Below are 131777 nucleotides of genomic sequence, written 5' to 3' on the forward strand. Positions count from 1 at the left end.
CAGCAACAGAAACCTAAGTAAGGCTATTTCTAATGTTTGTTCTTCTTGAATCTTTTATAAGAAATTTATTCATCACTAAAATAAAATACATTTAAAAATGTCAGTGTAACTGGTTAAAGTATGGAGATATAAACATTATAGGTGCTGGGAAACCCTTAAAATGCAACATTTTGTTTTCAGGTCTATATCTGTATTTCTCCAGAAAGTCTTAAATGGACATATAGGACAAAAGATGTCAACAACTGCTGATTTAGATATGATTATTACTTAAAGTAATTCTCTGAATGCCATTGTTTTTTTTTACTACCTAGTGAATTCTCATATTTGAGGAATTTGTCATGAGTGGTGATACATATCATTTTAATTGATCTCTGGAATCTTTCTTTTCTTTTCTTTTCCTTTCTTTATTTCATTCCTTTTATTCTTTTACAAAAAGGGAAAATAGTTAAAGATGAAAAACATTAGGAATTTGAACCAAGAGACAGGTCTGTAAAAGGTTGATTCTACTCTCCAGCTGATTGCATCTGAAACTGTTTTTTTTTCATTTGTTGCCAAGCAACTTTACTTGGTATTAGTAGAGTTGGCTTAGAGCTCCTTTCTCAGTGGTAGGATTTGTAGTAGCCATCTCTGTAGCAAGTGATTATACTTAACTTTTCTAATTATACTCACAGATAAAATGTGCATATGAATATTGCATTTCCTACTGTAACAAAGTACCATGGGTTTCAGTGGTGGTACATTCACAGATCCCTAAATTCCTGTCTGCTTCAGAGGGTCTTTGTGATTCAAGTGGGACCAACCAGAAAATCTACAGTAATCTCCTTGTTTTCGTGTCAGCAAATTAACAGCCTTGATTTCAGCCTCAAACTCAATTCTGCTTTGCTGTGCCAGCTAATGAATTAAAAGGTTCTGGGATGAAACATGTGGATGTCTTTAGGGGACCATTTGCTTATCACACAGTAGCACTAAATCTTAATTAGAAAGAAATGAGAAGGCTGGGGATGCTGCTCAGTGGTACAGTGTGTGAGGCCCTGGGTCCAATCTCCAGCACCATTAGAGGAGAAGTTGAGTCCAAAACGTACCCACATAGAATAGCAAAGCAACAACATTTTGCTCCTTTTCTGCAAGTTTTTCTATGCCTCATTGATTTTGGAGCCCTTGGCAAACTGATTTAGCAGGAATAGCTGCTACCTAGGAATGAACTTTTTCTCAGAGGGGTAGTATAGAAATTTCCATCTACATGTATCCTGTGACACTGTGAAAATGATAAATTCATTTAGTGGGTTGTAAACACTAAATAAAAGAATAAGGGACCACTAAGATGGTTCTGCTGGCAAAGGCATCTGTGGCCAAGCCTTGGTACCCACGGCACGGAAGAAAGAAACTGACTCCTTGAAAGTTTTCCTCTGACTTCCACACAGATAGAAGGAGGAGGAGGAGGAGGAGGAGGAGGAGGAGGAGAGAAAACAGAAAAAAATGAAAGAATAAGACTACAGGAGCTGAGGGTTGGTGGCGCACGCTTTTAATCCCAGCACTTGGGAGGCAGAGGCAGAAGGATCTCTGTGAGTTTGAGGCCAGCCTAGTCTACAGAGCGAGTGCCAGGATAGGCTCCAAAGCTACACAGAGAAATCCTGTCTCAAATAAGAAAAAAAAGTAAGACTACAGAACACTGAATATGGTAAGGCAAATAAATATCAAACAATTGTTACAGCTTAGTATGTTTATTTGTATTTTGAATTGGGAGGTAACAATTTTTAAAAATCAGAATTATATTAATTACTCTATTTTACAGTTTCATGTCAGCCAGCACAACTTTTTCTTGCTTCGTTTCTTTCCTCAGTTCTCAGTCTCTGTTGACTTCCTTTCACCCCAGGCAACAATTTCAATGTGATAAACATATTTGTTTTATTATGTGTGTGTTCTGGCATCTTTCAAAAATATGTTTTAAAAATCACAAAAAATGCACATTATAAAACAATATGTGTACATCTATTTAATATCCCTTCACTGCTGAAGAGCAATCCATGATGGTATGTGCCATATTTCTAGTTTGCCTTCCTCTGTGTCAGGCTGAAAAATGGTTTGAATACAAGTGGTTCGGTACATACCTAGGATTCCTTAGAGGACACATTCTCATCCAAAAGCGACTGCCTAATTATGCTGTTCTCAAACATTGAGATGCACACATGTCACTATTCCAAAACAGGCCCCACCTAGGAGGGCATAGGTTTTATATATGCAACAAACAGGAGCGTATAAAGCACAGGTGAGAGTCCTTTATGCATTGATTCAAAAAGTTGTAAAACATTCTAGTCATATTCCCTAAGCATTCTATTATCTTAACAGAGAAGTGAGGTGTTTTTGCTTTTATTAAGAGATAGCAGGGGAGGAGAGATGGCTTAGCGGGTAAGAACACTGACTGTTCTTCCAGAGGTCCTGAGTTCAATTCCTAGAAACCACATGTTGGCTCGAAACCATCTGTAATGAGATCTGGTGCCCTCTTCTGGCCTGAAGGTAGAACACTGTATGCATAATAAATAAATCAGAGAGAGAGACAGAGACAGAGACAGACAGAGAGACAGAGACAGACAGAGAGAGAGACAGAGAGACAGAGATTGGTTAAGAGGAATAAGGACCCACTCAATGAAAATTGAAGTTTATTGGAAGAGCAATAGATATTTTGGAAAAGTGAGAAGTATCCTCAGACCACAAAGGTCCTCCTATCCTACCTACCAGGTTTCCTGGCATTAAGACAATGCTTAATAAGCTTTGGTCAAGTGGGCAAATGAGTAGTTAGATGAAGGGACAGACAAGCACCAGGAATCAAAATAGATGATCTCACTGGCTCTGAATCTGCCCATGTAATCTTTGATCTGCTTACATATCAGCTCCACTTGTCTATTTCTAATAGATGTAGATGGATGCTCTATTGTGGTTCTATGTGATGTCTGGCCTATCCATTGATCTGTTATGGAGTTCCTGGAACGTGGGACTTTTAGAGCTGATGAAAGGAAGGTCTCAGGTAAAACAGCATTCTTTACATGCATTGCCTCAGGGCACCTTACAAATAAGCTTCATAAATTTATACTCTTGTAGCCCCTTGAACTAATTCATTAAGTCTGCCTACGACACAATGTCATGAGATTTAAAGAACCTTATTGGGTCAGGACAAATTAGTTTGTTTTCCCCACACCTGTTTTTTCTGCCTGGTCCAATTAGTCTTGACTGAGACACCATGTAAGCCATGTGCAAATACAAAACCCATGCACAACTCAGTGTATCAAGTTCTTCAGGAAGGGGCTATTGAAGTATTGTGCACACTAATAATCCAGTCAGTAACCTACCATGTCATTCAGAGGTTCCCAACAAAAGCAGTTGTCCAGGATACAGGAAAGGAGTGAGGAAAATGATACGATCAATGGGTACCTGATATCATTCTCCTCCCTTCCTTATTCAATCTTCTTTTGACTCCGGTTACAGATCTACCTTTATTTTGATGTATTTGATGACAATGAACGTCAGCTACCTACATATTTTTCTAATGGAGAAATGGTATGTGGATCTCTGCGTACTCAACAACAGTTAATCTTGATTGTCAATTTGATGAGACCTAGAATCTGAATGCAATCCTCCAGACACAGTCCTGAGGGATTATCTAGGGTAGGTTAGCTTCTGGGCATGCATGTAGGGGTATTTTCTAGCTCAAGACAATCATAGTAGGAAAACTCACTTGCTGTGGGTGGCACCATTCCTTCAGCTGGGATTTTGAACTGCATAAAGAGGAGAAAGGGAGCTGAGAACAAATGCTCATTCCTCTCTGCCGCACACTGATTATGGATGTAATGTGATCAGTTGCTTTAAGCCCCTGCTTCCTGTTACTTCCCCCACCAAAGTGGATCCCACCTTAGAACTGCGGGCTAAAATCAATTCTTTCTTCCTGAGTTATGTTTGCCAGGGTATTTTATCATAGTGACAAGAAAAGGAACTGAGACAACATGCAAGGTTCTTTTGGGGGGGGAATCCTGGTTCACAACTATTTTCCTAGCATCATTATTACTTTTACTATGTTGACATTTTTTTTTTGCTGATAGCGTAAAATCATGGTGGTTAAAGCTACTGATGCTTTAGAATGAGTTAGACAATGACTAACTAAATTTGGTTCTATTTTCCAAAAAAAATGTGGTAATAGAAAAAGAGAAAAAGGAAGGAAGGAAAGAAGGCACAAAGAAACAAAGAAAGGAAGGAAGGAAGGGAGGAAGGAAGGAAGAAAGGAAATAACAGATGGATATGGGTATATAATTCTCCAAACTATTTTGATTTTTTCTATAAATGTAAAATGTTTTAAAGTAAAATTTATTTTAAAAGAAACAAAATACTGGTTTCTTAGCCCAGTAACAGGTATTCATCTTATCAAATCTAAATCCCTAAGGTTGTGAATTCTAAATGTTTCACATTGTGGACTGGAAACTATTCCCAGCATAGTTGTTTCTATTCATTTCTGAAGCAATTGGTTATATAAGGGCAAATTATTTGCACAATTAAGATGTGAGCCGAAGTGGTCAAAGAACACTATGGCTAACTGAAAGAACACTAACAAATCATGGTTTCTCAATCATTAGTATTGAGTGGATACTTTTTCGAAAATTAATGAAATAGCATATGAAAGATGCTTCCTGTAAAAGATGCTCTGCACTAAGAAAATTCAAATTAGAGTGATGCTATTGAATACTCAAATGTGAAAACAAGTGGGACGCCTCACAGGGAAAGGGCTAAACAAGCTGCAGTGCAATGCTGTCTGTCAAAAGAATGAACTGTTGAAACTTGCAATCTCTTTGATGGCTCTCAAGGGAACTATGATGAGTGAAAAAAGCTAAGATGAAATGGTCGTGTACGGTGTAACCACTTTTCTGATATTCTAGAAATCAAATTACAGATCGAAATCAGATCAATTTTTTGTTAGAAGTGAGGTTATTTAGGGGAGAAGGGTAGAGGTGAGAAGGTTCTGTAGGTTGGTTATCACTGCAGTTACATAAGCCTACGCATGCAGTAAGTGACACCCAGTATCACTTTCAGTTGCCTTGCTTAGAGATCCATCTTTTGTAACTATAACTATTTTAAATAAAAATTTAAAAGCCTAAAGATGGAAATGAGTACTGAGGATATGGCTTACTTGGCAAAGTGCATACTTAACATGCTTGAATCCCTGGTGTTGATCCAGAGCATTGCATAAACTGGGCATGGTGGAGCGCACCTGCAATTCCAGCACTGGTGAGATACAAGCTTTTGGATGAAAATTCAAGGTTCTTATTTGGCTACACATCCAGTTCAAGTCTGGACTTGTAGCATGAAAGAGAGGGGAAAGGATGAGAGAAGGAAGGGAAAGAATTAAGCTTGTTACTTTAAGAGGCAATATTACTTATGACAACATTTGTCCATCTGTTACTTTAGACAGACAGCCTCTCATCAGCTACGTCTTTTCATATTTATAATAAGGGTAGTGACACTAATAAGTGTGACTTTCTTTTTGATGATATAATGAGACTAGTAACCATCTGGAGGGTCTTCATGATTCTAAACAAAGACATTCTAATAACTAGTACATGATATTTCAAAGTGTTCTTGAGTAGCAGGCTCAGCTAAAGTTTTAGACATGACAATGGTCTCTAAACAGATAGAAGACAAAACATTCATGGAAATGGCTTCATATCCCATTAATATTGCAATTTGTTTTTCAGAAATTACAACTTGTGGGTCTTTGGTGATCCACAAGGGATATTAGTAGTTATCCAAATCTCCTCTTATCCAACTGCATATTTACGTGAGGCTGGATTTTCTTTTACGCTTCAACCAAAAAATACATGTAACGACAGACAGACCCATGAAGAAGCAGATCAGAGAATCCAGCTGCCTTCTATTAGGTCAGACACTGAAAGAGATTTACAAAAATGTAAAACAATAGCTTTTTGTTTTGGAAAATGTAGTTATTTGTCATAAAATATAAATTATGTTCATCGGTAATCAGATTCTTCTGTTACAAAATAGTTTCAAATTCAATATTTTCTCAAAATCTTAGTTATAATTTCAAATAGAGTTAGTTATTAGTGCTAATGTGTATAAATAAAATCTTACTTGGATCTTCCATAACTTGAAGAGTGTATAGCAGTACAGAGAACGAAGAGTTTGAGAACCACTGTTCTGCTATTTGTAATTTTAGTTTTTGTTGAGATATAATTCATACACTATAAAATGAATAGTTTTGAGTTAATGAGATTATAAAATCAACACTTGTGTCCAATTCCAGAAACATTTTCATCACCCTATAAAGAAACCTTATTCTCATTAAAAATCATTCTACATACACCTCCTCCCTCCATCTGGCAGACACAAATCTGGTTTCAAATGAATAGTTGTAAGAAATACGTAGGTTTTTGTGTCTATCTTTTTATATTTAGCACAATCGGCGTGCGCCACCACCGCCTGGCCTAAAGATGATTTTAACTGTGGGTTTTTCACAGGATCCTTTTAAAAGTTGAGGATGCTGTTTTTTACTACTAACTTGTATTTTCAATCATGAAATTCTTTGTTAGCATCTAGTCAAATTCATGGATTTATATTTCTTTAGTATGATGTATTACATGAATTGGTGTTTAGATGCAATCCATCCTCTTACTTCTGGTATGCTTTACTTTGTAGTGACATGTAAATTTTCATGTATGTTGTGGAATTCCAGTGGCCATTACTCCATTCAGCATTTTTGCACCTACATCTATAAAGGATATTTATTTACCTTTACCAAGGGCACTTATCTGGTGTGTGTGTGTGTGTGTGTGTGTGTGTGTGTGTGTGTGTGTGTGTAGTTTCTTTATTTTGACTAGGTGTCAAGGTAATGGTTGCGCCACAAAACTGGTTAGGGAGTTGAAACTTCTCTATTGCCTTTCCTAAGAGTTTGTCAAAACTTCATGTTAAGTATATGGTATACTTCACAGAAAATCTCATGTCTGGCTATGGATTTACTTGTATAGGGAAAGTTTTTGAGCAATACCTCACTCTCTACTTATTATAGATTTATTCAAATGTTCTATTTATTCTAAAGTTTAGTTTTAGTAGCTTATGTATTTCTAGGATTTTGTCCATTTCATATAGTTATCTGACTTGCTACACACAACTGCTCATACTATTCCTTACAATCTTTTTTATTCTGTTAAGTCCTTTGTAATGTCCATTTTTTTCATTCCTGACTTTAGTAGTCAATCTTTTCTCTTTGTTCTTGTTTAGCCTAAATAACCCAATGGTTATTTATAAGTGTATTACTTAAGTTTCTGGATTCCTGTAACTCCTTCATATTTTCTCATTAACAATTCCATTCCAATGTGATCAGATGACATAGTTCATATCCTCTTCATTAGGTTTGTTTTATGATTCTCAATATGGTCTGTGCTAAATAATGTTTTATGTGCACTTGCAAAGACTATATTCTACTTTGTTGAGTGAGATGTTCTGTGGCAGTCTTCTAAGTTAGTTTGTGCTATTTTTAATTTCTCTGTAGCTTTGCTTTCTATGTCATTTTTCTAACCATCATTGGAAGTGCAGTTTAAAGTGTCTAGCTGTTATTGAATTGGATTTTCTATTTCTTATTTCAAGTCAATTAGTTTTTGCTTCCTGGCTGTGTTTTAAAGTGAATATTGTTTATAATTCTTGGTCATTGGCACTTTATATAAAGTAGAATCCTTTGTCTTCAGCAGAAATTTGTATTCAATTTATTTTATTTGTTACCAGTTTAACTACTTTAGCTTTATTTGGTGACTGATATATTTTTTCCTTCTTTGACCATCAATCTATTTATATCTTTGAATCAAAGTGTGTTTCTTGTAGGCAATATACAGTTGGGACATCTTATCTAGTGTACCAGTTTTTGACTTTCAATGGGAGGGCCTAATTTACTTACATTTCATAATATTACCTACCATTTACTTTCTATGAAGTTTGCTTCTTTTGGATTTCAGTTCCCTCATCATTGTCTACTTCTGTGTTAATGTACATATTTTAGTGTACTATTTCAAATATTGTTAGTTCTGGGATGGAGAGATGGCTCAGTTAAAAGCACCAGCTGCTCTTCCAGAAGGAGCAGGAATTGATTCCCAGTGCCCACATAGTGGCTCACAACCAACTGCAACTTCAGTTCCTAGGTATCTGATACCTTCTGTACTCTGCACCAGACATGTACACAGTGCAGAAATGCGTGCAGGCAAAACACCCATATACATAAACAAATCTAAAAAAGTAAACTCTGTTTTTTTTCTTTTACCTTATGATTACATATTAATATACAGCAATGTACAGTTTGGTAACAATACCTGAATTATTTAAGTAGTATGAAAATTTGTCTTTTCATAATTCCAGTCCTTTCTCATAATACTGTCTTTATGTGTTATCAGCTTTGATTTATAATGCTAATATAATGAGGTTGTCTTTTCTTTTTAAAAATATAGTATTCATATATTTTTGAGAACTTCATCTATATATTTTGATTATGATCCTATTTCCATCCACCTCATTCCTGTGAGGTCCACCTGTGGTTGTCTTTTCAATAAGGTAAAAGAAGAAAATATTTACAAATAAAAATGATTTGTACTGTCTTTTACATTTATCTATGTAGTTAGTTATGCTTTCTTTGCTTTGGTTTTACTATCTAGTGTCTTTTTATTTCAACTCAAAAGGCGCTTCTAGTGATCCATGTACAATAGTTAGGTGAACAACAAATTCCCAAATTCCATTAAGCCTCATGCACCCACCTATCACCCAGCCCATGCCCAGTAGTATATAGATCACAACAATCACTGGACAAATTACCCATGAAAAACATTTACAAGTACATCCTGTATGCCTCTTCAGTCTAAGGCTGGTTTCTCTGAACCAAAGGCTGGGTGTGCTCAGGGATTACAGACCAATTTTCATGTTATTCTAGAAAATCATAAGAAAAATCTTTGCCAATATAAATATCTGAAATTTCCTTTTTAGAACAATAGTTTCTCTCATAATAAATAAATACCTAGTGGCTTGTAACAAGTGAGTCAAAGATATGACCAAAATACAAAAGGCCACAAACCAGCCTTTTCAATTGTGGAGTCAATTTTGAATTCCTGACATATTGGCCTTGTGCCTCTGGATTTTGACACTGAGCCACAGTGCTCTAAAGGAGACAGACACTTCAAGTTTAAGCTGTTCAGAAGTGAGGAGTCAGCAAGGATGCTTTCTCTCTCTCTCTCTCTCTGTATATGTGTGTGTGTCCTCATTTGTGCACACACAAGAATATAAGAATGTGTGTGTGCACACGTGCATTTATGTCTATGTAAGAAGATCCCCAAGAAATGCCCAGGTAAGCGAGAGGATCTGGAGAAGATACTTATCAAGAGGCTCAGAAAGGTAAATTTTCTTTTGAATTTTCTCACTTGGAGAATGTCTGGGAAATCCTACACTGTTCAGCAACATGTTGTTTTTTATCACATTTTGCAGAAAGGAATCTTCAGCTAAGCGCTAAGTTCTGAATCCAAGTTTGCAAAAATCAGAAAAGAGACTACAAGCATACACACCAAGTAGAAGAGGGACATCTGACACTTGGGGTATGCCCTCTCACAAGAAAAAAAAGCAAACAACAAAAATCAAGACAAAATGAGAAAATTGACTTAAAAAAAACACCTTTCTTGCTCTGTAGACCAGGGTAACCTCAAACTCAGAGATCCACCTGCCTCTGTCTCCTGAGTGCTAGGATTAAAGGTGTGCACCACCTCCGCCCATCTAGATGTTCTACTTCATTCATTCATTCATTCATTCATTCATTCATTCATGCATTCATTATACAATGCTCTGTCTGCATGTTTGCCTACATGCCAGAAGAGAGCACCGGATCTCATTATCGATGATTGTGAGCCACCATGTGGTTGCTGGGAATTGAACTCAGGACCTCTGGAAGAGCAGTCAGTGCTCTTAACCTCTGAGCCATCGCTCCAGTGCTGAAAAAACACTTTTCTTGTAACTAAACTTTGTGAAGGTCCTATCTTCCTGGTAAGAGAAGGCATGAGAGACTGAAGCTGAGGGTAAATGGTTCACTTCAGGCTAAATTCCAACTGCTTTAGGAAAATGCATTTTTAAAAACCTAGTTTAAAAAGCTAGTATTTATTTCCTTCTGCATGGCTTGTCGCACATGATTGCACTTGCCACTTCACCAATGTTAATTACTCTTTCTGTGCATGATTTGGTGCTAACAGAGTTGGAAGCTCCTGACATTGTTGCCTTATACAGAGATGGTACTACCTCAGTGCAAAGCACTTCATCCCCACACATATAAAAAGGGCTACCCTTGCAAGGTCATATTTGGGTCATTTAAAGTATCAATAAGTTTAAACTATTTAATTTAGCTCCAAGCTCGACTTTACAATAACGTACCACCTTCTTTGATAGTGAATGAAAAATAGGGTAATTTCCTATCTAATTATCTCTAATATCCAAGAAAACAATCTGTTATGGGCAACTGTACATCATGCATCTACGCTAGAAACACATAAATTAAACGTTATGTTAAGTGAGGTTTTAGCTAAGGTGTAATCGCTGGTACCCTTAGTCTATAAAATAATGGGGGGAAACTAGATCACTTAACAAGGCTCCTTCCAGTATTAGTAATCAGAGATCCTAGGACATCTGGCAAATTTCTCTGTATATGACCTAATTTGCAGACAATGTTTTCTAGCCAGAATCTGATTTTCTTTACCTATTAAAAGCAAATAAGGTGAGAAGTAGTAAACTTTTTGAACCTTTGAAGTCCCAGGCCCATCTTCCCACATATTTGTGCCTCATATGTTGGTGGCCAAGTAAATATTATCACCCTTATAAATCAATCAAGAGTTTAGTTTGCAATTTCCTTATAATTGACCAAAATTCACCAACACTCAGGGTTTTATTTCAGTTGTGAAACCAATATAACTGCATGCATTTTCTCTTTTCTTATTTGTGTATGTGTGGGGACAGGATGCACATACCAGAGCTTGTGTGTAAGTCAGAGGACCATTCGGAGGAATCAGTTCTCTTCTTCCAGGATGTGGATCAAACTCAGGTTGCCAAACCTGATCATAAATGCCTTTACTGACTGAGTCATCTCACTGGCCTCTTTCCTAACATATAATACTCTCAAAATATAAGCAAACTCAAGGATTAAATTTGCAAAAGAAAAGCGTATTAGACTTTATCCCTATTATCTCCCAGCTAGTATGTTGTATAACCTTATTCCATTTACAGGTAGCTAGCGTTTCCACTTGTTACAGGAAGTTAACACACAGTCATCTCAGGAAGCAGCTGGTACTTTTAATCACCAGAGTTGAATTTATGCTTTCTGGGACGGGCAGAATGTTTTCATGGAATGTTACAGCTCCAGATGTTTTTATCTCACATTAACACTCCTGCAAGGTAAGAAGGTGAGAGGTACCTGGCTATTGGGACTAAAATAATCTTTTCTTTAAGTAGGGACTAACAGGTGTGAAGGAAATCCTGATTCTGACTAGCGTCCCTCTGTCTTGAAGCTTTTCAAACTTACAATTTCTTCAAATCATGAAGCTTTTGTTAACGATGCGGTAACAGTAATATCCCAATAACTTCTGCTGAAATAAAAAAAATAGACACCTTTAAGACAGACAGAAAGATATCAAGATAACGGCAGTTACTGGGCAAAGCTGCACTTGGTAACTACATGTAAGAAGAGACATTGGAAACAAAAAGGGCTTTCCATTTCCCAGATTCAGCTTGTACACCAACAACTTGTTGCCTTAATAAGCAATACACTGGCACCCTAGGTCTCTACGGCCCTTCTTTGGTCTCCTAAATATCCAGACTTCCCTTTCAAACTACAGCCACCTGGTGCTTGTCAACAGTTTAATTTTGCTAACTATTTTACTTGCATTATGTTCTTTTATACAAATGAGCGGGAAAGATTGAAAATTACTGTAAGTAAAGGTCTTGAATATAATTCGGCGAAGCCCAAACCAAAAATAATATGGTCTCAAAATTGCATTTAACCTCAACTAGACTTTGACCGGTTAACTGGATGTCATACACAAAGGAAAAAGAAAGCACACAAGCAGCAGCATTGGAAACTTACCACCAATTACCAGACTGGGGTGAGTGAAATTGGTAATTTAAAGGGATGTTTTTGCTCTGATAATAAAATACCACTCTACAGCATATGTCAACTGTTCAATCCACACACAAATCTAAGTAAACACTGGAGGCTTTGTGTGTGTTGGAAGAGGGGAGACTTTATGGAAAGAATCAAAGAGAAGCAGAAGGCCAACATTAAATCAAATTCTTCTGGGCTGTGATTTTGAAATATAGGGAGAGGTTTATCAATCCCATTACCCCCTCCCCCACAAAATCTAGTGGAATTAAGTGTTCTTTACACTTTTGAATTTTAGTTCAACTTTTTACTGTTGATATCTGCAAATATGAAACATGTAACCAGTTTTAAAACTAAATCTCCTTGCAGTTTCTAAGCATTCTGCAAATACTGGCAATGATCATTATAATTTTCTTTTTAAAAAGGCACAGTATAAAAGTTTTTAAATTCCCAGAACAGGGCTCTGGGTGGGAATTAAAAGACTCACATTTGTCTTCAAATGCCCAACATTAAACTCTAATAATTACTGTAAAAGAATACTAGTTTTAATTCCCATATCTGGAAACCTAAAAATTTCCCAATTCCCATTCAAGACTACCACTCATGGAAAGACTACTTTTGTGAACCTAACTAGGAACATAACTGTAGCAGTGTCCTTCCAGAAGGTTGGTACCTGTATCTCAACATGCGTGATAGGCAGTATATTATGAAGCCCATTGCTACTTACAGGATCTGCATGTTCATAAGGATTGCTGCTGTGTAAAAGTATCATTACTGAGCCCACTGTCCCAAGAATCCACATATAGTTTTGACTGCCAGTGCAGCGCCCGAAGGAACATTTGTCTATATATATGAAGTAAACATCTTTGATGCTCACAAGGGCCATGGGAATGAGGGGTAGCCATGGGCAGCTGATTATCTGTAGATGCTATTGATATTAACAGTCAGGGTAGATGTTGAAAAGTCTACCGTGTGTACAACAGTCTCTCAAAGCAAATAATTATCCTTTGAGTTTAAGTGTTAAGGATATTGTGGTGAGGCAGGAAGCAAATCAGATAAATTAATGTATATGGGAGCAGCTCTGATGGAACTCAGAACCTGGTATGACATACAACATATATTCTGTCTAATCAGATTAATCCACACAGTGTTTTTATTTAAATACTTTATTTTCATTTCACAAAGAAAGCAAGTGTTTGCAGTTAAACATGCCTTTCAATCAGTGCTGGTCATATGCAAAACAAGTACAAAGAAAAATAAGCATTTTCCCTTTACAAGTAAAACAACACAATTTGCATATACAATATTACACATACATACTATTTTCAATTTTTTTCCATAAAAGACAGATTAGAATACAAATTTAGAATTCTACCCACAAACTCAGACTGAAGTAACAGAAGGTCTCTACTGGTGTTCAAATTAAAAAAAAAAAAAGTAATACCTTTGTAAGTTTCCAAGCAATTACTTTCCAAAGTATTTGCAAGAGACTCTTTCTCACAGCCACAAGGAACACTTGGCTTTAATCAAGACAGCTGACTACAGTTAGTCTCAACGTGATTTGCTGATGAAGGCAAATGCTCCAATTATGTAGCAATTCTCATTACTCTTATACACACACACACACACACACACACACACACACACACACACACACACACAGTGTATTATTGTACTGATGATTTATACAGCCCAACTTATGGAGCATTTCTTTGAGCTAAGCCATGACCTTTACTTCCTTTGAAGTATTTCAAATTAAAAACGGTTCAAAAATATCACTAATGACTACCATGACTAACTCCAAAAAGGTGGCCCTTTCTCTTTTATTTATGATCAAAGGTAAATGTGTCATGAATAACTTTTTCCTACAGCAGCAGGTATAAGTAACAGCAATGTTACTGGGCTAATTTTCCATTTTCCAACACATTCCTGAGAGTTTGATATGGTAAATAACACATCTTTGTGAATTTCAAGGAGTCCTATCTATCACTCAATGTCTCTTAAATGGATATGGCAAATCTTTCTCATGGAATATCAGTTAAAAAATGTGACAACAAAACAAAGCTAAGATGCAGGAAGGACAGGGGAGATATGCACATGCGTTTTCTTTGATGCGGACAAATGTGTAGTCATAACATTTACCATGTAGTAGATGAGGAAACAATATGAAATATAAGAATGCTGGGAGCAAACATACCGGCTCGGGTGCATGAAATGCACCCAGAATCACAAAGCTAACTAGGAGGCAGCATTAGTTTAAATTTGGGAGTACAACTTAAGACAGCATCTAACAACAATGAAGGCACTGAAAGCAAAAGAAAAAAACAGAATAGGAATGGACCAGTTAAAAGAGAACTGGGGAAAGAGATGTAGCCACACAAAAGAGTTCTGGCTAAGAAAGGGCCAATTTGCCCTGTCATCTGTAGATGTCCTAAGAAAGGGCTAGCCACCTAAGTTCTTTTTTGGGACTATGTTATCTGTCAGTCACCAGATGAGTAGCAATCACTCAAATGGTCAATTCTAATGATCACAATGACTTCTCCTGGGTACACAAGAACATGAAACAGAACTCTGGAGATAAATCTGAATTTCGGGTCTCACAGCAACACTATTCTTAGAGTTCTTCAAATCAGTTACAGGAGACACTAATATTGGCTCACAAGCTTCAACAACTTACCTCAACCCGTGAGGACATTTAAACACACTTTTACTCAGCACTACCCTGTTTTTCTGGTATTTACAAGACCAAAAATGTCCTTTTATCATCTCAGTTTAAATCAACATCAGAATTGCTGGCCCTGACTAGTTCCCACAATGCAGTGTCTTCTCGAATCTTATTTGCTGTATACTCATTGCTACTGTTCAACATGGAGTCACAGGGCTACACTTCCAGTCGGGTGCCCAAGATGTAATGAGCTTTTGTTTTTTCCGTGGTGCATTTAGAAATCTTCAAGGGAATAAATGTTAAAGGGAAACAATGAAGGCAAGGGGGAAAATTGAATATATGTGTATTATATTTGTATCCCTAAAGATATATATCCTGGAGAATAACCAGGAAAAAAACACAAAACAATTGCACTAGTTACTGGTAAGTGAGGAAATATGCAAGAAAGGATGTGCTCTATCATATTATGAAACTAATTTTCATTATGGCCTTTATAGTTAGACAAAGGACTAAACACAAAATGAAATAAAGAAACAAAGCCTATTTATACTAATATATTATCAAAAGTGCAAATCCAAAACAATTAAGTAAAAAACATATAACTGCTCTACTCACTATTGCCAATACAGGCATAAGGGGAAGGGGACAAAGTGAGGTATGTCATATACCAATCCTCAATTTTGATTAGGTACCATTTATCCATGCAAAGGACTTGGGACCTAATCAGTACCATGAAAAAATATATTTTAAAAGCATGCACTGTATCCCCTAACCACTACCCACCTAAGCAATCCCCCTGCCCCTGCCAAAAAAACCCCAGGTTATAAAATTATTGCCTCTATAGGCAATGAGGAAAAGGGAGCATGGGAGAGTTATCATACGTCTGGACCTCCAAGTTTAATTATATATCTACAAATTCTAGCAAAAAAACTGGTGCTATGTGGAATAATACATAGAATGTAGCAATTATTTATATACATAAAAAATATATGTACACCCAGACCCCCCACACACAAAGCAAACAAAAGATAAGTAAACAAAACATCTAGTCTACCACTGCCCACCAGGCAATGAGGGATAGGGAGTGTGGAGAGTTTTCATAGAATCAATCTCAGTATTCATTAAGTTCATATTTAAAAAAATAGTCACACCAAGGACCAGGTTCAAAATGAAGTTAACATCACAAGGCATTTACAACCTAATATAGATATATACATATTAGACATGGTTACTTTTCCCCTAACAAGCTGTATTATAAGCAACAAGCAGACAAAACAAGAACTCAAGCCCTATAGCGCTCATACATTTCTACAGTAAGGCACAGGTGATAGAGTGAAAGATGTTCCATGCCCCTGGGTATAGACTCTTCACTTCATTTGACAATAAGTTCAAACACAAAAGCACATTGGGAGTGAGACAATGAAATAACCTTTGACAAACTTTTAAATACATTTTAAAAAGTAAAAACCCAGAAGTCTTTCACCCCATAACCAGCCCCGTGCCAAAGCTACACAACTACTCTATAAGCCATTGCCCAGACAGGCAATGAGGGAAGGGGATGGGGAGATTTTTCATAGAATGAACCTCAATATTCCTTATGTACCTAAGTGTCCACAGACAGATTTAGGTACAAACGGAGTAACAACAATAACAAAAAGATTTTTAAAAATTTATATTTACATTTTAAACTATATACATACCCGGCCCCTCTGGGTGGAACAGAGTTAGAACGTCTATGCTACTCTACAATTGCCCCCAAAGGCAATGAGGAAAGGGGAAAAGAGGAAGGTTTCATACATCCGGACCTCCACATCTCATTAGGTATTTATAGGCCCATGTAAAGGACTCAGTACCAAACAGCACAGTATAGAAACAAAATTATATACAATTGTAAGAATATATCTCCCGCCTTTGGTGCCCCCTAAAGCTAACAGAAAATAAAATGAAAAGAAAATCCTTCCCATATGGATGGAATAAGAACGGCAGCACACTAAATTCTAGAGCTCCATGGTTTGTCAGGAACTGATAAACGCAAGTTCAGGACAGGTACCCAATGGAAAGCAGCGGCCAAGAAGCAAAGGAACATAGCAAAAACACAGTGAAAGCATATGCCAGCCCCCACGTCCAATAGCAGCCCTAAAGCACTTCCTGTGCTGCTTGACACTCACTCCATGTCTAACGTAAGAGAAGGAATAAACCTCTTAGAGAGATCCCCTGTTTTCCTCATAAATCCATGGAAAGGACTGGGAAAGCAAGGCAGCAACAACATGCTTATGCACTTAAAAAGTATAGACTATTGCTCCCAAACTACTTTTGCAGGCTAGCAAAAACCAACCTACCAACCAAATAACCACCAAAACCCCAAATCTAACCTTCAAACAACTCAAACTACTTTAAAAAGTATTGCACCCAGGCAGTAAGGGAAATGGAAAGAGGACACTGTTATACATCTGAACTCCATTGGTACCTTCCACTCTGAGCACCCAGTGAATTAATAGAACACGGTAGTAAGAACATATATACAGACATTAAGTACATTTCCCTGTACCCCCTAGACCCCACTCATACAGCCATTCTATTGGCTATTGCCAATTTCATAAAGTATTTTTCACATGCATTTCAAGAGCATAGGACCAAATGATATTAGTAATAAAAAGTCATAGCAAGCACTACTCTCTTCCACACTCTCCCAAACAAAACAATTAGTTATTGCCTTAAGAGGCAACAAGGAAAAGGGTTAGGGCTAGTCACAATGGTAAATAAGTTATCCATGCAAAGAAAAAAAGTGAAATACATAAAATGTTGCATTGCATTTATAAATGTGCTTGAAAGGATGAGAGGCAACCTAAGCTCCTAAGACTAACAAAGCAGCAGGCACTATTCTGTTACTGCTAATGCATCCGTGTGAACTTCCATGGTTTATGTACGTGTCCACAAGAATGCACAGAGGGCAGCATTAAGTAAGTCCCAAATTGCAGCAAAATTATTTCTACACACTTTTAAAAGAAGTTACCTTGTTCCTGTCTCGAAACCCACCACATCCTTTCAAAAATTAAAACCAAATTACTCTATAGCTGTTACCTACAGTAGGCAACATGGGAAGAGGAGAGCTTATCAGAGAGCAGTATTTCATTCTTTACCAAGACAAAATTTGTAAAATATAAAAACATATAAAAATACATGTGTTTGTTTCAAAAGTATACATCAGCTCCCTACAAAAACTCCCACAAACCCTCTAGAAATCAGTCATTTCTGCTAATTATTGCCCAACCAGGCAGTAAAGGGTGGGGAGAAGAGTAGGTTTGTCATACTTTGAGTCCTCCACTTTTCATTTTGTACTTCTTTGACATTTCAGAGATTAAGGAACAAAATAAAAGAACACAAAACCCAAAAAATATATACCTGAGTCTTTTTAAAAAAATGTTGTTCTCTTTTATTTTTCATTTATTTATTTTTTAAGATTTATTTATTTTTGGTTGTGAGCCTAGCCTTTAACGGCTGAGCCATCTCTCCAGCCCCTATACCTGAGTCTTAAGAATACAAATATAAGAAGATAAAAGAACATTTCTAAAACATAGAAAGAGTAAGGCAGTGCGAGAGGAGCAGGGAATCCACATCATACCTATGATTCCAAATATCAGAGGCCTATGTAAAACAACCCATTCCTATCTGTCAACTCAGCCTGGGACTGAGATGGTACCTAAGATGTACTGTGCCATGCCCAAAACCCATGAAACACATGGTCGTATATAAGCGCTCAGTAGTCTGGTTGAAGATTATCATTCCAGGTGCTTTAGATAAAGTAAATACCTTCAAAACCCAATTCAACAATGGGCTATTAATCATGCAACAAACACAAGACTTAATTTTAATTTCTTGCTTCCCAATAGTCAATCAGGAAGGATTGTTTGGTACCCAGTAAACCTGATGCAGCTGGATTTGTTTTTTTATACCCAGGACTCTTCTGGAAGCTCTTGTTCTAATGGTGGCTAAAGTCTCATAAAATGAAAACACATATGGCAAAGAAAACTAGTTAAGTAGAAACTGTGATAGCAAGAAAGTTTGGAAACACTGAACACTGACAAATATAATTTCCTTTTTAAAGACAACATGAGAAAAAAAAAGGCACAAGTTTCGGGGGGGGGGCGGAGGGAAACTGCCACTACTTTATCATAGCTAACTCCATATCAGCAAGGTTTATTTCCTCCGTTTCCTAACTTTCAGATCTCCAAATCAATTTTTTTCCACAAATCTAGATTTCCAATTCTATTTTTCTGAGTAATCAAGATGTGCCTTTCGCATTACATTCAAGTACACCCTTTCTCTGTAGTAAACAGAATTCTCATGCAACTGCCACCCAATGATGTCAGGCATTTGTTTGCTTATATCCAAAGCACCAGCTGACCCTGTGCTTCAACCTTCCTTCACAGAAGTACAGCATGCAAGGTAAATTTCGGAGGAGGACAATCTGAGTGCTACCAATATACTTATCAGACTATAAATGCTTCCTCTCAGCCTTACACTCCTGACTGAGTTAGCTGTTAAGAGGTTGCAGAAAAATGGGCTAACAAAACATCAAACTTTACAGAAATCTGTGGGGAAATTAAGAGGAAGCCTATCAAAATTAGAAACAATTGAGGTGAAGATTATAGGTATGACTGAAAATATTATGGCTCCAGTATCCTGGGAATGAATAGCTTCTGACAGCAGTGAATCAAGAATTACTTTTTTTTTCTTTTTAGCAATACCCTCAACAAGGCTTTATTTACAACACACCACATCACACACATCCACACTCATACATGGAAAAAAGTGTTAGTTAAGACAAGATTCGCCATATGTAGAGTTACACAGACTTAAGATCAATGCCAGGATGGGCAGGTAAATCTCAAGATTGAACTTCTCTTGAGAAGTAGCAAAAGTTAAACTCTGTATCAAAGTAGGATTTAGTAATACAACATGGTAAAAAACCAAAGAGAGGCAAAACCCACAAGAGTATTTTTCCTTCACTCTAAAAATACAAACCCCCCCTAACCTTCAGTATCAACTAAACTATCATTCATTTACCAAAAGCACAAAGGAAATAAAGATGTACAATTAACTATTTCATGAAGATATCAAGATGATTCTGTGATTCTCAGGAATAACATTTTTTACTCAAAATCACAAACATGTTTGGAAAAGACTAAATTGGGAGCAAACACTAGGATTAAGCAGGCTATTTTCAGTCTGTCAGCCATTAAAATTTTGTTATATAAAAATATTTTCATAAAATAAACTATAACTTTGTATACAACTCCACATGTTCTAACTTTACAACAGCTAATAAAAAAGTGGCCTTTGTATGGTCTGACCCTGTGGAGTGTTTTCAGTGTTCACAAACGAGTGATTCCCTTTTTATGTACACGGGCAGTTTTCAAACAAATATAGAATTCTCGTGAGTTATTAAGAAGAAAATTTCTCTCCTAAGAATCAAAGAAACAAAACAATCTAGGAATAAGTCTGCATAGCTCAAAAAATTCAAGTACAGTATTTCTCCTTCAGAAGGAGTAAAAACGCCCGCACTCTGCTCTGGACACCTTCCCTCACTTGTCCTTTGCTTGATCCTTGGCCGTTCTGTTTAACATTAGTTTGGCCATGATAAAAGAAAAAAAGGATATTTTTTCAGCTAAACAAAAGCACTGTTTTTAACAGTGAAAAAAATAATTCATAACTCACCATATTTTCAATATACCCCTTTCCCACATTCTCATTGTCCCTTTAAGGTACTATGGTGAACTTCAAAATAAAAAGTTTTAATTTCTTGAGAAATTCTTGTAATACACACTGTAACATAACGTAAACACACACACACGGGTATGATTCACAGAGAAAAGGGTATGATTTGTTAGGTCAAAAGGCAACTTAAACAAATTATATTCTTGGCGGAAAGTAATGACAAAAACACCAGTGCTTAACAGAAAGCTTACCAAAGCATGGGAATACTTCTCTACAGCAGAAGGTCTACATAAGCAGGACTAACCAGGTGCATAGAGTTGGGAGGTACTGGGACTCATGGATACGATAACTAACATTAACTCAGTCCAGAACACTTTCTACAGTAGTGCCATAAAGATGAAACAGAACGTGTTAAATATTTGGAAAACTGAACTTTTGGGCTTGTTTGTTCATCTGTTCAGTTCAACAGAAACAAGAAAAATTCTTTAGAACCTGGTTATTCTGCAGGATAAATTATAATATAGATATAAACCATTTTAAAGGACTCCCAGTCAGGGCAGACCTGCACACCTGAGGTCAGTTGTCTACAACTGCATCTTCAATGTCTTTGTTACTGGGTTCTTCCAGGCAACTACTACACACCATATGCATCTATCAACAAGAAGAAACAAACAGCTGACCAATCAGCAACCTGCAAATATGGTTCTTACAGCAGACTTTCCTTGGTTGCACTCTACCAGCAACTCTCTGGACACTTTAAAATATGACTTTTTTCTCCATCTGTGTGTCCAAAGAAAAATTACTCATTGTTTTTGTAAATGGTTGGCATACAGGTGAATATAATTTTGTAATAAATAACTACTTACTGCCTAAAGACATTTCAGAAATGACATGAAAAACGTAATTGGGCCCTGAGCTTACTAGAACTTCTAACAGTGCAAACAACTCAGTAGCAGGCCTGCCTTCACTTCAACCTTTGCAAAAGCAGCAGAGCCATGGGCACCGGAAAAGTCGGCTGCAAGTGCTACAGCCACAATCTCAGAGTTTTCAGATTCCTCGACATCCACTGGATATTCAGCTGAATAATTTCCAAAGCCTCCTGGACACACCGAAGCTGCAAGGTTGCCTCTGACTGATTTTCAAAGAATGCCTGGACCTGCAAGTTCCATAGAGAAGCATTTTAAACAAAGAAAGGCTGAGGATCCCCTGATCAGCCTTTTGAAATAAGTTTTAAACCTTGTGATGCTGGTCCCAAGGTCTGACACCTTGGAAATAACAGCCCTATACCTTAACAGCCAAGGTATTTGCATCAATCAAGTGGGGTAACATCTGAGGTGATTTTTAAAACAAAACCAATTTTTCTTCACTGCTGGTGCCTCTATTCCTGTGTCTATTACTTCTTCTTTCCTTATTATTTCTTAAAATAAAAAAAAGAACTCTGAAGAAAAATGAATCAATCTAAAATTAGTCTTGATAAATATAATCACATTTTGAATGAAATTCCTCAAAATAATTTCATTATTAAATTATCTGTATTGGGGAGACAGCAAGTAGTGCTCAGAATGGAACCAGCCTTGCTACACATGCAACCATTTAAAATAATCTCAATGCAGAATCATTAGCATTGACAAAAGAAGACAGAAGGGACAGGAATCAGCATGTAAAGCCTCCATTTCACTTAAACAGAGCAGCCTAAGGGAAGAGTCATACAGTTTCCCTACTAGCATTTTGCATAACCAACCTCAGACAAATGTGCCTTTGTTGAAAACAAGTGAGTGGATCCAGCAACAATACTTTGTATGGTATAGGAGCCCAGATGGAACCTGAAGAAACACAAATATTAAGAGAGAAAATGAAGCAGCTGCTAACAACCAAAGCACTGTTGTAGAACATAAAGGAAATGCTGGGGCATCTTTACACACTACTGCCACTGGGCAGGAAAGGAGGTAGGAGCTTGGGTTATTCAGACATAATTTCAATCCAGTTCTTAAAAATCATTATTGCTTTTAGAGAAGAAGGAAGCTCCTACATGTGCTACCTAGCTAAGTGTGATTCCTTAATTGATACCTTGGCAATCAAGAAATAGTTCTAACATATACAATTAAACAACTATGCTGAAATCGTCCAGGACTATTCTAGGATGAATAGCTTGCCAGGTGTACCTGGCTTTGATCAGCATTATCAATGGGCACCACTGCTAAGTGCAATGTTTCTAAATATAGGAAGCTGCTGCTTAAGAAATGCTTCCCCACTTAGGGCATATCATAGCCCAGTGAGCGAGCAAAGCGCTGGGAGCCTTTTGCAAATGCATACACTGAGGATATGAAATTCGGTCATTCCCCAAGAAACTTACTTATGTACAAGCTTATTCCAGTTTTCTTTAACAAAATCCCATGCCAGCAAGTGTCCAGGAAAGTGTCTGCCCACTGTTCTGATGATAAGTGACAACTTCTGTGTCCGGATTATATCTCCATCAAGGCTACTTTTCATTAACCTGAAGAAAACAGATTTAGCCTTCAAAACAATTGTTTTTGAAGTGATGACCAAACTTGTGTTAGCATTTGGTTCCAATGTAAACCTCTTTATCAATTCAAGATAAAGCAGGTTGGACTAGGCTAAGATTAATATGCAAGTTAAAGCCAATCAAGTATTTTACTCATCATGATACACATACTCATGTTGTTATATGATTTACAATATAGCAAGGAAAAAATTCTGCAACTTACAACAATTTTGGAAAACATGTCAGAAATACTTAGCCTGTATACTTATGCATGTAAATCCACAGACCTAACTGATACTACTAAAAGACAAAGAAAAATAAGACAAAGTGAAGGGTCCTAAGAAACATTTTCACATTTTACTCTCTATGCTCAGGTGCAGTTTGTATATTTAAAATGGGAGATTATAGTATACTGTGCTAAGGTCAGAGGCTAGCCATCGCCTTAAAGATAATGTTTATTTATAGAATGTCATTTAGAAGTGGGTCCCTTGGACACTTAAACCTTTAACTCTGCCTCTTCCTGTTCTGTCAGTCTTACTGCCTTTCTTTCACCCACATGAAGCTCCCAATTCTAGGCCAGGCAGTTGGACATTAGGAAGAAGTATGAGCAGTAAATTCATAGCAAGATAGAAAAATAGTTCTCTTTTTCTGGTGTTTACATTTTCAAAGTGATAGCATGAACAGATTAATATCTAAGACCAGCAGAGTTTAGCACATCATGCCAAGGGAGGACAACATTTCCCAGCAGGGCATACATGGGGTTTATGATTACTAATATCTTCGAATCTCTCAAACAAAGTGTATTCTGCACCAATTGGTTAAGGTTTTGATCCTCGGGATGCAAACTCCTCACAACCCTGTTCGAGACAGGTCTAGGAAGAAGTCAGAGTGAGAACTCAAGAGAAAATTGGCTACTGTCCTAAAGAGCGAAGTGCTTTTATCTTCTGGTTTCTTTGTATCATGTTCTTTGAATGGTTCCATACCAGTAGAGTTTCTGTACATCCTCTGAGCTGGCAAGAGCTTCAAGTATTTTGTTCTTTTCTGCTTCAGAGCCCATGGAGGAATACATGTTTAAGAGAAATGACCAGCCTTTCTTGGTTCTTGCTCCAACTTTAAACACAGTGAGCATGACATCAGTAGGCAGGCTACAAAAGAGATAGTAAAACATGAGAATAACAAGGAAAAATATCTGAAAACAAAAGCAAGGAGTTGGCTGGTAGTGTTTCTGGGTTCAGGTTAAATAATAATTGTAAATCTTCATACAATTTTTAGAAATAAGTAAGAAGTTTATTCAATGATTGCTACTTTCCTACAGCATAAGTTGAATTTAATATTATTTACTGAGAAGACACATGCCTGCATAGTGGGGAGGGATAAAGGAAGGAATGAGACACACCCATTTTTCTGTAGATAATGGACTACCCCAAAATATACACAAAAACTATATAACATTATAATAAAGTGTACTGTTTCATGATATAAATAGAGCAGTAAGTATATGTTTGGGAGGCAGGAAGGGGATGAAACACAGCCAATTGCCTTTATTAAGATCTCAGAGATAGGAAAGATTTCAAAACCTTATTCACTTCCTCATCTCAACTTTCCAAATATTTTAATCATTACTCCAAATTTTTCAATAAGGAACCTGGAAAGAATTACATTCCAAAGAAATTCTCCTAACTGCTCACTCTACCAGACATTTCATTTCTAAATTAAAGGAAACATATATCACATGCTGAAAAATATCTGTTATCAAAACGTCAGAAAATTGGGATTGTGGAGACACAAGCATGAGGCCCCGGGCTCAGTAACTAGCACCCAAGTGTCCAATAACAGAACTGGGTAAGGGGCATGCACTTGTCATTCCAGTGCTGGGGAGGTGGAGACAGGTGGACAGAGATCAGTGGTAGAGCATTTGCCCAGCACGTGTGAGACCATGAGTTAGATCCTCAACACCATAGCAAAAAAGTTTTAAATACAGACAAAGGAAGAACACTAGACCAAATATGGAAGTGCTTGTTTTAATGTCAGCACTCAGGAGGCAGAAGTAGACCAACCAGAGACACACACACACATATACATATGATAAAATAAATAATAAATCCTCTATGATCCAGCAATAGCACTTTTGGATATATACCTAAAGAATTTAAATCAGATTTGCAAAAGCTAATTGTATGCTCAAATTCATGGCAGTAATATTTACAATACCAAGAAGTAGAAGCAATTCAAATTTCATGAAAAAAATGTATTAAAGGGCCGGGCGGTGGTGGCGCACGCCTTTAATCACAGCACTCAGAAGGCAGAGGCAGGCGGATCTCTGTGAGTTCGAGGCTGGGCTGGACCGACAGCCTCCAAAACAATACCAAAACCCTGTCTCATAAAACCAAAAAAAAATGTATTAAATATGGCACGTGCATACAGTGGAATATCATTCCTTCCTTCTTTAGGAAATAGTGAATGGGAAGACCCATTCAAGTAGATGTGCACTTTACCCCTGAGTTCCATTTGATGACATCCAATTGTCAAACAGCATTGTGGCCTCAGTGGTACAGTTCTCTAGGCTGTGGGCACAGGCAAATTCCAGCAAGGCTGACCGAAGCTCTCGTGCAGATGGCATGCCCTCATCAGTCCAAGTCTGCTGCTGGATTTGGTTCTGGAGCAATTTATACATTCTGGTCTACAGAGGTGAAATATGATTATAATGGTATTAATAATAAATTCAATAAATCAGGAGATATCTTTTCTCCAAGGTTTACCCAATAAGGAAAAATACAAGATATTACTTATTAAACATTAACAGACACAAAAAGCCCACATTTTGCTGGTACGAAACTATCCAATGACAAAGCTACAACAAGTAGAACTTAGAATGATACAACTCTACTCAGGAAGAGTTGATGGTGTCTGAACTGCAGAGAACCTTGATTCTGCATGTACTTGGCTAGAAGCTACCTTTCTTCCTAAAATATCAACCATAACTGCTGGAATTTCCTTACTTAATGACTTTTGAATTGGCAAGTCCATAAATAAAAGAAAAACTATGCCACGATTACTCATTATTAGTTCTCTCCATGCCCAGACCTGGTCTAACTATATAGCCAACGCTGGCTTTGAATGCACAATTCTCTTGAGATTACAAGCATCTCTGCTAAAATACATTTCTTTAACCAATGATTTAATGTTTAAATAGTTTCAAATCCATTATTAAAAGTGGATTTAACAAACCACCTAATTTGAGGTCATAACAAATTAACCTAACAAATTTAAAAGAAAATGAGGTCTCTAGGAAGTAGTATAGTCTACATTCCCATTATAATGTAAAAGAGTCAAAGCTACAGAAAAATGCAAAAATACATGTTTAGTGTACATCCAAATGTTATTCATCTAGATTTATCAGTTTCTAATTCTTCATTTTTGTGCACATGGTACATATACACTTTTTTGTTTTAGTTGAATTGCTCATAAATTATAGAGATCATGAAATTTCGTTTATATATACTTAGCCTATATGTGATCAAAATAATCTGTGAATAATTATTCAATATCATCTGTTATTCTAATTCATTGTTACAGTTACTTCTGAATGAGAAGCCATTGTGAAATATATGTATATTATAGAATCAGCAACCCCTGTTTCATCTCTTTCCTCTGCAGAAGCATAAAAGCTATTTACAGTGTGTGGAAGTCCTTCCATGTTACAAGTTATTGTGCACTACGGAGGCAGAAGATACACAAGATTTTAATATCCTGGAGGAGAAAATCTCTGATATAAAGTACTTAGGGTTTTTTCTCTGTAAAGAATATCTTGAAGCTATACAGAAGGAAGATCAAGTTAAAAAAAATGACAGATGTCCCTTCCCCTCAGTATCTCAGCACCAATGCATTTCTCCTTACCAATTATTTTTTACTATCATCCACCACCATCTTACCTGTGCTGGCTACTTTTATGTCAACTTGACATAAGCTATAGTCATCTGAGAGGAGGGAACCTCAAATGAGAAACTGTCCCTGTAAGATCTGGCTGTAGGCAGGCTGGTAGGGAGTTTTCTTAACTAGTGATGAGGAAGGGCCCATCCCATTGTAGGTAGCTGACTGGTTCTGGGTGTTATAAGAAAACAGATTGAGCAAGCCATGAGAAACAAGCCAGTAAGCAGCACTCCATGTCCTCTGCATTAGCTCCTGCCTCCATGTTCCTGCACTATTTGAGTTTCTGATTTTCCTTAATGATGGCCTATTATCTGGAAGCGTAAGCAAAAAACACCTTTCCCCAAGTTGCTTTTGGTTGTTGTGTCTCAACACAGCAACAGAAACCCTAACACACTGCCTTATCCCAATAATAAAGTATCAAAGATGAGTTATGAAAAAACATTTTAATTCCCAAAATTCAGTTTAAATTCTTTCAAAGTATTATGCTCTTACTGAAGATCACTGTCCATCCCTAAATCCAAGAATTGGTATAAGAAGTTCTCAAAGCTTGTGATAACACAACTTGCCTTTGTTTGTTTAAAGACAATGAAATAGAGACTAGATGGGATGTTTGAGGTCATAGAGTTTGAGATCTACTAGGAGAATGTGGAATAGGAAAATACTCGTCATGTTATCTGTCAATGCAGGACATTCCACTGGACTCATATGGCTGTATTGGTACCTGCTATCTTCAACTGACTGATCCATTCAAAAAGCATAAAGAGCACTATTCCTGATTGTAGACACAGACCCCAAGCTTGCCATTTCTGTCTCAAATGAATGGAGAATCAAAGAAAATTTAAAGAAACAATGTGTGGGAAAATTACAGCTTAGAATCCTATCTTAAAAACCTCAGTGGAGAGACGCAGCAACACCTATGAGAATGGTACTTTGAAGCACTGGAGCAGAGAAAGCCTGACACTTGAAGATGCTTAGATTAAGTCCTAAGAACTCACACCCAACTATCAGAGAGCATGACTTTGCCAGTTTCTTTATCCCAAATGATTAAGAGAGATTCTCAAATATTTTAAGTCTATTTGAAAATATGATAAAAACTTTACTAACATAATTCTACTTTCATAAAAAAATCCTGCTGTTTTAAATGTGACTATTTAAGTGATTCAGGTTATAATGTCTTTAATATTATTTATATTAATAAGAACATAATAGGTACCTCAACTTGCCTTTTTCTCTTACAAAATGAAATATACTTTTCATATGGTTTCTAAATTAACATTTTGAATTTAAGGTAGTTAACAAGATCTAACACTAATTTTATAAAGAACTGCCAGAAGAGGAAGGGAATAAAGAGATGTATCGCATAAGCTACCAACACTGCATATGCGATAAAATGCAGCAACAGTAAAAAATTATTTTAAAAATAAACCAGGAAAAGATGCCAACTCTTGCTATATATTACATTTTGATTTACTGCTTTAATTTTACATCAATACATAACAAAGCTTCTTAAAAGTGAACTGCCAGTTTTATTGCAAAGTTTTATCCCACCAATGTTTCACATGTAAGAGATTGACAGATTTTAATTTATAAAACAGGAATATGGCTAAAACTAGACATTACCTTCAGATGTTAACAATTTAACACAATGCAAATGTACCTCCGGACCCTACCCACCACACCACAGCATATTCCACAGAATGCTGTATATATCACGCATAGCTTGCATAAAAAATGACAAATTATTGTGTACAGTATTCTGGTTGTAATGACATAAATATTAATCAGACACCAATATTAAATGCCAATACACTTGAATATTGGAATCAAGGGTTTGGAAATGCCTGCTATCCTGCTTCCTAATCACAAAGTGGTTTCACAGTTTGATAGTTTTGATGCTAACAAAATCCCCTAAGAATAAACAAGAATTTTAATGTTTCCTCTCTATTATAAACTAAAGCCAATTTGGTACTTAACTACACATTTAGGGTTTTATAGCACTAAAGGTGTCCAAGTCTTAGAAACAGACACCAAGATGACTATCCTTGCCCTGTACTCATCAGTCCCCTGGATCCTACTGCATCCTATGTTCCAAAGAAACACCTGAAACCACAACCACAGAGGATGAAGATGCAACAGGAGACAGGTTACTTGAACATCAATTTGCAATTTCAACAAAGGGACAGCTTGAGTTAATTACCAAGTGCTTCATAAGACTAATTTTAAATAGAATGGAGAAAGCACATGGAAGAAGGGCTTCTGCTACCATGAAACTATACAAGTGTTTTCTTAGGATGTTTTATTTTTTAGATTTTTAAATTTTAAATTAGAAACAAGCTTGTTTCACATGTCAATCCCAGCTCCCTCTCCCTCCCCTACTCCCCTACTCCCTCCCCTACTCCCCTACTCCCTCCAACTCCCCACCCAGACCACACTTCGCTCCCCAGGGAGGGTAAGATCCTCCATGGGGATCTCCAGAGTCTGTCATTTCATCTGGGGCAGGGCCTAGGCCCTCCCCCATGTGTCCAGGATGAGAGAGCATCTGATTTGAAGGGTTTAAAAATTACCATAAATGACTTTGGGAGCCCTTGATGATAATTTTTAAACCCTTCAAATCAGTGTCCTTCAAGAGTGGTAAAAATGAGTGGGCACTAGTCTTGTCTGCTACTACTGATACCACGTTGAATATGTACCTTCCCCAAATTCATATAACCTTAATTGGGAACAATGTTTCTGTAGGATATAACCAAGTGAAAATGAAGCTCTACAGGGTTACTATGGGATCTAACCTAAGGGTTGGTATATCAATGACAACTGGCAAATTAGGGCACAGAAACATGGTACAGTGGCTTGTTAACCAGGATAGGAGAGGAGAGACACAGATTTTTGCAAGGAATGCTAAGGATTGCTAGCATTCACTTAAAGCTAAGGGAAAGGCAAGTAGCAGATCATCCTTTACAAAATATTCTACTCTGCCAACACCTTGACTTCTAGACTCCAGAGGCATAAAAAATAAATTCTCACTCTTTCTGTACATCAAATTTGTAGTAATACTAAGGCACTCCTAGGGAACTAATATATTATCATAATTATTGCCGAAGTATCGAAAGTAACAGCTGAAGATTAGGTGACTGGTTTTGAGGCGAAGTCTAATACTAGGTCTAGAACTCCTTTACAGCTTGTACAGTCACTGCTATACCTACCAGCATCATTACTCATGGGAAAGTAGTCAGCAACAACTCCTAAGCAGGTTATTTTCAGAATTTTATAAAGACCGCTAGAACATTAACAGGATATCTATTTTCTAAAAGACCTTATTTTAATGTTGTATAAAAACAAAAGAGGGTTCCCAGGGATGTTTTCCTTATAGATGGCTCCATTTGATAGCAGTCAAAGGTCTGCATTTTTATATTCGAACAATACTACTTCATATAAAAGCTTCACCAACTCTTCATGGTAAGTACTGACATTTTTGATCCAGAGTAGAAGTTTTTACAGCCAGCAAAATAAAATAAAAAAATGGAATGTTTGATTTTTTAAGGCATGTTAAGAGAGGAGTAGAACTAAAAATAACACTATTAAAGGTAGTCCACAAGAGAAACTGAAAAAAGGAAGACTTACCACCAATCTTGAGGCCAGGTCCATGTGTCCCAGTTTTTCCAGGAGGTTAAAGATGAGGTCTGTCTGGAACAGAGCTTCAGTAATGGGTGCAGTGTGTGTCTCATTTCTAAGATAGTCAATCAAATCAAATGCCATCCGAAGAGGCACTTTGCCAAGGCTAAAAAATAAATGAACAGGAAGTGTAAATTTGCTGAGACACACATTAACTTTATAATGAGCTAGTGAGTTCTCCAGACAAAAAAACTTAAAATTTACAGTAACATTAGGCAAAGTTAGACTCATGTAATTATATAAGTGGCTCACAGGCAAAGATGCATTTTAATAGAAAGATAAACAACAGCTCATTTTGGGATGCGGAAGTCGTCTATTATTTGTCACTGATGCAGTAAAAGCATCACATTGCATCGGAAAAGATGACTATGATAGATATTATTTACTAATTACTTCCACTTACCACATGATTGGGTGGCATACTCCCTATATAAATCAGAAAACAGACAAATCTTATTTCTTGCTGTAATCAGTCTGCCACATTTGTTAAGACAAGGTCCATTGTGAGTTTACAGTGAATACCTTCTAAAAACTAAGCAGCTAAGCTGGATGGGGTGTTGCACTCCTTTAATCGCAACACTCAAGAGGAAGAGAGGTAGATCTCTGTGAGATTAAAGCCAACCTGGTCTACACAGATAGTTTCAGACTAGCCGAGGCTACACAGTGACACCCTTGTCTCAAACAAACAAGCAAACACAATAGGCAATTTGTAGAAGTTATAGCAGCAATGGTTGAAAGGACATAAAAAGGTTACTTCATATTTAAAATACAAGCCAAAAACGGAAAATAATAATGATGAGTATTCTTTGTGTTTCTAGGCCTATAATCAATCTAAATTTGTAAACTATTCAGAAGATACCTTTACAAAAGACCACTGCCATTCTTGGCTTTGGGCTTCTATAATGTACATGGTAGTTGGGGAGGCAAGTCACACACATATAAGGATACTTCAATTACTAGAGATGCTACTCAACTCAACCAATAGGTTGGCATTAAGCTTTATGCAGAAACCAACTACTTCCTGAAGATACTTCTCTCATCAGATAATGTGAAGCTTGAATTCCTACAATATTTGAACAAAATATGTACCCTGTTTGTTGTTATCTATTCGTGAACTAGTAGTTGATTATGTTTTATGGTATCTATTCAATGTGTTTAAGCTGATGTTTATAATATATATAAAATCTCTGAAAGCCATGAATATGCCTTACATTTTCCAAATCTTTTAAAACTTAAAGTCAATATATACTTATTTCAAAATGTTTTCTGAATTGTTCTTTACTGCAATAACATTTTTAAAAATGACAATAACAATGTAAATCAAGCATACTCTACCCTGCAAGTTCAAAGATGTTGTTGATGAGGTTGGCTCGGTCTTTGTCACTCAGAACATAAGGATTTCTTTTTAACTGATTGATTAGAGCTGCCCAGTCATCATCAGCATAGTGAACAATGTAATAGCCAGTCATGTTTGTATTGACTTTGACCCACTGCACTTGTTCTGTAAGATTGATGATATCTAAAAGAGAAGAAAAATTAAAACAACAAGAGAGATTCTTTTAAGAAACTAAATGCCAGATGGGCAATGGTGGCTCACATCTTTAATCCCAGCACCAAGGAGGCAGAGGCAGGTGGATCTCTGTGAGTTTGAGGCCAGACTGCTCTACAGAGCGAGTTCCAGAACAGGCTCCAAAGCTACAGAGAAACCCTTACTCAAAAAACAAACAAACAAACAAAAAAACAATGATACCACCGTGAACACAGTGAAATATGAAGCATATTTATTGTCATGTTTTTCCCATACTTGTTTTAATTTATGTAGTATTTCCTACAGTTGTCCTACATGTATTGATGTTCATCCTGCATTTTTACCTTTAGGATTTTCCCAACCCTTTACTTCCATTGTCTTCATATGCAATGTTCAAATATTCAACTTTCTATTTCAGGACTTGTCCCACTTTAGCCAATATCCTATTTTGAAACATTATTTAAAGTTTTTCTTTTATTCTTTTTTTTTTTTTTTTTTTTTTTTTTTTTTGGTTTTTCGAGACAGGGTTTCTCTGTGTCTTTGGAAGCTGTCCTGGAACTAGTTCCTGTAGACCAGGCTGGTCTTGAACTCACAGATATCCGCCTGCCTCTGCCTCCCAAGTGCTGGGATTAAAGGCGTGCACCACCACTTGTATAAGTGAAATATTTTTATACAACGTGCTAGAAACACATTCTAAAATAAAAGATACATTAGTACTTGAAGTTTTACTTACAGTTTGTCAAGTTCAAAGAATGAATTACTAAAATTTAACTGATTCCTTTTATTACTGTAATTTTGTTGACACTTTGGACATTATGAAAATGGAATAATTATGTGTTAATAGAACTATCAGTTTTTTCATTAAAAATTTAATATTAGTTTCTGTTTTATTCTTGACATAATAACAGATGGGAAAGATCAGTTAGATGGAATAAACTCATTTATTTTTCCAGAGCAGCATGGAGTTCCGTGGAGGATTTGTGATGGAAAAAGTCATGGTTCAGGTTAGGGACATGGTAACCAGACTTATAACTGATGAGAATAATTGTATAATTAACTAATCCAAAAAGTACCAATATTTTCCAATTGGATTTGCAAGCGCAATCTTCTATGGAGCTCTTAAAGACAAACTCTGAAGAAGGATTACACAGCCCTATCTCCACTGACTTAAAAAGAAATGATAAGCATGGCATCCATTTCATTTGCTAGGTTCAGGACATGGTGAAATAGTAACTGTTTTCACTGATGAGCACTTGCTATGCTACACACATGGCCAACTCCAAATGGTAGAGAAGGAATGCAGCTGGAAGTATATTTCAAATTATTACTGTCATCAAGTTGCCAGAACATAAGCAACACAGCCAACAGCAGAGGGAGGGAGGAGACTTTTTAAAGAATAGCATAGGAGTACCTTTCATGTCTTCTGAATGAACTAGGATACAGGGCCTCAAAACCACAGGTATCAAAAATAATTGTTTTATACATAAGTGACCTAACTGGTTGCCAGCTCAAATATAGATGAGATGAGACTACTTTCACATGCTTTTAATTTATTATAATCATTAACAGATTAGCAGTTCAGTTTTCACAGCCTACTGTATAATAGTGAGCAATTTAACTTTAAATGGCAAAAACCCAGACAAAGTAATATAATTGTGATTTTAAAAAGCCATTTGTCAATAAGCTATGAAAATCAACTACTGTTTTATAAAGAAATGTTGAAGTCCTGAGACAAAAAATACATGTTTTTACTATAAAATTAGAAAATACAACATCCAGTCTGTTCCAGGGATTACCACAGTACACAGTTTACCTGCACTCCATGCAAAAAGATTCCCTTTCTTTGTATCACTTCCTTTGTTCTTTCTCTTATTAAGTAGGAAAAAGGATCAGATATCAGGACACGAATGTGTGATAGTAAATCACCTCCCTTTCTTTTTCTTTCTAATTGCTTTTCCTTCGAATGATACATCTTTTAGTTTCATAGCAATATTTCTGGTATGGTGACATACTGTTTCAGAAACAACATTTCCAGTTAAAATTACTTCCTACAACCAAGGATTTTAGGTTTGGAAAAAAAAATATAGATAACAGAAAGATAGGAAGGACAAAAATTTTAGTGTACCTGAAAAATTATCTCCCTTACCCTGTTATTTATACACAACAATTTTTCAAAGATGGAAAAAGGGGGGAAAAGATACTAATTGAATATAATTACTACACATGATCAAAACAGAAAGTTAAGGTCAGGGTCCTACTATAAGCTTAAGCAACCAAAGAGGATCCTATAGTGCAGCAATGTATGAAATAAAATAAGCCTAAAGTTCTTTTCTCTGCTACATTTTGAGGATAGAAAAAATTAAAATGCAACTAAGTTGAAAGTAATTACTATTGGGGTATCAGGAGCCAAGAAGATTCAACTGTCCTTAGGGTCACACATTTTCTTAGAAAAGCAGAGTGTTTTCAATGTGCACTCTTAAATGTGAAATGGCAGAAATTAAAGCAACAACAGGGACCAGAGAACTACATAGTTACTAACAGGAAGCGCATGCTGCTTACATCAAACCAGGCCAATTCCAGCCTCAGATTCAACAATTATATTCCTTTTTGTATATTCCCTTTAACTATGAGTCTTTTCAATTAAGGGAAATAAGGCATTTCTTTTGGCTTTAAATGTTCCTTCCTTATAAGTATTCATAGTCAAAATTAAAATTCAGTGATTTCATTTATCCATTCAGTAGTCATTTATGTACTTAAGTAATTTAAGTTTATGCTAACTTCATTAATGTAATTTATAAACCACAATATTTATTCTCAATGGGAGATAAATAAAACATGGAGACACAAGTGGATCGTACTTAAAAATACTCTTGAGTAAAAAGTACAAAATGTTATTTGAAACTATAAACTGCAAATCTGCTTTGTCTTGGGATGCAAAAGTCTTCCTGGAACAAGCCAAGGCTTAGCTAAGGGCAGAGGGATGGCTGGGAGGAGGTCAAGGGAATGGAGAGTCAGGACGCTCTTCAAGGAGAGACAATAGCACACAGAAGGGTCTACGCATAGCAGACAGTATGGCCTGTTTAAGACGCTGGAAAAAATTTTATGCAGAAAAATCAGAGTACACCAGGTAAGGAAGATTGAGAGGGAGTGAGGGGGAAAGGGAGAAGAGGGAGACAGGAGTAGTAGATGAAGAAGAGGAGGAAGGAGGGGGAGGAGGAAAGAGGGGGGGAGACACAGATGGAGGTGGAGGGGAAGGAGAGGGGGGAGCCAAGAGAGGGAAAGAGAAAACATAGTGGGGAGAAGAAAGGAGGCAGGCTATATGGTTCATGTGTATAATATGTCCTTCCTACACTCATGTGTTAAAGGCTTGGTCCTAAGCTAGAGGATCTGATCATTAAGAAGTAACTAGTTAACTCACTGATAAGTGGGTAGAGAATGGGCACTTAGGAAGTAGGATCTGGAAGAGGAAGTTAAGTTACTACTTTGGAATGTTTTCAAAAGATATAACTTGTCAATGTTTTCCTTCTCCTCCCCATCTCCCAGAGTCAGAAACTAATACTTGCAAAACTGTGAACTAAAATAAATCCCCCCCTTTAAATTATTTGTTATTCCAGCCAAGCAGTGGTGGTTCATGCCTTTAATCCCAGCACTAGGGAGGCAGAGGCAGGCAGATCTCTGTGAGTTCAAGCCTAGCCTGGTCTACAACAAAGCTTTTTCCCTGTCTTGAAAAACCAAAAAAAAAAAAGTTATTCTGTTACAGTAACAAAGAGTTGACTAGTGTAAGAATAAGTAGAGAATTTGGGGCTGTTTTATACACCATGCATCTCGAATATAGTTTATCATACTCACATATAAACAGAGCTTTTTTAAAGTAAGCAGATTTCTTATTGTCTATTTCTAATACCAGCAAAATTTTAAATACTATTAGGAAGGCTGCAAATTTTCCTAAGTGACTCTTTTCAGAATGCTCTGCTGTGTTTAGACTATACTGCTGAGTGCACAGAGGGGAAGGGCATTCCTCTTCCACGGGTTGGAGTACCCCTTTAGGAACTCTAATGTTTGGAGTTCTGTTTCACCAGGGAAGGCAGCACTTTTTCACACATTAATCAAAGAGATGGTGGGATCATTTTCTGCTCCCAGGGCTTTAAATAGTGAGATTGTTACATAAGTACTGCGCCTCTTCCACAGTGTGCGGTAACGCTGCAATGAGATGACACATTCATAGAGTGAAGCTGACACTTTCCATTATTACCATACAATACAGAAGAGTAACTTAGTTTTGAGTACTCTATCACAAAAGGTAACAAATAGTCTTCAATTTTAAGAAGCACTGATTAAAGAGAAAACAAGACAAAATGGGGGGAAAAAACATCTGAAATTTTTATTAGGAAATGCTTTTAAGAAAGACAATTGATGAATCATAAAAAATGAAAGACTGTCAATTACCATATATATGTTTTTAAAGGCAAGATATAGAAATCATATGTACACAATGATTTCAAACAAAAAACTTTAAAATGATAAAGCACAAAAGAACTTATGATAGCATTAGAAGGCTTTATATAACATGGATACACTATGCTTAAAGGTTCTTTGGTGTCTAACATGGGCTTAAACACATGCCTGCCAGACATGACTTTAGGGCTCCATATAATATACTCTAAAATCCTTATCACAACCCTATTTTAGAGTATGCTCAGAGCCAAATACCTCATCTAAAATCCAGTTAAGTGATAATTGAGAGAGCCATGGACTCTACAATTGAGAGGCAATTGGACTTTACTCACCAATCAAAAATGTAGATTTGAAAACAGATCCAAATCTAAGCAAGAGCTTTGCCTTTTGCATAAATCTGAAGTATTCATGGATGATTCTCACAAAACTCAAGAGTCTTATGTTCTTTTGGGATGTAAATTGAAATGATATATGTGTAGGTATCACAGATGTATTTTACAGCTGGTTAGAAATTATATGTGTCTCTGCTAAGGCACCTCCTGATTGGTTTAATAAAAAGGTGAAGAGTGAATAGCTAGGCAGCAAAGGATAGGTGGGCATTTGAGGGAAAGAGAGGAACTCAGGAAAAGAATCTTAAGAGGGGGGGAATTTGCCATGAGACACGGAGGGAGTCAGACATACTGTTTAAGGATAACAAGTCACGTGGCAGAGCATAGATTAATATAAATGGGTTAATTTAAATTTTAGGAGCTAGTTGGGAAACAAGCCTAAGCTAAAACCAGGCTTTCATAATTAATAAGAAGTCTCACTGTCATTATTTGGCAGCTGGTAGTCCAAAGAAAGTTCACCTACATACATGTCTACAGGGTATGTTGTAATAAGCATTTACTGTATATCTAGGTCATAAATTAACCTTGATTGTGCATATAAATTATTTATAAAATGCTTATTTAAATGCACTGGCCCAGGCTAGCCCTTCAAAGTAGATAACACTTTAAGTAAATGCTCTGGTTCTTTTACTTATTTTAAAACAGAAAATATTTATCTAGAACCTAAAAATAAAACATTGCCAAGACATTTTTTGCAACTTCTTAACCTTATTTCTTTTATTTTTCTTTTTGGTTTTTCGAGACAGGGTTTCTCTGTGGCTTTGGAGGCTGTCCTGGAACTAGCTCTTGTAGACCAGGCTGGCCTCGAACTCACAGAGATCCACCTGCCTCTGCCTCCCAAGTGCTGGGATTAAAGGCGTGTGCCACCAACGCCCAGCCTTAACCTTATTTCTTACAACTGAAAGCCAATTCTACATATATAAAGAGTCAGTCTTACTGCATTCAAATGTTGGATAATTGTTTATGACACTAGATCAGAGAATGTACACACTGGAAAATGCAATCTATTATCTGACCTGTGGTCAAATTTTAAGAATTACATTATTAATAATTTTTTATCAGAAAGGTATTAACTATTTTCACACCTGATTTCTTGTCCAGTAGTGAAACTGATCGATATTCTGAATAGTTTCTTCCATCAGTGACATAGGATATTGGAATATGCCACAGGTAGCTGCAGAAGTAAAACATTGGAGTGTTAGTTCTCTTCCTAATGTTTTAGTTATTTAAGAGTTGGTGGTTTGGGACAGTAACAGAGACTTTCCAAGCTCCTGCCAAAGAGGAAAGACCTCATCAGGTTTCACAAGAATGATAGTTAATAAAACATCTAAAATCCTTATACCTGGAGGTAGGAACCAGATGGGCTGGGAAGAAAGAAGAAAGATACCTGGCATCTGAAGCCTGAATTTCTGGTTGCATGCTTAGAAAAAATCTTTCTTGTTGCAGAAGGAGCTCCGTCCCCTTCCTCTGGACAGTCACTAATGGGAATCCTTTCTGTAGGGTCCAGGTTTTCATCATCTTCTTTACATCTAGTGTTTTGTTTGTGACCTATTCAATTAGGAAGAATTAATTCTGCTTAATGATAAAATTAGTTTAAAAGTTTTAGTTTAATTTGCCTGTGCCTTTCCCTCTTTTCCTATTGTACCCCATGAAGACCACATAGAATTGAACTGAGTTTACATTTTTCATCAAGCTAAGTAAAACTAAATAGCTTGTAATGTAAGTGAGTGTTATATAAGACATGAGTGGTACTACGCTGAAAAGCAGCAGGTAAGCTACCAACCTGTAGAGTTTAACATTAGAATCCATAGAAGACGTAAGTGCACTTCTGGACCACAGCACTACGACTTCAAAGATATGACTAGTGAGAAGTATTATAGGATGGAAGCATTGCAACTCAGTCCTAAGAAGCAGCAAGTCCAGACTCCTCTTTATTCTCCTTCTCTGCTTCTTTTGTGTCAATGTTTTAAAGACCCAGTCTTGGGGGAGAGTTAGAAGGTTAGGATGTCAGGGGCAACTGCAGAAAACTCTACTCTCTTAACTGAGTCTCTTAGAGAATGACAGTAAAATCTTTTTGATGATCACAGATCTTATTTCCCAAAACTACATTAAACTTTTCTGCAAAATCTAAAATCTGATGTCTCAGGTTATTAGACTCTGTAAAGCTCACTATACCAAGATATCTGGTATCAATGATCAAGAAGTAGTTTAGTAGCTGGGTAGTGGTGGTGCACACTTTTGATCCCAGTACATGGGAGGCATGAGTTCAAGGCCAGCCTGGTCTACAGAGCGAGTGACAGGAGAGGCTCCAAAGCTACACAGAGAATGCCTGTCTCAAAAAAAAGGAGTTTACAAAAAAAATGGTCCCTTTAAAGCAAGAAGGTTAAATTACTGATTTAGCATACTTTTCCCAATTACACATAAATGTAAATTCAAGCCACCACAACATAATAAAACCTGCACTATTACATCCCTAGGGAAGGCTCTACCTCAATCACTATATGGCTGCTTAAAGTTACAAAAGTATGAAACAATCTTCTCTTTCTCATGGTTCTGACCTATTTATTTCAGGACCAGAGCCTGAGAAGAAAAGCAAGGTACTTTGAGAACTTTAAAGAAGAGATTAGTGTACAGTTTGATATGGATGCTTAAAAGAATGAAAATAGTGTTAGGAACTAGGTTGGGATGGGACAACATCATTATCTGCAGTAAGTGACAAAGGCAGGCACATGTTCCATATGTCGAAATATGTACAAATGGGAACCAAGAAAGTGACTGCTCTCAACTGAAATGCCAATATATGATTGGATAAAAAAAAATACAGAACAAAGTGTTAAGTAATAAGAATTAATTCCTTCTCTCAAACAGAACTCAATAGGGAAGTCCTGTCTTCTGAGCAAAAAGTTAATGCAAGGAAATATTATCATTCAGAGTGGAAAAGCAAGAGTAAATGAGACACATACAAAGCAAGGGTTCTTGACTCAGCATCCATAAGACTCTGAAACTGTATGTGATGTCTTGCATATGTGTGGTTTTTCTGAGGCAAATGGCAATAACTTTTATCAGATTCTCAGATACATCTGTGATCTTGAAGAGCACTAAGAACTGCCAATTTAGATCAGGACAACAAACTCAGAAGCATATGAGGACTGTGCAGCAAACAGGCACAGGCAAGCTGGGTTCACACACTGCTCTAAAGAATAGCTTCTATCCAATTACCTTGCTTGTTAGAAAAATTAAATCAAGAACAGATAAGCAATTTAAATAGACCTATAACCCCTATGGAAATAGAAGCAGTTATCAAAAGTCTCCCAACCAAAAACAGCCCAGGTCCAGATGGCCTCAATGCAGAATTCTACCAGAAATTCAAAGAACAGCTTATACCAATTCTTCTCAAAATATTCCACGCAATAGAAGCAGAAGGTTCTTTGCCAAACTCTTTCTACGAGGCTTCAATAACCTTGATGCCGAAGCCACACAAAGACACAACTAAGAAAGAAAACTTCAGACCAATATCCCTCATGAACATTGATGCAAAAATACTGGCAAATCTGATCCAAGAACACATCAAAACAATCATTCACCATGATCAAGTAGGTTTCATCCCAGGGATGCAGAGATAGTTTACCATACAAAAATCCATCAATGCAATCCACCATATAAACAAGCTGAAAAACAATGATTATCTCATTAGATGCAGAAAAAGCCTTTGACAAAATCCAACACCCCTTCATGATAAAGGTCTTGGAGAGATCTGGGGTAACAGGAACATACCTAAACATAATAAAAGCTATATACAGCAAACCAACAGCCAACATCAAACTAAATGGACAGAAACTCAACGCAATTCCACTAAAATCAGGAACAAGACAAGGCTGTCCACTCTCTCCATGCCTTTTCAACATTGTACTTGAAGATCTAGCTAGAGCCATACGACAACAAAAGGAGATCAATGGGATACAAATTGGAAAGGAAGAGGTCAAACTTTCACTATTTGCAGATGATATGATAGTTTACATAAATGACCCAAAGAACTCTACCAGGGAACTCTTACAGCTGATTAACACCTTCGGCAAAGTGGCAGGCTACAAGATCAACTCAAGAAAATCAGTAGCCCTACTATATACAGACAATAAAAGGGCTGAGAAAAAAATCAGAGAAACATCACCCTTTACAATTGCCACAAACAACATAAAATACCTTGGGGTAACGCTAACCAAACAAGTGAAAGACCTGTATAGCAAGAACTTTGAATCTTTAGAGAAAAAAATTAAAGAAGTCCTCAGAAAATGGAAAGATCTCCCATGCTCTTGGATAGGTAGGATCAATGGAGTAAAAATGGCTATCCTGCCAAAAGCAATCTACAGATTCAATGCAATCCCCATTAAAATACCAGCACAATTCTTCACAGACCTTGAAAGAACAATAATCAATTTTGTATGGAAAACCAAAAGACCCAAATAGCCAAAACAACCTTACTCTACAAAGCAACATCTAGAAGCATCACCATCTCTGACCTTAAGCTCTTTTATAGAGCTATAGTCCTGAGAACAGTTTGGTATTGGCACAAAAATAGACAGGTAGACCAATGGAATCGAATTGAAAACCCTGATATTAACCCATATATCTATGAACATTTGATCTTCGAAAAAGAAGCTAAAAATATACAATGGAAAAAAAGAAAGCATCTTTAACAAATGGTGCTGGCATAACTGGATGCTGGCATGTAGAAGAATGCAGATAGATCCATGTCTATCGCCATGCACAAAACTTAAGTCCAAATGGATCAAAGACCTCAACATAAATCCAGCCACACTGAACCTCTTAGAAGACAAAGTGGGTAGTACCCTTGAACGAATTGGTACAGGACACAGCTTCCTGAACATAACACCAGTAGCACAGACAGTGAAGTCAACAATTAATAAATGGGACCTCCTGAAACTGAGAAGCTTTTGTAAGGCAAAGGACACAGTCAGCAAGACAAAAAGGCAGCCCACAGAATGGGAAAAGATATTCACTAACCCCACATCTGAAAGAGGGCTGATCTCCAAAATTTACAAAGAACTCAAGAAGCAAGTCTCCAAAACACCAAAGGATCCAATTAAAAAGTGGGCTACAGAACTAAATAGAGAATTCTCAATAGAGGAGTCTAAAATGGCTGAGAGGCACTTGAGAAAGTGCTCAACATCTTTGGCCATCCGGAAATGCAAATCAAAACAACTCTGAGATACCATCTCACTCCTGTCAGAATAGCTAAAATCAAAAACACCAACAACAATTTATGCTGGAGAGGTTGTGGTGAAAGGGGAACACTTCTCCACTGCTGGTGGGAGTACCAACTTGTACAGACACTTTGGAAATCAGTATGGAGATTCCTCAGAAAAATGGGAATAAACCTACCACAAGACCCAGCAACTCCACTCTTAGGCATATATCCAAAAGATTCACATTCATACAACAAGGATGTCTGTTCCACTATGTTCATAGCAGCATTATTTGTAATAGCCAGAACTTGGAAGCAACCTAGACGCCCCTCAATTGAAGAGTGGATAGAGAAAATGTGGTACATTTACACAATAGAGTACTATTCAGCAGAAAAAAAACAATGGAATCCTGAAATTTGCAGGCAAATGGATAGCACTAGAATAAACCATCCTGAGTGAGGTAACCCAGTCACAAAAAGAGAAATACGGTATGTACTCTCTCAATTGTGGATTTTAGACATAGATCTGGGGAGTACCCGCGTACAATCCCATGGCCAGAGAGTTCGGGAAACAGAACCTTCATTCAATGGCTGATGGAAGCAGAGACAGACTCCCACAGCTAAACACTGAGCTGAACTCAAGGAATCCAGTGACAGAGAGGGAGGACTGATAAGCAAAGGGGTTAAGACTGGGCTGGTTTAAGCCCCAGAAACAGCTGATCTGACAAGGGTTAGCTCTTGAATCCCAGGCTGATGCCTAGGAATCCAGCATGGGACTTATCAAGACCCCCTGAATGTGGGTGTCAAGTGAGGAGGCCTAGATAATCTATTGGGCCTTGGGTAGTAGATCAGTATTAATCTCAGGTATACAAATGGACTTTGGGCACCCATCCAACAATGAGTGATGCACTCTCACCCTGGACTCTTGAGGGGAGGGTCTAGGCCCTGCCCTGGATGAAATGACAGACTATGGACACCCCCATATGGAGGGCCTCACCCTCCCTGGGGAAATGAGGGGATATTGGAGAGGTTGGTGGGAGGGCGTCAGATGAGGGGAGGGAAAGGGAGAGGGACCTGGAATTGACATGCGAAGCAACCTTGTTTCTAATTTAAAATTAAATTTAAAAAAATAAAACTAAATTGCAGTCTTAGAATATTAAAAAAAAGAGTATAAAAAAAGAAAATGGAAGTGTAACAAAATCCAAAGACACAAATATGTAACTCATAGTAGTCATCTTGTGATAATCATCTACTAAAAGGGATCTGGGTCCCTAAATAAAGAGATTCATAAAGCATCATATAGTATCATTAATTGAAGGAAGTAAAACTAGAAAAGATATAGGAAAAGAACTTTTTGAAAAAAGAATCAAGTATCAAAAATATATAATATTCATTAATATTAAGAAAACTTTTCCTTACCTAACAAAAGGAATGGAGATTAAGGTACAGAATAATTATCGCTGGCCCCCCTTTTTTGTAACAATATACAGTATTTTTACTTCTTGATTTTAATAACAAATATTTATATGCTAAGCTCTATCTCCTCTCTATTAAATAACTACCATTGGTACTATTTTATGTCATAGAAATATAAACAAAGGATCTCTTATAGTTCGTAGACAGGTCTGAATTATCCAGGCTACTTACCTCATTAAAGCTGCTCCAGAGATCATCGCTTTGAATGGATGCATAACTGTGATTGTGCAGGTAAAGAATGATAGCATGCTGAAACACATCTTCACTAAGGTAAGTCTTCAACATCAACAAGAGAGATGCTCCCTGACAAAAATTGAAAAAATAACTATTGCAGGCCATAGAATCAAGACTCTAAGACTGAAAATATTTCTAAATTACATGATTTCATATATATAACATAACTATAGTACACTAAAGATATAAACATTAACAAAGGGAGTTAGATTCTTATACACACTAAATCTACCATGAGCCATTCTTTGTGACTGATTATTAGTGCACTTTGCTGTTTTCATGTCAATATTAAAACGATCACCATTTGTGTATTTTTAATATAAACACATGACAAATTTTCTATCTCTTCTCCCGCCTCCAATGCTTAAAGTGCTAGCTGCATCCACACACATACACCAAGGAAGATACAATTAGTTAACAGAGCTTTCAAAATCTCTCTGCTAGTAGTAATTACATTCTAATTTTAGTCTCCCATGCTGCAGAAATAATCAGGATCTTTCTTCTTCTGAAGAATGCCTACACTAAAGAGTATTCAGAGGAACAAGCAAACACTAAGCTTCCATAACAAGGCTTGCAAGAATTCAGGCAATACAATACCCTCCTCACACGTTACCTTTCCAACCATGAAGCAATTACCTGTTTGGTTTCTTTTCTGAATTGACATGGAAATCACATTGCCCTATTTGCAATTGATATTTTCTATACCTGGTATATGTTTATTTCTTCTATACTGAAGGCCAGTTGAGAAAACAATTCAAAGATGCAACTACAGAACTACAGTGTTTGAATGAATTTCACTTGCAACAAAAACGTAGCATTATCAAGTCATCAAAATTGTTAAGTACAGATAAATTTAATAGCTATTTCACTGCTTTCAATCTGTAGCTATATTTAGTCTATAAATTTAAGCATTCTTATTCTCAACCGTCCCTTCTTTTTCTACATAATGAACTTTCTCCTCTATATTATAATATTCCCATTATTAAAAAAATACACAATTAAACATTGACTCTCTTTTCCTTAACTTCATGCCTCCTCTAGTTATCACATTAGTTCTTGCTTCTCATTTGTAGGAAAACTCTGCAGTCATCTACATTTGCTCTCTTCCCGTGTTCTTTTATACCATAGACTAACCTTTATTCTACTAGCAATATCATAACCAAGGTCACGGGTGAATTTTCTGGGGCCAGATCAATCTCACTTCTCTTACTCACCTTATCAATAATGCACTAGTAGCAGTTCATACGATTGATTTCCCACTCCTGCTCAAAAGTCTTTAGGTACTCAGCCTTGGTATAGTGTTTCTAATTTTACCTCTATTTCAATGCTCTACCCATGGTCTTTTTTACTGAATCTTATCTGCCCAGTGACTGAAGTTTGGTGTACTCTGCCATTTGCTCTTTATACCCCTGGGTGTCTCATTTTTACCACCTAAATTTGCTTTCTAGAAGCTCTCAACTCTAGGGGCTTTAACCCCCCCCATTTATATATCTAATTAGATTTTTACTTCTGAATTCCAGACTTACAGTCAACTACCTACCTAGCATCTCTACTTGTATGTCTAATATATATCTCATACTTAAAAATTCAGATTTTTATTTGCCCCAATTCTACTTATCCAGTAGTCTTCTCCAATTCAGTAAATGACTATTCTAATGTCCAGCTGGTAAGAGAAATTTTTTTAGTGTGTGTGTGTGTGTGTGTGTGTGTGTGTGTGTGCGTGCGTGCGTGTGTGTGTAAATGTGAAAAACAGAGGATAGTTTTAAGAAGTTGGCTCTCACCTTCCACCCTGTGGATCTCAGGAATAGAACTCAAGTCTAGCCAGATACCAGAAAAAGAGACAGACAGACAGACATCTCTTCATAAATGTCCCAGCCCCAGCCATTAGCACTCCTGTTCTTCTGTGCAGAGCACACTATTCCAGTTTTATGTGCTCTCAGAGGTATTTCAAGCCTCACTTTTCTTCAGAGTATCTCTTCAACATGCACAAATTCTCTGTACTATTTCAGCACATACAACTACTCCGACTATTCCATATGTATTTACTACCCAATTTTGAGCTTTTTGATAATATGGGTTCTATCCTCTCGTGTTCAATGTTTTCTTCTCTCACAGGGACTTGCTAGCCAAGTAATCTGACAACCAAACATGAAGGGCTAATCGAGAAAAACAAAACAAAAGGTTAACTGGCTTTAAAGTCACCCTCTGACATTATAAGCTAAAGTAACACTGGTACCACACTTCCTCTGTTCTCCAACCTGCTCAGATACCAACAGAGCTGCTACTTTCCATCCACAAACCTGGTGTTTATGTTTCACATCCTGAAGGGTAATCATAACCATCAATTATTTAAAATAACTTTTTTGCTTAACTATTTTAGTGATCTTGATTCTGGAAAATATCACAATTCTGAGTAACACAATAAAGAGGACTTTCTTTTTCTCAGGACACATTCTACTTGTAGATCAACAGAGAAAACTAACTCTGAGAGATGAATTCTGACAGGATCTGCTTCACTGCCTGAATACTAGTCACAGTGACTAAGAGGGAGACAGAGAAAGAAACACTCACAAAAGTTAAGACAGACTTACATATTTAAAATGTAAACAGTTTAAAGTTTAAAAGGACACCCAAAAGCAATGTTTATTCAATCTTTAATATGAATTAGGCTGTTTACTGACTTACAAAATGAGTTTGAAGTCCATTAAAAGTATATTTTTTAGCTGGGTGATGGTGCCACATGCCTTTAATCCCAGCGCTTGAGAGGCAAAGGCAGGAGGATCCCCAAGATCACAGCTAACATGGTCTACAGATTGAGTTCCATGACAGGGATACAGAGAGAAACCCTGTCTCAAAAAAAAAAAAAAAGTACATTTCTTTGAGCACAGTAATACCTTAAAATAGGAAAGAGAATCGAACATTTCTTCTATTTGTTCTGAAGACTGAACAGATGATGATATTGGATGGGATGAATTCAAGGAATCTTTCCTCATAGTTTTAAATCGAGCATCTAGGAAGTCTTCATACTAGCAAAAAATAAAGTGGAAGGAAGTCATGATCAGAATAAAGTCAATTATAGCATTTATACAAATTATGCAAATTGCTACAAGATGAAAAAGCCTGCGTTCACTAAATTTTATCAAATAAACTACTGAAAATACAGTGCATGAATATTCCTTAAATTTAAAACTGCACTTAGAATTGAGGGGTATAATTATCATTTCCAAAAGAACATAACTGTAAAATTAAGAATCTACAACTAATGAAAGCAAGTTTGCAAATCTGAATATCCAACAAAAGTTAAAGTATATTTTTAAAATAAAAACTGAAACTTAGGACAGAAACTTGGTCCTTACCTTGAGTTTCTATTAAATATACAATTCTTAGTTAAAGTTATTTTAAATAAAGTACAACTCAGTCTGAAACCACAGAGAGATAGAGAGCTCAGCCAAGAATGCCCCTAGAATGTATATTACATTTTAAGTATTCTGGGCACCCCCAAGTGGTGAAACTGTGTATTTCATTGCTTAATTAAGTAGTACATATGATTCAAACTACCTACTCAGTATTCCAACTGAAAATTACTTGCAGTTTTAATCAAGCCCTATATACAGAAATGCCAAACTTGAAGTTTTCAAGAATATTACTGAAAGTTCCTGAATAATGTCTGTAGGGAGTCTAAAAGCAAGTCATAGAATTTTAGGGTTGAAAATATTTCTAAGTGGGAGGTTTTCCTGTAGTTTAAGGAGCCCATGTTGAGTGCTTCCCCTCAGCTGCCCAATAATGCTTGAATAATTTCAGCAACATCTGTCAAATTATGGCCTACTATGTCTGAACATCTGTGAGTACAGAAAATATCTCCAAACTCTAATGATACAACTAAAAGTATAATGCCTCTCTATAACAGGATGGTATTCAAGTCTTTGAAACTGGATGACATGTGGTTTATATACAACAAGGACAAATTTATTTATTTTAGCAACTTATATGTTGTTTAAGAACTGCTGAAAGAATACATTCAGTAACAATATAAAAAGCAATACTGAAGTCAGTCTTCATTTCATTTCTCTTTATACATAGATTTTTAATTGTTTTAACAAAACAAATTTTCCAACTTTATCTAAACTCCTTCAAACAGAAGAACCATATCAAAAATAAAATGTAGCAATTAAAATATTCATCCAATGTAAAAAATAAGATCACATATAACTATTTCAATGTTTAGTGAATTGCATCAATAAGCAAGAGTGTGATTTTAATTATAAAATCTACAGAATTACAGATTTTGCTATAGTTTTCTAAAAAAATTTTCATTACTTCAAATGCATAGAAAATACAAGGTAAATAACTCATAACCTCACTATTTCCTCTTCATAGGATAAAGAAGCACAGTACTTACACTGTTGAGCTCTTTGAATATTTTTTCCACAGAGAAATACTCCATGAAAGTCGCAAAGCCTTCATTTAGCCACAGGTCATTCCACCATTGCATTGTAACCAGATTACCAAACCACTGTAGGAAAGACAAGCTAGTGACCAGCATGATATGCATATCCCCAGGAATTTCTTAATTGGATTAATTGTCAGGCTAACTACAGATAATCAAATTAAAATCTTAAGAGAAACTATATCCAGAGTAATTAGGGACTTAGAAAAGCTATAAAACTGTACCAAAAAATAAAGGATTTTAAAAGTTGTATAAACTTATTTTAGAAGTAAAATAAAAACTGCAGCATTTTACCTTAGCTAAATGGGAAAAGAATCAGGAAAGACTATGAATATATTTATTTACTAAAATTTGTATGAATTTTTATAACATACAGTATATATAAGACTATATAGATGACAGTTTTAAGCTGTTTTATTTAAGTGAGACATCTTAAATAATGAAATTATCTGATCTAATACCAAGTTAATAAGATTATTTTCCATTATATACACAATCTTCTATGACAAGTAGAGGTTTTCCTGTTGTCAGAGTCTGGATTTCATGCTTCTTTTCCATTACCTGAGTTCAAGACATGATTCACACAAGATCTGAGTAACATTCCTATAGAAAGCTGGTGTGCCTGCACACCTGTGCACACACACACTCAGGAAATCAGAGAAATCTTTAAATGCTTTCTTATATATAGTAGTAAAAAAAAAGGCCAAAGGTAAGAGACCTTCCTAGGTCTCTTTCGGGTATGGAGAGATGGTTCAGCAGTTACCACTTGCCTTGCAATCCTGCCGACCTGAGTTTGGATCTCAGCAACCATATAACAAGCTACCATGTAATTCTCCACAAAAGTCTGCAATCCCAGCTCTAGGGAGGTACTAACAGGCAAATCACTGGAGGTTTGTGGGCCCCCAACCTCACTAAACGTGAGAAAGAAACCCCACCTCAGGACTGGTAGAGAGGGATGGAAGAGGACACCTGGAGCACTCTTCTGTCCTCCACAATATGCACCCATGTGCTCCAACATTCACAGACAGACACAGACACAGACACAGACAGACAGACAGACAGACACACACACACACACACACTTCTTTTTAAAATACTTGCAATAAGAAGTGGTCATAGGGTATTCAAATTTGTCAATGCTGTATGGGGTTTATTTCCCATCAGTAGCAAGAAATGAGGCTATTATTACAATACAAAATTACTTTTGAGAATTCAATCATTAACTTTTCTAAGATACTATCTTAAAAATATGTTCAACAGGAAGATGAGTTATAAGCCCTAAACGAAAGAAAAATATAAGAGAAATATTCTAAGTGGTAATGAGTAGTCCCAGACATAGCAGGATTAGAAAAAAATATGTATCATTTATCAGCTTGCCATGAAGTTTTTACAAGGGTCACAGAATCACCTATAGATGATATTTGAGACAGAGTTAACTGGCCACACCCTATACTGAAAAGCATCTCATATCTAGGGCGCAAGAAAGATAATATTTTGGGAATGGAGATGGACATGGACAAGTCTTTTCTTTTTTTAATCTTATACAAAGACTTCCTGCACTCTATTACTGGGGAAGAGTTCCTTCTCACACATTAATAGAGAATCCTGTTCTAGTAGAAAATAGAGAAAGAAATTTGTTCCTGATAATTGTGATTCAAGAATTGTTAGTACAAAGCTGGGTATGAGAGCACACATCTATGATCTGGTACTCAAGAGTTGAGGCAGGAGAAATTTGCATGACATAGTAAGAAGGTTTTGTCTTAAGGAAGATGGTGTAACTAAGGGAAAAAGTTCCATCCTACAAGGTTACACTGAGCAGCTTGGTGGTTGCTAGATGTGATGCAGATGTGTATTATCAAGATGTGTATTGTTGATATTCCAGGGTTAGGGAATTTAGCTCAGAGGTAAAGTACTGTGTAACACAAAGTTCTGGGCTTGGTCCCAGCACTGGAATAAATAAAAAAAGATAATTTGAACATACAGTCATTCTTCAAGGCCCAATGCTACCATTTAATTCCTGTGAGAGTTTAAACAAATCATTTCTTAGAGCTGAGTCTCAGTTTCTATACATGTAAAATGGGATTACCACTCATTTTAGGACACTGTGAAATGAGATAATGGATGTGAAAATGACTTAAATATGAAGTTCTAACAGACTGTGTTTAAAAGCATCATTTTTTTATATAACCGCAACACTAAAATCATAGAATATACTTAATAATATTCAGGTGTTTACTACAACTCTAGGGCCTTAGATGTAATGGCCTGGTTGGTAATACCTGATGTGCCAGCTCATGAGCGATGATTTTAGTAACCAGTTTTCTATCTGCTACTGAAGAACTGGCGTTGTCATACAGAAGAGTCTCTTCTCGGAACGTAAGCAGGCCCCAGTTTTCCATTGCTCCTGCTTCAAAGTCAGGAATGGCCACCAAATCTGGACATCGCAAGAAAGAAGAGATCAACTTCTTATCTAAAAATCAAGAATCACTACCCAGTAAGGACAGTGACAGAATCTTCCTTTTCCTAGATCAACATGCTCTGTCCCTTGCTGTCAGCTGAGGAACACCTAATCAAACCCTTTTATGTCAACAATTCCACTGTCCCCTAACAAAGAAAACAAGAGCCCATTTCTCTCACAGTGAATCAGACTGAAGCAAGACAAAGCCCAAGTTGAACCCCATTAAGTTCTTCAGAGCCCGCATTGCACTGAACAGAACTTAAATCTTGCTTTCATGGATCCCCAGAATGTACTTTTTATTATCTGAATCAGAAACTTCTCAGAAGTTAGTAAACTCCAGATGGAGCCCTAAGCAAATTCCTACAACCCCATAAACTTACAAGTTATAGAAGTAATTTAAAGTTTAGGTTCAGAAAACTTATAGATTGTAAATAAACTTAACAAGTACAATTTTTATATTAACATTGTTTCTTAGTTTAAAAAAATAACTGGCAACAGCTTTCTCTAAAATAACACTTGTGAAGCAAATCTTCATCATAAATTGTACTAAAAATCAAGGCACTATTAAATGCTTACCCAATTTCTTAAGTGGGTATTGAATTTCAAAGTAATTTTGATAAAATTCAAGGAGCTTTACAGTTGTGTCCAAAGCATGGTGAACTTGATCAATCTTTTCTGGTACAGCATATATAGAAACCTAAAGAGAAACATAATCCATTATGTAAAGACAGGTAAAACTAAAATGTCATGTAACTCAGCTGAGCAATGTTAGGACCAGCAAATTCAAGAAATCTATACTCTATGAGATCTTATAGGACAGAAACTCACGCTTACAATTCTTCCAGCCACACAGAACAAGTCGTCTATATACAAACTTACACAAAAGAATTACCTTGTGTTTTAATTTTTTTAAAGTTCTCAATATCTCAAATAAACTACTGTGATACATATCAGAGAAAATTATAAGCATTATTCTATTTAATTTTACATTCTTGCACTCCTATGACACAGAAATGCTCTTATTTATTAACTATGAAGATGATGAGTTATTTGTAGTACAAAACTAAGGTGTTAATCCTTTTGGCACCTATTATTGTGCCTATATTAGAATACACACAAAATACATATTAGTAAACAAATCTTAACTTCAGTTGTTGGCTTGCTTTTTTGGATCATGTAATATAAAAAAAAATCTATCATATCATTAAACACCCTCCCTCACTATGATTCAGGTCTCACCTTGCCCATTCGTTTTCGGCTACACACTCAGGAAAAAAGCATATATAAAGTTTCAAAACCCATGCTTTCTACCTATCATTTGGTAGATAAATGCATAGTTAAAATACATATGATAAGATTATAAAAGAAACTGAATATAAAAAGGGACGCAATTATTCTCAATCCTAGAATACAATTAGGAGAAGGGGTTGTTTGGATTTTTTCTTCTTCTCTACTTTTTCTTTTCCTGAAAGAACATGTGCAGCCTGGTCTATAGAATGAGTTCCAGGACCACCAACGATACACAGGGAAAGCCTGTCTCAGAAAAAAAAAAATGTGCTTTTACCTTCTTAATACACACACATCATCTGTTCATTATATTTATACCAACTTTATTCTAAAAAAATAATAAAACAATGGAAAATAAGCAAAGAGAACAATATGTCTCAACAGAAATGTTTTTTGCTATTTTGTGATCTGAAGGATTTAAAATATGGTCATGTGCATATTAGGCTAGTACTCCACCACTAAGCTATTTCCCCAGGCCTCTTTCTAGTTTTTATTTTGGCACAGGGTCTCATTAAGTTCTCCAGACTCAGTCTTGAACTCATTTTGTAGCTCAGGCATATCTTGAACCTATAATCTTCCTGCCTCAGCATAATGGGTAGTTGAGATTACAGGTCTTCACTGCCATGCATATAAGGGGGGAAATGCCTTAAACATTTTGGGTTGGGTAAGAGAACACTAATTACAACTGTATGGTGGTTTTGGGGTGCAGCTCTATCATATAGGAGATCAGCAAACTTAAGGCTCTGGGTTGAAACTTAACAAAAAGAGTAAAGAAAAGAAAAACAAACAAATATCTTAGTCAAATGAAAGTCTACTGGCAACTAGGCCTTAATAGTTACAGCCTAAATGCAGATTTCTATAACTACAGCTATGAAGATCCCTGCTTACTCAGAGCAAAGGGTTCTTTACAACTGAAAAATAGAGGGTATGATAGGTTTAACCTGTCTGCACCTTAAAACAATAAAAACAAAAACTAGCTAACAAAAGCCGAACCAAACCTTATCATTCCCATGAGGATAACATGGCCTGCAGGATCTAAAGGGTACACTGGCCTTCCAAAACAGGCTACGAACACATTACAGAAAGCATGAGTTCCTAACATAAAGAATATAATCGAGTCCCTTCCTAATGTCTAATTGGATGAACTAGAAAGGAATGATATCAAAATGGGCAAAGTGTACCAGAATGACTGAAAGACATGTGGGATATATCCTGGATCGTATAATGTCAACTTGACACAAGCTAGAGTGATCAGAAAGGAGGGAACCTCAATTGAGAAAACAATGCCACAAGATCCAGCTCTAAGTCATTTTCTTAATTAGTGATTGATGGGGAAGGGTCCAGCCCATGGTAGGTGGTGCTATCCCTAGGTTCTATAAGACAGCAGGCTGAGCAAAGCCCATAGAAACAAACCAGTAGCAGCACCCCTCCATGGCTTCTACATCAGCTTCTATTTCCGGGATCCTGCCCTATTTGAGTTCTTGTCCTGACTTCCTTCAACAGTGAACAGTGTAAGCCAAACAGACCCTTTCCTCTCCAAGTTTCTTTGGGTCATTGTGTTTCAGTACAGCAATAGCAACCCTAAGACATGATATAAATGACTTTAGAAATTCTGAACAAAAACAGGTTTGTGAATAAATTAAAATTATAGCTATATTGATAGTATTGATACTGTTGAGGGGTCTAGTTAAATGCTACATTCAAATAAGGTACTTATACCTGACTGATTAAACTGATTCTACCAACTACCCCATCTATAACAAAAACAAAAGCAGGAAGCAAGGAAACAAAACAAAACAAAAAACCTCAAGTAAAGCATGAAGCAGCATTTTTCACAACTAGCCTACAATTTTCCAGATAACTCTGACATTCCTAAGAAGAAAAATTCAGTTTTTTTTTCAGACCAAATGGATCTTTCACTTTCTACTAATGAAAAGTTTAATGAATAAAAACTGAAATATAAAAGGTAAAAACAAAATGGGTGGGAGGGGGTTGTGCTGTTACTGGTATTGAACTTAGGAACTTGGTTAATGTCTGGTAAACTGGACTATATCTTCAAATCCTGTTCTTTCTTTGAGGCTTTGATATCAAAGCAGACCTCAGTAATAAACACGGCATAGATAATAATCTACAGTCATTGATAAAAATCAGTTTATTAGTATAACTCTACCTCTTTATTCCTGAATCTTATTGAATAGACCTACCACCTAATATTATAAAAATAGAAGCTGGATTCCAACATCTTAGAATAGCAACATTCTTCACTACCTTCCAAGTTTTGGACTTTGGGTTGTAACACCTGCCTGAGTTCCTGATGTCAGCGCTGTATAGTGGTGGAGAGTAAAACCATCTTCTACTGGCTCAGTGACCGTAGGTCAGTCACTTAACCTTTCTAAGATATACTCTCATCACAGGTATGGGGCTACTGCTGTGGCCATCTCCTCTTAATAAAACAGAGTGTTTATAAATGAGTTCCTAGCACACCAGCTAACAAAGTAAAGTCCTATCTATTTCCTAATAAAAAAGGGAGAAAAATGGTAAAACTATTGTTTTTTCATGCTACTAATTTACAATAGGCAGCATTAAAAATGAGGTTACATCTCTTGGTGTGCAAAAGATTAAATGATATAGTTACATATGGAAAAAGGGAATGTGTATCCATCTATGCATATAATACATATATACATGAAAATGGATTTTCTTTTCTGTGTGTGTATATATTATAGTCCTGAAAAATGAGGTGTAGAGGGGATTAGAATACAGTCTCTTCAAGAGATTAGAGCTAGTAATTGCAAAGGAACAATTCCATACCAAAGACATATTCTTGCTAAACTGTGCTGCCACCGTATACAGATGAATGAAAGCTTCTGCCCACCACCCCAAAAAAGCTATGTGAAACTCCTTTCTTAAACTTTCTTCCCAACATCAAGCATACATGAGGATAAGTTATAACATGTGATAATGAATTATGACACTATGAGTGATGGAAGAATTCACTCTAAAACAAATGAAAATACAAATGAGCTTGTAAAGAAAGGACTTAAATATCAAAATGATGAATTTTAATGTAATCCTATAGACAATACCAAGCTAGAATGGCAGATGGGGGGCAAGTTTGGAAAGGTAAGTAAAGAGGAAGTAGGTACTTAAAAAGAACTCCATCATCACAGTGTTTATATCTCTACTATAAAATAAAGTTCAAATCAAACAACTATTTACACATGGATATTAATGACAATAACAAAACACCTTATTAAAACACAAATCATGAGAAAAATGGAAATAAACTTGGCCCTTAAACAATCTCATACATTCTCTATGAATAAACTCAACCAGGATTTGCTTTTTTCTTCTGGTTTTGGGAATTGAAACTAGAGCCTTTTGGATGCCTAGAAACACTGCTGATGTGTAGCCCAGCACCTAAAATTTTTTAAAAGAATATTCATTTCGTTTTTATAGCCAATATGATAATCAATAGCCACACAAACTACTATAACTCTTGAAGTATGGCAAGCAGAGACACACAGTACATTTTATTTTAGTTTAAACCTAAAGAGCTATATAAGTGTACTGAACATCATATTCTACAGTACAGTTCTAGAAATGTTACTGCATTATGTTGTATTATTATAATTCTCTTATAAAATAGGAAACTTGAAAACTATTGATTTTCAAATATTAAATGAATAGCAGTAAATAATAGTTACGTTTTGTGGAATATTTGATGGCACTGTGACACCCCAAGACTGTGTTAATAAAGTTAACCTTGAATCAAGGGGTAGAGCCAGTGACTAGTTGACAAGAACTAGTCATAGAGTTTACGGAGGACCCAGCATACCATAGAGGCACAGGAAGGAATAGAGAAGGACTTTGTGATTCAAAGGCTTTTTGGGCTTCCTTTTTGGTGTAGAAGCATGGAGAGAAGGACAGCTAGTAACTCCTCCCACTGCTTCTTTAATCATCAGGTTTTCACCCCAATATCTGACTCCCAAGTCCTTATTGGTACTAGAACTTAGATAAATATAACAAGTAAGAGTAGTATTTCTGTTACAGAAAGTCAGAATTTTATCTAAAAGCTTGTCTTCATAAGGAAACTACCAAGAAACATTAAAAGAATTCTTCCTGGGTTACTAAAAGATTTTCAGACAATAAGTATAGTAACATACCAAGGTTCCATTTACATCCTGACTCAGATTCCTCATCTCCCCTACAATGAAAGCAACCAGGTACGTGCTCATTTTCACACTTTCAAAAAACTCATCCTTAATAAGTCCTTCTTCTGCAGGGACTGATGACTTCTATAACCAAAGAGGAAAAAAAAAAGATGACAGTTTTGTAATTAAAGCAATCAATGACAAATATACTGAAAGACTAAAAAATTCATGTAAGCAGTAATTGCATATTTTAATCTTTCAACACAAATTTCTAGAGAGCAAAGTCCCTTGTTTCAGTTTCTTCTACCACCCTTGATCAAGAGGAAAAATGAGTACAATGAGAACCCTAACATGGCTCTTAATATAGTTAAGTTACAGGTAACAGTGATTTTGTCTCTTCATTTAAAAATTGTAAACTCAAATCCTTCCCCTACCCCAAAACTTTAGGATAACTGTAGCTAAGATATCTTTTAACATGATCTAGTGCTCCATGGAGAACATCCAGGAAAACTTAATGGAATCAAATGTGTTAGGTCACTAGAGAAGTCTGCAACAGACTGAAGGTGGAGAAATGCCAGCAACTCTCAAGATTTCCCAACCATGAATAAGGTTAGGCTTTGGGTTATTAGACAAGTAGGTGCCCACCTCTTTAAGAGATTAAGGTGAAGAGTTTGGTTATGAGTGGGATTATGACAATGAAAGAACATGCTGTCTACTGTCTATTGGGGTAGATAGCATGACCTGCTGACTGTGGCTCTTTCTTGCCCCTAGCTACACAAGTTCTAGGAAGCATCACAGAGATCACACAATGCCGTTCCCAAAAGGAACCCTAAGTTCTGTTTAGCATAAAACTCCTCTGCTTGGTGTTACCTCTACTACCTCCCACACAAGTAACACCAAGAAAAAGGCTCCTGTTTTTGTTGTCCATTTCCTCATGACCACAGTCCAAAGTTTCATTTTGCCAAAACACCGAGAATAATCACAACTGCACTCTCAACACTGCTTAGAAGAGCAAATTCATTTCGTCTCAAGTAATTTACTGGGCTTGTACTAGTTCACAGTGTTAGTATTTGTGCAACTGTAGAGCAAGAGGACACTTCATACCTCCTACCCATGCATTCTAAAACTTGCAGGGTCTTTTCCTTCCTTGAGTGTTCCTCAGACCGACAAATTTTCATTTTTATTTAACTATCTCAGAAACACGGACGCATACAAATCTAAGTATTCCTACCAACAGTGCAGTAAAGAGAAACCCAACTGTTCTCAGAAACAAGAGATCCATCTTAAGATTTTACCTTCATGTCACAGTACCTTAGGCATATTTGATAATGCAATGTGATGCTCATTCCTTGTGATCTTGATGATAAACGTGGCCTTAAATGCTGGTTCATCAAAACAGGGAAAAGCAGATCTTGCTGCCAGGGGTTCAAACTGAGTTGCTGCAAAGTACCTAAAAACAAATGCAAATTCAATACAATAGTTATTGAGTGTCTACTAGACAGGGCACCATGCCAAGTACTAGGGGTGTGAAGAGAAATACATTACAATTCCAAAGTTTAAAGGACCCCAATTAACTAACTAAGAGACAGAAGTCTAGAGTGTACACAATCTTCTAGCAGGTTTCAAATCACATGCTAACACTGGAAGTACATGAGTAGGATCAAAAGGCATAAAACAAATTCTGCTGGAATTGAAGACACTGTAGAGAAACTAGTACAAAGTCTGAATTTGGTCCTTGAACACCAAGAACTCTTGATAAAATACATACAGGAGGGAAAAAATCATGTGAGAAAGAAGACGGCACAAGGGAAGAAGGCAGTATGTGTCTATAAGATGGGGCAGCTGCTAAGTGTGATGGGATTCAAAAGGGAGCTTCGTAAAAGAGTTTTCGACATGAAGTCTGTAGGAAGGATTGCCATTAATTGTTACTAAAACATCTGGGCTTGCAACAACGCATCTACAACATTTACTTTCACAAAAATAGAACAAGTTGTTCTTTAACAGCACTCTGCTTTCCTTTTACTTTTCAGAGATAAACAGAAAGGACGTTTTCCTTTCCACACCACAACAGCAGCAGCAAAAAGGCTATACTACATATAAAGAAACTGAATTACTGGTCATGTAAAAAACACAAAAAAGAAGCAAGGGTTAATGGAAGATTTTTAATCAAGGAAGAAAGCTGATCTCTATGTGGAAGACCACATAGAGTATCAGGCAAGTGCAATTCCCTTATGCCAGCCACAGGTACTCTAATCATGACACTCTGTTCCTCAATCCTTAGACTCCACTTTTAGAAGATAAGCAGAAAAGAGAAAATTAGATTTGGAGTCTACACTGTTTAGTCATATGACTCTGTAAAGTCTGTAACCTATATCTTAGTTTGTATCTTATATATATTATGACTGAGACAGAATCCCCTGCACCAAGCCCAGAGTTTTGTTAGAATCCAGTAAAACTTTACAAAAAAACAAAACATTTGTATACTAAATAGGTGGTTCTATATAGATGCTTATTACTAATACTAGGAAACTACAACTCTTTCCCACACTTAAAATCATTATTTTTTGTTTGTTTTGTCTTGTTTTTGTTTTTTCAAGACAGTTTTTCTCTGTATAGTAGCCCTGGCTGTAATGGAACTCACTCTGTAGACCAGGCTGGCCTCAAACTCACAAAGATCCACCTGTCTCAGCCTCCCAAGTGCTGGGATTAAAAGCATGGCCAGCTGAGACAGGATCTTAAATAGCCCAAATTGACCTCATATTCACTAACACACACACACACACACACACACACACACACACACACACACACACACACACACACACACACACACCTTGTCTGATCCTCCGGCCTCTACCTCCCAAGTGCTGGGACTACAAGTGCATTCCATCATGCCTGACTATATAGCCTAACATTCTAAGAAAAACCAAACCAAACTAAAACAAAACAAAAAAATCTTAAGCTATTGTTAAAGCAATATAATAACTATTTCACACAAACGCTTATGAGAAAGCTGCTTTGAAGTTACAATGCCATCTCTATTCTGAATACTTGATGCATATTCTTTCTTTGTGACTGTGTTTGCTTTCAGAAAAACTTGTTACCGAATTTCCTCGAGTCTATTTGAAAACAGGAATTGCCTGGAAGTTAAATAGGAGAGTCCTAAGCACTGGCAAAAACAACATGCAAAAGAAAAGTGTGAACTGGAGAAGCAGTTCAATACAGTGGTTAAGAAACAAGCTTGAGTTCCCTCTCTGCCAGACTGTTTCTGTATGTACCTTTTTCCTTGGGTATTAAAAAAAACATTAGCATTTCTTAGTGAATTTGACAAGGTAGAAGACTAAAGAAACATAAAATGCTCTAAGCAGTGTCTAGTGTTTAGTTCCCAATAAGTACTAGGGATACAGAGTTAAACATGATAGGGGAGTAAGAGCTGTAAGAAAAAACAAAGGCCAGATAATGATCATCTTCAAACTATTAGAAATAAGAACTATAAAAGGACTGTACACTAAAGGTCAGCATGACCTTTCTGCTAATGGAAACAAGTGCAAAGGTAAGAATAGGCATAGATTACATTTATAACAGTGTGGAAAATAGGTAAAGTTTCCTGACCACAAGTAGTATCTATTCAAAGCATCAGACATTATGATTTTCCAGGCAACAAGAGAATTGGTGCCTTCCAACCAACATGAAATGCATCCCCCTAATCATTTTACCAGTTTAAATATATTTTTTCAAATTATAGCAGGGGATAGTATAAAAAAGTAAAATTGTAAGACACACACCCACACAAAATTTCTTAATATTAGTAGTTTTCAGATATTTTGAAAGAGAGTGATTTAAACTTTTATCCTCTATCAAAATACACAATCATGTGGGGCCTTCACTTATATTCGTTCCAAAATTTCAGTTTAAAATACATTTTAAATTTTGTACTTCTTAGTTTTAAGGGCCCACATTTTTCTAGCATGTACCATAATTCAATCCAACCCATGCCAAGAATTTACACATGCTTATCCTAAAAATTACTGGATTCTACTATACAGCATTCATTCTTCCCATAATGTACCAATAGGTTCAAAGATCCCAGGGAAATAATCTAATTTGATGAGATAGCTCTGGGGCTTAGAGTTCTGCTTGCAGTATTAAGTCACTATTTTATAGTGTGCATGGTGTGTTTGTCTATATGTCTAACTATCTATCTTTCTATATATGTGGATCATTCTGAATACAAAACGTACAATGCAAATAGGGTGCAAAATACTGTAGTTCCTAGGGATAACAGAGATTACAAACCAATAACTAAAGCTAAACACTCGAAGGCTGCCATTACAATCACAAATTTGTGTTCAATTTAGATAACCATTCAACAACTGAAATATAAAGGCAGCATGCTATTTGTTTAAAAAGCATATATAAAAGAAAAATAGTTTATCTGACATTCTTTTTTTTTATCTGACATTCTTATTAAGTAGAGGTTACTAAAATATAACCATCTGTTTCAAATTCCAACTATCAGTATAAAACCCTCAAATATATGTGAGAAGTAGATGGACAATTTGTGTGAAAAGAAAATTTTAGCATCCTTTGATGATTCTTAATTCCCAACAGAGACCTACAGCCTTGTTACTCAAAATTTCATCTAGCGCTTGAGTGTTTTTTTTTTTTTTGATGACTGAGAAAGAAAATACATTTTTTTCTATTGTTTGAAAAAAGTTAAGAGAGAAACATCCATTCTATAGCAAATTCAATGTCTTGGGCAGAAAAAAAAGTGAAATTACTCTTTTAAAAAATATATTTTCTTTCAATGAACTGAAAATTAAAAAGAAACTCTGAAACATTGAACAAAACAAAAACAACATATTAATATATATTAGCCAACTGGCCAGTGTCAATAATTCTTAAACTGCACAGACTATTATGAGTATATTATGTAAGAATGCTCTACTAACATAAAGCACATATATAGTCTTTGTGCACAGAGATGACATTATTAATTATGATTATAATGGAATCATTATAATATACACTATATCTTTCATGAAATACATCTACAATATGGCTAATAAGATTAAACAACAAAGTATGATCCAAATAGGCTGTAGAATATTCTTACACTGTATATCACCTTTTTTTGTTTTTGTTTTGAGATATGATTCTTTCACAGTCAAACTGGCATTTTAAAAAGTAAACCAGTAAAGATTAAGGACATTAAGAATGATGTGTATCAGCTGGGCGTTGGTGATGCATACCTTTAATCCCAGCACTTGGGAGGCAGAGGCAGGAGGATCTCTGAGTTCGAGGCCAGCCTGATCTACAGAGAGAGTTCCAGAACAGCCTCCAAAACAATACAGAGAGACCCTGTCTCCAAAAACCAAAAAGAAAAAAAAAATGATGTGTATCAGCTAAACACTAAACTGAACTCCTGGAATCCAGTGACAGAGAGGGAAGACTGATGAGCAAAGGGGTCAATACTGGGCTGGTTTAACCCACAAATACAGCTGACCTGAACAAGGAGGAGCTCTTGGACCCCAGACTGATAGCTGGGAGGACAGCATGGGACTGATCCAGACCCCCTGAAGGTGGGTGTCAGTGAGGAGGCCTAGGCAATCTACAGGTCTTGGGTAGTATTTATCCCTGGCAGACAAATGGACTTTGGCTGCCCATGCCACAGTGAGGGATGCTTTCTCAGCCTGGACTCTTGGGGGTGGGCCTAGGCCCTGCCCTGGATGAAATGACAGACTCTGGAGATCCTCCATGGAGGGCCTCACCCTCCCTGGGGATCAAAGTGGGGATTGGGGGGCTGTGGGCCTGGTGAGGAGGGCTGGGGAGGAGGGAAGGGAGAGGGAGCTGGGATTGACATGTGAAGCAAGCTTGTTTCTAATTTGGAAAAAAGAAAAAGAATGATGTGTATATATATGCCACATTTCATACTCTTTCTCCAACTCATAAAGTAACTCCTAAAACTTCTGCCTGCCATCAGTTTAGCCTATAACCCTCATTCTGCCTCCTACAGCTTCAGGGAAGGGTGACCTATTCATCTCATAAAACATGAAAAGCTCAAGAAAAGTTTGTTAGTTTACGACAGATAGAGAATATAATCCTCTTTCATCCCCTTCCACCACACACTTCTATTCTCTCCCACCACAATACTCACTCCAAGTTCTGCCTAGGAGAATTGTATATTCTTGCATGTTACCATTCTATTTTGCACATAAATTCCTAAATTTAAAAACATTTACGGTGTGGGCAAAAGAATCTGCACTGCAGAAGTTACACACAGAAGAACACAGAACAAGAACCATTTAGGAGGTTTACATACTTTTTCTCATGACTTTCATCTGTGTAGGTGATGCCATAAAAACCATAATAAGAGTTAGATATATTTGCTGAATACTCTATCTTCAAAGTATAATTGTGCCCTGCTAGAAGGGCTTCAGGGGCAACAACGGCAATTTGCTCATGATATGGATATTCCAGGACTTCAACTTGTTTTTCTTGACTTGAAACTGCTGACATAAATGTCACTCTTGAAATATTATGTCCTGTGCTATGGAGAATGATATTCCATGTGGCTTGAAGAGCCTGAAGTGAAATTGTCACAGAACCTTTGAATGTCATCGAGGTTAGGTTTGGATGTAGGCTAAGTTCATAGCGCTGAGGCATAATGGCAGTGGGAAGCCTAATCTGTGCCCATGGAAACAATTTCCCATTTGTGGCAAGTGGCTGAATTAGTCCCGTTGACTGGTTTTTTTTGTGGCAGCCTTCTTTGGTAAAGGTACATCTAGGCAGTAGGTAAATCACCATGATTACAGAGACAGCAACCACGATGACAAAAACACAGACCACTAAGGTCCTGGCGGAGGGTACTGAACAAGAGCCGTCTGGACTCTGCCTGTAGCCCGCTGCACTGTTTCGAAGTCCTGAGCTTCGGTTCATGAAGGACATGCCCAGCAGCTTTGCAGATGACTCATAATCCTCTTCGTCCTCATCCATCTCATGCTCACCAAGACCTCGTACCAGTAGCCTCGAACCCCGGGGCTCATATTCCACTTCATCAGGTTCCAGAGGATGTAAACAGGGTTCTTTGGCTAAATCTACCACATCTGGTTCTTCTTCAAACATGCTGTTTTCAATCATGTTCCTTGGAAGCTGAAGTCGATCTACAAATATAAGACACAAAGATAAGACAGGAGTGGGGGAGAGCTCACAATACAATGTTTCTTGGAAACACCAAATTTAGTGGGTTTTTTTAGTCACTAAGATTTATTTCCACCTTAAAGCTATTAGAATTAAATAGAGGCTTTATGGAATTCTTGAACTGTTCATTAAAAACCCAAGTATATATATAAAAAAGCACACCACAATCATGAACCAAAAAACAAAAACAAAAACACTTGTAAATGGGCTAATATTAAAGAAAGATGGCATAAAGCTAATTGTTTTTCTGTCACAGATTTTTTTCAGTGTTTGTGGTCACTAAGTGAATAAAACTATATGATAGTCAAAAAGAGTGGCTATTGTAACTGTATAGAAGCTTACTGAAATGTATGTAGATTTCAGGCCTGGCTAATTTTGGTGTGCGGTATTTATTTCATTTGAATTTGTCTCCTTTTAATAATGAAATTAAAGTAATTTTTAAGCAGCTGTGATTTTATAATGCTTTCTTTAGAACAGTACCATGTATGTCATCTAAACAGCTAGGACTGAGTGGGGCCAAAAGGACTGTAGTCAATGCCTTTCTTCTGGGGTCTGGACATTTGAAGCCTGGAATTCTTGGCCAAATAATGCAAACCAGGTTGTAAGGCCTGCTGTGTAGGTCTTCTTCCTGAGTCCCATTCTATCCTGGGCAAATTAGAAATGGGTCTACCTGCTTCTAGGCTTAAAAGGTGGCTCATCAAAAGAACACGTTATTGTTTCCCTCAGGAAAAGGATGTTTTGTGCCATAGTAAACTAAAAGAAAATTACTTATGAAATTTTGACAAGCAAGAAACAGTAACATGGACAAAACAACTTGGAAAACAGATCAAACTGCTTTTTTGCCCTTCTGGACCTTTCACCAGTACAATTTTTCCCATCCTTAAAAACAGAACAAACACCATGAGTGTCAGCATACCTTGAGTAAGGAAGTGGTGGGAACTTTTCTGAGCTACACTCACCCCATTTACCAAAAATCACTGCGGAGAAAGGTCTCAAGAAGTAAAGGGGTAAATAATACTACATATGTATCAATAACTTCCAATTGAGACAGTCAATATTTTGTATTAAAAAAATCACATCTTGTAAGGGATTTTAAGACTTTAACAAATTGAAATCATTTTTAACTTGTTCTCACAAAGCACTTTACAATTAACATTTCTAATCTTCACAACAGTTCCATAAAGTGGCAAAAATTAAGACATGAAAAAACAAACAGAAATGGACTGACAATTTCAAAGCCATATAGATATTTACTTGTAAAATTTATATTTGAGCCCATATTCTTAATTTTTTCACATTTTATTCTCATTAATGTACTACATCTTCTGTCCCATGTTAATTTAATGAAAGGGAAGTGCTTTTGACAATTTGGTATCTGGCAATGGAATTATTAAAAATATTATTCATCATCAGTAGAATAAAACTGACGTTAGCTACTTAAACCCAGAAAAACATAGTGGGTAAGTATTTTTAAATTAACATGTCAAAAATCCCCCCAAAAGCCTAATCTAAACAAATTTTCTTGAGCAGATACAAGGCATGCTATATTCAAATAAGGCTGTAATAGTTAACAAGCAACGCTCTGCTCAATGACACATAAAATGTGAGCCATAAGAAAACAAAAGTCAGCTGCTGCACTTAACTTTAGAACAGCTGCTGTAAATATGTTCCAAAGAATAAAGGAAAACAGCTTTAAACAGTGAAACAGAGGACTAAGTGAATGATAAAAATTTCACCACAAAAACTGAAACTAAATAAAAGAGATCAGAGGCTGGGGAGATGTCTCAATGGGAAAGAATACTTGCTACAAAACCATGAAGACCTAGGTTTAAATCTCCAAAACTCAAGCAAAATATGTGGGCATGACCCCCATTCCTGTAACCCCAACACTGGGCAGAGAAGGCAGGCTGAACTCAGGAGCTTGCTGACCTGCCAACCTACCAAGAACTGTGAGCATCGGGTTCAGTGAAAGATCCTGTCTGAAAGGAACAAGGCAGGAAGCAACAGAGGACACTCAGCATCTTCCTTTAGCCTCTGCATATGTACATATGAACACACCCTGTGGTGGTGTGAACAGAGATGGCCCCCACAGACTCCTGTTGGAATGCTTGGCCCATAGGGAGTGGCACTATTAGAAGCTGTGGCCTTGCTAGAGTAGATGTGGCTTTGTTGGAGGAAATGTGTCACTGGTGGGTGGGCTTTGAGGTCTCAGAAGCACAAACCACACTCAGTGAGTCTGTCACTTCCTGCTGCCTATAGATCCGGATATAGAACTCCCAGCTACCTCTCCAGTACCATGCCTGCCTGCATACTGGTATGTGTTCTACCATGACAATAATGAACTAACTCTCTGAAGTGTAAGCCAGCCCCAATTAAATGTATTTCTTTATAAGAGTTGCAGTGATCATGGTGTCTCTTCACAGCAATAGAAACCCTAAGACATACACCCTTTCCCCCAACACACGCGCACACACACACACACACACACACACACACACACACACACACACACACACACACACGACTGGAGAGGGGAAAAACAGGCAATTAGGTAACTGAAGTCCTGGCGTGTTCAATAATTAAAATGAAAAAATAAAACAATGAACGAACTTAACAGCAGCTGGAAATAACAGGGAAAAAGCCACATGAATTTGACAGGGCATTAAAAATTACCAATTTAAGGAACAAAGGGTCTTAAAGAAGGCCAAAAAATACTTCAGGGATTATGAACAGTAGCTACATTTCATCTCTACTGGGCATCAACTCTTTGAGATCACTGCTAAGATGTCATTTGCATCACATTAGTAGATAAATTCATTTAGAAAAAGTCCAGAACTCTCATTTTTTCCTTGGGACCCACAAACACTAAAACATTGATTTCTTTTAAGATGCACAACAGTGTTCATGTAGAACCTCAGTTAGTATGGATTTATATATTTGTTTCTGGAAGATTTCAATGTCCACATTTCATACTTTAAGTCATCTGACCTCCTAGGCATTTGCCAACCAGATGCCCTAACATGAAAGATGCTACAATTGTTCCTAACACCCCTAGAGATTGGGTGTATCTAAAAGCTATGCTCATTTGCCTTTATATAACAAAAAAGGTAACTTGCAACTAGCCTTACAACTACAATGTGTAAGAAAGCAAAATTTAACTTCATTAATTCTCAAACTTTTCTAGTTAAAATAACCTAAAAAGCAGCATTACAGAAACATCAACTATAATTGACCAAACTGCTACACTGAGTCAATATATTTTCTACCATTTGAAAATTATTAACTGTATTATATGAAGGTCCTACTCACAACTTTATTTTCTATAGTTTTGTATACTATAAGCAAAATTTAACACTTCTGAACTAGAGAGAAGCACAAAGATGAATTTCTAGCTGGTTTAATTTTGCAGCTATGAAACATGTTTTAAACACCTATGTAGGAAAAGAAATCTACTAGAAAAGTTCAAGGTACAAAGTATCAGTGCCTGGAAGCTCTGCAAAGAGAACCTAAGGAATCAAGGGTAGAGGCAAGAAAATCTGCAGCAAGCAAACTGCAGACCTTTAACAGCAAACTGCAATCCTTAACAGAAACAAAGAGGAAAAAATGAAAAAGTCATTTCCTGTAGAAAAAGGAAGAAAGTTTTCACCTGGGCAAACAAAATGAACAACTTCCATCAGCAGATCCATATACTAGATAAAAATTTAGTCAATTAGGTAACATAGCAACTGTGTATATTTTAATCTATTAGTAAAATGTTAAAGCTTTTTCTCTATGGTTTAAATTTTTCACTAGCTTTTAGAAATCTCTCTTTAACTTGATCTCAAGACAACAAATACAGCTTGGTAAAGTTACACATACTGATGAGCTTATATCAAGATCCTTAAATTCATGCCTCATCAATACATACCAAGGTCTAAAGTGTTTTTCACCAAGTCCACAAGAGAAAAGTATCAATTACACAGGGATATATATGTTGGAGAATGTTTTCACACGCACACACAGAGAGAGAGAGAGAGAGAGAGAGAGAGAGAGAGAGAGAGAGAGAGAGAGAGAGAGAGAGAGAGAGGTGATAAACGATACATAATTTTTTAAAAGACTGCAAGATGCCTACTGAGTAATAATGCTTGCTGAACAAACCTGATGACCTGCTTGATTCCCAGAACCCATAGGATTCAATGGGTACAAAAAGATGGGTACAATGGCACATTCATGGCAAACAGGAGGCAGAAACAGAAGAATCTACCAGAAGCTGGTGGGTCAGATAGCCTGGACTGCACAGCCCAACAGAAATATCACAAGACACTGCCTCAGTGCTTCAACAAGGTGGAAAAAGATAACTGACTCCTCAAAGCTGTCCTCTGAATTCTACACGTGCTGTAGTACACGCACGACTGCATTCACATACACATGGCTGCATTCACATACACACGGCTGCATTCACACACACACACACACACAATACTTACACTTTCACACAAACAAAATAGTAATAAGTAAACTTTAAAAAAAAATGTTTAGGGGCTGATGAGATAACTCAGTAGTAAAGGCTCTTGCAGCCAAGTCTATGACCTGAGTTTGAACCTTGTGTCTCACAGGGTGGAAGTACTGAACCAAATCTACATGCAAAAGATGTCCTCTGACCTCCACATACAACTCAACACACACAATAAATAAATGTAAAAAATTTTCACTGAATGTTTATAGCAGTATTCTCATGAAGCAAAGAAGAAAGGGAGGGAGGGAGGGAGGGAGGGAGGGAGGGAGGGAGGGAGGGAGGGAGGGAGGGAGGGAGGGAGGGAGGGAGGGAGGGAGGGAGGGAGGGAGGGAGGGAGGAAATGGCAAAAGACTACTCATCCTTATATCTTGGGCTGGGTACTTATAAAGGAAGAATAAAGATTACTTGGCTCACAGTTTTGGATCTTCCTGAATCCAGAAAACATGTAGCTCTCTCTGATTAGGCTCCCTTGAGTGTTACCACCAAATGCTGGATGGTACCACAATGGCAAGAACAAAGAAGAAGACAGGAAGACAGCCAGAGCAAGGGGGTGTTAGGCTCACTTGTTCTGTAACAACCCTCTATGCAGTGATAACTCAGGATTCCAGGAAAAGCACATTATTTCCTTCCAAGGACAGTGCCCTCAATCACCTAAAGGCTTTCCAAAGTTCCACCACTTCCCAACAGCACACTGAGAAACAAGTTCCCAGGAATCTGTGAACCTTTGGTGGACAAACCACAGAACAAAGCTAACTGTTCAACAGCAGCAGGTGGGTTTCACCTTAAATATAGAAAACATTCAAAATACAGTTTAAAGATTAAACAGGTTACAGAATTTTAAATAAACATGTATCCAAAAGGATACAATGCAAATAAAAAATCATATATTTCCAGTGGTTATTACTGAAAGACAGAGCTTGGGTATGCTGGATAATTTTATTATACAAATTCTATTTTGTATGTAAATGGAATCAACTTTCACACATACACACACAATGTTTTAAACATGCTAACATAGAAAGCTAGTGAATTAATGAAAAATCAATATTGTTGGCTTAGAGAGAAATCAGGAAATCTAGACACCAGGATAGTATTTGCTATTTCTCTTTTATGGGATCTCTTATTAGGAAACGGAACTTTATCTTTACTATCTAAATTTTTATAGTCCTTGTAACTTGATTTAATAAATGAAATGAAGCAGAAAGATTTTGGCAAGATTTTTAATGTTGGGCCTTAAGTGGCTATGTAAACTTTACTATTCATTACTACTTTTACAGCTCTACAAGAGGGAATCCAAGCTAGCTAGCTTCCTTGTAGGTCGGGGAACCCACATTAAAAGACATCCAGCCAACAGCCAGCAGCCACCGCCAGATTCACCACTAGTGAAGCTGTCTTAGAAGCATCTTTCAAGTCAAGGTGACAGCCAATGACTGCTTAAGAGTGACTTCAGACAAGAACAGCAGAAGAAACAAACACTCACCTAAACCCAATCTGAATTGTTGAGCTGAAGAATCATTACCAAATAGAATGGTTGTTGTCTTAAACCATAAATTTTAGAAATTCTATATAATAACATATGATCTCCTTATCCCTTTATAATATAACCATCGATATTTCAGTGATCTTATTTTCTGAGGGACTCGAGCTCTACACTGAGCTACATGTCCCTGAATTAAGAACAATTTATCCCTGAAGCCAAACTTAAATACCAGTTTACAGTTGCATGTCATATCTGAAATGGCAATGTGTAGGGAGAGATCTATGTAGTGCTACGGGTACGTAGATCTCTCCCTACAGTAATGCATGCAGCGCCTCAGTCTCAACTCAGAAACAAGAAAAAACAGAACATTTGTCATTAGAACAATTTGCATTCTCCACACAAAAACTCCTGTATACACATGCAGGCTTTTCATCCTAAGCCTAAGAGGTTTGATGTGTATGATTTCATTCATTAATAAGACTATCTTACCACCCTACAAATGAGGGTGAGCAGCAACACTTACCAAATGCTCTCTCACACAATAACACTGGGTTGAGCAACAGAAATAACAGACTAGTTAAGAACCAGATATTCTGCCACTTTTTATGTAACTCTATCACTGTGATATATATTTTATGTAATATATTATATATTAAAGTCAATGGGGAGAAATACCCCACTCACTAAGTTATATAAGACATAAAGCATTCAGAACACAACCTAGCACATTAACAAGTACTTAATGATTAGTCTCATGTATTAATGACCAGAATTTTATATGACATCTCATTTCTCAGTCATAGATATTCAAAAATGTTTCCTTATGTTGGCCACTAAATCTACTGTCTTACCAAGCAGAGGCAGTAAGACGGGCTTTCTCCCTCTTCATTAAAATTAAGAAATTAGAACTGGACATGTTGGCACACACCTCTAACCCAAGCACTTGGAAGGCAGAGGCAGATGGATCTCTGCGTTTGAGACTAGCGTGGTCTACAGAACAGCTGGGGCTGTGGAGAAAAATCCTGCACAACAACAACAACAAACAAACACCTAGTGTCTCCTACACTGAAACTTCAAGCTTGCTGTTAGAAAACTAAGTGCTGTTATAAGAAAGCAAACATTGGGATCTTAAGCCTTTAAAGAGAACCCTAAGAAATTTCATGCATAAAACAATTATATTTGTTGAAGACTATTTACTAAAAATGACAGAAATCAACATTTTTATAAATAGTTTCATTTTTGAGATTATAATTATTCTCCCTTTTCCACTCTTCCCTCTAAACCTTCCCTATTCTCTTTCAAATTCACAGCCTTTTTCTTTCATTGTTGATTTACATATATATTATATATGCACACATGCACACTCCCCTAAATATATAAATACAACCTGCTCAGTCAGTAAATTTTAAATTCTCTACAGGAAGATGGAAGTGAAACAATTCAGTCCACGCAGGCTTAGCATCACGATTGTGAAAGCAACCACTTTCTCAGAGTCACAGGAAATGGTTAAGCAACCTCAGAGCAGTCCTTTGTTTTTGTATCACAAATATTTTTTCAAACTAATTGTTTTCAAATAATAAGATATTTAGAATCGTCTGAATATTCACAAATGGAAGCAAGTCCACTATGATATTATGTTTCTCCTGTTTGAGATATTCTTATTCCTTTTTCAAAAAGCAATGAAAACTCACATTTTAATACTTTCATACTAAGATAAATTCTTAAAATCTAATCAGAAAGATTAAAGTCACAGAAAGAGTCAAACTTACAGGTAAAAACTAAGCAACAAAGTTCAATACCAATCCAGACAAAACAAACTAAATATTGGTGGATTTGTATCTTTAGAGAACGCTCATCTTATCATAGTTGATATTTGTGAGAAAACTCTGTTGTTTCTTTTTCTCCTGTACTACTTGTTGATTTACAGTACAGTTAACTAAGTATCTGAGTGAGATACTGAAATCTACAGTTTTCTAAGTGATAAAGCTCCACAAAATTCTTAAGTGTCTTTAGAAAATCTTTTAATTACATATTACTATTTTCCATTTCTTTTTCTCTCATATGCCTCATTCCAATTAACAACTTAAAGTTTATAGCAAATCATTCTGCATTGATTTTGCTGTTTAGTTTTCTTTAGACAGGATTTCACTCTTGGCTCAGGCTGGCCTTGAACTCACTATGTACTCCATGGCTGGCCTCAATCTAGTAGTTATACTCTTTGCTTTGACCTTGACAAAGATTATTAGTGCTAAGAACATTGGTATGAGCCACATACCCAGCACAGTTTTTTGGTTGTTTTTTTTTTTTGGTTGGTTGTTTTAAGTTTAGATTTTTTTTCAGAGCACTAAATTACTGTATCTGTATTTTTCAGGGGATTTATAATTTGGTTATTATTTAGGGTATCAGGCAACAAGCACTTCTATTTAAAATATTTAATTGATAGTCTACGCAATCTCATACCTATAATACTATTTAAAATATATTTAATTAAAACATACATTTATTAGTATTTGTTACCATTAGAGTCATTTATAAGACTTGTGATTTTAAATACAGAGGAAATTCCTGTAACCAGTAATTTTTTTTATCTTCCCAGGTTCAAATAAAGCAAAACAATCCAAAAAAAACTCTACACATTATCAAAAGTTAAAATGAAGATTTCAGCAAATTATTAAATTAGGGGAGTATCAATATTGTGTAACTATTGGGTGAAACAACCAAGGACCAAATACCGGTATCACATAAACAAAGTCACAATAATCCCAATAATCGTATCTCTCCTCAATTCTGTACATGGAATACCTCAACAAAAAAACAGAGAAAGTAAAATTAACTGCATAATAATCATGAAGAAAAACAGAATCAATTCTGCAGGAACAATAATCAAACTAGTCCTTAAAAGTAGAGGTGAGAGGCAGCGATCAGAGTAAAGTAATATAAAAAAGGGCATGGCTTGCCTTTTGCACCTTTAGAGATGAACAGGGGAGCAGGAGCAAAGAAATAAATTTGTGACTTTTAGAAGCTGGGAGACTGAAGGCCATGGTTCCTACCCAGAGCCCACAGAAAGCATTACTGCACTGGCAACATCTGGGTAGGACATGTGGTAGATCTGACCCACAGAACTGCAGGATAGTAAGTTTGTATTTTATTCTCTAATCGGTGATCCTTTCTTATGGTGGCAATGGAAAATTAGTAAACTGCTCTACACAGCATATCTACATTTGCAGCTGGTTAGCTCCCCTTTTGCAGTCCAGGGCAGTGGGTAGGAGCATACCCAAAGTCAAGTGACATTTCCAGTCATACATGCTCGGTATAGCTATTAGGTAATTCGATTAGCTTACACAACATGAGGAAATTCATTCTGAGAAGTTGGGTGAACTCTTTGGAAAAGTTCAATAAAGGAAAGGTCCTAAAACTGCTCTTGAATTAGGTGTGAGACAACTCTAAGAGACTGGGAAAAAAAATACTAAACTAGACAAGCTTTGCCCTCAGATTACTTGATAGCTGTTCACAGTTAACTTCCCCTTACAGTAGATAATGGAGACATACTTGGCAAAGCAATCTACATGAGGATTAGTGTCTATTTTAATACTTAGTTCTTTTTCCTTTGACCAGTCTGCCCTTAGGACAAGAACAGTCACAAAGTAGTATGCTGATGCCAATTAGGTAAAATTCCATTTGAGTCTGATATTTCTGTACAGAGGAACTAGAAAAAGTAGTCCCTGAAGGTTACAGGGTTGAGAGAATGCCAACGGGAAGAGAACCAGAAAGACAATTGTCTATGAACCTACAAAAATATACAGAATAACCAGAATTACAGAATATATGTATAGAATGGATCAAAAATACAACGTAACAATGTACATTAGTGTTTTATCGCTGCTTGCACTACTTGTTATTCTTATCACTGTGACAGAATACCTCAGAATACCTGACAGAAACAGAAGAGCATTTACTTTGGCACACTGTCCAGAATGATAGATGATCATGAGCAGAAATGCACTGTGACTCCAGGGTGCTCAGTGACAATGGCACAAGAAAGGACGAGGAAAGCAGAACTGTAAGCAAGGACCAGGCTCTAACCTCAAAGTCTCACCCCTGGCAGTCAACACCCACCACCCACCACCATGTCCATAAGGTTCAATAACTTCCCAAAACATCATTACTGCCTGGGGATCAAGTGTTCACATACATGAGCCTATGAAGAATACAACATTCATATCATACATTGCTACAATACTTGCCACAAATTTAAAAAGCTTATTGGAACAACACAAGTTAATTATCATAAAGTTCTAAATGCAAAAAGTCCAAAACGGGACTCACTGAGGCAAAAACAAGTTGTTAATGGTGCTATGATTCCTCTGAAAGGTTCTTGGAAAGAACTCATTTTCTTATCTTTTCCATACTCTAGAAACTACATCCAGCAAAAGCCAATTGAGTCTTCCTTATACTGTATCAGACTATATTAAACTTTTAACAAATCTGTATTACTTCAATGGGCTCAAGTGGATAATCCTGGATAGTCTCTTTTAAGGGCTGACAAATTTTTTTATGGTTTGTGTGTTTTTCTGGAAACAGTGCTTCACTATATAGTTTTGGCTTACCTCCTAAATGCTGCAATTTCAGGTGTATACCACCACACTTGACGGAATTGTAACACCTACCTGAAACTTTAACTCCCTTTAATTTTTTGTTTTGTTTTGTTTTACCAGACAGGGATTTTCTGCAGCTTTGGAGGCTGTCCTGGAACTCACTCAGTAGACCAGGCTGGCCTCGAACTCACAGAAATCCACCTGCCTCTGCCTCCCGAGTGCTGGGATTAAAGGCATGAGCCACCATCACTTGGCTTCCTGTTAATTATTTACCTAATTTACCACCAGGTTTCAGGATCAGAACATGGAGGTGTTTAGGGATCATTATTATTATTACTGCCATGCAAAAGCTAGGACTGAATTGGCTGGAACTGCTGTCCACACTAAAAGAAACAGGTCTCAAGAGTTGACTAACTACCTGCCAAAATAAAAATATTGAAGTTCTCCAGAGGACTAAACCAGATACTGAATCTACTGCATAATATTAGCAACCTACGAATCACAATCCAAGACTACTTCACATACAAAGTATTGAGAAAGTTAGTTTTCTTTGTAAAAGGCAACCAAGATCTGATGGAACTTTTTAAGGGACCAGACTCTCATCCAGCCCCCTGATTTGGCAGCCATGACAGACTGCATAAAAGACCCACCAAGACATAGACCCCTGACTCAGCAATATGTGCTGAGCTCCCTGACCCTCTAGTCACTAGGAAGCCAGAGTACCCTCCATGTGGCAAGGAACCAATCAGAAGTTAACTGGTGGGCTCTAGAATGCAGAACACAGCAACCTCCCTGGGAAAGCCCCTAGGCATAGCAATCTTACTGCAGCTGCAGCTGACCAATCAACTCAGGACAGGCTGCCCAAGCCCAGAAGTGCTCTACCCCAATAAATTCACTGCCCTCCTGGTCCCCACTTGCTTCACCTGCTGTGTGACAACAAAAGTTTCAGAAGAAAAAAAAATGTAAGTTAAAATTTTAAATTGAAAGAAGTTTCTGAAATTAAGGAAAACAAAAACAAAAGCCCTGAAGAGTGTCTGTGGTGGTTTGAATGAGAACGCTCCACTCCCTCCCCCTGCCCTAGGCTCAGAAGTTTGAATACTTGGTTCCCAATTGGTGGCACTGTTTGGGTCTGCTTAAGAGATGCATCCTCAATAGAAGTACATCACTGGGGTTTGGCTCTGATATTTAAAGGCCGCACATTCCAAGTGTGAGCTTGCATATGCTCTCTTGCACTCATGTGTTTCTCCACCCCCCTCCTCTCTCTCTCCCTCCCCACCTTTCTCTCCCTCTGTGTCTCCTCTTTCCCCTCCCCCTCCCCAATAGCTGCTCTTCCAGAGGTCTCAAGCTCAACTCCCAGCAACCACATGGTGGCTCATAACCATCTATAATGAGATCTGGTGCCCTTTTCCGGCATGCAGGCAGAAGACTGTATATATGTTAAATCTTTAAAAAAAAAAACACACACACATGAAACTTAAAGTTTGTTAAAAAAATCTGCAAAGTGTATTTATCACAGCAACAGAATGTTAAGTAATAATCTCAAAAACAAAATGGAATTATGTCAAAGGAAAAAGAATCAGAGCTCCAGCATTTTTTTAATTAAGCAACAAAAATTGGAGGGAAATCTGTGATTTATCTATGTGCAGAACAAATAAGAATTAAAGCTCCCAATGTTGCCTCGATTACTCTTCGTACAAGTGTGGCAAACACCTGACAGAAACAATTAGATGGTTTGCTTTGGCTTGCCATGGTCCAGAGAGACAGCTCATCATGCCAAGTAAAGAAGCTAAGAAGTAAACAAATATTAACACCTGTAGATAATACATGTAGTTTGGAGTTCCAGAATAACAAGAGAAAAATATTACAGTAAAAATTATCTAAAGAAACAATAGCCCAAGACTACAATTATGACCAAAAACATACATTCACAAGTTCAAGAATCTCAAACAAAAAAATGTAAAATGTGACAGAGTCCTAACATCTATGTGCACATAAACACTTACAGCCACATGATCACATACACATATATTCCACACTCACAGAAAACTATTATTGCATGTTTGTGTGTGTATGTATGTGTGTGTATATATATGTATATATATAATTATCTCATATCCAGAATATCTGAAAATTTCTCATTACTCAGAAAGACAACAAAGTAACGTAATTTAAAGAAATGGCAAAACACTAAACAGCCACTTCCAAAAGAAGCCAAAATGACCAAATATTTAAAAAATCGGAAAATAACTAATATTCTCAAGGAAATGAAAGTTAAACCACATTAAGATAGTCACTATGCACACCCACTGGATTGGCTAGAATTAAAAGACTAACCATAGTAAATTAATAAGCACTCCTTATACAGTTATTGCCTATGGAAATGTACAGTGATATAAAACTTGTGACTGTCTCTTAAAACATAACTAAAAGATATCCCTAAAACAGCAACAACAGATACTCCTAGGTAGTTACCTAAAAGGAGTTAATGGATGTCTACAAAAGATTCCTGAGATGTTCATCAAGTGGTAACAGACAGATCATGGAGTAGCTGTACAGATGCAATGCTATTCAATTCTTTTAAAAAAGTAAATTCTTGTGAGAGAAGCCAGTCTGAAACAGAATACTGTTTGTTTATATTTATGCATTTATATAAAATCGATTTATTACATTTATAAACAATTTCAGGGTTTTGCAAATTTGCAAAATTGTAATGACAAAAACAGGTTTTCACGCCAAAGAACTGAGACAAAAGGATGAATGCACTGTAAATATTTATGTTTTTTATGATTGTTTGCCATGACTGAGTTTAGAAAGCTTAATACTCCAAATCAGGAGTTTGGGTACTCTGATTTTAATCACACTGAAGGTCAGTCTGGGAGGCTGATACACTTGAACAATTGTTGCATACACATATGCTAGATTCTAGGTTTTTGTTTCACAATTACCTTCAGCTCATTCACACAAAGAAACCACAAAAAAATCTTTGTAAAAGTATTTCTAATACTTATGACAAAACCCAGCAAAGTGAAGGGCTAATTGTCTAAATATAACAATAGGTATTTCAAATGACTAGATCAGAGTAGACAGGCACATCATCTACTTTTAACAGGGCTACACTTCTGTCAGCAGAACCTACATGCACATTACAGAACGTACATGTTTATATTTGAACACAGGTTAGCACTTCATCTAACCTTAGCAAGAAGGGAAGGGAAAACAGTTTTAGAACAGCCACTGATAATGTAAACTGAACTTCACAAATGACCAGTACTTGAATGTGTTATAATTAACATCTACAGAAATCCTTAAGTCAACTGATAACCCTGCTGTGGCCACATTAATATAGATATATAGAATGCAATATTATTTATTCTATAGTATGTCTGATAGTCAGAGGCCTGATGAATATTCTTTTAATTAGAAACAATCTTGTTTTACATATCAATCCCAGTTCTCCCATGTTCCCCCATCTCATCCCCCATCTACTCCCCAGGAAGGGTGAGGCCTTCCACAAGGAATAATCAAAATCTGTCAAGTCATTTGAGGCAGGGCCCTCCCCTACGTATCTAGGCTAAGAGAGTATCCCTCCATAGGAAATGGGCTCCCAAAGTCTGTTCCTGCACTAGGGATACAATCTGGTTCCACTGCCAGAGGCCCAGTAGACTGACAGTATTCCTAGCTGACATCCAGGTTCAGGGCACATGGTTTGGTCCTATATTGATTCCTCAGCTGTCAGACTGGGGTCCATGAGTTCCCCCACTTGCTCAGATCAGTTGTTTCTGTGAGTTTCCCCAGCGTGGTCTTGACCCCCTCGTTCATCACTCCTCCATCTCGGTAACTGCATTCTAGGTGTTTGGCTTAGTTCTTAGTTCTCTGCTTCTGCTTCCATCAGCTACTGGATGAAGGCTCTGGGATGGCATTTAAGGTAGTCATCAGTCTCATTATAGGGGAATGGCATTTAAGGTAGCCTCTCCACTACTGCTTAGGTTCCTAGTTGGGGTCATCCTTGTGGATCTCTGTACAATTCCCTAGTGCCAGATTTCTCTTTAAACCTATAGTTGCTCTCCTCTATTCTTCTGTCCACTGAATCTTCCTGATCCCTCATGTTCTCCTCCCACCTCCTCTTCTCCCCTCCTCTTTCTCCTACCTCCCTCTCCCCCTCTCCCATGCTCTGACAAACATTTTTAATTATCTAGGGAACATTCCTTAACTTTGAAAATAAAAACAGATATAAACTGATAAATACTGGTTAGAAACAGCCCCAGACACGGAATTAAAAGTAACTTTTAAATTATACCATAGAAGTATTGCTAACATTCAGGCATTCCCACAGGCCTGCCCTCAGAGACAATCAACAGAAGGACAATCATTATCAGACACCAGTATCTGACACTCATATGCTCTCCCTATATTCATGTGCTATATCCCCTTATAAAAAGCAAGAGCCTTCTCGCCTCAATTTCTTTTTCCCTTCCACTCTTGCTCAGAGGCAGCCTCTACCCCCACCCCCATAAACCCCTTATGTGAGATCTGTTACTTGGTGTGACTTTTTGGCACACCTTGGCTCCAACCCGCCAAAGTCATTTCTTCCATTCTAAATCATTACAAGTATTATTTATTAACTTCTGCTTGGAAAAAAAAAAGTCAGGAGTATAAGCCATAGTCTATACAAACTAATATTTTTAATTAAAAAGAGAAAATATCAAAATACAATTGGGTGAGAGAAAAGTTTCAGACTCACAGCAAAGACTCTTCAACAGCATACCATGCATGGATGGCAACATATTATTTGCCTTCATTTTGTTTCACAAACAAGAAGCCAATGTAGGGAGTGAATACCCTTTATTTATTATCTTATTTAATGGGATTAAATGAACCCTAACTGGCCTCATAAGTCTTTGTGTGACAGCCATGTGATTGGTGGAGTGGTTAGGTATTGCTGATATAAAGAAAAAAATTAGTAGTTCGGACTTAAGCAAGTTTTACATGGTAAACTGTTATTAAATTTGCTCTAAGAGAAGGATATGGAGGCTGGAGAGATGGCTCTGAGGTTAAGAGCACTGACTGCTCTTCCAGAGATCCTAAGTTCAATTTCTGCCAACTACTTGGTGGCTCGAAACCATCTATAATGAGACCTGGTACCCTCTTGTGACCTGCAGGCATACATGTGGACAGAACACTATATACATAATAATAAATCTTTAAAATAAATTTTAAAAGGAGGATATGACAAAAGATTTCTGCATTTCTGTGATAAGATCTGTTTCTGTTTATATCTGAGGGACATTTTACTCTAACAAAACACCACTCAGGAATTTGGTAAAATTAGCACAAAACTCACAGGAAAATCCTCCTCTTCCCACAGCCAGTCAAATGGGAATTGTAAATTTGACAAGTTAATGTCAAATTAACTATCTATACTAGGTAATACTTTACCCAGGCTAGTCCCAGCTGACCTGGCTAAGCTCAGTGCTAAACTTGGGAACATGGATCAATCTTAGTTATTTACAGATTGAGGGAAGGGGAGAGACACGACAGAGACAGATAGAGAAAGAATGAACCCCCCCCCTAAAATAAGCCAAAAATAGAAAAGGGCTAAGAAGTGAAATGATAAACTATGCTCTACAAGAGTTGGAAGTCTGAGAGTGCTGGGAAAAGAGCAGCATGTTGAAACCCTGTAGACAGAAATAGAAACAATAATAACAATGAGTCAAAACAGTATTCTTTGTGTGTGTGTGTGTGTGTGTGTGTGTACTGTATGTACACATGAAGGCTCTTCTGTATTGAATTATATATCCCCCTAAGTTCTTTTTTTTTTAAACAGGGTCTTATTTAGCCCAGGCTTACTTGAGACTTGCTACTTAGACCAGTCTGATCTCATGCTTGCACAGTGATCCTCATGCCAAATGCCGATATCACAGGTGTGTACCAGTGTGCTCTACTAATTAAGGTTTAACGAGGCCATGAGAGTGGGTTCTGAATCTGACAGAAATGGTACACTTGCTTCCTTGCTTGCTTGCTCCACATCTGCAAAAGAAAGGTCACTTCGGGACACAGAAAGAAGATGGATGTCTACAAGCAAAAGAGAAAACCATCACTAAAATCTAACTATGCTGGTACCTTGATTTTGGCTAAACATCAGAACTATAAGAAAATTAATCTGTAGTTTAAGTCATTTACTGTGTGTCATTTCATTATAGGGGAAAAAAGAACAACATACTGCCTGTACTTTATTTCAATATAACCATTCCATAAATGCAATGAGTAATGGAGGCAAGAATGTATGGGAACTCCAGGGAGAATTCAGTAGTGAAATCAATCTTCACACTATCACATATCACAATGTACATTTCAACAATTTATAGGAATTATCTTTGTGGCTTTATGTGGTGACTAAGGTATTGTTTGGGCTTTGTTCTCAATGTGTTACCTGATTTTTATCATTAGATTAACATCAAGATAAAAACGACTTCCAGTTTTTCATCCTGGGTAGTCAGGGATAAAATTCATGCTTTCATACCTTAGCTCAAACTCAACTAATGAATTTACTCATTATTCCATTACATCACTGACACCCTTGCCTCTCCATGGCCTTGCTATCAACAGCTACAACACAGCTTCACCTTCTTTAATTTTTTCATAATCATCCTTTATCAAAGGTTGTGTGAGACCTGATCAAGCCTTCTTATTAGCTCTGTGGGATATTAGAAAACTCAGTTTTAAAAATGAAGCATAATTGGTTGGGAATAATGAGTCTTTCTCTGTCCTGCCAGCCAGCTCCTAAATAATGACACAGAGATTTATTAATTATGAAAGCTCAACTTCAGCTTAGGCTTGCTTCTAACTATCTCTTATAACCTATTTCACTCCTCCTGCATGTCCTGCCTTCTCTGCATCTGGCTGGCAACTCCTCTTCTTCCTAGAAGCCCCACCTATACCTCCTACCTAGCTACTGACCATTTTGGCTTTTTATTAAACAAATTACAATGACATATCTTTACATAGTGTAATCAAATATCTCACAACAGTTGGGGACTGATTTTGTAGCTCTCTAATAAAGGGCAAAATGCCCCATTCAAGTCCTTAGAAGGCCCCTCAGTACCAAAGGAAGAAAAACTGATTTAACCACACTACTTAGGCCTCAAAGGGACAACAGTTCTCTAGCCACAGAATAAGTATAGAAGATGAGAAATGGAAAAAATAAAATATTGGGTCAATTTCCAACTTCAAATTTTTTCAGAGAAAGAAACTACCCACCCCCACATCACATTGTACCTGTCAAACACTGAGACAGTGTTTCATTAGATACCGTCTTCTCTCTAAAAGCATAGGACCTAAAGTTCAACAAAGATCAATAAATGCATTTCAAAAAAAGGGAAGTTAAATGAACAATTAAGAATGTTATAAGCAGGGCATGGTGGCTCATACATGTAATGCTAACACACAGGAAACATAATTGCTACAAGTTTTAGGCAAACTTGGTCTAGATAGCAAGTTCCAGGCCAGCCAGGGCTGCACAGTGAGATAGTCTTCCAAAAAACAAACAACAAAAACATCCTTTGCTATAGAGAAACTTCTAGGAAAAGGAAGAGGAAAGACAGACAGACCTTCAAATTAAAAGAATACAAATAAAGTTTTTTAAGTAACCTTAATCAAAAAACACTCAATATATCCAATATGTTTGGAGCACTGTTAGATGACAATTAGAGTAATAAAATACACAGAATTGTGGGTCTGTTTGTTTGTTTGAGACAATGTCTCAGAGGGTTGCCTTCAAACTAAACATTCTCCTGCCTCAGCCGCTAAAGTATTAGCATTACAGATATGTTTCATGTTCAACTAAAAATTATGTTTTTATGTATTTGCTGTAATTAATACTTCCTGTATTATAGGGAGAGATCTCCGTACGTATAGCGCTGGCCACACCCATTTGGGCTTGGTCACAAGTACGTAGAACTTACAGGGGATAAAAGATCTAGGGGGAAGAAACTCACTCTTTTGAGTTCCGGCTGCTTTCCGGTCGCATCCCAGAGAGCAGCATGCTGACCTTTGGTTCTCAGCTTTCTTGGCTTCTCATGTAAGTGATTTCTCCCTTAATAAAACAACTTTGGACATCCCTATTTTGTGTAGCATAGTATTATACCAATATCTGGTGTCAGGAAGTAAGTTTACCCAGCCTCAACACTCTCTGCCTCCCTCCCCTCCAGGGGCCAGCCACCAGCCTAGGTGCATGGCCTATGGCCTTGTGCATCTCAAAGGAGCTCATAAGTCACCAGGGTTTCTCAATTCGGTTAGGTTCTCCGGGTTCCATCTCCTTTGTTTTCAGGCCACTGCCAGCTCCAGCCTCACACGCCCCATTCCCGCCACTGCTGACTTGGAGTCACAATGGAACTTAGTGAAAGGAGCGAGCTGACCCACCCAGGAATAGCTGTGCACAAAAGCCACGCTGTGTTTCGAACGGCTTGGAGCGGCACCCCCTTTTGATCTCCAGCCACGCCAAAGACCTCCTGCATTCCCGGAGACCATGCATCTCCACAGGCCTCCTGCCCACCTAGAAATTACCACTCCAGCCGTGTCAGCCCAACAAGCCCTGGTTCCCAGGGAGTTTGCGGAACAGGCAACCTTGAACAACAGCTAAACACCAGCTGCTCCACAGCTCTACCATGATTCCTGCCGCGAGCATCCCGCGACATTTACTTACCCTCAATGGCCCGCTTCTCTTCCAGAGGCCCACAGTCTGCACAGGCTATTTTCTTCCCTTTTAATAAACTGGCTTGCTAATTTTCTGTGGAAGCTGCTTGGAGTTTTTCAGATTTACTTGAATATACAGAGCTTCCATGGCAGATCTCTGCTTGGCAGTACACCTGTGCCACCTGATAAAAATCCTTTCCGGAGATAATTGGAGGTAAGTTTTGCATTCTGGTAGATTAAGCTGGTGATAAGATTACCTACTCTATACCATGGCAGATAATTGTATGGTGCAGAATGCTAAGGATCTCATTGCTTATTACATGAATGACATCCTGGGAGAGGATTATAAAATGCCCCAAATATACATACGTCTAATGCTAATGATTAGCTTCATAATCCACATAATATCCTAGAAGAGAGGGCTTGATCACAGGGTGGAAAACAGGGAAGTTGTGCAAATTACTGGTAAGTTAAGAGACAAAAATTCAGAATCTTGAGGTCAACAGGGAAATGTCTCACAAGGTAGATAACTTAGAACTTAAAACTACTGCCCTAATGGACAAAATAGAATCCATTCAGGAGGATATAATCAGGCTGGCAGAAACAACTTGTTCCATGTCTGATGACTGGATTACTAGAACTCAAAGACTGGAACATCAGATTGGTGAACTTACTGAAACAATTTATTCCATGTCTGAGGATAATGACTTGCTATCAGATAGAACACTGTTCTTAGAAGGCAAGTTACATGCCATTCAAATAATATCTAAGGATGAGAATATTAAATGCTTGGAATCATGTATAAATGATGAATCCAAGAAACTGACAGACTTTATGAAATCCTTAGAAAAAATTTTGACCCTGGAAGTACAAGCACTCAGAGGAACGGTGGTCAACAGGCTACAGGTCATGGATGATCTCCAATCTGATACATCAGAATCAGAAGCACTAGCAACAGATCATGACAGAGGGTTACATACACCTCTCAGACACCGGGAAGACCCCCCCTAAAGTTGTTATGCCATCTCCCATGATCTTCCCAGTATCCATGACTGAAAAAACAGCAACAAAGAAACACCTAAATGGCTTCATTGCTTATCAATGGGAACCGGTACAGATGAAGGACCTGAAAGGAATCAAAAAAGCCATTGTTTCTTATGGTCTTCATTTGCTCTATATCAGGGAGCTCCTGAATTCATGGGCAACTGCAAATAGAGTGACCCCTAAGGATTGTAGCCAACTGGCATCAGTGGTGCTCGAAAATTCATCTCAAATACAATGGAGAGCTTTATAGAGGGAAGAGGCAAAGGCCCTTAAGATTCAAGGATTAAAGAAAGGCTATGAAACTCCCCAAGATAAGATTCTTGCTTATGCTGATCCACAGGCCCAAGCTACGTATGATGAACACATCTTGTCTTTATGCCGTGCAACAGCTTTTAATACTTTGGACAAGGTTCATGAACCAGGAGAGACAATACAACCGTATACCAAAGTGTACAGGATCCAAGAGAAAGGTTCACTGAATTCTTAGAAAGATTGTCCAGAGAAGTAGAATTACAGGTACCATATTCAGATTCTAGGCGAATCCTGATAGAATCTCTAGCTTATGAGAATGCAAATCCACAATGCAAACAGGTACTTTGGCCATTAAAAATCAGATCAGCACCATTGGACAAATGGGTCTTGTATACAACCAATATTGAGTATAAAGATCAAGATACAAAAGCTTGGGTAGGAGAGGCAATTTCTAAAGGTTTGAAGAGGCACCAAGATGCCAAATGCCTTAACAGTGAGGACATAACTTGGGTATGAGAAGCAATCTCCAGAGGTTTAAAAAGACATCGAAATACCAGATGCTTTAACTGTGTTAGAATAGGACATCTAAGTAGGAATTGTAGGCAAAGTATTCCTAGAAATAATGCTCCACCTAGGAATGATTTGTATGGAAGGCCTCAGCTTCTGGATTATGTAGGAGAATGTGGCAAAGGCCAGCACTAGACCAATGAATGTAGATCGACCACAAACAAGGTAACCCTTTATAATCGGAAAATACCTCAAGGGGCCTCTAGAAGGCCCCCATGTCAAAAGTGGTCTGGTCATTCCCAATCACTCTGGAGGATAGTCTCTCCCAGGACAATTAGAAGATCCACTGCCTATTGTAAATAATAATAGTGCTCTGGATGATAGAGTAGCTATTGAGGATGTATCAAAAAACAAACATATATTTTGGCAAACTTCTATACAGGATCACAGACCCAAATTACCAATTAAAATGAATAATAAGGTATTTATTGCAGACACTAATACTGATGTCACCATCATATCTCAAAAATCTTAACCCTCCAGATGGCCCCTACAAGAAATAAATCTTCAATTCTTAGAGATTGGAACTCTATCTCAAGTAAAACAAAGGACAAGATGGGTTGACTGTATAGGGCCATAAGGACAAAGAGGAAAACTGAGACCATATGTCGCAGACATCGCTAAAAATCTCTGGGATCGTGATATATTGCAACAATGGAATACCCAGATTAACATTCCTCCTGTATCAGATATGAATCATAAACAAGCTCTTAGTGGTAGAAAAATATTGTAAGGCACTACAGAAAACAGATGCCAAACATACAAGCTATACAGAAACAGAATGCTAGTGCCAAACCTACAGAGAAACCAAAAGCATTACCCTTAAAATGGCAAACAGATGAACCTGTCTGGGTAGGGAAATGGCCGATGACCTATGACAGCAAAAAGATACTGAACATATGGATACCTAGAGAGGATGGCTACCCAAAGGACCATCAAACAAACAATCTAATGTTTGGTATCAATGTCAAATTTGCTTAACTTTGTCATAATATCTGTTTCTCTTTACTTCTTTTGGTTCCATTTCACTTAAACCAAAGCTGGCTTTGGAGTTGGATTTGGCTCTCCTCCTCTAAATCCAAGTATGTTGTTAAAATAAAATTCAGAGTTTCTGTATTTTATCAAGGAGCCAACTGACATAAGACAGAAGAAAACAAAATCTAGGAACTATCATCTGTTTATACTGGGTTCTTTCTCTGAAAGTCTATTTTCCTTCACATTTACCATTTTCTTTATTGTTGCCTTTCCCGGTATGCATACATATAAAAGTTGAAATTTCTTTGCTGACATTAACATTTGAGTTTTCCACAGAGAACAAGGAATTTCTTAACAGCAATCTTTAGAAAGAAAATGGGGCTCCACTTCATCAATTCCACCTGATCTGATTTGATGCATCTGAACTGACAAGTACCACCCTGAAACTTGGACTACATTGCTCTACACAGCTCCAGACTAATTAATTGATATGGTGCACCTTCTATGACCTGGCCAGAGCCTCAGACGAGCTTCAATCAACATTAGAACTTCAGTCAAGAACTTCAATCAAGCATCTCCCATCAAAAGAAACTGAATACAAATATTGTAGCCAGTCCACTCGAGAGTTTCACTACACTCACATTTCCTTCCTACAGGATCCCATGAGGGTAGCGTCCCGTTTCAGCAGGAAGTAATTCTGAGAATACTATGCCCCCTTTCCCTACTGATGACATTATACCTGCTTGAGTTAGTTTTCAATTATTTAGGGTTGGGACTGGAAGGAGGTGTTCATATTTGGGCATCTCTTTCAGATAAGCTTAGGGTTTAGATGAGATAGATATGTTTAGGATAGGATATAGGTAGATTATAATTTGTTTATCATATATATATGCTTTATGCTTGAGACAATTCAGTTTTGTTTTAAGTCTAAATCTCTTCTTTAGACTAAAAGGGGAAATGTAGGGAGAGATCTATGTACCCATAGTGCTGGCTATGCCTATTTGGGCATGGTCACAAGTATGTAGAACATACTGGGGATAAAAGAGCTAGGGGGAGGAGACTCGCTCTCTTTGGGTTTCGGCCACATCTCGGAGAGCAGCGTGTGGACCTTTGGTTCTCGGCTTTCTTGGCTTCTCACATAAGTTATTTCTCCTGTAATAAAATATCTTAGGGCATCCCTATTTTGTGTAGCATAATATCACAGCAATACTGTATGAATAAACATACAGATTTTTATACTGAGTCAGATTTAATGTTTTTAATTTTTGTTTTTCTCGTTGTCTTGTTCTTCACTAACTCCTTTTGAAGCTATGACCATGTTCATGAAAGCAGTTTCACATCACAGAACCAAATGGCCTTAAGAATTGCTCTTATGGAAGGATGGTGGAGAGACTGGTTTTTTTTTTTTTTTTTTTTTTTTGGTTTTTCGAGACAGGGTTTCTCTGTGGCTTTGGAGGCTGTCCTGGAACTAGCTCTTGTAGACCAGGCTGGTCTCGAACTCACAGAGATCTACCTGCCTCTGCCTCCCGAGTGCTGGGATTAAAGGCGTGCGCCACCACCGCCCGGCTGGGGAGACTGTTTTTATGATTATAATTTTCCGAGCTTTTATAGCTCATCACTAAATTTTCAGAAACTGCAAACTTTTTAAGATTTTTGTAATTACACCTTAAGTTTATATAATTCACATTTCCTCTACTATTCCAGAAACTTTAATATCTGAAGATGGAATGAAGGAGTGGATGGATTTCATGTGTTCTCAAAACAGGTCATCCTATATATCAGCACTCTGTTTTCTAAGATCAGAGCCCAGGAAATAGAGTTCAGGAGAATGCACATACAAATATCAACAATGGGATCTATAAGGGAAATGAGTAACATTTCAATATAAACAAAAAGCTTATATCAGAAAATATTTCAGTTAGTGAGTAAATTTGCCAGACCCAATCTCAGATTTTACCAAGTAATTATTGTGCAGATAATTTGTTGAAATATTTTTGTGATAAATCTCTGAAATGCCTTTCATATGATTTGTCAACTAATAAAAGGCAAGATGTATGACAATATTAAATCACTAAAGCAGTAATTTTTCTCACTAATTTACAACCATCTATAGGACAGTTTTTTGTTTAACCCATTAAAATAAAAAGTTAAGATTGTAACCATTTTTTAAACTAATCAATCACTGCCATTCGATTACATAAACTAAACAGATACATGAATTCTTCACCTTTAGTATTATTAATATCTAATAACTTAGTATTTCTAAAACTAGCAATTAATTGAAACATAAATGTGTGCTCACCTGCAATGAACAACTTGACTGGAACAAAGCTAATAGCATCATAGGAAACCTGTGCTTATTCTACTTCAAGACTGTCTTATTTAGACTCAATGATTTTTCTTCATGCTACCACCAACTGGAAAATTCACCAAACCTCTCGAGAATCACTGCATAAATAAAGCTGATGTATAAAAGAATATTATACTTCTCATCCCCACTAAGTAGCACCCAATCCTCTATGCTTATCCTAAACTGTCTTCTTAATCTAGCCACCCACTCTAGATACTGAGGAGACACTATCAGTTACTCCAAAGGCTGACACAGCATCCAGTTCAAAGAGCAGAAAAATTACTGCTACTAAGTATATAAATAGGTCAGCCCAAATAGGATCTTGGTAAATCTAGACAGACCAGTTCTTCCCACCAAGTCTCAAGGGCCACAGCAACTTTCCCTAACCAAACCACAGATTCTTTTTTAGTAACCAAAACTGAATAAGTATTATACTATCTTCACATCATTGTATCAATACCCACTTAAAGAATAGTCTTTCAAGCACTTAGCTCTCCCCAGTCTGTACTTCTAAACTCCATGCAAGTTTTCTCAATCCCTGGATGATGTAATGCTTTTTGGTGATAAATGTTCTGACAACTGTTTTAAAACCTTCCCAAGTAAGTTTCAGCTGTAAGAAACACCATGCCCCCAGCTACAGAGATAACTAAATGAGTAAGAGCACTTGCTGTAAAAACATGAGGATCTGTGTTTGACTCATCAGAATCATTCCTCCCTCTGAAAAAGCTGGGCATGGCCATGAGTGCCTCTAACACTGTAGGAAATAAGACAGGAGGATCCCCAGGATTTGCTGGTTGCCAGTTTAGCCATAATACACAGTGAGCTCTAGATTCAGGGAGACACACACACACACATACACACACACACACACACACACACACACACGAGCACAAAACCAATGACCATAGTCTCCTCTGCTATCAGGAATTTCCTTTATGAAACTTGAGGCAGTTGCCTGGGAAACACTTCCATAAGCCATAATTTGCTATAAGAATGGAACTGCTCGCCGGGCGTTGGTGGCGCACACCTTTAATTCCAGCACTCGGGAGGCAGAGGCAGGCGGATCTCTGTAAGTTCAAGACCAGCCTGGTCTACAAGAGCTAGTTCCAGGACAGCCTCCAAAGCCACAGAGAAAACCCTGTCTCGAAAAACCAAAAAAAAAAAAAAAAAAAAAAAAAAAAAAAAAAGAATGGAACTGCTCATTGCATTATTCTCCATTCTCCTGCTCCTTCAATTGGAGGAAGCCTTCTCTAACTCACCTCATCCCTCATCCCTCATCCCTCATCAGTTGGCCTCCTCCAGTAGAACTCTCTAGTTAAGAGAAAAGTTTAGAACCCTCCCCCAAATCTTCAGAAGTCAAATTTTGTTTCAGTGACTACATTCTGGAAATATGTGGAATGCCCAGGAGGCCTTCCATTAAGCATTCCATATGAGAAGGAAAAGAACTTCAAAGGGTCTCCTGTAATTAAACTTAACACTCCATTGTTATTGGAAACTTCTTTGGAAGCCTCAATTTTATTTGGCAAATGGCTTGGTTCCTAGTTTAGATGCTAAGGTTGAAATTGAAATCAATTGACTCTTTGTTCAACCATAAGCACCAACAGCAAAGTGAAACAAATCAAACAATAAGAACGGGAAAAGATTGCTATCATGGTAGAAAAGAGTGACTATAGTCTTGTCTATATTTTGTTCTCTTCAAATGCAGAATATTCTAGACACTAAATAGCCCTACCTTAAAGTGACTGACCAGAATAGATGAAGGCAGTACAGTTAAATTCCTAGGAAATGCTTTCTATTTCCTGCCAGTACCTTCATCCCTTGATGATGACCCTGCCATCGACACAAGAGCCCTTCCTGTTGTTACTTTCAATGCTTTACACTAGAGTAACAAGTAACATTCTCTATAAAGGTCACTAGACATAAAAAGAGTTATGACACCATAGGGGCTCCAAAATTTCCCACCATTCATATTCCTGGTCTTCCATTAATGGAAAGTGTACTATAAAGGGGCACAGGGGTGGGGGAACGTAGGTGAAGTGGGGATGGTAGGTCCTTACCAAAAGCTCAACTTCAGCCCCATACAGTTTTCCAGATTCCAAGTAACTGCCAGAACACAGCTACACCACACACAACTAAACTGACAGGAACCATAGTCCTAATCTGGCTTTATTCCAAAATCCAGGGTAATCTCGGTTAAATTTTGGAGAAGATAAAAATGCTGCTTTCTAATAGAGATATTGTGTGACAGTAGTGAAATGTAACCTTGTTAGTGACAAATGTTATATGAACAGATTAGAAAAACAATGAATACTTCTCTCACAACTATTATCTTAGGCCACACTGCATTGCCTTGCCTTTTCTATATTTATACATTTCTATACCAGCATAAAAACTATATTATTTCAGTTCATTTTTTATTTGGGCTAGCATTATTTGATGATAGGTTTTTGAGATTTAGAAGAAAATCTATCTCTAAAGTGACCATTTAAAAGAGGCTGTGTGACTAATTACTGAGCAGGAAATCATCACTAGATTTTCCATATAACTCCTTTTCTTTTTGTTTCTATCTCTTCCAGATTTGAGTTCTCAAAGATCAAACACAGATAAATGACAATCATTGCTATAAGAATTCCTAAAATATGCTGTCTTTGACTCTGTCTTAAGAAACATTTGAAAATTAATACATACTAGCAAAGAATTTTCCTAACACTGCTTCCTAGTTTAAACTGATAAACCAAAAAAAAAAAAAGACCTAAGACCTGTTATTCATAGGATAAAAAGATGGCATCACAATGTTATACTGTTTTACAATGCATACATAATTTATTGTTAAGACTTTCCATTTTAAAAGCTGAAAAACACTTTCAACTGGATACCAACCTAAAAATAAGCATGCCCAATTCTGAAAGACAGGAGATCCCCCTTGTTTGATTAGCACCAATGTACACTAATAAAATGATTTGTATGGAGGCTATATGTAATTCATATAAAAATGACAACCTCTACTAGGCTTTTTGTTATGGCACCTCAATATATCAATGATTTTCCAACCACTAGATTTACTTGTAATCACACCACAAACTAGCATTTGCTAGCAAAACATACACTAAATAATAACAGGAAATTAATTCTTCCCTATGTTTGTAAAGCCTGTATTTGTTTACCTGAAAAACCTCCCCAAACTCTCTTTAAGAGAGTATTTCTAGTAGCTTCAAAATGCAGTCAGAGATTTTCCAGACCTGACCCTGGACCTCCTCAACCAGATTTTGCAATTGAGCCCCAACTTTTAGCATGTCTTAATGCAAATTTATTATGAAATATCACAAATAAATGAGGATAAAGGCACATGGACATCAAATAACTGGCTTTCTTAATCTACTGTCTCTCTCAGAAAACCTGGATAGTTTCCACCAACTTTCTGTGGTGCTGGTAAAGAACCAAGTCACTACTCCTAAAGGTTTCACCTAGACCTGCTGAACAGGATGAGGCAGCTACTGTCAAACCAATCTTAAATACTAGTCAACACATTCCCCTACCCATAAAAAGTCACCAGAGAACCAAAGCCAGACCCATCTTCAGTTTGCTAACAGTCCCTCTCAAGGTCAAGGCCAAAAATATTTCCTGAGTCAAACAGAAATTCCTGGCACTAAAGTCCGTCCTTATAGGCCTTTTCTGGAAACATGAATTTTAAATGGGTTCCAACAGTTATTAACTGGACAGATGAACATAAGATATTTAACACATGAACTCATTACATTACTTTAGGCAGCTGGCTGGGCTCAAGAAAATGAGTCACACCAGCAGCACATTTCACAGAAAATAGGGACATTACAGAAATCAATGAGAACTGAAGGCTGTAATAACAATGCTAAACTCATTTACTTTACAAACTTGTAGACTGATGAATGAACTATTGATAGTATTTTAAGAAAGCCCTGGGTCTATGCAGGGACACACAAGAGCATGTAAATGAGAAAGACTTACTAAAAGAGGGTCAATTTATAACAAAAGCCAATATTAAGCTTCATAAATCATCCAATCACATTCTAAGATGATAAAATAGTCTGTAACGGACTACCTATAGAACTACATGGACATGCTATGCACTCAAAACAACTAAATAAAAAAATGTAGTTTCCGTTACATAATATTTGAAGACACTAGAAAATGCTACAGCAAAAACTTTCTAAAGTTTTGAAGTATCTAGTCCACCTTAAAATCTTCAGAGCCCCTCAGGTTAGCAGTATCCTTGGTGTTGACTTTATATGTTGTAGTTCCTATTTTCCTTGTGAAAGGAGGATGAGTAAGACCACATTAACTCAAACGACATATTGCCAACTAGTTTCCAGCATCAACTGTGAAAATCTGGTAGAGAGAAAAGAATTAGAAATCCAACTTCCTATACGAAAGTTGAACCTCTGCCTATTTATTTTGTTCTCTAGGATTTTTCACTATCCTCCCAAATGAGACAATTTGCAAATACACCTAAAGGAGGGTATTCTATGGGAGGAGAAAAGATTTTAACTTTAAGGAGTGAGAATGTACTTTAAGTCTGTAGGGGAAGGTTCAGTAAATCAACCAGTTTTTAACCTAAGTGACTCATTCTTGTTGTGTAGACATTGTTTTCATTTGGGTGAAATTTAAAATCCTACAAACAAGGGGGCTCCAACAATTCTACCTAGAAGAAAAACCCTTCGGATATCGATTTGCACGGACCTAATACCCGCTTTTAAGCATATTTTACATCCAAGTGCTAGATGGTCTCTATGGTGCCTTTCAGTTCAAATCTTGTTTAATTCTCTGGGAATGTTTACCATACTATTCTTGGAGCCTTGGTAATTACAAATAGAACACAAATGAGAAAAAAAAAGTTCAGAGTTAAAGCTGTCATCATTAAGCCTAATTAAACAGTGAAGACAGAAAGGTGGCAGTAGAATAAAGCATTCTGAATTAGGAAAAAGGAGACCATAATGAGTAGGTCACAGCCCCAGGAATAAAGTTAAAGTTGCACAACAAAGTCGGACAGGGGAGTGGACAGTGGGCAACGTCTCCCCCACCCCCACGCCCCGCGTCCTGTCCCTGAAGTGGCAAGCAAGCCACCTGTCTCCTATTACTTTGATTTTCTACCTACCTGCAGTAACCAACCACACTGGGAATGCATGTCAGCTACAAAGTGGACCCTCCAATTTCAGCAAGTCCTATCGTTTATTAGCCGTTTTCCTACTTGACAGCCCAAAGGGGAACCCACATATTTAACATCAGAAAATGGTGAGACATCTCACCCCTACATTGTGACTCCAGCACTTCTGGCCCAAACAAAAGCCCGTAGAGTGAAAGGCCGTGGCTGTTTTCTAGACGCAGGTTGTTTTGACTTTCACCCCATCACCTAATTGACAACAGGGACTGATACTCGATGGGTCTCTGACTAGGAGACCAACGGGTAAAAAAAAAAAAGCTTGGTCGTCTGGCGGAGTGCTTCAGCAGTAGCCGAGAGAAAGGTGGCAATATACGGGCGGCACCTTCGCCGCACGCAGCAGTACCAGCCAGCCTCGGATAAGTTTCCTTCCCTGCGGTGCAACTAAATCACGCTGCCAGCCCCGCGGCCCCACCCCGCCCTATTACGGAAAGGCATGCGAGCAGCTCGCTGAAGGACGGGCGGACAGCTCCAGGCTCCCCAGCACGAGTTGGCTTTCTCCCGGGCACCGCTTATCCGGACCGTGGCCGCCTCCCCGGGAACGAACCCGGTTGCCAACTTTGCGGCCGCCCCCTCCTCCGCGCAAGCATCCCAAACTTTGCCACGGCCTCACCTGGCGGGCTCGATGGGGGTCCCCGGGAGCGGGCTGACCTTCATGCCCGCCCTAGCTGCCCCTGGCCCCTAAGCCGCCCCCACCCCTCCTGGGAAATCTTAGGCGGGGTACGCCCGGCAGCCCGACACACGCCGTGCCACACCTGATTCCCCTCTAGACCCTGAAGAAAGCCCGAGAATCCGCGTCTCCGGCTAGCGACTCACCATTGGTAAAGGACTCCATCTTCGCCCCGCCGCGGGTCCTCACCAGCCAAGCGCCCCAGGCTTCCTACTACGAGAGCTGAAGCGGCCCTGCCCGACTGAGCATGCCCAGCGAGGCCTCCGAGGGCTGTCGGGGAGGTGCGGCGAGAGGCGGCGCCGCTCCCCCCCCGCGCGGCAACAACACCTTCGTTCCGGGTTTTCGCAACTACTGCAAAAAGACCCACTGAGGCGTGGACGCCAGAGCGCAGCAGCTCAGCCCCTGGCCCACTCGGCTAAGAGGCGGGGGAGGGCGGGGCGGGTTGGGGCGGGGCCTCTGCAAGCCCCGCCCCCAGCGGCATACTTAGTGGGGGGGGGCCCCCGCCGAGCTCTCCGCCGCCGCAGAGCTGTTACCCCGGTTCCGACAGCTGATGCACCTACTGCGTTCGGCTGTGTTCCGGGTGCGGCAACCCCAGTACTGAGCCCGGAAACGCGGCCGGTGGTGACCGGTGGGTAGCGGAGGGGCTGCCGCTACACTCGCGGTCTGAAAGCTGGGCAGAGCCGGGGAGCATCGGTCTCTGCCGTAGGCCAGACCTCCCCCCCGCCCCGGGCAGCTCTCTTCCTAACCGCTGGGGCGAGCCCTGCGGCGCTGGTCGGCAGGACTTCCTTCCCGAAGAAGAGCGCCTCGCTGCAGCCTCTCCAAAACGCCCGACGCAAGGGAGGCAGGGAGGGGCTCCGCCTAGCTCTGTGCTTTTGGCTCTGGGCCCGGCTCGGAGATGAGAGCAGATCCTAAAACCCGGCGCGGGATACAGGAGGACGGACCGTGCTCCAAGCGGTGTGGGCAGAGGCCCGCCATCCTGGCCCGGTCCTAACTCGACACCTGCGATTCCCTTGCTCACAGCCTTCGGGGCGCAAGGCCTGACCCCGCAAAGCTAGACCAGAGGGAGCTAAATTTCCCCCTTCTCTCCCCCCTCCCCGCCAGGACTCGGAGCTGTTGCCTGGGGCCCCTAGTCCCTATTGTTTCCGGTGCCAAATCAGGGCAGCCCCCACCAGCCAAAGAGACGGAGAGCCCCAGGGAAGGCACTCAAGGGTGTTTGCTCGTGCCTCCCCGACCGCGGGGCGCCAGCACCCGGCGGTGAGGCCTCAGTCCTTCCCAGCAGCAGTCACAACTCCCCCCCCCACCCCGCCCGCGCACAGCCGTGGCCCCTGCAGCTACTTGGCTCGGCCTTGGGCCTCACGGTGCTAGCCAACTGTCACACACTCCTCCCAGGCTGTCAACCCTGGCGTCTGGTGCAAACAAATACGGGCTTGCACAAACATCTTAGGCAAAAGAGGGGGAAGACAACGATGTTGTTCGACCGATAAGGAAATTCGAATTACGTTCAAAGAAGTAAAACCGATGTGCAACCCCACTCCTGATTTACAACGTCCTATGAATACCACCTGTACTTGGAGTAACCTCTCAATATGCCCGTCCTTTGCTGTGCTTTCCCCTGAGGTCTTCATGAGCTTCCTAGAAGTTGCCAAGTAGCAACGTTAGTCATTCCTTTATGAAAAGTTCCTTGAAAAACAGTTCCACAGTTAGGTGTTTTGTTTGCTTACTTCTTCCTGTCATTTTCTTAGCTCAAATGTCACCCCTGCTGAGAATCCTCTGGCCACACACCTAAAATAGCAACAAGCACAGTAGACTATAAAGATTTCTCCTGCTGTTTTCTTCATAGCACTTCATAGCTGCCAAAAACATTATTATTTATCAGCCTTCCTCTTAAGAATGCAAGTTTGACAGGGCAGCCTTTTGCCTTCGTTTTTCTAGGGCTTTGTGTCCTACTTCCTAAATATTTTAAATACCTACACTATGGTGTTTAGAGTTCTAATTTACTGCCCCATATTGGAACCTTTCCAGTGAATGTCTTTACATTGAGTGTCTCCAATGGGTTGGTTTGTGGTCAATACAGAGAAAATGTTCATCGCATCGTATCTCAGCGCTGCTTCCGTCTTTTCACTGTGTGAAAGATGGGCTGAGCCCTTAGACTAGTCCCGGTCTCAGAGCAATTCAGAACCAAAAATAGAAAGTGAAACATAAGAACTCTTGATTTAATGGATTTTGTTGAAACGAGCCTGGTTCACATTAGTATTGCTTAAATCAGAAACTCCTCCCTTGTCAGGTCATTTTATGTTCCTTTGGTGTTATTTTTGTTGCCAGAGAACTCAGTAGCAAAGATATTTAAAACTCCACAGCTTGTTAAATCACCTCACCTCACCTGTAAGTTTACAGTCTATCATGCTTTTAAGTGTGAATCACATTATCTTGGGTTTTGTTTTAAATGTTTCTGGCTCTGAAGACTTTGTGGTAAAGTGCTTCACAATTTGCATTCATAAATTTTCGGGAACCAAGAGATGTCTTTGACAAGGAGGCTGTCTCTTTACCAGCCTCTTGCATATATCATCTCTACTATTCAGGAGTATAAGCAAAGGCACTGAGAACCATCTTAGCCTTAGAGCTTTGTTTTAAAAGCAAACAGTAAATAAAACCAACATGTTTTAGAATCCTGCCTAGCCTTATAAGACTAACAGTGAATTTTGTTCTGTCAAATACTGTTTTATATTTGACTTTGTAAAGTCTTTTTGAGGGGAAATGATTACAGAGGTTTTGCTCTTGCAATCTATTATATTTCTATCTTTAATGCTTTCTTTCTTCCACACAGATTCTCCTCTTTATTTTAAGGGTCTAACACTTAAACGGTTATTACAAAGTTACTGTTTATTACCAGAGGAGGCAGGGTGACATTATCTAATACATTTCTTACCATTTGCAGAACCATCACTGCATACTATTTAACATTTAAATTACAACACAGAAAAAATATTAATAGCTTCAAATGAAAAATATTAGCACCCTGGATAACATGTTTATAAAGAAAAAAGGTGGGCGCATAAATTATTACAGCCATTGTGGAAAATAGCATCGAGCATCCCCAGGATACTATAAATAGATACATGCTAGAATCTTGCTGTATTGTTTCTAGATGTATATCCAAAGGAAATTCTATCTGCTTTTCAAAGAGGTATCATAACACCCATGCTTTTCTGCTAAGATTAGGAATCAAAACTAGATACCCAGCAATGTATGTGTGTGTGTGTGTGTGTGTGTGCATGATTGTCACTCAGAAATAAAAAGAAATATCCTACCATCTATAGCAAATGGTGTTGCAGAATAGTTGTTTAACTATGTAAAGATGTGTTGTATCTGTTTATTTATATAAAGATGTGTTGCTGTTTCTCTTTGCCTGCCTAAGGCACCTGATTGGTCTAATAAAAAGCTAAATGGTCAGTATCAAGGTAGGCAATATAGGCAGGACTTCTGCGCAGGAAGAATTAAGTGTCGTGCCCAAGTTGCAAAGTCTCCAGAGACCACCAGGAAGACAGACTCACTAAACTGCAAAAGCAAGGTTTAATGATTGTTCATCCAACCATGACAGGGACTCAGCCTGGCTAGCTGTCTCGCAGCCTCCAGAGGAAGTGAAGTTCCCTATCTACTGCTAGGTTTTATAAACAAAATTTACAGGATTACATCAGTAGATACGGGTTGGTTTCTGATTGGTTGACATTTGGGAACAATCAGGAGAATTTCTTCAAGTCATACTTTGGCATGAAATACCTGTGCCAATTATTTTCATTGGTCAGTGCTGAGAGGGAACATTCTGTGGTTTCTATGGCATTGTCTTATTACTTGCAGGTGACCTGTTGTACGTAGATACCAATAGTTTCTAGAACTATATCCTGGAGACTACAGGGGAGGTTTTGGTCCCCCCTGGAGTTTCTTTTGTGGCCAAACAGTTCCCAGGAACCAAGCATCTAGGAGGCTGATGGGGGGCGGGGGTCTGCAGTTTCTTTGTATGCAGTTTTGGCCCTAGACTCTGAGAGGCCAGAGGATCTGGAGTTTCCTTGTGTCAGAGGCCTACATGTCTCTTCTGTAGCCTGTTATGGCTACTAAAGCAAGGGGCTGAGTGAGGGTCTGGTCCCTTTATTTCTAAATTATTAGAAGTGAAGCCCTTGGGTTTAGTTCACCCCTTTCATTGAGTAGAAGGAGGAATTAGGCTCAGGGGAAGAAAGAAAAGTGATGCCAGGGAGACTCCAAGGGCCAGACAGTCAGGGAGGGAGGAAGCAGAAAAGTAGACATACCAAATAAAAGAAAGATAAAAAAGCTCTGAGGCAAAACGTAGATGAATAGAAACAGGTTACATTAAAAGAGCTAGTGGGATATACCTAAGGTAAGGCCCATCCTTCATAATTAATAATAAGTCTCCATGTCTTTATTTGGGAGTTGGCAGCCCAAAGAAAATTCCAGCTATAAAATGGATAGTATTTGAAGATATTATGTTAATTTAAGGTAAAAACAGAATGGCAAAAAACAATATATTTTATTCTCTTTATTATTATTACTATTGATTTTGATTTTTCAAGACAGAGTTTCTCTGAGTAGACCTGCCTGTTCTGGAACTTACTCTGTAGACCAGGCTGACCTCCAACTCAGGGATCTACTGCCTCTGCCTCCCGAGTGCTGGGATTAAAGGTGTGTGCATCTCTGATATTAGCAAGAGGATTCATCCAATTTTAAAAAGGGTTTATCAGAAAGGAATAGCTACCTACTAGTTCAGCTACTTTGAACAACAAAATCCAAAGCCCCTGAACCAAAATAGTTAGTGTTAAATTTCAAACCCAGGACAAACAGCTGAGGTTGTTTCACATATCAAAGCCCACCTGGCTGCCAGCATCTCTCAGTCCCTACCTGCTACAGGGGTTACACTGCCCTTCCCCCAGAGTCTCTTCCCTATATAATCCTGACATTTTACTTACCTGTCCCCATTTTAGATCTTTGGCCTCCTGGCTGCTGCAACTGAAGTTCCCCTCTCTCCCCTCTCCCTTCCTATCTTCCTCTCCGATGTGGCCCAACTCAGTCTGGTCATGTCTGGTCTGGACTCTCCCAGATGTCCCTGTTCCTGCCGCTGACTATGTCTCCTTTTAATCTACAATAAACTTTCTTCTTCACCATACCTAGGAGCAGTCATGTTCATTTATTTTCCCTTTTCTTTCTTTATTTTTTTCATTCAATAAGAAAATCTGTCCTTATGCAGAAGGAATCCAGAAACACGTTGATCCTTTACACAGCAGGACAGCTTCACCAGGATCCCAACTGCTCATTCTGCCCTTCTATTAGAGTGATGATTTTTCTGAAAGTCTGTCATGTGAAACTTCAAGACGGCAGGCAGAAGAAGGGACTTTCATGTCTCTTTTTTGAGAACAAGAAAACGTTCCTCAAAAAAACCTCAGAATTCTTATGTCTCATTTGCTAAATCTGTATTTTGTGCATTTCTAAAGAAACCACTAGAAACAAAAAGGTTCCTTAGACAATAGTCTTGAAGGGCTGAGGTTAGAGTTTACCTTCTTTGTTTCATGTAAGGGAAGGGTGAGGTTATTTGAATTAAAATTATGTCCACTATTTTGATAGTTTCTGTGTCCTATGATACTTATACAGGAAGAATATTAAGACAGAGCTCCTCAGTGCAATGTAAATTTGCACATAATAATATACTATAATATAAATAAGAAATACAATAAAGATTACAAACCAAGACATACTATATGACTAGACCTTGAATTTTGATATAATGTAACTACTAAAAAATGAAAAAGTAAACCTAACTTTCATAAGAAGCATCAGTATTAGATTGCTAGGACTACTGTGAAGGCCACTGAAATCTGCATGACTTTGTGGAATTTGTTGTATCATACTTCTAGAGGATATAAGTCCAAATTCCAGGTATTGTCAAGGACAGGTGCCCTTGGAAGGCACTAGAGAAAGATATGTTTCAGCACTGTCTTCTAGGTACTAGTAGTTTCTTGACTTGTGATAGGATAACCCCTGTGGGTAGCAGGCTTTATTGGACAGCCAGCCCCCAAATCATGGCACAGAGACTCATTATTAGTTATGAATGCTTGGCCTTAGTTTAGGCTTACCCCAGTAGCTCTTATAACTTATTTTAACGTTTCTCTTCATCCACATTTTGCCTCTGGCCTTTTTTACCTTTCTTTCCTTCTGTATGTCCTACTTTCCTGCTTCCTCTGTGTCTGACTGACTGGTGGCTGCCTGGCTGGTTGGCCCCAGGCATCTCCCTCTCTTTATCCCTCATCCTTTCCTCCTCTGTCCTCTCAAGCCTCAATTCCTCCTACAACTTATTCTCTCTGCCCACCAGCCCCACCTATCCTTCTATTGCCTAGATATTGTTCATTCATCTTATTATTAGACCAATCAGTTGCCTTATGCAGGCAAAACAGCACATGCTTACATAGTTAAACAAACGCAGCATAAACAAATGTAGCACATTTTTGCCTAGCTAAAGTAATATTCCACAACACCTGTGTTCACATGGCATTCTCCCTGAATGCACAAGTGTCTACGTTTACCCCTTCTTAGAAGGATTCCAGTGGAGGGGTGGGAATGGGAGAGGGACCTGGGCTTGCTTGTGAAGCAACCTCGTTTCTTATCTAAATTTAAACTGAAAAATAAAATATAAAAAATAAATAAATAAAATAAAAAATAAAAAAAGGAAAAAAAAGGATTCCAATCACATTAGATTGCTAGCCAGAAGAATTCCCTTATCCCAGCCTTTCTTAATTTTTGAGTCATAAAAGAGTGTTCTTTTTCCCAAATTCAACTCAAAACATTAGTGATAGATTAGACTTTCCAAAATCAGTGTCCTAAAGGGAAATACAATTTTTAAACTGAGAAGTAGTGTTCTTTTATCTTTTCTGATTACTTTATAATGAGTTTACAGCATAAACTAGACTATTGTTTGGACAAATAGAGGGACATCTTATACAGTGTTGTTATGGGAACTTCTCACGGAGAAATGCATCTGAAATATTATTGAATTTAAAAATATGGCATAATTCAAGAGGAAGATACAGAAAATTGTGTGATTGATGTGTAAAATTTTCTACTTGCACTGAAAGTAGAAAATTAGCTTATCAACCTGAAAACATAGGAGACAATTGAAATATTTGTGGATAGAAGAATAAATTAGTAAAAGATCTGGGACTTATGGCTGGGAACTAAAATTTACAGTAAGTGAGAAATAGAAAATTTTCTGTACTTTAATTATGTTCACAGCTTTCAGACTTTCTAAACATTCATCCCTATAAATATTGGGAAACCTCTTGATTCAAATCCTGGACAGATGATCTTGATTTTTTACTACCAGCTTCCTTACTATATTATAATGTTTATTAAAAATCAGCTCTTCCGTGAGTGGTGGCACACACCTTTAATCCCAACACTCGGGAGGCAGAGGGAGATGGATCTCTGTGAGTTTGAGACCAGCCTGGTCTACAAGAGCTAGTTCCAGGACAGCTTCCAAAGCCACAGAGAAACCCTGTCTGGAAAAAAAAATCAGCCCTTAGAGGCTCAACACTGTGAATTAACTTCTGTTCCAAGGAGTTTTTTTATGTAAAAATGTTAAGCATATATAAATTAGAATCTAGATTACGATGGCTTCTGGTAATACTCTGATCTAGGTTCCCTGATGGAATTTCTTGCTAAAAATGAAGCATAAATTGAAATTTGTTTTGACATATTGATGCTCTGAATTGTTAGTACAAAATCACTGTGAGTCAAATGAAGACAGGAATGGAAGGGAAAGATCCAAAGCCAGAGGGCAACTTTTGCCTTGAGTGCACCTGAAGCTTCATTTTTTACACCTTTAAGCATTCCAGGGACAGATGTCTCATTTCAGGTCCTGCACAAGCTGAGGACTATGATAGGAAATGAAACTGAGATATAAGTCTGTTTACAACAGACCTGTTTACAACAGACTTGTATAAAACTACAGGATACAGAAAGAGTCAAAGGTCAAAGGGACTGATGGTGTAAGTTTAGGTACATCAGAGGAAGCAGTACTTTGCATGTCAAGTATAACAATAGTTCGAAGATTAACATCTGGTGCTGATAAGTATAGTGTTGAAGGAAGCAAAGAAAGTGAATGAACACCAGTCTTGGGGGAAAAAAATACAGCACAAGCTATTAAAATATGAGATCATATAAAATGCACACACACTTTAACATGCAACAGACGCCTTCTCCGTGTTCCTTTTCTGCTTTTCCCCCAGTGACTTAGGGACTTGCTTTTGATGAGAACAAGGTATCAGGAAGCAGATAACCTAAAGCAGTCATCCTTCTCTGTCCCTGGGGGGTTAGTTTCAGACCTCTGAGAGTGCTAAGATACATAGAATCAAAGCAGATTGGACAATGTCCTCCCCCCTCCTGCCCTGAAATTCCCCAGCTTCCCTCATTATCCAAATATAGTCAACAGTATATTGATTCAAGTTTTCATGAAACTAATTTATATCATACTGATTTGTTCAGTTTACTACCTGTATATATATATACATAGGATTCCTTTATTAAAAGCCACCTCATTCAAAAAGAGGCATTGAGTGCCTTAAGTAGGACATCAGTGTTAAGCTACCCTCTCCCCATACACATCGGACTCAGAGAGCATCCTGGAAGAGGGACAGAAAAAATTTCTATCTACCTTTGTAACCCCATCCCCACCCCACTCTAAACACACACATGTACAGATTTATGTACCAATTTTTGCTTGGGAGTAAAGTGATTGGGAAAACTCTAGGATACTAAGCAAAGTTAAATATCAATTACAGTTAGAAAAGAGTGGCACAGTGTAAGGTGACAGAGAAGGTTTCATGGAAGCACACAGTTGTAGTTATCTAAATCTACAAGGATCTATTATTTTGCAAGCTTACTTTGAAAGGGACTATTGAGCTGGCCTTCCTGCACTTAACTATGTATTTGTCAGATCAAGAGGATAGCTGGACCCAGATAGCTAAACTGCTTGGTTTTGTGTTTGTTTGTTTGTTTGTTTTGAGACTCCTTACTGGCTAGACAAAACTTCCAGAACTCTACCATAAGCATTGCTGACATGTTCTGTACTAATCAAAAACGAAAACAAAAATCAAGGAAACAACAACAAAAAACATCTCTAAGTAGTTCAGGCCTTTCATTAGCGAAGAACTACTTGTTTCATGCTGGAGATACTAAATTACTTCAAGGGCTTTGCCCAGGATCAACTTTCCTGCACGAAAGTTGGCAGTTTCTGTTGTGCCTCTGTATGTGGCAGAACAGAAACCCTCTCTGCAGCCTCCCTGTGCCTTCCTCTCCCCAGCCTCAAGAGAAACATATATACAGAAGGACATTCCCTACATCAAAGTATTCTTAAAGCCCCTAATGTTCTTAGTCTTAAAGTTTTTATGCTTAGAGCAATAACAGAAATAGTTCATCATTACCAGACTGCTTAGTTTGAATCCTACCTTCGTTTATTGACTAGTTGGGCAAATTACCTACCCTTTTCTGTCCTCTATTCTCTCCTCTAAACAATGGGGGAGCCATAGGAAGCATCTCCATAAACTTGCTGTGGAGATTAAATGAATTGATATTTTAAAAACACTTAACAAACTTAACTGGGTGGTGGTGGCACACACCTTTAATTCCAGCACTCAGGAGTCAGAGGTAGGTGGATCTCTGTGAGTTTGAGGGCAGCCTGGTCTACAAATTGGGTTCCAGGACAGCCTTTAAAGCTACACAGAGAAAGCCTGTCTCTAAAACAAAACAAAACAAAAAATCCAACAACACTTAATGATGCCTAACACACAGGAAGAGGTTTAAAAAAAAAAGCACTGTCTAGTTTTAATACTATATTTAGTACCAACCCTCCTCAAAATTTTGCATATTCATTCTTTCTTATTTCATTTGTGTGTCTGAATTGCTCTTAAAATCAAATTTAAAACTTTGAGGACAGATACCCCCTCACCCTTCCACCCCACTCCTGGTAGTTGTCATTGTGAGACTGAAGGAAACGAAATAAACCCTCTAGTTTCCTTAGCTTTTGGTTACTTGCTCCCACTAGACTTTAAAAATTCCTAATTTGGGAAATCCCTCTGTTAAACAATATATTAGCCTCCTTGGCTTTGTTGTAGATAATACCTTTGATTCATGAGTCATGTGATAATGATTGCATTAATTACTTTTCAGGGACTTGAATGACATTTTTGTTGGACCTGTGTGGGTGCCATTTGTGGATCAGAAGGCTGAATTTTATCCTTAGAACATATTAACGTCAGTTTCTGGATGTGTCCCAGAAGAGACAGGAGGTTTGATTGTGCTTACATGGGCCACTGCCTTCTTCACCGTACTCATCTTTTCCTAAACCAAAGACCACCCTGACTTCCTATCACACCACCGTCCCCTAATCCTGTTTTCCAGAGGATAGGCTTGAGACTTGTTGCGAACACCGTCACTGGGAGTAAGGTCTTTGTCTTCCGCAAAACCTCTTTCAGTGCTTTGCAGTGGGAGAACAGGCCTAGTTTGTTAACGCTTAATTCTATTAGAAAAGTGGTGATCATCATTGAGGACAAAACAGATGTTTTCCCATAGTTCTTAGATTCTAAAGTTATAATGTCTCTACATTTCCTCTTAATAAGAAGAATGCCGTGGTGTCTCTTTGTGGAGGAAATAAACCATTGTCTCCTTATAAAGTGGTTCTCAAGTGACATTTTGAATTTGTTTCTTTAAAACTATGGCAGACCACAGACTTCACAGAGCATATGGCTGAGCCCTCTGTCTTCAGATGAAAATTTTGGGGAACTTTTCCTGTCTGTTGTAAAGCAGTATGTTATTGTGATTTAGAAGAGTAAATTTTTTTTTTTTTTGGTAAAGATTCAGGCATTATGCTGGGCCTGCCCCTGTCACCTGGCAGGATGCACTCAGGCAGTACGCTGGTCAGTCCAAGTGCAAAGGACCCCTTTAAAAGAAAGACCCCACCCACTTACGCCCCCCCCCCCACTTTCCCTCTCCTTTTCTGCTCCCCCCACGCTCTGTTCTCCTGGGGCAGACAGGATTTTTCCTGTCCCGCCTCTTCTGTTCTCTGTGTCTCTTTACCTCTTTTCTTCCCACGAACCTCCGTTCCCTTTCTAATAAAACTTCTCACGTAAGCTGTGTCTACCTGGCATGGTTGCCCCTCGCCTTGGTCTTCCTCATGTGCCATGGAATCCGCCAAGGTTCCCCTCATGCTTTATCATAACAGTAAGGCCACCATACAACTTAGTATTTTTTTTTTTCTCCTGCTTATTTCTGGCTTCCGTTCTCTCTTTGTAGACAATACCTTAAGATGTTACAAGTTCAAAGCAGGAATGGCATGATATATTTTGTGGTCTGTGATCCATCTGTGTGTCAAACAATAGCATTTAATTGGAGTTGAGTACCTACAATGAACTTTCCTATGTTGTTACCACTCTTTCTCTTCAGCACGCGATGCTTCCAACACTTTGTATTAGACAATGCGTATAAGAATAACATCCGATGTTTATGGGACAGGTTAGATAAAATTTCCATTTCATCTAACGCTTTGTTGTCTTTGGAACAACTTTATCTGCTAGGCATTATTGTCATTGGAGTTTTAGAGACGTTTTAGATGAAATAGTTCAATAACTTTCTCAAGCTCAGACAATAAGAGAAGAGGTAGTGTGTATTCACCTCTGTTTTAACCTCCAACTTTTATTCTTTTAACCTATCTACCTCTGTTTTAACCTCCAACTTTTATTCTTTTAACCTATCTACCTCATAAAGGAAAGACGGTTTTCCCACAGAAACATTGAAAAGTATAATGTTCTTCCTGATAATTTTAGACTGTACATACATTTTGAAGAAAAACACAAAAGGAATTTTCCTACTGTTTGAAAAATTGGGTTCCATTGACAGGGTTGTCAATATTCTTCATTTTTTCCAAGTTTTAAAATTTAAATCTACCAAGCCTACTTCCTACTCAGCCCACCATGCCATATGCTCTTACGTAAGATGGTGTTTTTTTTTTCCTCATCTCGGCCTCCATGTGACACCATATTGTTCTGAGGCCTGTGGAACTGAAGATTCACTCCTCTCTGCTTTCTCACTAAGAAATCGTGTTGTGCTGATAAACGTCAGTTGAAAAATGTCCTACCAGCTTCTTTCAGTTTGATCGAAATAAACATTAAAAGGAAACAGAGCAACACTGGATAAAATGAGTACCTTACAGTACTTCTCAGATGGAAACAGGTTATAGTGATCAATGTACAACTACAGCTTTCCCCCATTGGCAAACTTGAAACATGATTTATTCTATATATATTACCCTGTTTGTGATAAGCAAAAAAAAATGGAAGAAGACATTTTCTTTCCCAGAAAGTCTGAAGAGGGATAAATATGAACAACCAGTTCTTGCTCCATTTTCTACCACTCTGAGTAAAGCAACAAATGGCTTATGCTCTAGGCTAACACTTTATTTTAACTCAGAAATGACAGCACTGTATTAGGTGGGTATTTGATGCAAAGGTTGCTAGCATGAATTTTTTTCAGTTTGAGGTCAAACTCAGATGACTACAGGATGAGTGAGATGGGTCATTGTGCATTGGGACTTCTGTGAGTAAGAGGCTGCAGGCCTGGCCTGAAGGGCAGCTAGCTGAGTACATGTCTGTCTGTGTTGGTTGGTGAGAATAAACACTAAGAGTTGTCAAATTTAGGTTTTTTTTTAAAGATATATTCCTGAATTCATGGTTTCTGTATAGTGTTTCTAATTTGAAAAATGTTAAGTCTAGATAAACTCTATGTTTGCTAGAAATATCTCATTGTTAACTAGGATTTGGCTTTGTAAGAAAGATCCACATAGAAAATTTGATTTTGAAGTCTGGCATATCATGATAGGTGCTTCTTATGACATCACATGACATTCTGCAATGTCAGTTGGAAGGCATCATGAATCAGAACTATTCTGCCTTAAGTCTTAGAAGTGTATGGTTCTGTTTCACATGCCTTATCAACTGGCCCCATCCTTGCCCTGAGTAGTTAACAAGGCAGTAGCCATGTGATTCCATATTGAATTTCACTCAGCTTGTCCCTTCAGATAAATTCAGAGTGTCTAAGAAGAGAAAAAAATGGATTACGCATTACTAATATGTACATCAAAACCTTCAAAACTGGTGCTTTTTTAAATATGTGTTTTATATGTGTTTGATGTTTTGAGACAAGGTCCTTTAAAGTACCTTTGTAAGTGTCAATAGGTGACATGATTGTCCGATTTTTATTATGGTGAAAGACTCAGTTTGAGCACAAAATCATACCACAAAAGCTTTCAAATTTTATTGGTCCTGAGAAATGAAATTTGAATTTTACTATACACCTGGAATGGTTTACATACTTGTAGTTCCAAAACTTGGGAGGTGGAGGCAGAAGAATGAGGAATTCAGCAAAAGAGTGATATCAAGTCTGGCCTAGGCTACATGAAACTCTTGTCTTAAAAAACTGAAACAAATTTATATCATGATATCAGGTATTTTCAACATGCTAAGCATTATAGAAAGCTGTAAATTTTAAAGGGTTCCAATCACTCTTTGAAGAACAGTAATCATTAAAAATAAGGTGAAAAAAACTGAAGTTCTGAAGAAATTTTAAGGTTTCTGAATGTCACAAATCTAAAAGGGACAGACTGAGGGTATCATTGACTCAGACTAATCAATTCTGAAGTTATGCCTTTCCCAGTAAATGCTTTTTTTTTTCATGCAATTCATGAAAATGCATTACTAGGAATTAAATGACATAATGCAGCAATATATCATTAATTAGTGTAAATACAAAGCTTTGTAAGTATGAAAAGCACAGGAGAGCTGCCACTAAATACAAAATACACTTTGTAGCTGAAGGGTGTTCCTGGAGATTTTCTTGTCCCATCATTTCCCTCCGTATCTTTATCCTCAAATAAAAACACAAAAACCTGTATTCATTATTAAACTGTTGACCGATGGCTATGGCTTCTTATTGACTAGCTCTGTCTTAATTATTAACCCATAACTACTAATCTATGTATTTTTACATCACCTTATCTTACCAGAGAATGCCTGTCACATCCTATCCCAGTCTCTACAATTCTCCTAGTCTCTTACTTCCGCCTATCTTCCTGACTCTATTGGCCAAACAGTGTCTTATTCATCAACCAATAAGAAAAACATACATACAGAAGGACATCCCCCATCAGAAGGGTATTGTAACAAGAGATAGATAAGTGAGAACTTTCAAAAATATATCTTTTATCATTAGGTTTGTTCATAGACTCTCCCCTTCAAATAGCTCAAAACATGCTTATTTCAGGACTTGAAAAAATGGAGGGTTTTTGTACTGGTTTCCTTGCCCAGCAGTTACTGTATTTGTTTACCTAGTATTCAGTACTTCTCAAAACCATGGACTGTCTTCCATTCATTTTATGTATGTATTTATTTATTTATTTTGAGTGTTTCAAATGTAAAGATAAATCTGTTTTTATATTTGCCAGATGGTAGCTTCTTTAAAAATATTTTTTGGTTGAATGTCTAAGTAGTAAGATGCCAACACAGGACTAGAAAGATAGCTCTATCCATGAAGTACTCAACTTGAAAGCATAAAGACACAAGTTTGATGCCCAGAACCAAGGCAAAAAGCCCTGGCATGATGACATGTACCTGTTTCATCACTGAAGATGCAGAGACAGATGGATCTCTGGGGCTTACTAGCCAGCCAGCTTAGCTTAGTTTCAGATCAGTGAAAGGCCCTGTCTCAGACAGAAAAGGTGAGGGAGACATGTATTAAGCAGAATTCATACTAGATTGTTTTGAATTAGCTAGCATCGGAATCAGGAAGTATACCAGGTGTGGACAGTAAGAGACCAGAAAGCAGAAGTGAAAACAGTTTCCATTCAGATCTCGATGACATGGAATAAGGTAACAATATTTTTCTTGGGTTTATCTTTAGTTCAGAACTTCATACTGAGAATAGTGACCAAAACTCACGGCACAGATGCTTTGAAGAGACTTTTTCTTCTCAGCTAAAAGGGAATGAATCTGGCATGCTGTGTAGGATAGGTATTAGGAACTGGTCTCAGACTCCCTGATCAACTGACTCTGTGGTTCCCAGGTTTGCTGTAATCCCTGCATCGCTAACCCCCAAGGTGTTTGGTTGCTGTGGTGCTATTTAAGCTACAGGACAGCATACTGGTGAGTACCCTGGGACATGGTCCAGAGAGCTGTGATTCACTTCAAAATCAGCTTGGAGAGCCCTTCACCTGTTTCTTTATTGAACATTAGCGACTTATACTAGTTAGCCTGTAAACACCTAACCAGACCTAAGAAGACAGTTCCTATAACTGGGGAGGACTTTCTCAGAACTTTTCTCAATAAATCCCAGTGTGTTCTGGGATGTCTGTTTCAACAGGGAGAGAACTGATCTGTATGCTACAGCATACAGGTATATGTATCATATCTAAAACTTCAATAAAATATTTTAGTTGGAATAATATAAATGAAAATTTCCTTTCTACGATTTTGATGCTGAAAATAAGTTGAGGATTAACACACAACTTAGCTAGACTCATTTACACCAGTAGTCATACACTCAAGGTGATGCTACATCATAAAAGAGAGGAAGTTCAATACCCTGAATAAAAATATCTGTAAAGTAATGTTTATGAACTTTTAGAAAAATAGAGATATTTTACAGTTTTCCTTCAAGATTTGATGTGTTCTTTACAATGGTACAACAATGTGTTATAAGCATTCAACATGCAACTCATTTATATACTAACACTGCTCATTGCATAGGAGGACAGAGGAGCTCCATTGTGTACAGTTTTAAGGAAAAAATAATTTTATTTGAGCTCTAAAGGGCTTCCGTTTGTGGCAACCAGATGATATCTTAATTTCTTATTTTAAGGGTATTTGGCTTAATTCTGATAGAGAATGTTTCTTTATTTACATGTATCTCTTTATACTTTAAGGTTTTATTTTTATGTTTTTCTTTGTGTTTTAAGTGTATTTTTCCCTTCTAGGTTAGATCTATTTATTGAAACACATTGTTCATATCTTACTTCCTAACTGGAGCCAATACAATGTGATGGATAACTTAATGATATTAATCCTGAATATTAATGTATCTTCTGGGATAAATTTGTCACACATTTTTGTAATGGCCAATTCATACACAAAACTGATATTTAATGCCCATGTAGAATTTTATTGCTTGGAAGTCATCCTCCCCAATTATGCATTTGTCCTAGTTTTCAACATCATCTAGATATAAATTTAATCAAGACCCTGGGACTGTTCCAGCAGCCACCAGATGAGGAACTATTTCCTTGGCATGAGCTACAGCTCCCCAATGTGGTCGTCCCCCTCCACTGTGACCTGTTCATCTATTCGAATCTCACCTCTCTGGATTGTGCTGCATCTGAGAAGATTGAGGTCTTAGTAAGATATGCTACCCAGTTTATCATCTTGCACAGCAAAGACCTAGAAACCACAAATGCCATCCTTCAGTCAGAGGAAGATTTGAGATTTAAGAAACTAAGAAAAAACTGCATGTGTTGAGTTACCACACTCATCAACAAATTGTATTGCTGATTCCAGAGAAACTTGCAGCTGACCTCAGATACTATGGGGCTGTCAGATATCCACGCTAAGTTAGCCGATAGATTTGAAGGATCTTATAAAAGCACCTACAAGGGCCTTGATGGCGAAACAAAGTAAGTAACTTACAATTTTTTGGTGATATTTATGGATTGCATTTCTTGTCAGGAAATGCTTCACCGATCATGTAGGAACCAAAACAAATAAACAGGGGGGAACTCAGAAGTGGAATTTCTAGCATTCCTTCACAGTATTGTAATAGGGATGAGGCAGGAGACAGAATGCAGAGGCTTAAACTGGTAGAGCAAGGATAATAAAACAGAGGCCAGTTTGTGACTGATGTTCTGGGTAGTGATAGGGGGTGTAGATGTAGAAATAGGGTGGCTTCTCAAAGGAGGCAACACAGGAACAAGAAGAAAGTATGAGATGTAGGAAGAGAAGGAAGAAAGTGTTCATTTCTAGGAAATGGCACGGTTTAAGATCCAGGAGGCATAAACATAAAGTACACGTGCATGAAGAATTAATGATGAATATGATCTGTTTAAGTCAACACACACTGAACATATGCTATATGGCAAGTATTGCTTTGGGCACTAAGTGTAAAAGTATTAAGAAATGATGAAAAATGCTGTAAGGACAAGAGAAGAAATAAAACAAGCAAGGTAAACTACTAGGAAAGAAGTGTAAAAAAAAGAAAGAAACTGCTATAACATAGAGCAAGACTAGCTGGGGATTGAGACTAGTTTGTATGAGTCTGTGTCTGTTAAGGAGGTGTATTAAAACTGACGTCTGAGTTTACAGTAGGAAAGAGATTCAGTTGGGGGAAGTAGAGCACACTCATGAGAACATCTTAGGGCAAGGGTTAAGACTCCATTATAGGACTGACTGAGAAAGTATCTGTGGTTTGAGGAGAGTAACCTGGGTGAAAAGTTGTTAGAAGGTGTTATTTCTTAGCCCCTTGTAAGGAATACAGTTTTTCACTATGTTTCAATGGGAAGTCACTGGAAAATTCTGACCTGATCTATGCTGCTGATTACAAAGATCACATGTATAGTAAACATGTGTAATGGAGAAAAAAAGCACAGAGTAAGCATTTGGGGGGTCATTGCAGCAGTTCAAGTAAGAAATGATGGTAATTTGGGCTAGGCTAGTATCATTGATTACAGAGTAAAACCATTGAATTTCGCATTAATTTTGGAAGATAAGTTTATTTCATATTCTTTATTTCTGATTTGCATGTGTGTGTGTGTGTGTGTGTGTAGAGAGAGAGAGAGATAGAGAGAGAGATACAGAGAGACAGAGAAATTTGTCTATGTTCCTTTTGTCTATTGAGTGAAACCTTGCTTTTGCTTTGAAATCTGACAATGTAACAGCCAGACATAAATATCATCACATGCACAAAATCTTTTGGAGGAGGACTAGTTAAGAAGAAGGGAGCCAGAGATATGAAAGAGGGATAAGAGGGGTAATGGGTGATGAATACATCAAATATTAAATTTTTAAAAATACGTTGGAGGGGCCTGGCAGTGGTGGTGCTTTAATCCCAGCACTCAGGAGGCAGAGGTAGGCAGATCTCTAAGTTTGAGTCCAGCCTGGTCTACAGATTGAGTTCCAGGACAGCCTCCAAAGCTATAGAGAAACCCTGTCTTGAAAAAAAAGATACTTTGGAGGCTACAACAACACAGACTGGAAGTTTGTATGGTGAGTAGACACTGAGTAAGGTGATTAACGGTGTCTGCTAAATTCTTTATTTTCCTTCCTCACTGGAGTGTTCAATGTCCACTGAGGACCATCTCTTTCATCTTCTACTTGGTGGCACTTGTCGCCACTGTAGATTCAATTCAGAGCCTGGTTCTTGAGCCTAGCACAAGGACTGAGAAAGATAACTTATCTGATTCATCAAAGTGTTGTATAAACCAGTATGTGATTCTTTCACTGGTTTCTTTTCCTCAAGTGAAAAGTGTTCAGCCAAAGGGCATACAACTTTAGAATACCATTTTTGGCTATATGTTTGGGATAACTGCTGGAGGAAGTCAAGACTATTCCTGCTTACAATGGCTTGTCAGTTCTGTCTCTACTTGATCATCAGATCTATTATGCAATATAGTACACTGCACAATGTCAATTGAATCTAATAGGCATATCTTTTGGGTTTTTTTGTCTGTTTCATAAATTAGGAAATAGTTTTATTATGTTTCTGAGAGGCAGAAAATCATATTTTGTATGTAGTGGAGTTAACATTGTTTCAGGGCAAAGGGGAAAAAAAAGAGAGTCACCCCTTTGCTTTTGTAGTATGGCTTAATAGGACCCAAATTTCACATTAGTGATTTTTTTTTCAGAAACTTGGAATTCCTGCACGTTTACAGTACCTGCTATTAAATGAAATGAAACCCTGAGGCCCCAAGATTTACAAACCTTTACAGCCAGTCATTGACAGCTCTAGCCTGATTTCCCCAGTCTCTATCAGAAAAACACAGAAAGCAGAAATAAAATGGTCTTGACTGCTCCTCTGGCAGATGCCTTACCCACTTCCATTTATCTGACACTTGGCATTTTTTTTTACTATCAGTGCTTTCTTTAAGCAATGTCTACTTTCAAGATTTGCTTCTTTTTAAAAAGATTAAACCCAAAGAATATGTCTGTAATTATCTAAGAATAGGAAGTGTTGATGGGGCAGTATATAGATCGTTAGTGTATGTATCTGAAGACTACATTCTGAAGCCTGGGTAGCTTTTTCTGAAAGCAGAGTCGGTAGGGAGAGATCTCATGTATCTGCAAGACTGGCCACGCTCATTTGGGCGTGGTCACAGGTACGTTGGGGTAGGAGAGATAAAGGGAAGAAGGAAGGGGCTCTCTCGCTCTCTTGGGGCTGGATCGAGGTCTGAGACCAACAGAGCACTGAGCTCAGTGATTGGCTTCTCATGTAAGTGACTTCTTTCTCTCTAATAAAGTATCATACAACCCCCCCCTTCACAGTATCCTTGGCGTGGCTCTTTTACCATCATTACTCAAGTGTCTTGAGATTTAGAGGTCCTAATGGACTATCAAGTTCCTAGTCAATTTTGAGATCAGATTACTGGTACAGTCATTCAAATTATCATAGCTTCAATTTGTTTATCACAACAATATGAACATGAAGGGAACAGTATAGTGTTTGTCCAGTGTGGTACATTAGTCTTGATCAGTAGCTCTGAGTAAGTTTTCATTTCATTTCTTTTCAAAATCTGCATCTGAATTGACTAAAATTATAGCTTAATAAGTATATTATCGCTAGACTTGATGATATGCTTGTGGAAGCTACAAGTTCGTTTGCTGGTTTTAGCTTTATTCTGACTGAAACTGTTTTCACAAGATAATTGTAGTAACAGATTTTGAAATAACACAGGCAAGGATGGCTGTCCCAAGCTTTGATGAACCACACTATTCAAAGCCAACTTTTCAATCAGCATAAGAAGAAAGAGAAGACACATTGTACTAACATGACAAAGGTACTGCCATCTTCATGAGCTCTGTGTATTGTTCTCAAGCCATGCATCTATCTATCTTTCCAGATTTACATTGTTAGTATGTTTTAAAATTTTTTTCATGCATTATATTTTGATCATATTCCTTCCCCTTCCCTAACTCTTCCCAGATCCTCCTCCTTCCTACCTAACCAATTTTATGTTCTTTTTCTCTCTTAAGAAAACAAAACAATAATAACAGCAAAAGAACACACACACTCTCTCACAAAAACCAAACCAAAGCAAAAACTCATGGAGTCCATTTTTATATTGGCCAACTACTTCTGAGTGTGAGACTTATTTACCCTAGAGCAGCGTGGTTGTGATACTCAGTGACACTCCATTGGAGAAAACTGATTTTCCCTCTCCTGGTGTCTATCTATTAAAAATAGCTCTTGGTTATGGCTGGTAGTTGTGCTGACTTCTACTCCATGCTAAGATTTGTCTGGCTTGAACTTATGCAGGACTTATACATACATGACATTAGGAAAACTCCATTAACTTCTTTCCCACTGATACAGTTCTATGCTTAACATCACCAATGGTCTTAAGCAACCCCTGTGAAAGGATTGTTTGTCCCCCAAAGGGGTCAAGACCCAAAGACAGAGAACTGCTGCTTTAAGAGAACACCCATCTACTCAGAACGGTATGCACACTTGCTGCTGAGAATTCCTAAGCAGATAGAGTCCTGCTGGCATTAGGAGACATCAAAATCTTCCCTGAGTAGTGTTTTATACCTAGTGCTTATGTACGTTTATAAAGAACTCACACTAATAACCCTATACATGGAGAGTTAAGGAAATGCTAATCTACATGAATCAATGCTGTGACCAAGCACCAAGAAAACTAGTCATTTGAATAAGACTTCTAATACCCATAGACTCAGATATTCTAATGCTTGGTCCCTGGTCGGTGGCCCTGTTTGGAGAGATTTAGGAAGCAGAGGCTTGCTGGGGAAAGGATGTTACTGAGTGCAGACTGTGAGAGTAGAAAAGCTTCAGGCCACTTCCAGTTCTCTCTCTCTCTCTCTCTCTCTCTCTCTCTCTCTCTCTCTCTCTCTCTCTCTCTCTCTCTCTCTCTGTCTCTCTCTCTGTGTTTCATGCTTGTGTTTGATGAAAATGTGAGCACTCAGCTCCCTGCTGCTTCTGCCACCACGCCCATGTTTGCTGCCTTTCCTCCCCACCATGACAGACTTGTGTCCCTCCAGAAACATAAATCCAAATGAACTCTTCCTTCTGTAAACTGCCTTGGTCGTGGTGTTCTATTACAGCAACAGAAAAATAACCAATGCAAAAAGCAACTCAAAGAAGGTACTGTTTTGACTCACAGTTTTGGGGGTACAATCTACCAGGAATAGGAAGGTGTATCTAAGGTTGTGGTAGCAAGAGTGATAAGTTATGGACCTTACCTACTCACCTCAGTGCAACAGGAAGCAGACAACAGATAGGAAGTGGAGCTGGGCTGTAATACCTCAGGGCCGTGCTCCAGTGACTCATTGCCTCTGGCAAGGCTTCATCCTCTAAAGAATGTTTCATAGCATTCAAAAACAGCACATATCTGGGGACCAAGTGTCCAGATAATGATCCTATGGGGGAAATTTCACATTTAAAGCACTGCATGAGTCATTCCATGTTCCTCAACAAAACTGTCACTTAACTGATACATTAAACAAACCAATATCAGCATTGCCAAAAGCCCACCTTGTTGGGGGCGGGGCGTCAGGGAGGGCCAGAATTGTAACTAACTTGAAGAGATGATTTCAATTATGGGATCTGTATATATTCAGGGTTTAGAAAACCGGGCGGCAGTGGAAACTTTCTCTGGGGAAAGTTACTCAGACTAAACGGAGATAGGATTCAGTAATTATGTAGTGATTTTGATGGATGTAGCTAGCAAGACTGCAGGCTGAAAACTTCCTGCTTCCTCGGTAGATGGCAGAAGCTTAAATTACTAATGACCATCTTGGCCTGAGTGCTTTCAGTGCTGAATCAATGAAACAAAAATAAAATAAGGTGATGGTTAAAATTGTCACTCAGCCAGTTTGCAAAGGAATGTAAAATCACATCTGAATTTGGGTTCTGCTGTGAAACTAGTCCTGTGACCTCCATCATTTCAGTTAGCTTTTTTTTTTAGTTCATTTCCTCACCTGTGAAATAACAGCTACCTCACACCCGCATAAGAGGATTCAAAGACAAAGCGAAGCATCTAGAAAAGTTTTGCTTCCTGCTTCCTTTTGCTAAAGAGGTTATTGTTTTACCACAAAAAAAGAAGGGAAGGAGCCTTGTTCTTCTGAGAAGCCTAGCAGTAGAAACATTTATCTGACATGTTTTTGTAATTTCAAGCAGCAATATGTGAGCATCTTTTGTGGCATCAAAAGCAGTGCTTTGTGTCTTTAAGAAAGGGATAAAAGAAATACAGCCTGGGGAGGCCATTTATCTAGAAGGCCATTGAGTGCCCTTCACAAAGAGGGATTCCGCTTACTTTCCTGCTATACATCAGGTACAGCCATGAAACATTCCATTTTCACATATGGATTCCTTCCCTTTGCTGTAGGTTAAAACAATTGAACTTGAAGGGGGCCTTGTGGAAGACTATTTCGAAGCTACCTTGAGAATAAGCACATACCTTATAGCCTACATGGTCTTTGACTTTGAGCCTCACAACCTCATCAGGGTCTGAATTCTGAATTTGCACCCACTGTAGAAGCGTTCTTGGCACATTTTCTCATGCTTTTTTTCTTAAATCAAAGTTGAAGCTTACTTCTCACACTAAAAATAGGTTGAAATTTATATTAAAATGATTCCCTGAAGCTGGATGGTGGTGGCACATGCTTTTAATCCTAACACTCTCTGAGTTCCAGGTCAGCCTGGTCTACAGACCTAGTCATAGGTCAGCCAGGCTACACAGAGAAACCCTGTCTCGAAAAACAAACAAACAAAAAAGATCCTGAATCTTACCACCAAAATGTAACTACTTATAGCAGTAGGTTTTGTCTTCTAAATATTTTGCATCCATGCCAGTATATATGATTTTTATAGTAAGAGTATATGCAAATATTTGTTTCAAATTATATATATGTAGCAAAACAATAAATTATGATTTAAAATTTGATTTGATAATAATTTGACTATGTCAAAGAGCTAAATGTCATTTTTCTATGATAATATATTTATATTTTCATAGCAGTTTATAGGGGCCCTTTAATTAATTTAACAACCAGTTTTAGCAAATTGATGTTTCCAATTGTTTTCTATACCTTTTATTCTCTCAATAAAAAGGTCTCTGTAAGTTTTGGTATCTTCATTATTTGCAAAATTTTGACTGTGCCCATTAATTTTCATTTATTTAAATCTTTATTCATATCAATGGAGACACTAAAGAAAAAGAATTTCATACTATAAGAAATCAAACTATAGACTGTTGGTGGCGCACGCCTTTAATCCCAGCACTCGGGAGGCAGAGGCAGGCGGATCTCTGTGAGTTCGAGGCCAGCCTGGTTTACAAAGCTAGTTCCAGGACAGCCTCCAAAACAATACAGAGAAACCCTGTCTTGAAAAACCAAAAAAAAAAAAAAACAAAACTTCAAAGAATGGTGACATGATGTATACTAAAATGGCTCCAAAATGACTAACTACATACATATTATTCTTATGGATATCTAGATGTGTTTTATGAGTTTGTGTCTCTAGATACATATCATAGTATCTCTCTGCATGTACATATATGTACATAGACATAGTATGTGTGTGGGGGTCGGGTGGCACTTAAACTTTGCCTGCCTCCATGAATTAATATCTTACTTGTACAGTATCCTACTAGAGTGGTATTGGGCACATCTTATAATTTCCTGTGTTGTGTCCCCTTTGCTTTATATATAAAATACTATCACTATTTCATGAGAGTTATAGTATTAAATTATATGTTATATGAAATACTTTGTGCATTGCCTGGTGAACTGCACGAAAAAGAGAGAGCTGTTTAAATATCCTTTGCACAGTCACTCTGAAGGAGTTCAGCTAATTCAAAGCATGAAAATAGCTCTACACGTGGAAAACAAGAACACTGCAATCCAGTTTTTTTTTCCTGCTGATCAGCTAGATAATTTGGTAGCGTTATTAGATATATTGCAATGTATTTTAGGTTCTGATTTCTAGTTTAAAACAAACTAGATGAGTGATGAGCATTGATCTTATGAATTGTTGTTAATTAGCATACAAAATAGTAAGTTCCCTTATGACATTTTCATACATAATTAGTTTGGTTTTCTGTTCCCTTCCTCCCACACACACTCTCTCTTCTCCCTGCCCTTACTCTCCACTTACAAACTCTGGCTCCAGTTTACCCTTTCTATTTTATGTCACATGTTCTATTACCCTCCTTACTCTCTTTTCTAAAACTATTTCCCTTCTCATGAACCCCTTTCTATGTTCATAACCTATACTCACACTCACTCCTCTGTAAGTATACATATATAAAAATTAGAAGCTAGGATCCATGTATGAGAAAGCATTGTGTAGTTGGTCTTTTTTTTTTTTACTCTTTTGCTTTTTATTCTTTGGGGGTCCACCACCCAGCTCCCAAACAAATCACAAGGAGTCTTATTCTTTCTTATTAATGCCCAGCCTTAACTTGACTTGTTAATTTTCTTAACTTAAATTATCCTGTCCACCTTTTGCCTCTGGAATTTCTTTTTTTACCTTCCTCTATTTCTGTGTGTATTTCTTGACTTCCTACTCCATGGCTTGCTGTGTAGTGTGGTGGCTGGCCCCTGATGTCCTCCTCTCCTTCTCCTTTATTTTGCTCCTCGATCTTTTCTTCCCAGATTTCTCTTCTGCCTGCCAGCCCTGCCTATCCTTTCTTCTTCTTTGCTAATGACCATTCAGCTCTTTATTAGACCAATCAGCTGTTTTAGACAAGCACAGTAGCACAGCTTCACAGAGTTAAACAAATGCAACATAAAGGGATGCAACACATCTTTGCATCATTAAACAAATATTTCACAACACAAATGAATGCAACACAACTTAAAGTAATATTCCACATCATATGGATGGCATTTGTCTTTCTCAGCTCAAGTTATATCATTTAATGTAATATTTTCCGATTCCACCTACCTGCCTCTAAATTTTACAACTTTATTTTTCTTTACAGATGAATAAAATTCCATTGTGCTCATGTATCACATTTTCACCATCCATTCATCTTTTGATGACTATCTAATTTCCTTGCTATTGTGAATAGACAACAACTAGCATAGATGTCCAAGCACTTTTATTTTGGTAGGATATAGAATCCTTCAGGTATACATCCAGGTGTACTATAGCTATATTATACGATAGTTCTATTTGTAGTTTACTGAGAAACCTCCACACTGTTTTCCACAGTGACACAATCAGGTTACATTGCCACCAACAATGAGTAAGAGTTTTTTCCTTTTTCCACATCTTTGCCAACTTTTACTGTTTTTTAAATTTTTTTAAAGATTTATTTATTATGTATACAGTATTCTGCATGTATGCCTCCAGGCCAGAAGAGGGCACCAGATCTCATTACCGATGGTTGTGAGCCACCATGTGGTTTCTGGGAATTGAACTCAGGACCTCTGGAAGAGCAAGCAGTCAGTGCTCGTAATCTCTGAGCCATCTCTCCCCGTGCTTTATTTTCTCGATGTTATTGTTGTTATGTCTCTTCAAGGACTAACAACCCTGAGGGCAGGAAATATTCTTTGTTCAGTATGGATGTGCAGCCTGAGATAGACAGAGGTGGTTGGCCAAAAGCTGCTGTGGGTAGCTTGCTGAGACCCCCCCCCCAACACACACACACAGCCTCCTGGACCTCTGCTTGGATTTCCTTTCATGGGAAGAGCGTGAATGCAAACCAAGGCCTGAAAAGCTAAGATCTTTAGGTCCCTGTGAAGGACGTGAAGTGGAGTCTAGGGCAACCTCAGTCTCTTGGGTAACAATCGGTACCTCCCACTCTGGAGGCAGCCCTTTGAGAAGCAGAATCCCTGTTCAGAGGGGGGCCCTAGAGCTGCGGGCTGAGCCGGTGTCTCCGTGTATATGGATAAAAGAACTACCAAGTTGTGGCACAAAAACCAGCGGAAAGACCCTTGGGTGGAACATGGTGAAACACGGGACTTGACAGGGCAAAGGAAGCCATGAGTCGTGGTGAAAGGAACCAGTGGTGGGACCCTGGGTAGGAGCCCAGAGGTGCACCGGACTGTAGGATTTCACCATGGCTGCTCCTACTAGCAGCAGCACCACCAGCAAGCAGCTGCAGGGACAGCAGAACAGTGGCCTGGCCTGCAGAGCTGTTTGTGACTTCAGATTTGCACTGGTCTGGCCCCTGGAGGTTGATTGTGGTCTGGCTTGGGTGATGGCGCCGCTCTGGCCAGCAGAGGGCGCCAGACCGCAGTCAGTATAGGGCTCCAGGCCCCTGCAAAGGCCATGAAGTGGGAGATGTGGTTCTGCTCGTGCACTCTGCACCAGGTGAGCCTGCTCACACCACGCAGGAATATGGCTGCATCCTCCCTGCCGTAGGTCTCTGACGACAGGGTACAGCTGCCTGCTACAGGTGTGAGAGGTCACCTAGGGAGACAGAGTGTTAAAGATGAGCAGCGTCCATTTGCTGTTGTCACCTCTGCCTGCAGCCCCACTTAGGCAACATTGTGGCACTTACCACTCCTAGTATTGGTGACCTTGCACCAGTCGCCAAAATTAAGCATGTGACCCGGGCCTTTGGCATAGAAACTGGAGGTGTAGGATTTACCCTCAACAGCACTGAGTGTGGCCAGACCTACACAGAGGAAGGAAGATACCCTGTCCTCACACTGACTACTGCTTTTGGAGTGCTGGTATCAAAACTAATTTCAAGGTCAGCAACTTGAGTCCAGCTGCACGATTCGGGTGGTGCAACACGACATGGAGAATGAGGTCATCTCTGTGATGGAACTGCACTAAGGATGCAGGTGCTTGGGGCAAGGCTTTAGGACATGGGTATGTCTGGGGTGCTGGGTGGCTCACCTGACATCGTCTGCAGGAAACTCAGAGGGAGTGCCTCTTCAGACAGCACCCAAGTACACACAATGAACCATACTTGGTACTGCCTTGGCGCTGAAGGAGGGCTGCAAGGACATCTCCACACAGTTCATCTCCAGCATGGACACTGATTTGAGCTCCAAAAGTAGGGGAGTAGGGCTGGAGCAAGGTGTCACTCACTGTAGACTATTCAGCCCATAGTCTGAGTTCTGGTGGGTGTGGATAAAGAAGATACAGCCCAAGACAGTCCCTTCCCTCAGACCTGTTGGCATCGGGGTGCTGTTAGGGGGGAAATACAGAGTCAGTTGGGCCCCAAGTTCACCTCTGATTATAGGTGAGCCTCAGCGGTGGTCGCAAGTATTATGTTTCCCAAGGAGACACCAGAATAGGAATATCCAGATAGCACTGGCCAGGCTGGGACCTTATTCATGAGTGCCTGGCAAAGCACCAGGTATCAGGGGCACTAAAGCAAAGGGCATGTCAAAAATTAGTGAGGGCTGTGTATTTGAAGGTCTGTACTTAGTAGATTGGCTGTGTCTCTGCAGGGAGCCAATACATTTGTAGCCACACAGAACTCACTCAGTGACCCATCTGTGACATACCTAATGGGTAATAACTCCTATTTCTTGCCCTGGAACCCTTCAATTAGGTAAGAGTGTGTGTGTGTGTGTGTGTGTGTGTGTGTGTGTGTGTGTGTGTGTGTGTGACATGATGATAGCCCATGGTGCTCACTATGGATTTTCTCATTCTTTAGGCATTTTTGAGCCTGAACACGTGAGATATGACATCTACTCAGGACCCTTCCCTGGCAGAGATAATGTAAGTGGCTGTGCATACACTGAGCAGGAATCCTCAAGATTTCTATCTCTTTGTGGAAGGTGGGTGGTTGTGACCAGGAGAAAGCAGGAAGACGCAGAGTTGAAGACAGGCTCAAGCACCTCCTCACCACTGGTTTCCTGCAGTGGGCCACATCCATCGAGCATGGCCACCATGTTTTTATATGTTATCGTGCACTTGCTGAGGGGGTCATGTTTGACTCAGCCATTGACAAGACGGACCGGTGTTGCTGGAGTTTCTTCTTGTCCCACCAGACCCTGCTGCCACTTCACAGAGATGCTATATTAATTATAAAACTCTTGACTGATGCGTAGGGCTTCGTATTGGCTAGCTCTGTCTAAATTATTAACCCATTTCTATAAATCTAAGTATTTCCACGTTGTCTTGGCTTACTGGAGAATGCCCAAACCTGTTACTCCTTTTTCTACTACTTGGCATCTCTTCCTGGTCTCTCTCTGCTTAGCTTTCTGAGAATTCTCTTCCTCTCCTAGTCCCGCCTACCTTCCTGCCTCCATTGGCCAAACAGTGTTTGTTTTATTCATCAACCAATAAGGGTAACATGTATACAGAAGAACATCCACCATCAGACCAGCTTACCAATGAGCAGGACACAATGATCCTTGTCACTGATGAACACTCTCACATATTCTCATTTGGTGGCTATACACCTAGGGGACCTCCATCTTTGGTAGGTGTGGGTGTGGTGGGTGTGGCAGATATTGCTGCCTTGAAGAGATCTGGTGACCAGGCAAAAGGGAAGGCACACAGAGGCCATTCTACAAGCAAATCATCCCCTCTGCCTGCAGGGATAGCTCCCTTCAAAGCTTGGAATGGCAAATCTTTCACCTAAATCCTATATGGCAACGGTCCAGGCTACAGGCCCTGTAATGCTGTTTGGGTTGGTGCCACTAAGGAAGAGAGCAGTAATTTCAGTAGGATTGTCAGCATGGGATAGGGGCTGAGAATGCTCATGGAAGTGGTGGCCTCCTCTTCTAAACACTCCTTCTTTGCAGGAGACCCCACATACCATCAGCAGATGGCTGTGCCATTGGACTGCTAGATCCAGAGTGGCAAGGACATGGTGATATTTGTCCATCACCTGCATATGCACCCAATGGACAGCATGCAAGAGCAGAAACTTCATTGCAACCTGGAGCCCTACAACAACTGCGCCCTAGCGCCCCCTGCCTGCCAGAGCAGTGTATACAAGCCCTCAAGCCAGGGCCAGACCTCCACCATGTTGTTTCTGTTGGCAGGGACAACGTTGATGGTGCTGATGGTGGCAACGGAACCTAAACTCACCAGACTCCATCTTAGTGTACCACAGCTGGCTTCAGTGCCTCCTGCCAGTACTGTTTTCTGGGCTCCACCTGTCCCTCTATTTCTTTCCCCCACATCCAGGTTTCTAATCTCATGTCTTACTTGGATTAACAATCTTTCAGCCACATCTTAGGTTCCAACATACCTCAAAGAGAGCGTTAAACCGACCTCAGACCCAGTAGCACTTCCTTCCTTGCAGACTGAGACAAGGCAAGCTCTAGTACTTATTGACCACGGTAGAACCATCAGGCAGCCATGGCTCAGCCAGTGCAGTGAGGACCAAGAGCCTGAGTCATCAGCTCTGGACAGTCCCCATTGTCAGACTTTAGTTGGTGTCTGTTGCACCTTGGATAATGGGCCCAGGAAAGCTTTGACACAACCATCAACTGACACTTACTAGGCTACCCCTTCCTCTATCCAGGCTCCTTTAAGAAGTCCAGAACGAGAGAGAGAGAGAGAGAGAGAGAGAGAGAGAGAGAGAGAGAGAGAGAGAGAGAGAGAGAGAGAGAGAGAGAGAGAGAGAGAATTGCCCGCTATCCCCCAGCATCTGGGTGATAGCAGCATTTCTCTTCCTCCTCAATCCGCTGGTCTGCATCTGGCAAAAAATTTCCCCTCCAGTTCTTGAGACGGGGTCTTGCCTAGGCTAGATTTCAGTCCACCATCTTCTTACCTCAGCCTCACAAATTTTGGAATTACAGGTGCCCCCCTGCTGTGTCTGGCTGACATAAAGATGTAGAACATTTCCCCCCTTCCTGGGCCCTCCACTCTTCTGGGGACAAGCCAACTGTTACACAATGTCAGTCAGTTCACCTGAAGCCCTGGAAGGGTTGTCTCTGGGTAGGGGATGGAGGTGAGAACACTAACATAAGTGATTTGGCAGCAAAATACTAAATTGTTTAACTTGGTTTTACCTTCTACTGAATTTAACCTAATCAATTTTTGTCTAATTTAGATATACCTGACAGGTAATTTACACTGTAAATGCCTTAACAGGTCTGTAACGTGCAGTCTTCCTGAAAGCGGCCTGGGCACACGAGAGACTATATTAATTATGAAGCTGTTGGCCGTTTGCTTGGTTTCTTATCGGCTAGCTCTGACTTAAGTGTTAACCCATAACTGCTAATCTGAGTATTTCCACGTGGTCTTCTCTTACCGGAGAAAAGGTCCGGGACCTCTTTCTCCTCTGGCTATGCCTACATCTTGACTGGCTGTGCCTCTGTTTCCCAGAATCCTCCTCGACTCCTAGTCCCACCGTCTTGCTTCCCTATTGGCCAACAGTGCTTTATTAACATATACATGGAAGGACAGGTCTCAGAGTATGACATTTAACAACAACAACAACAAAAAAGATGTTTTATGACAGACACACTGCCAGCTTCTGGCTGCACCCAGTATCTCCTCCGAGAAAATGGACGGCTGTAGAAAAAAATTCCACCTGGAGGCATGCTTTGGATGTGACAAAGCCAGTCAGTCATACAACCTTTCACCTCCACTGCCTAGGCCTTGCCTGGACAGGACAACGGGACCCTGGGGTGGGGGAACTGATTGTCCCATCCTGCCAAGACAGGTAGACCGACCCCTACCCACACAGGAAAACCTGTCAGGCCTTCTGGGCTTGGCAGCTAAAGGCAAGTACTGCTTCCGTCTGGGACTTGTGTTCCTGAAAGACCACGGAGACTTGGGATCACCTGCGTAGCTGGAAAGCTGTCTCACTTCTGCTCATTTACTTATCCCTTCCAGACCTATCTGATGGCGTTTGACGACTAGGCTACCTCATTAGTTCATTAGTTAAGTTTCCTGTTAAAAGTGCACATGGCTGTGCCTCTTTTGCAGCCTTCATAGCCAGGGATTAACAGGTTTCAGAGGTTCAGAATTTCAAATTTCCTCTGGTTGTTTTCTAAAAATGTTCATACCTTTTGACCTAAAGCCATAGCCTTTTGCTACGACACCAAGATTGTAAATCTGGTCCAGCTGTCTCATAAATAACTGCAAGTTCATGGGAGAAGTTCTGCTTCTTGCATCAAGAAATCTGGTCTGGTGGGAAACAAATCTCCAGGGCCCATTTTTGACCCCACCCATTTTCAAGCATATCTTGCAGATTTACTCCTCCTGCATGGGCCAAGGCCAACCCATAGAGGGTCCTCCAGATAATGCCAGCACCTGCATCGGCTCCTGAGACTTCATCATTCGTACCACCTCTACAAGCTCAAATGGGCACCAACCCAACAACTGAAATCTGGTTTTAAAGGGCAATCCCTCCCCCCCCCCCCATGTCTCCCTTGCCTCTTCTGTACAACCAGGATACTTCTCCATCCCATTCATTCTGGAAGTTGTCACCTTTCCCCTGGTGAGCCCCTTGCATAAGGCTGATGATAACAATCTATTTTTTTTTTCTCCTCAGAACCTGGCTTCTCAGCTCCCTTAAGGAACAGGTGCCTGAGGTCTACAGGATGGCAGTTAACTCAATACCTTCTCCACCCATACCTCCTGCTGAATGTGAGCCCACTGACTCCTGACTCCCCTCCTCCCCACATCGTCCCTTGTCAGCAGGAAGAAACCAAACTTAAACCGACACCCCTATACCCGAGGAGTCTGAGTTGTTTAGGTGAAAGTCCTAATGGCTTCTATATCTATACAAAGATGTTAGAATGTTTGGTAGCTCTGTTCCAAGCCCTACCCTCAATGTGCCAAGGGTGGGCCCTCCCCTGGAGTCACCTGAGTCTAGACTCTGCCCCTAAAAAGCCCACCACTGGTGGCTCCACCCCTGGAGGGCATTAAAAGCTCCCACCTCTGGATTCACCTCGTGGTTTCTGGTTTTCTGTTCCTCTGAGGCCACCCATGAATTCTTTGCTCAGATTAAACTTTGATTTATTAATTCAGTCTGATTGGCTTATCGCATCACCAGTGGTGGTTTTCCATCAACCTTTCCACTAATCAGTATTTTTTTTAACATAACAGAGAGTTTCTCTAAGGCCCCTGATGTATAGAACAAAAAGAGAGCTCCATCTGTAATACCAGGAATATACTTGGAGAGCTGGTAATGATCGGGGACAGGGCCTATGGGAAGGGGTTGCTTCAGTTCCTGAGAAGCCAGCGCTTTGCACACAAGGGGCTGTGGTCACCAACCCCAATGCTACTGTGTGGGCTTTGTTTATGACATTCTTGAGTTACCCCTTGTTTCTCTTGTGCAACACTAATTAGCCTCCTTCTGAATTTGTATACTCCCTTTTAAAACTAAACCCACTGATTTACATTAACAAAACACTTGTTGTTGAATTTGGCAGACATCTCCAGCCAATCTGGGATAAGTCTGTCCTTAGGAAGCCAGGGCTGGGTACTGTATCTCTTCTGCTCCTGGTCCTGTCACTCAGGCTTCACTAGCCAATCAGAGCCTGTAACAGACCCATTAGCCAGATGGGAGGGTTCTTTTGGGAGCGAGGCTTTTGCTCAGCTCTTCTCCTGAGGAAGTCAGAAGTTGTCTCCTGTGCTGTGCCTTTGGTTCTGGGGAGGGCACTGGTCAGCTCAGCAGCTGCACCAGTATAGCTAAGTGTTCTTTCAATTATTTTTATCTCTTTTAAAAAATCAATTATTGATAAGATTTTTAAAATTTCATTTTCTTTCAATGCATTACTGCCATAATCCCTTTGTTTCCGTTTTTCATTGTTTCCTCGTTTAAAAATTTTATTCCATTTTTTCTTAAGTGCTGTTTGTTTGTTTATTTATTTATATGTATGTATGTATCAGTTTAGAGCACTGGTTCTCAACCTGTGGGATCACAGCTCCCTTCGGGGGAATCAAATGACCCTATCACAGTACTGGCCTAAGACAACTGGAAAACACAGACGCTTATATTACAATTCATAACAGCAAAGTTACAGTTATGAAGTAGCACTGGAAATAATTTTATGTTTGGGGATCACCACATCATGAGGAAATGCATTAAAGAATCACATCATTAGGAAGGTTGAGAACCACTGGTTTTTATTAATGTCTCCTGTAGCTCAGGCTTGCCTCACACTATGTAATTGAGAATTGCTTTGAACACCTAATCCTGCTTCTGCTGCCAGTGCTGGAAACACAGTCATGCTGAGTATTGACTGGTGTCTGGGAAGGAAAAATAACCAGTAAATGAATATCCTCCAAGCTCTCTATATTTTATTCTGAATTTACAAATGAAGTAGGAACCTGTGTGAGAATTTCATTCACCAACTGTTAAAGCAGGTGTAGTCACAGCACAGAAAGGGAGGGGCAAGAAGGAAGAAAGATTTCCTGCCGTGACAAGTAGTTGACATTAACCATGTGGAATCAGGTAACCGGGTTTAGATGTTCCGTAAACGTCCTGACTGGCCATTTCTCTGTTGCATGGATCAGGCAGTCAAGAATCTAGATAAAGAACAGAACTTATCATGAAACCAAATTACTATAGTTACACCATTTCAACCTAAATAGAAGAACTGTATAAAATGGTGTTGCCCTGAGAGAAATGGTGTGAGTAATACTTGGTGTGCTCTAATACAAATCCCTAGTCTCTGGGGCCCATATGGCCATGAAACCTGTTCAACTTTTTAACATAATCTTTTGGGATTATAATTACATTAGTTCAACTATCTCTTTTCTGCCTCCAAGACCTCCCATGGTCCTTTCCTTGTTCTCTCATCCATGACCTCTTTTTGTTTAACAACAGACACTGTTTGAATGTGACCTGTGTTTGGTTTCAGGACCAGCTATGAAACAAAGGGTTGCCTGTGCTGGACATTTGAGTGTGTAATTGAATGTGCACATATAGGACCCTGTGCCTTGGAAGAGGAACAGGAAGTAAGAGCTCTGGAAGATTGGAGGATTTTACTGAACTATGAATTTCCAAGATCAGGACCCTGTCTGACTGTAGTGTGGAAGGGCAAATCTGGAAGAACCTGTATGGTCTGAGTCATTTGATCTCTGCTCACCCAGTAGTGTGACTGCTAATGTCCTGAAGCTCAACAGAGTCGTCTTAACTAATGATGAACTTTGGGAAGGCTTAGCCATCAGGAGCACCAGTGGGAGGTAGCTTACAAGTTTTTTCCAGGATTCCATTTTTGTTCTGCTGTAGGGAGCTGTAAGGAAAACCACAAGCCATGCCATGGTGAATGTGTGGGCCACTGTCCTCAGACCAAGATGGCTGAGATATCAGAATTGGGACTGCTTGGACTGGGATTGACCATGAGTCAGACTGAGGTTCTGTGGTCCCTGTGTTGATCTAGGCAGTGGACCTTGGTCTCTGAGCTTTGCTGAGTGTGGATTCCCTGGGGAGGGGGAGGCTCTGCCATCCTGGCATGGGAGATATCACTGTCCATGTGCACACACAGGCATTGCTTTTGTTGTGCAGTGGGAAGATTGATTGGAAAACTGAAAATCTGGTTTCCAGAAGTTCTGGATATTACATTCTACTTTCAGGTTTGTCTTAAAATGTCACAGATAGTTTAGAAACTGGTAGAAAGGAGGTGAATGGCATCATCCTTCAGCAATACAGGATTAGAATAAATTTTCTGCTACTGACAGTCACCATGCTGAAATTCAGTGAAGTTCAGTTCCAGGGCACAGAAGGAGTTTCTGATCTGTAGAGGTATTTTAGGTTAGCATAGTATTTTGCAGGTGAATAGGGAAGATGCCACATCTTGTGACATCATCCATATGGCAGGAAGCAGATATTAAATTATTCTTCACATTGGTTTTTTAAAAAACATTTAAAAAAATTTTTGAGACAGGGTTTCTTTGTGTAGTTTTGTAGACCAGGATATCCTGGAATTCAAAGAAATCTGCCTGCCTCTGCCTCCCAAGTGTTGGGATAAAAAGGCTTGTTCTACCTCTGTCTGGATTTTTAAACATTTGTTTGCATTTTATTTTTATTTAAATTAGAAACAAGCTTGCTTCACATGTCAATCCCAGCTCCCTCTCCCTTCCTTCCTCCCCCGGCCCCCCAACCCTCCACCCCATTCCCCCTCCATTCCCCAGGAAGGGTGAGGCATTCCATGGGGGAATCTTCCAAGTCTGTCATATCATCCCAGGCAGGGTCTAGGCCCTCCCCCACATGTCCAGGCTGAGAGAGCGTCCCCCCATGTGGAATGGGCTCCAAAAGTCCAATCATACACCAGGATAAATACTGATCTACTACCCAAGGCCCCACAGATTGCCCAAGCCTCCTCATTAACATCCAGTTTCAGAGGGTCTGGATCAGTCCCATGCTGGCCTCTCAGTCATCAGTCTGGGGTCCATGAGCTCCCCTTGTTCAGATCAGCTGTGTCTATGGGTTTCACCGGCCTGGCCTTGACTCCTTTGCTCATCACTCCTCCCTCTCTGCAACTGGGTTCTAAGAGTTCAGTTCAGTTTTTAGCTGCGGGTGTCTGAATCCACTTCCATCAGCCACTGGAAGAAGACTCTAGGATGGCATATAAGGTAGTCATCAATCTCATTATCAGGGGAGGGCATTTAAGGTAGCCTCTCTGCTATTGCTCAGATTGCCAGTTGGTGTCATCCTTATAGATCTCTGAAAATCTCTCTAGTGCCAGATCTCTCCTCAAACCTATAATGGCTCCCATTATTATGGTATCTCTTATCCTGCTCGCCTCTATTCTTCCCCTGACTCATCCTTTCTGCTCCCCCATGTCCTCCTCTCTTCTCCTCTTCTCCCCCTCTCTTTCTCCCAGCTCCCTCTCCACTTTCCCCATGTACCCAATCCCCTCAAGAGATCCTGCCCCATTCCCCTTCTCTGGGGTACCACTCATCTCTCTCTCGGGGTCCTCCCTGTTTCCTAGACTCTCTGGCAATAAGACTGTAGGCTGGCACTCCCCTGCTCCATGTCTAAAATCCATATATGAGTGAGTACATACCATGTTTGTCCTTTTGTGACTGGGTTACCTCACTCTGAATGGTTTCTTCTAGTGCCACACATTTGCCTGTGAATTTCAAGGTTTCATTGTTTTTTTCCACTGAGTAGTACTCCATTGTGTAAATGTACCACATTTTCTCTATCCACTCTTCAGTTGAGGGGCATCTAGGTTGCCTTTAGGTTCTGGCTATTGCAAATAATGCTGCTATAAACATAGTGGAACAGATGTCCTTGTTGTATGAATGGACATCTTTTGGGTATATGTCTAAGAGTGGAATTGCTGGGTCTTGTGATAGACTGATTCCCATTTTCCTGAGGAATCTCCATACTGATCTCCAAAGTGGCTGTACAAGTTGGCACTCCCACCAGCAGAGGAGGAGTGTTCCCCTTTCTCCACATTCTCTCCAGCATAAACTGTCGTTGGTGTTTTTGATTTTAGCCATTCTGACAGGAGTAAGATGGCATCTCAGAGTTATTTTGGTTTGCATTTCCTTAATGTTTAGGGATGTTGAGCATTTTATTAAGTATCTCAGTCATTTTAGATTCCTCCATTGAGAATTCTCTATTTAGTTCTGTATTCCATTTTTTAATTGGATTCTTTGATGTTTTGGTGACTAGCTTCTTGAATTCTTTGTAAGTTTTGGAAATCAGCCCTCTGTCAGATATAGAGTTGGTTAATGTCTTTTCCCATTCTGTGGGCTGCTTTTTTGTCTTGTTGACTGTGTCCTTTGCCTTACAGAAGCTTCTCAGTTTCAGGAGGTCCCATTTTGTTGGGGAAGTCCTGTTATTTGCCTGTGCATTTGTCAATAAAGTACTGTCTGGCCAATAGGGAATCTAGATAGGAGGGACTAGGAGTCCAGGAGGACTCTGGGTAGGAGAAACACAGCAGAGTCAAGATGTAATGCCTTTGGGGTAGGAAGCCTGGAACCATTCTCCGGTAAGAGAAATACTTAGATTAACAATTATGGGGTAATTACTTAAGTCAGAGGTAGCCAGTAAGAAACAAGCAAGGACAACAGCTTCATAATTAATACAGTCTTGTGTGTTTATTTGGGGACTACAAAGTGTCATAGCCCAGGCGGCTGGCGGGGGATAAACCAAAACGTCTAACAAAGAAAAAGCTTCACCTTAACAAAATGGTGATCAGGAGTGGGATGATGAATTTCCACGCAGAATGACAAAAGCATTAAAGGAATTTTAGAAACAGAAGAACAGAGAGAAGCACAGATTTTTGGTAGCAGCATTTTTCTCAGGTGTGCTCTGTTTTGCTATCGACAAGCCGAGATTCACGTGGCTCACTTACCGGAGTCTTCCTGACTCGGCATAAAAAGAAAAAAAAAACAGCAAGGTTGTTTTAAGAGACTCTGCCAACGATTTAAAGGGGTGTACGTACAGCTGGAAGTGGCAGCATTTGCTGGATGTTAGCATGGACTGAGGCGGTAAGCTGAAATCACACTTACGCCCGCCATCTTGAAACAGCAGTTTAAAACAGCCGCGGTTTTACAGATAAGACACGTGGCCAAAAAAACATAAAGATTTACAGTAAAGTCAGACTTGGATAAAAAAAATCTCTAAAGGTTTACAGTGTGTTTAAAAATATACGTGAGATTGAGAGAGAAAATGAAACGACAAAGTGGTATATAAATACAAAAGCCGGCGTTGTGGTGGCGCATGCCGGTAGAATTTACTCCAGAGGCAGAGACAGACAGATTTCCAAAGAGAAATCCTGTCTCAAAGAAAAATAAATAAAAGTAAAATAAATTAAGTAATAATA

The 131777-nt window shown here is 38.6% G+C and overlaps 1 protein-coding gene and 2 pseudogenes across 1 annotated transcript; 2 read left to right on the top strand and 1 right to left on the bottom strand.

The window, feature by feature from the left end:
- Positions 1-13310: 13310 nt before the first annotated feature.
- Positions 13311-94142, bottom strand: LOC101826656 (leucyl and cystinyl aminopeptidase). Its single transcript, XM_040728101.1, has 18 exons — positions 93936-94142; positions 62599-63439; positions 57588-57726; positions 56289-56420; positions 51412-51532; positions 50657-50811; positions 48330-48443; positions 46825-46956; positions 43868-43999; positions 38405-38565; positions 38103-38191; positions 31981-32164; positions 30595-30751; positions 25542-25726; positions 24030-24191; positions 22897-23037; positions 22285-22366; positions 13311-21699 (listed from the first exon to the last, which is right to left on the bottom strand). The coding sequence occupies exons 1-18, from the start codon at positions 93952-93954 to the stop codon at positions 21568-21570; spliced, it is 3078 nt and encodes a 1025-aa protein (XP_040584035.1). The 5' UTR covers positions 93955-94142; the 3' UTR covers positions 13311-21567.
- Positions 94143-110001: 15859 nt separating this feature from the next.
- Positions 110002-116623, top strand: LOC110343360 (annotated as a pseudogene).
- A 4720-nt stretch (positions 116624-121343) lies between these two features.
- On the top strand, positions 121344-122773 carry LOC110343361 (annotated as a pseudogene).
- Positions 122774-131777: the final 9004 nt, after the last annotated feature.

Source organism: Mesocricetus auratus, unplaced genomic scaffold (genome assembly GCF_017639785.1).
Source record: "Mesocricetus auratus isolate SY011 unplaced genomic scaffold, BCM_Maur_2.0 Super-Scaffold_100018, whole genome shotgun sequence".
In the NCBI taxonomy this organism is placed as follows: domain Eukaryota; kingdom Metazoa; phylum Chordata; class Mammalia; order Rodentia; family Cricetidae; genus Mesocricetus; species Mesocricetus auratus.

Excerpts from the sequence above, each read along its gene's own strand:
- LOC101826656 (XM_040728101.1), bottom strand. Across the intron at positions 56,421-57,587 it reads CATTATCAAATATGCCTAAG|AAGTCATCAGTCCCTGCAGA; the intron begins GTACTGTGACAT and ends CTTTGGTTATAG. Across the intron at positions 25,727-30,594 it reads ACCTGGCCTCAAGATTGGTG|ACCAGAATGTATAAATTGCT; the intron begins GTAAGTCTTCCT and ends TCACCTCTGTAG.